This window comes from Cololabis saira, chromosome 10 (assembly GCF_033807715.1).
Source record: "Cololabis saira isolate AMF1-May2022 chromosome 10, fColSai1.1, whole genome shotgun sequence".
Lineage (NCBI taxonomy): Eukaryota > Metazoa > Chordata > Actinopteri > Beloniformes > Belonidae > Cololabis > Cololabis saira.
In genome coordinates, this window is record NC_084596.1 from 28902905 (window position 1) to 29024800 (window position 121896).

Below are 121896 nucleotides of genomic sequence, written 5' to 3' on the forward strand. Positions count from 1 at the left end.
TTACAGTGTAAAGATCTCTATCACGTCTGTGAAAACAGTGATGATCTGAAACACATCTTATTCCTAGTTCCTCTCTCTGCTGCTCCTGTTCTTCTGGTGCTCTGCATGACTGCTGTTGTAATTTATTGATGTTTACTTTGTTGCTATTCTAATCGGACTGAAATAATGCCTGTCTGACTTCATCATACCCTCTATGTGCTCACCTATTTTTGCACCTATCTACTTCATGCTGTTTGGATAAACTGCAATAATTGTTCATCTTCCGTAGTTTGGTGCCATACCTGAAGGATTGTGTAGCAGTGCCAGGCTAATTAATGTCCTTCACAGGCTTCACAGATTGCAGCAAATAAATATGTGCTTGTATGCATACAAACACATTCAGTCTGTATGCGCAGCCAAATACAAAAGTCAACATTCCTCTGTTGAGCAGCAGGGATCCTGATTCTGTTTGGATATGCATGAATCCCAAAGGATGAGCCCAGAGGACTGCGTGACTTTGCTGATATGACATTTCCTTTAGAGTCCTCATAAGGCCAAGCATCAATCCATCCATAAAAAATGTTTTTATTGTATATGAAATCGTGCTACAGGGCTTTTGACCTTGTTTCTAATCCTTCGTGAATGACTTTGAGAATATTATAATGGATTTACAAGCTCTACAAAGGCACTTCAGAAGCACTGAGTGTGGAGTAAGCCTTGCTGAAGAGATAAATGAGAGCTTCACCACTTACCAAACTTGCCTCAATGGAAATACCACATATTTATATTTATCAATCAATGTTTGGTCACAATGTGGCAGGAAAGATATCAATTATATATTATATCAAAACCTCAGCTGGTCTTGAGAAATCACGTCAGCATCATGATATGATATGTTTATATGTTTCTTTATTTCTGATAATATGTACACTTGCAAAGATGGATAGTCCTCATATTCCTGTTTAAGTTTAAGGGAGAGCAAAGGAGGTCACAAGTGGAGTAGTACTGGAAAATCTAACAATCAACAAAAATGCATGCATCTATCAATCAATCAACAGTTTTTTTCATGATTGTTTAAGACACGTATTATAGAGGAGGAAAAAAAAGGAAAATAAAAAAATGGCTAAAGTAAGCTTTGGGTGAGCTAATAACACGAGGAGGGTGTGCTCTGCAGATTTGGAAGTGAGTGAGGGTAAACCTCAACTGAGCTGCTTTGCCTGGAAACCTGGATGAACTGGATTTTAGAATAATATCCTCACAAATGGTCCTCTTTGACTCCCCACTGCTTTCATCTTTGCTTTATGGTTTTCATCACTTTATTATTCATTATTTTGAGCAACTTTCCATATTTTTGAGGTTTATAGGTAAGACACGAGAATAAAACTATTTTAGGGGAAAGCCAAGTGGGGTTTGAAAAGTTAAAGGTGACATATCATGTCCTTTATTTATTTTTTCAGGAGTTGAAAGTTCTGTTCTTGACAGATCTCTATGATGGGAATGAGATACACATTGTGAAATGTTTTGTAGAGCGTAGACAAGGTTAACAAAAGAGCTAAATAAGTGTGGCCCATATACCGTTTCCTTTTCTTTTTAATTACCCCTCACAAACAGTGATATCATGTTCAGTGTTACTATTTCCCTGGTGGGATTTGGAAGGTCACTGTGCTATTATTAAGACTTTCTGAGTGAAACCAAAACCCAGAGGCCACAATCCAGCTCCTCTCATCAGCAAAGCAATCCACAGCATTCATTTTACTTTCTACAAAGCTTTTTTAAACTTCTATGAACATCATCAAAAATGAAATGAATACAAATGTTGAACCCATTTTATTTTTTGTTACATTGAGTCATTATCCCCTCACTGTCCACAAGCTGACCCTCTCATGAGAACATTGTCAACAACAAAACAAAAACCGAAAACCAAACGAAAGACAGTCATGCACAGCCCTGGCTCCCTGAACTGGAATCAATGAGGGCGGGGCCCAGGAGAAGCCTGCTCTTCAAACCATTGCAGACATTGCGCAGGCTAATCACTGACATGGAGAGGGTTCATGCCAGCCCCCGGGTCTGGCGCTCAGAAGGCACGCCGATTTTTTCCAGTGGCCAGCCGCGGTACTGCAACCAAAAATCCCATGTGGCCCAGAAAGCTTTTTTCCCATAGACCGCAATAGTAAAAGAGAAGCCTCTAAAACTGTTCACAGGACACCTCCAGCTGTAATCACCGGCAATTACTAATCTTTGTATTCTATATTTTTAAGTCATGGACTTTATATCCGTCAAAAATGTTTTATAACGGCCAGAAAAGTCAAAGAAAAGTCTCTTTCTGGGCGTGACGTCACGGCTGACGTCACAGCCGTGTCCGTGCATTCCACGGATGTTTATATTAATATATATTATGTAATTATATTATATTAATACATTAATAATATATGTAATACTATACATGTAATAATATACATTAATTAATATATTATATTAATATATATATATATATTAATATATTATATTATTAATATATTATATTTATGTTATTTGGCAAATGCACAGTAAACACAAAGGTGCAAATAGAAATAGATGGGATTGAAATTGAAAGGGTGCACGAAAACAAATTTCTTGGGGTTACAGTAGATGACAGACTGAGTTGGAAACCACACATCAAACATGTACAGTCCAAAGTTTCAAAAAGCATTGCAGTCATACACAAAGCAAAACAACTACTGGATCACAATTCACTTCGCACACTTTACTGTTCACTGGTCTTGCCATATTTACATTACTGTGCTGAGATTTGGGGAAATAATTACAAAACTTCATTACAGTCACTCACCATCCTACAGAAAAGAGCAATAAGGACTATTCATAAGGTCAAATACTTGGAACACACAAATCCACTTTTTATACAATCAAAACTACTGAAATTCACTGACATCATATCTTACCAAACAGCAATCATCATGTATAAAGCAAAAAACAGACAATTACCAGAAAATATCCAAAATGTATTTAGGAATCGGGAGGGAGGGTATCAGTTAAGAGGGAAACATAACTTCAAAATCTTAAACATACGAACAACCTTGAAAGGTTTCTGTATATCTATTACCGGTGTCAAGCTATGGAACAACCTAAGTGAGGAACTCAAACAAAGTCCAAACATCCAACAGTTCAAGAAAATGTACAAAAATATGTTGTTTAAAGGGTACGAAGGATAAAGTTCATGTATGATTATTGTTTATTATCATTCATTTGATATGGCATGGTGATGAGAGGCAGAGAAGCCTGTGTGTGTGTATGTATGTGTGGGTATATATATATGTGTATATATGTATGTGTGTGCATGTATGTGTAGGTATGTTTAGGTATGTGTGTATGTGTATATATGGATACAGTATCTAGACTATGTATGTGTATATGTATGTGTGTATGTATATACAGTGTATATGTGTATGTATGTATATATATATAATATATATATATTTTTTTATTTTAGACAAAGGGGTGAGAGCTAATAAGCTATGCTTCTTCTCACTCCTTTTCGAATATGTCATTTATTTTCGGTTTTACTATGCTTTATTATTTTGCTTCCTGGCATATTCGGAATAAACAGCACAAACAAACAAACAAATATTAATACATATTATATTAATACTCGCGTCATTGCCCCGGGGCATGATGGGAGGCCCCAGAGCATCATGGGAGGTGACTCAACTGCGCATGCTCTATGGGCCCGTGTATGCGGAAGTAAACCCGGAAGTGAGAGATTTTTTCAGCGTATGCGCTGGCTGAGCAGAATGCATTGAAATGAATGGGCGGCCATTTTTGATATCTCATCCAGTTTTATAATAGATCCATGGTTCATGCTTGATGAGGGTGTGTGTACTCTCAGGAAGCCCTGGAGCAAGGGGGAGGGGCGAGTTTGCTCTCCATGCTTTGTTTAAATACCAACGGATGTTACATCATCCAGAAATCACTTAGCCTACCTTTAAAGTGCCTTAAAGTGCAATAGCCACAGGAACATGACTCAAAATCGTTTTCTATCAACTTTTAAATGAGAGAAATGAAATGCAAAGTGATTCATTAGCTAATTTCTGTCCTTCTGATGTGCATTTGTGGTCCTCCACATAAGTATTCCATAATAAAGTGGATATTAGCCCTCAGAAATCTGGGTTGAGGGTCTGGTTGGCTTGTTTGACATGAATAGGACTAAAACAAAGTAAAACAAACTAAAATAAGCATAATGGAAAAAAAGAACACTGATTAATTCCCTTGAGTGAACGGAAGTCACATGATAATAGCTATGGTTTACAATTGTGATGTAATCAGTCATATTGTTATACAACCTCAAAAGATTCTGATTTCAGTTGTTTTTTTTTGGGGGGGGGGACATAAATCTTTTGCTTCAGCCTCAACCATGATGTCCTTGGAACTGCTTCCATAAAATAGAATGTGTACAAATGCATACCAAATGTTGGTTTGTTTTCCAAAGTGTTTTGACAACAACTTAATCATGAGGAACACGGTGTATGTATGATAAATGCACCCTGTTACTGAAGTCATCCCAAGCCCCAAGGCTTAACTGACAACCTTGCACTGCCCCCTTTCTTCTAAATATGGTCAATTCATGCTCCAAAATCCCCAAGATGGCAATGTCAAATATAGAAATCTAGGGTTCAAACTAGGGCTGTGCGATTAATCGATTTTAAATCTAAATCGGATTTATTAATCACAACCGATGTTAAAAAAAGGAAATCGGAAAATCGATTTTTCCTTTTTTGCAGCTGGCTGCATTACAAACAAAATTGTAAATGTTGTCACTTTACTAAACTCAAGGAGGATTTACAGTATCTTTCAGTTGCACTTCATTCCCAATAGGGAAATCTGTTAGCTATTTTTCTTTAAAAATAAAGATAAAATATTTGAAACAATTTATTCCATTGTCTTTTGTAGTTTTACCAAAAAAATCGAAATCGAAAATCGGGTTTTCAGAGAAAAAAACCGGGATTTTATTTTTGTCCAAAATCGCCCAGCCCTAGTTCAAACTACTCTGTTGCCCATAGAGTTGGAATAATTTTGTTTTCAGAAACCTTTCTCTCTTTTATTCCTGTGTTTAATTACGATAATTTCATGTGAAGATGCAACAGTGTGTTAGTCCGCAAACCAATGGGCAACATGAACCAATTTTGTTTTACGATACTACAGTGCTTTGAACAGCAGATGGTAAAATCACCATGCCAACAGTCAATAATAATGAACAGCTAACGTTAAGCATAGCCTACACATTTTTGTCCTTCTTTTAAACCATGTCTAAGTTTTTGAGACATTTATCCAATTGATACTGATACTGATGCATGAAGCTAAAAAAGTATAATAATTAAAGTTATTAATTACAGTTCAAAACAGTTAAATAATTAAAATCTGGAAATAACTGCTATTGGAACAAAATCTTCTTTCTGCTGAACCAGTAAATTGTGAGATGAAAAACAATATATATATATATATATGTATATATATATATATATATATATATATATATATATATATATATATATATATATATATATATATATATATAAATATATATATAAATAGATGCATTCAACTTGACAGGTTTTGTGGATGTATGTTGCATATTTCATAACAAAATCATTGTGTGAGATAATTGTGAATAGTGATGGACAAGGGTAGCGACAGAAGGGAAGTAAATTCCTTAATCTTTTTCCTTTCTCCTATGGCAGGTTCTCACTGAATCCCCAGTGGAATGTACTTGTCCAAAAAGCAGAGCTCATCAGCTTAAGTGTGGTGCCTTGTCATCTTGCAGAGCCAGGCATTTCTTCTCTAAATCAAGCACAGTCCTGCCACCGAAAAGACACATAGGTACATCCAGAATGTCAGATATTCATATATTCCTGAGAAGAGTGTGTGAGCTGTTGGTGGTGCACAGGTTACTGAATGACTCAGTGCAACAAGCAAAGCAACGTTGCACAAGTGACACCGAATTAACAATGATGTTCCAGATCAGTGAGCATCGGCTACCATGGGAACTCTGGTATGCAGTCCTCAGATGATTGATGGTTTGTCAAAACTGACAATTGTGTGAATGAGTTCTGTTTATCACAGAGTGGAAACATTCAACATAATTACATGCGGTCAGAGGTAATTGCACCCTTGTGATCTCATTTGAAGGGGGATAATGAAACGAATAAGAATCATCCACCTCATAAAAATGCATTTTCTCCCGAGACAATAGATATGTGATAGCTTGACATCGGCCAATTGGTCATGAAATGAATCATGTAACGTTCTTAAAGCTGTTGCAAATTCCAAATAGGGCTGCAACGATTCGTCGACGTTGTTGACAAAAATCGATAATCAAAATTGTCGACAATGAATTCCATTGTCGACAATTGTCGCCAGACCTGTTCTTCCAACGGAGTGAAGCGTCTCACTTCAATACAATCTCTGCCGAGAGTCGCGCATGCGCGATAGCGTCTCTGCCGAGCGGTAGCGGGTAAACAGAAATGACGGCGTCCCGTCCTGTAGCAGCTGCATGTAACAAAACTTCTAAAGTTTTGGAGCCTTTTAGCCTCGATACGGTAAATAAAAAGATGACTTGCAAGGTTTGCAAAGCCGACCTTGCTTATCACGGGAGCACGTTGGTAATGCACGAGCATTTGAAGAGAAAGCACGTCGGGTCTGGGTGACGAGTTTCAACAAATGATACACCAGTTCAACCCAGAGAACGTCCTGCCATCCAGAACCGATTTCACCCACTTGATACAGAAAAAATATGATACGTTTTATTTTATTTTTCATATAACACATTTGGCTCTTCTTAAAAAATGAAAAATAATGGACAGAGGTTTATTTATTCATGGCTTTATGTCTGACTGATCACTGTGCATGTCCTTGGTTTTAAATAGGACATTTTATTAACTTTTTGTATGAAAAGGGGCAAAGTTGAATAAAATATCTACAGGACTGTCTCAGAAAATTAGAATATTGTGACAAAGTTCTTTATTTTCTGTAATGCAATTAAAACAACAAAAATGTCATACATTCTGGATTCATTACAAATCAACTGAAATATTGCAAGCCTTTTATTATTTTAATATTGCTGATTATGGCTTACAGCTTAAGATTCCCAGAATATTCAAATTTTTTGAGATAGGATATTTGAGTTTTCTTAAGCTGTAAGCCATGATCAGCAATATTAAAATAATAAAATGCTTGCAATAATTCAGTTGATTTGTAGTGAATCCAGAATGTATGACATTTTTGCATTACAGAAAATAAAGGACTTTATCAAAATATTCAAATTTTCTGAGACAGTCCTGTATTTTTCATTGAAGTACCCATCTTTCTTGTGTTTATTATCATTTGCCACATAATTAAAGCGACATACTAAATTTAAGAAAAAATTACTAATTATCCGATTAGTCGACTAATCGTTTCAATAGTCGGTGACTAGTCGCCTATTAAAATAGTCGTTAGTTGCAGCCCTAATTCCAAACACACTCAATTTTATCATGAGTACGTAATATGACATGAGTCGAAATCTACAACAAGCTTGAATCTTTGCACAACATTTGTTATTTTAAGTTTTGCTGTAATGAAAAGTTACATGTAAGTTACATGTAAAGCACAGAACATATCAGACTGTTTGCAAAGCAGCTGAATCCCTGAAAGAACTTGATCATCAAGCAATCTCCTCAAGCTTCATGCTTTACGTTTGTGCTCATGAAAAGTTGTGTTTGACCAATTAGTGTCTTATTTGCAACTTCAGTGGGTTTTAGATTATGACAGTAATCAATGAAAAGGTTCCAGAATAGATGTTATAGCTATTTTATAGTAGTCATTGCATAGTATTTTGCATTAAAATAAGGGCATATAAGGCCTTGAAAGGATATATTGAGAGGATGTTTCACTTGACTGGCTTCAGTATAACATAATGTACCATCTTGCTCTTCGTCTTCTTCAATAGAAATAATTACTATTATCAATTCCCTGTCAATGCTTTCTCAAAACACATTACCTTTTTTCAGAGAAGTTTCTGAAAAGTCTTTGCAGTTGGTTGTGTGTGCTGCACTTCCAACCAACTGCAAAGGACAGAAATGCTCTTGATACTATACATCAGGCCTGGACTGAGACACAAATTCAGCCCTGGACTTTTTTTATGCAGACGGGCCCACCACAATCTGCACGCAGATACTGTCCGTTGATGTACATTAAATTTAACTGTATAATGTGAAATGGGTCATTGTCTCCTGGTCTCTTATTTGATGTAATTTAATCTGAAAATTTCCATTAATAAGTGTTCAAAAAAGGCAAAGTAAGGGCAATAAACCATAAACACAGAGAGAAAATAGGTAAATCATGAACAAATTGGACAGTGGAGAAAGTGATTGATACTTAAAACACTTTAACTCCGGTGACCTGATTTGTAATTATAACTGGAAAATGTGTGGGCGGGACTACTGGGCCTATCTCTTTACATATAAAAAAAAAAGGTCAGCCACTGCCTGCCTATTACCGACCGGCCCACAGGGAAAACTCCCGGTACTCCCTATGGCCAATCCACCCCTGCAATACATACATGTGAGGGAGGAGTGAGAGTGGTCCCACCAGAAGAACTGCAGTAGGGTTTAGAAGCGTCCAAGGTGTGACTATCCACTCTGCTCCCCTAACAATGTGCATCAAATCTATGTTTGCACTCAGCCACGGCTAAATTGCATCAAATTACATACGGCAGATAGAGGTGGTAGGAAATCAGAAGGAGGATTTGTGCACCCAGAGGAACCCAGGGGTAAGTGGTCTCTTAAAATCATCTACTAGATGTTTGAAACACATGCCTGACTTTACAACACTAAAACTAAGAATGTGACATTATTCAGAGAATATAAATAATATTATGAAGAATCCATGATGATCATTGAAATCATATGAGCATAGGTAACTTTCTCAGTAGGTAAACTAAGCATTATGATGAACGGCATTATAGGATGTGTGTCTTCCCTTTTTTGGGTGCTTTGTTAAAAAATCATGATTCAAATTTAACATAAATTGTATGTACTTTTGGATAGTTTAAAGCAACATAAAACCATACAATGTCTCTTGAGCCTTTAGCAATATGTCAAGCATTGCTCAGAACATAGATATGTTTTCCATTTGATTATTTTTCAGGGCTGTATTTACACTCCTCTCCCTTTGTTGGCTATGGTCACTATTTCTCATCTTGCAGTCTCTGCTGCTGTTTTGTAGTTTATAGATGGAGTTAAAAAACCTGAAAAAGTACATTTCTCAATAATTTTCTTTATCACTGCAACCTGTAAATGATTAGATTGTCTTATTAAATTCAGATTTACTTTAACTGGGATAGCTCTACAGATGTCTCTGGATGTAGTCACTGATCTGCTCTTCGTGTTATTGTTTATTCATTTCATTCAGGCTTAATTTATCCAGATACGCCAACTAGCTCTCATTTACAATGATGGCATGTTTCCCCCAAAAAAGGGAAAACAATAAAAACAAACAAATAACAAAATAACAAATAACAAAATAAAATTACATTTACAACTAGGAAAACCATACTTAAACATTCATAAAATTGCATGCAGGGACATATTAAAAGTATCTAAAAGCAGGTGTGACGATCACAAACTAATGTTTGCACCAAATTTTTAAAAGGTGAAAGTGGCAAAAAGGAACTCAATTTTAGTGTCTTCTGGAAGTTACTTGCAGTCACTTGGAGCAGAAAACTGAAATGATCTGTGCAGGCTTTAGGGATGAGTAAGTTACAAAGGTTACTGGAACAACGTATATGGTAGCTGTTGTGAATATTAAACAGTGACCAAAGTGACGTTTTGCCAATCAGAGTTTTGTCAACGAAAAGAAACCAATGTGTTTGCCCCCAAGAATGAAGAGAAGACCAGCTGAGCAGTGACGACAGACTGCAGTGGTGGGTGTTGTGGTGATGTTCACCCAGTGTACACGCTAGGTGAATTGGGATGACTGTCATTTCAACCAGAAGCTGTTTCACAGGGTTGGTGTCAATGATGATTTATGACAATACAGAAGTCAATTATTCAAGGGAACTTCATTATGTTTATTGCTTCATATATTCATTTAGTCTGTGGCAATGGGATGGGGAGGGTGGTAATGAGCTGGCTGTATAATAAAATCAGATAAAAGAATAATGAGGACTGAAACATTCCCACAAGTGGCTCAGAGTTGAATGTCTCATCCACTGCTCTATTATTTATTCCTTGTTTGTATTTATTTCACTCAGGCCTTTAATTACAAAATTGCTTTGGTAATTATTCAGGTACTGCTAAATGAAACTCTGGCCGCAACTTTTAAAAACTCCCTAAAAAGTTTAGGAACAAGTGAAGTGAAAATGTTAATGAGTGTCTTTTGTGAAAAATAAAAATGCAAGTACAAAATTAAAGCTGCAAGCAGCGATGAACGGGCCCTTGCACCGTTGTGCACGTTCAGGCGTGCTGCAGTGGATGCGCTTGTATGACTTGGACATTTAGATGACACCAGCCACGACTCTCCATATCAAACCATTCAAAAGTTATGGCAGAAAGTAGGAACTATCAGATATCGACCAATCAGATGAAGGGGCGGGGCTAATTTGCACCAATTATATTCAAGGACTCAAAACCATGTTCGATGACACCACCCACGAGTCTTTATGTCAAACCATTCAAAAGTTATTGCAGAAAATAGAAAGTATCAAATATGGACCAACCATGTGAAGGGGGGGGGCGCTTTTTGGCGTCTATCGTCGCCACGGTAACGCTTTTGACTGAGAAAAGATCGAGACGCACATTTTGATGTTTAACACACCTGGGTGCATGTTACGGTTCGGGCGAAGAAGCGGCTGAAGAAATGGCATACATTTAGGCAAAATTACAAGATTAATTCAAAATGGCCGACTTCCTGTTCGGTTTCGGCCATGGCGCCAAGAGACTTTTCTTTAAGTTGCGACATGATACAGGTGTGTACCGATTTTCGTGCATGTACGTCAAACCGTATTGTGGGGCTTGAGGCACAAAGTTTTCTAGGGGGAGTAATTGACTGTAGTTTTGTCTGGAACACGTCATGATGGTTTCTGGTTGATGTCCAGCAGGCAGTTTGAGCTGCACAGTAGATTTTGGGGAAAAAACGGAATATGGAAACCCCGGTCTGATTATGGGAAGTGATTGCGGAACGCAGGAAAGCGGGAACACGGAACACCGTTGAGATGGCAGCGGTGTGTGAGACCTGTTTACCTGCCCTGTCAAAATTAAGGGACAGCATCGTGAGCCTGAAAGCTGATCTAAAGGAGAAGGACAAAATCCTTATGGATTTCTCCACCGTCGCAACGACGCAGTCGAAGTTTATCGCTCACCTGAGATTATCCGGTACCGGTGATCGGAGCATGACGGCCATGGAAAATACCACCCTGCCATGGACCGGATCTCCCACCCCCGGATCTCCAGCAGCAGCACCCGCTGGGCTCCGCTGGCTCCAGCAGGGAGCCAAGCCGAAATCCTCGGCACCCTCCACCTCCTGTCTCCGTCCCGCGGAGTGGCAGTACTCCGTCAGGGAGGAAGGAGCGGCGGCTCCGGAGCCGGTGAGCTCGACGCCGCTCAGGGCGGAGAAATCCTGGGCCGTGGTGACCAGAGGCACCAGACGTCCATCTCCCCCTGCCCCGCCACCTGATCTCCCACTGGGGACCAGGTTCGACGTCCTCAGCATGCAGGATTTCCCGCCGATGGGAGCGCGTCTCGGCTCTCCGCAGGGACCGGTCCATCCAGCGGGTCGTGGCTCTCGCCAGCCCAGGAACCGGGATCTGCAGGCCCAGCCTGGCTCGGCCTCTCCGTCTCGGCCAGGAGCAACCGCGGGCCGGCGTCACCAACCCCGGGTCCCCTCCCGCCAGAGGCGCAGCTCCAGGCGGCCCTCGGAGCAGCGCACCCCACCTGTACTGGTCCCCGGAACCGCAGAGCAGCGCACCCCACCCGTGCCGGTCCCCGGGACCGCGGAGCAGCGCACTCCACCTGTCCTGGTCGTCGGGACCTCGATGGTCCGCCATGTGAGGGTGCAGGGCGGCCGGACCTTCTGCCACCCCGGAGCCCGGGTGAAAGATGTGGAGTCCGCCGCCCTGCGCCTGTGTGATCAGCACAGCTCGGCCTCCACGCTGGTCCTGGAGGCCGGAATCAACGACCTGAGAAATCGGCAGTCGGAGGTCCTGAAGCAGGAGTTCAGGGCCATGGTGGATCGCCTGCTGGACACGGGGAAGCGGCTGGTCATTTCCGGGCCGCTTCCCCCGCCACGCTACGGGGACGTCACCACCAGTCGCCTCCGCCAGCTGCACCGGTGGCTGAAGGGATACTGCCTGGACCAAGGTATCCCATATGTGGACAATTTTATAGCTTTTTTAAACAGACCCCACCTTTTTAAACATGACGGCCTCCACCCAAACCAGGTGGGGTCACGGCTTTTATCAGTAAACATTGACCTGACAGTACAGTCCTGCACCACCACCTCATGACTCACTGCTAACACACAGACACATAGGAGCACATCTCACTCACCCCCACCCACCACATACACCAACACCACACACACCTGTACAGCACCACCACCACCCCTGTCACCAGAATCTCTGGACACCCACATTATCAAAACACTCATCTCAAGCAGAAAAACAAAGCACAGGAATGTTTTTAGATCGAGCTATGTTTTTAATGTTCCATTAAAGCACCATGATGAGCGTGCGTTCGGCACAGACATCAAGATGGCTGTGCTGAACGTGCGCTCTCTTTTAAACAAATCCTTTATTATAAATGACCTGATTTTAGACAGGAAACTGGACTGTATTCTCCTTACAGAGACATGGCTTGGCACAGATGCACCTGTTGTTCTCACTGAGGCCTCCCCGCCAGATTTTAACTTTCTATTTTCTACCAGGGGGGGCAAGAGAGGGGGCGGAACTGCATCAATAACAAAAACAACTATGTCATCCAATGCAGTTCCTTTTAACAGCTACACATCATTTGAATATCATGCTTTTGTTTTTAGCAACCCCCCAATTCTCTGCATAACGGTCTACAGACCCCCACAGTATTCCACCTGTTTTATCAGCCAATTCTCTGAACTTTTATCAATTATTCACACCTCTTACAACAGGATCTTAATAACTGGTGATTTTAATCTGCACTTAGACAACATCTCAGACCCAGTATCCAGAGAATTTTTAAACCTTTTAAACTGTCTAGATTTTAAGCAACATGTCACACAGCCGACCCACAGCAGGGGGCGCACCCTGGACCTGGTCATAACCTACGGCCTGTCCCTGGGTGCGTGCTCTGTTGTGGACCTGGCTGTGTCTGACCATTTTTGCGTGTTTTTTAACATCACCAGTTTTAACCAGCGGGAGGCCCCGGTGAGAACGGTGAGGAAACGTAACCTAACTCCTGAAGTGGCTGCAAATTTTATCCAGATTTTACAGAACACTCCTGCAGAAATTTTACCAGCTCCCTGTGATTTTATCGTTGACAATTTTAACAAAATACTCAAAACAACGCTGGACTCAGTGGCTCCGATTTTAACTAAAAGAATTAGCATAAAACCTACACCCCCATGGAGAACTGAGGAAATAAAGAAACTAAAAAGAAACTGCAGGAGTGCCGAAAGAAGATGGAGGAAATCAAAATTAACAGTTCATTATGACATTTTTTGCCAACACCTTAAGTACTACAATAACAGTATTAAAAAAGCAAGAACCGCCCATTTCAAAAACCTAATTCTAAATAACAAAAACAATTCCAAATTCCTTTTCTCCACAATAGATCTTCTAACAAATGGAAACCTGAACAGATCCCATAAAACAGCAACAGATGCCCTCTGTGAGGATTTTGCAGACCACTTCAGGGGTAAAATTGATGACATTAGATCCAGTCTTTTATCTCAACAGATTTTAACTCTTAACACACCTGGATCAATGCTTTTACCTGAGGAAACACTGGAGAGTTTTGCCTTGGTTGATGCAGGGACACTTTGTAGAGTTTTCTCCAAGGTAAAGCCCACAACCTGCCTTTTAGACCCCATTCCCACACCGTTTTTTAAAACACTCTATGGGTTCTTTGAGGAACAGCTTTTGTATTTGGTCAACTGTTCTCTTCAGACGGGTGCCTTCCCCGCCGCCTTTAAAACGGCGGTGGTGAAGCCCCTTCTGAAGAAGAGTGGGTTGGACCCCAATGTTTTAAATAACTACCGGCCTGTATCCAACTTACCGTTTTTAAGTAAAATTTTAGAAAAACTTGTTTTTAATCAAGTGAATGAATTTTTAAACTCAACACACATTTTAGAGGCTCATCAGTCCGGTTTTAGGATGAACCACAGTACAGAGACAGCACTTTTAAAGATTTTAAATGACATCAGGTGCAATTTAGATAACCAAAAACTCACAGTCTTGGTTCTGCTGGATCTAACCGCCGCCTTCGATACAGTAGACCATCACATTTTATTAAACAGACTGAAGCACCTGGTCGGCCTCTCTGGTACTGTTCTTAAATGGTTCACGTCCTACCTCACTGATCGAAGTTTCTTCGTAAGTATGGATACATGTTCCTCAGGAACCTATAAGATAAAGTGTGGGGTTCCCCAAGGGTCAATTTTAGGTCCAACTCTTTTTAATCTGTACATGCTGCCCCTTGGGGACGTCATCAGGAGACACGGCATCAGCTTCCATAGTTACGCTGACGATACGCAACTGTACATCGCCGTGTCTCCTGATGACACTGGGCCAATTGATGCCCTTTTTAACTGTATTTTAGACATCAAGTCATGGATGGCAGCAAACTTCCTACAGCTCAACCAGGGCAAAACAGAGATTTTACTCATCGGTCCCGAAGGCCAGAGAGAGAAACTTTTACCAAAGTTACAGGATTTTAAACCCTCAAAATCAGTTAAAAATCTGGGCGTGATTTTTGACTCTGAGCTCACTTTTATTCCACATATTAAAAACATAACAAAGATCGGTTTTTACCATCTTAAGAACATAGCCAGAGTCCGCCCGTTTCTCTCTCAGGCCAGTACGGAGGTGCTAATGCATGCTTTTATCTCATGTCGTTTAGATTATTGTAACGCCCTGCTCTCTGGTCTTCCTAAAAAGAACATGTACAACCTACAATTATTACAGAATTCAGCCGCACGCGTGCTGACGAGGACCAGAGGGCGGGAGCACATTACACCTGTTTTAAAATCGCTGCATTGGCTCCCCGTGCGCTTCAGGATCGATTTTAAGGTTCTTTTACTAGTTTTTAAGTGTCTTAATGGTCTTGGGCCTTCTTATTTGTCTGCACTACTTTTACCCTATCGACCCTCGCGGACCCTGAGGTCCTCCGGTGCTGGCCTTTTAACCATACCAAAAGTTAGAACCAGGACACACGGGGAGGCGGCATTCAGTTTTTATGGTCCCCGATTGTGGAACAGCCTCCCGGAGAACCTCAGGGCCGCAGAGACTGTTGATGTTTTTAAAAAGAGGCTCAAGACCCATCTCTTTAATCAGGCTTTTAACTGACTCATTTAACTCTTTTACATTTCTTATGCTCACCCTTATTTTTATTGAATCTTACTGCTCTGTTTTATATTTAGTTTATCCTTTCTTATCGTATTTTATTTTTGTTTAATCTCAATGTTTTATCTAAATATTTTAGTTGTTATTTATGGTCTATTTTATACATTTTACTGTTTTATTATTTTAGTTTTTAATGTCTTACTTTCTAGACATACTTTTAGGATTTTATGTTTTTATGTTTTAGGTTTTTTATAAACTCCTTTAGTGTATTTTATCCTGTTTTCTTGTAGCTTTTATCTCCAGTGTTTCCTCATGGGGAGCCTCCATGCTGGGAGTGACTCTGGCCTGCAGGGGGTCGTCCTGGGGGTGGTTCTGGCCTGGATGGTTGTGGAGCTCTGCACCACGGCTTCACCGCTGTGGTGTGGACTCCTCTTTCCGTCCGGGCCGGGATGGTCTCTGTGGGCCCCCCCCCCTTGTAGCTGCGGGCTATGGAACCTCCTGGCGTGGACGGCTCCCTGTTACCGTTTCCTCACCTGGATCCTCTGTGCCTAGCCATGTCTACACCATGTGTCTGCGTGCGTGTCTGTGTGTAATTTAGGAATTTAGGTGAATTGTAGTGTGCTTTTGTCTGCGGGGAGGGGGGGGGGGGGGGCATTAATAAGTTTTATGTTTATTTGTTTTTTCTTGTTTTTTTTTCTGTTAAGCACTTTGTGTTTCATTATTTGTAGGAAAAGTGCTATATAAATAAAGTTTGATTTGATTTGATTTGATTTGATGAGGATTCTTAATTTGTTTTATGATCCCCATTTTTATTGTAACTATGTTTGTTGTTGTTTTTACCTGTAACTGTCTCATGTCTGTGGGGCAAGCTGCTGCTGCTTCATGGCCAGAACTCCCTTGACAAAGACATCAGTGATCTCCAGAGGATTTTCTTGGTTAAGAAATGTCAAAATAAATAAAAAAATAAATAAAACAATTGCATCCCACTTGAAATGGTCCAGGTTTTGTATCTAAATGGAGAAATGAAGCACATGACAATCCATTGCTAATACCAGAAGGCAGAGTTACAGTCTCACGGGCTTTTTTGCTGCATCCTTTTTGCCATCACACTCCTGAAAATCCTTAATCCTCATGGAGACTCTGCATGCTTCCACACAGTCAACAATAAAAAACAACAACAATATGTTCAATATGAATTAATTACCTGACAGAACTAATAATGCAATTAGGAAAAAAAATGTTTTAAATATGGATTACTGAATATTTGAACTGCCTTTTCCAAGCCTCTCATCAATATGGCATTTAGGTTTGTCTTGTAGCAGGTGGAATATTTGTGCAGATTTATGCCCACAGTTACTCTGTTGTACCGCTTTCAGAGCAAAAGTCTCAAAATTGAAAATATTGTGGAATCACTGGTAAAATTACACAGGATGTGAGACATAAAGCATTACTGGACATTAGTGGACATTACTGTGTTTTGTTCAAACAAATTAAGCTAGGTGGATAAAGGTGGGTTGATTATTTTTTTAGCCCTGATATTAATTCAATTCAATTCAATTTTATTTGTATAGCGTCTAATACAACAGATGTTGTCTCTAGACGCTTTCCAGAGACCCAGAACATGACCCCCGAGCAATTATTACATAAACAATGGCAGGTAAAAACTCCCCTAGTGGGAGAAAAGCCTTAAGCCAAACAGTGGCAAGGACAAAACTCCCCTTTAGGAGGGAAGAAACCTGGACCAGGACCAGGCTCATAAGGGGGGACCCTCCTTAACATATATTTGAACATATCCTTGATAGTTATGATCAGGAGGAAACCAACATCCATGGACGCAGAATAATGTATAAAGGAGCAACTTAGGGCTGGGCGATTTTGGACAAAAATAAAATCCCGATTTTTTTCTCTGAAAACCCGATTTTTGATTTCGATTTCGATTTTTCTGGTAAACCTACAAAAGACAATGGAATAAATTGTTTCAAATATTTTATCTTTATTTTTAAAGAAAAATAGCAAACAAATGTCCCTATTGGGAATTAAGTGCAATTGAAAGATACTGTAAATCCTCCTTGAGTTTAGTAAAGTGACAACATTTACAATTTTCTTGACCAAACAAAGATGACTAGACGAGCTCTGTCTGTAATGCAGCCAGCTGCAAAAAAGGAAAATCGATTTTCCTTTTTTTTAACATCGTCTTGATTAATAAATCCGATTTAGATTTAAAATCGATTAATCGCACAGCCCTAGAGCAACTGTTATCAGAAATAAAATTGATTTATTATAATGTATCTGTGTTATTTGCTGTTGCATTCATATGCTGATTGTCCAGTTTCTTATCAGGCAGGGTGTTAGACAGCTGCTCCTTCTGAACGTGTTCAGAAATAGGAGTACAATTCATTTCAGAGTTTGACCTACCTGGGGAGACAGTTTTGATTGCACAACGATGTCACAGTTTATATAAATCCTTGACAAAGCTGCTATAAACTGCTCTGTGTTGAGGGAGAACGAGAACAACCCCGTGTTTGTTTTCAGTACCGCAGTCAGGCTCTGTTGAGACATGTATTTCTTTAACAAGTAGTAGTCATGAACTAACAGAGTTATTGAAAGAGAGGGAGGTAAATGACAATGTTTCCAACACTGATGTCGCTTCAGAAACCATTGCATAGTGACTAATTTTTGGCCCAGTTTTCTTTTTTGGAGCTTTCTGATTTAACTTCAACCTTAGCATTAAATTAATATTGTCTTTCAGACAGTTCACAATCTTAAACTGATGATATATCTTTTCTCTTAATTATCACTTCCATCTCGCCGTCACATTTTCATTCACATTTATTCTTCTTCACACACCAATCAAAATGTTCTGAATGGATTTCTTTTACACTTCGTTAAATAATATAGATTCTCTTATGTTCTTTCTTTCAATAGGAGACAAGAATAACTAAGGGTGGTTAAGGACCGTATGACATTTTTTTTTTATCTCTGTTAAGCCTCATTTACAGTCAAGGGGCTTCATATTGAACACAAAATTGTGCAACTGTGTTGTAAAAATATGTCGTACAGAAATTGTGGGGCATTTTCAGGACTTTTTCTGCCTACCACATCAATGACTACAGCATACTACAGCTGGCATGACTGTTTCAAAAATGTCTTGATGCACTGTCCCCTTTGAACATAGTAATATTCTCTTCAGCTCTCAAACACTGCCATGGAATCAAAACTAGAGACTGTTATTAAGTAATAAAATAAAATCAGTGCAGAAATCTGACAGTTGGAGCATCTATTGCCTGTCTGTGGCTTGGGACCATAAACTAGCACACTGTTATTCCATTTACTTGTTGGGTCTCATATTGTGAATTTGATTAACTTGCATGTTCATTTGCCTTTTATGTGATACAATTCTGATCAAATAACAACAAACTTCAGTAGCTCGTAGATCATGTCATCTTTCAAATAATGGGAACATTGACCTTTATATGTGGCTCCAAGCTTTGTGTATGTTGCCCAGATCATGTTATAATAACATCAGCCTTGCTGCAATTACTCAAAGTACCGTAGATCACAAAATGAGTGTTTTGAAGGGATCTCGTATGAGTCTCAGGTTCCTCCCTTCAGACTAATTTCTGCTTAATTCAATTAACTATGGCTCTGACTGACACGTTGTATCTTCAAGGCACAAAAACTGATTAGCAAGTCACTTGTGACCGCTGTAGACCACAATTATAGATGAAGCATATAAGTTTACACTGCTAATTGAATTCCAAGGTGTATTTTTGCATGTAAAATATGTTAGGAAGAGTTCAAGGGCAATACTTATGAATGCAGCACCTGAAAAGATGTCCATCGAGTTAAACAGTAGCGCTGTTAAACTGGACTGTGCAGAATGTCGAGTGAAAATATCTTTCTCTGTGACATCATTGCAAGCTTGGAAGATCCATGGATGTTCTATGGAAAAATTATTGAAAGCATCTGAGAATGGATGATCAATGTGTCCAGAACATTAAAATATCTTGTTTAAAAGAGAAATGATGCAGGAATTAACTTAGATAACTCAGATAACTGCAGTAATGTCTTCATATGCAAGAAATGGGCTATCTTCCAGGTTCAATGATGTGTTAAGAGTCTGCACAACTCAAGCAGCATGCATGTTGACAAAGACAAAAAGGTGTAATATGCTACCCGTTCACCACTAAAGCCAAACATTGTCTATTTTTCAAAAAAAGGTGAAATGAATTTAACTAAAGAAGATACATGAGCTTGAAGTGAAACCTTCGATTTCACAGTCACACACAATGAAGCTTTACAGCCCAAACCATGTCGTGTGATTAAAGGTTTTACTTTGCTTTCAGCAAACTGATTTTCCCAGTAAGCAGAGATTTTATGATCCTGATGTCGTTTTACTGACCAGAATGATATATAAATCAGACAGGCAAAATTACTGTCTAACTTTATAACAGACTAGAAGATAAAATAAACCCCTGTTGTCAATACTTCTTTCTTATCGCTTTGAAAATGCCGTCCTAATTTGTCTCTTAAAGTTATGTCTCTCTTGCAGTGTATGTCAGTTTGACTCCTTTCCTGTTTGTTTACTTCCTGTCCTTGTTGTCACTTATCTCTATTCCCAGGAAGTCATTGTTAAGATAAGTGAGAGATAGAAGTAGACACAAGTGAGCAGAACTGGGACTGCTGTTTTGTCAACATCTTTATAGGTGCATGTCTATTTACAATAGTGTGCAAAGCGAAATTTGCTCACATAAAAGAGGACTTGCAAATTTCCTTTAAAACAGCAAAGACCAGGAAAGTAAATATTTAGACGGTACAGACAAGCAAAATGGAAGTAAAGCTGATGGGAACAGCCCTTTCCTGCATGTAATTTCTTTAATGTGTGTCTCTCTGTGGTAAAACTACAATGTACAATGTCACACAATGTAGCAAAGGGCTACAAGTCAGGACTGAAAATTGGGTCGACTGCTGGAGAACGGTACAGGAACTCTGTTCTTGTGTCTGCTTAACCAGATGAGTTGTGCAGCATCCTGAGCGTCAACCCAAATTCCAGGCGGGCGGTTCTTGGTTCGATTGTGGCATTTGCCTGTACTCCTAATGCTTGTATGAGTCCAAAAACATGCACGTATGTTAAGTTGTTCAATTGTAAGTTCCTTCAGATAAAAGCACCTGCCAAGTGTGATGTATTGTTAACAATAATCACGTTAAGAATTGAAATGGCTTATGTATGATATCGTCAATAAATCCGTTTTAACACAAAGCTATAAACACATAAATTAAAGGAAAGGAACATTTAAAGGGAAAATTGTATGCGCTGCTACTGTCTAACTAATCACATCATTTTAAACAGAAATCAATGACAATACAGGGGTTTTAACAGCTCTGTCATGTAGCACAAGAAGTCAACTCCAAAATGATGCACTGATCTTGAGAAGTAATGTGACACACATACAATTTGCTGGACTTTATACGCTTTTCTGAGGCTCTCATCCATTAGAAGAGCAGATTAAGAACACTTCCTTGACATGTCTGTCTCTGTGACAACTGATTGGATTATATTTTCAAACCAATTTCTGTTACTGCCATTTTTTGACGTGATCACTAAATCCCTACCCAGTGGAGTGGTGCATTTGTAGATTCCATCAATAAATTGCTCTTTGCTCTTCACAGAATTTGGAAAGCAGTTATTTTTTTCAGGTGATGCTAGATTCACTAACTACCATCTACCATTTTATACTTTGACAACTCTTGGAGCACTTAACCTTTAGGATCCATTAGACACTGACATTGCAAATATGGCATTTTACTCAAGTTTATGCCAGGACATTTAATCAGTGCTCTAGTCACTTTTTTCATCACACAACACCATGTTGGTTTTTTTTACAAATGCAATCATCCATTTAATTTAGTCCATGGCTCCTTCATTGCAGCGTATATTGCAAAACCATCACCACAGGTTCAAATGGTATCCAATTTTAAATGTATTTTCAGTATCAGTATGTTCCAGTAGCTTTGATTAAAGTGTTATTTTACTTCATTTGGTGTGATCCTGAATAGGATGAACCAGGCATAGATAATAATGAATGGATGGATGAATATTTGATGTGCTTTACGGACCCCTTCAAATTCAATTCCATATCCCCACAGTACTCAAATGCATATTCTCTTCTTATTTGTTAGTTCAATATTTGATTGGAAATACACTGTCCATTCATTTCAGAATTGTTGCTAAATTTGTTGCTATTTTGCATACATACAAAGTACAAACACTGTACTGCCTACATGCTTCCAAAGCAATAACCTCTAAATGTCATGAACATAATTGCTGATTTTATGCAAGAAAGAAACTAATAACAACAAATAAGTGTTTTGTTCTTTGTGTGTGTTAGTGTGGTACCCGTGTAAATTGGAGGGACATGCCTGCACACACACATAAAAACTGATGTCAGCAATTCTGAAACAAACCACTGCAAATCTTCTAAGCAAGGGATTAATACCGACAGAATAGGAAGACTGTTGAAACAGCAGCATTTAAAAGAGGCTTTTACAAATGAGAGGATATAACAGTGTGGGCTATGTGCATCATAAATGAGGTATTTAGAAAAAAAAAGAAGATTAGGACAAAGACATGCATTTAACAGTCAGGGATTGGAGTCTGGGAAGAAAAAGAATGGATAAAATTCCAATTAACACTATTCTTCTTTTTCTTTTGAGTATGGTCTTTATATCTTTTACAAAGAGATATAGAATTGTATTAAACAAGCTGAAATTAAACTCTAGGTGCAAATTGAAGATGTTTCTATTTTCCCTCCCATCTCAAATCCCTGTGAGGTCTATCAGACTAACACTTGCTGCTGTGATAGAGCTGCGGAGTCATCTGAGTTCTTATGATCCTTTTATCCATTTTTTTGATGAACTATCAAATCACAACTGAACTCTTTGGCTGAAAAAGAGGCATTTGGTCTGTGACCTTGTATATAGATATTCTTTTCAAGTTTATTTTAGGAAGTGACAGATCTCCATCACTAGGGAGGGAGTGAAATGCAGGAAGATGGACAGTTTTAAATATTAGAGTGACATGAACTGATGTCCGGGGCAAATACAAAAATTTCATGGACATCAAAGTCGTGTCGTGCTAGTGCTTGTCATTGCTTGTGCTTGTCACGCTTGTCATTATTTTTTTTTTGGTCAAAAAAATAATGACAATCCCCTCCTTGAACCGCCACCTTACTGTGGTGGAGGGGTTTGTGTGCCCGAGTGATCCTAGGAGCTATGTTGTCGGGGGTATTACACCCCTGGTAGGGTCTCCCATGGCAAACAGGTCCTAGGTGACGGGCCAGACTAAGAGCGGTTCAAGCCTATCATGAAGAGGAAGACAGCAAGGACGGTAACGTCGCCCGGATCGGCGTCAGCGGGGCCCCTCCCTGGAGCCAGGCCTGGGGTTGGGGCTCGCTGGCGAGCGCCTGGTGGCTGGGTCTTTGCCCGTGGGACCCGGCCGGGCTCAGCCCGAAATGGCGACGTGGGCCCGCCTTCCCGTAGGGCCACCACCCGCAGGAAGGTCCATGATAGGCTGGTGCCATGTGGATTGGGAAGCAGTCGTGGCGGGGTGCCTCGACGACCCAATCCCTGGACCAAAACCCTCGCAGTGGGGACATGGAATGTCACCTCGCTGGGGGGAAGGAGCCGGAGCTTGTGCGTGAGGTTGAGAGATACCGACTAGAGATAGTCGGGCTCACCTCCACACATAGCTTGGGCTCTGGAACCCAGCTCCTTGAAAGGGGCTGGACCCTCCACTACTCTGGAGTTTCCCGGGTGAGAGGCGGCGAGCTGGTGTGGGCTTGTTTATAGCCCCTCAGCTCAGTCGCCATGTGTTCACCCCGGTGAACGAGAGGGTCGCTTCCCTGCGCCTTCGGGTCGGGAAAAGGTCTCTCACTGTTGTTTGTGCCTACGGGCCGAAGAGCAGTGCGGAGTACCCGGCCTTCTTGGGGTCTCTGGAAGGAGTACTGGATAGTGCTCCAACTGGGGACTCCACTGTTCTACTGGGGGACTTCAACGCTCACGTGGGCAATGACAGTGATATACCTGAAGAGGCATCCCCGATCTGAACCCGAGCAGTGTTTTGTTGTTGGACTTCTGTGCTTGTCACGGTTTGTCCATAACGAACACCATGTTCAAACATAAGGGTGTCCATCAGTGCACGTGGCACCAGGACACCTTAGGCCGGTTGTCAATGATCGACTTTGTTGTCGTTTCATCTGACCTTTGGCCATATGTCTTGGACACTCGGGTGAAGAGAGGGGCTGAGCTGTCAACTGATCACCACCTGGTGGTGAGTTGGATGCGCTGGCGGAGGAGGAGGTTGGACAGACCGGGCAGACCCAAACGGATTGTGAGGGTCTGTTGGGAACCTCTGGCTGAGCCCTCTGTCAGGGACATCTTCAACTCTCACCTCCGAGAGAACTTCTCTCAGATCCCGGGGGAGGCGGGGGACATCGAGTCCGAGTGGACCATGTTCTCTGCCTCCATTGTCGACGCGGCAGCTCGAAGTTGTGGTCGCAAGGTCTCCGGTGCCTGTTGTGGCGGCAATCCTAGAACTCAGTGGTGGACACCGGAAGTACAGGATGCCGTCAGACTGAAGAAGGAGTCCTACCGGGCTATGTTAGCCTGTGGGACTCCTGACGCAGTAGATAGGTACCGGCAGGCCAAGCGAGCCGCGGCTCAGGCGGTCCTGGAGGCAAAAACTCGGGTCCGGGAGGAGTTCGGGGAGGCCATGGAGGAAGACTTTCGGTAGGCCTCGAGGAAATTCTGGCGGACCGTTCGGCGCCTCAGAAGGGGGAAGCAGTACTCTGCCGGCACCGTTTATGGTGTGGGTGGGGAGCTGTTAACCTCGACTGGGGACATCGTCGGACGGTGGAAGGAATACTTCGAGGATCTCCTCAACCCGACTGACATGCCTTCCACTGAGGAAGCAGAGAGTGGGGACTCTGGGGCGTGCTCATCCATCACCCAAGCCGAGGTCACTGAGGTGGTTCATAAGCTCCTCAGTGGCAGGGCACCGGGGGTGGAGGAGATTCACCCTGAGTACCTCAAGTCTGTGGATGTCGTAGGGCTGTCTCTGCGACATTGCATGGAGGAAGGGGACAGTGCCACTGGAGTGGCAAACCGGGGTGGTGGTCCCTCTCTTTAAAAAGGGGGGCCGGAGAGTGTGCTCCAATTATAGGGGTATCACACTTCTCAGCCTCCCCGGCAAAGTCTACGCCAGGGTACTGGAGAGGAGATTACGGCCGATAGTTGAACCTCGAATTCAGGAGGAACAATGCGGTTTTCGTCCCGGTCGTGGAACACTGGACCAGCTCTACACCCTCCGCAGGGTGCTTGAGGGTTCATGGGAATTTGCCCAACCAGTCTACATGTGTTTTGTGGATCTGGAGAAGGCATTTGACCGTGTCCCTCGTGCCATTCTGTGGGGGGCGCTCGGTGGGTATGGAGTCCGGGGCCCTCTATTAAGGGCTGTCCAGTCTCTATATGATCGGAGCAGGAGTCTGGTTCGCATTGCCGGCAGTAGATCAGACTTGTTCCCGGTGCATGTTGGACTCCGGCAGGGCTGCCCTTTGTCACCGGTCCTGTTCATAACTTTTATGGACAGGATTTCTAGGCGCAGCCAAGGGCCGGAGGGGATCCGGTTTGGGAACCACAGGATCTCGTCTCTGCTTGTTGCGGATAATGTTGTCCTGTTGGCTTCATCGGACCGGGACCTTTAGCATGTGCTGGGGCGGTTTGAGGCCGAGTGTGACGCGGCAGGGATGAGAATCAGCACCTCCAAAACAGAGGCCATGGTTCTCCACTGGGAAAGGGTGGCGTGCCTCCTCTGGGTAGGTGGAGAAGTCCTGCCTCAGGTGGAGGAGTTCAAGTATCTCGGGGTCTTGTTCACGAGTGAGGGAACGATGGAGCGGGAGATTGACAGACAATTTGGAGGAAAACTCCTTTATGTTTTGTTGGATTGATCTACAAAGCCAAATCATGCTCATCTGATTTACTCCTATATCCAATTTTCAATCATTATAATTCGTCAAAGTTTGTTCATAAAAAGTTGATTATGTTTTTTTCTTTTTTTGCACTGCATTGTATTGTTTATCCGTAAATAATTTTACATTCACAGGATTTAGAATCCGTCCCAAAACAGCCATTACGGGGTAACATCCATACCTGCCAACATTGGGCTGTGAAAAATAGGGAGATTTTCTGGGGTAGCGGTTGGAATGCTCCACTCACAACATCCCCGCCCTGATATAAACAAGGCGACTTTTAATTAGCTTTAAATCCATAGCTACAATGAAATGTGCTAAAATGTACCTCCCAAAATGATTCTACAGCCTTCTTGGAGCCAAATAAGTTTAGTATTAATAACAATAAAATACAATATTTGTAGAATTTTCCAGGTTCCCTTTGTCACCCAAGGACCTGTTGTAATTGTACGTGGCAGACTTTGCAGCTTCATCACTTTCTTGGAGGGAACATACTTGTGGCCAGGGCTGGTATGGTTAATCTTGCAAGAAAGGAGTGCGCAAAGATTAGAATTATCCATACTCATTGTGTTTTCTGTGAGGATCTTTTTCACCATGCTGAATGACCTCTGAGTATTGCCGTCATCAGTGATGCCAGATTTGTAAAGCTCTCCTCTTTCCCTAGAAGGCCCCAGAACCTTCAACTATCTCTTCCTGTGGGAGATCCTTGCTTGCTATGACTCCACCAACTCTTCCCTCAGCTTTTTTTCAAAGCATTTTCTGAAACAAAACAAATTTCCAAATAACAAAATAACATATTTGAACCATTTTCCAAACAATAAAATAACTGAAAAATTCTGAAAAATGGTTCAAATATGTTATTTTGTAACTTGAAAATTTTAAAATATGTTTATGTAATGCTTTGCTGATGAGAGAATATGTTTCTCTATTTTTGTTGTTTTTGTGAGGGGGGATATATATTGTTTTTTGGCACTACCTTGTTCTCTATAGCTGATATAACATGAATTACTATGGGATCAATAAAGTTCTTATCTTTGCCATCTGAAAAAAATTTACCATATTATATTTAGTGCCTAACTGTTTCCCAAGTATATTAGTGCACGTGTGAATGAATAAATGAGACGTAAAACGTAAATTTCTTTGTAGAAAGGCGCTTTATGAAAATAAGTCCATTCACTTGTATTAGTTTACAGCGCAGTCTTGCCACATCCAATATGGCGGCGACGTTGACGTATTGGCAGCTCCATGGGGCGGAGCTTGGACGTAGGCAGTGCTTTTGGGTTGGGTTGCCAGGTTTGTCAGGAACCCGTTAATATAATACATCCATGCAGGAACCCCGACACGTGAAACACCATTGACTCATTTCACTTTAAAATCGGGAGATAAGCGGGAGAAATTACAAATCGGGAGCAGGGCGGGAGAAATGGTTGAAAATCGGGAGACTCGCTTAAATCGGGAGTGTTGGCAGGTATGGTAACATCACCGTTAGTAGCATGTACTGTACGTTACAGAGCTACGGCACAGATCTTTCAATAAAAAGAATGTATTTGCACTTACTTCTGAAATGTCCGGAAAATGTGTGGGGGGAGGCGATTTGCTGTAGTCGGAACAATCTGAACAGCATAAACCGGAAAATAATGTCCCCAGCAGCTGCGCAGCGTGGGCGGAGCCTGTACTCGTTCCTTCAATTTCTCGTTGGTCAATTTCAGGATGTCGCCGGGACATCCAGAAGTTGACGAGCCCTGATTGGCCGGAGCTGTTAATTCTTGGTTAATTCCAGAGCGATGGATAAAACAGAGTGGCGACACTTCCATAGGACTCCGTTGTAACCCGCACTTCCGGGTTATGGAGCCCTCTATAGTTCCATAAGTGGCGTCGATCCCGTTGGATCCCAGTGATTTCAGTGGCCGCACGTCGAGAAACTCCTGAGGTAAGGCGATGAAATACCGACCAATTTTAAGTCATTATGTGTAGTTATTATATCGGAGACGCTTTTTATGTTAGATATTATTTTTTTCAATTTTTTAATTCATACATTTAATAGGCCAAAACATTGCACAGTGGTTTAAACACTGCGGCAGTAGATCACCGGTTACCACTGAATTAATTATAGTCTATTGTTAACCTCTGATTAAAAAAAATATATTACATGTTTATATGGGATGTTGAGTTTAATTATTTTAAAGGTAATCCTGAACGAGCCTTGTGAAGTTTCTGCTGTCAATAGACTCCACAAGTGGGGTAGCTATAAATTACATGAGCAGTAAAATAATTTTGTGCACCCAAATGCTGCACAGCCAACCATGGTATGATCACTGTTCTACATACAATAATAAATGTAAAAAAAAAAAAAATGTCACCCTTGATTATTATTATTAACATTTCTGATTGACTGAGAGCACTGCAGTTGTTAAATAATAAAATTAAACCTAAAAAATACAACTTGCCAAACAAATTGTGCACACAGTGTAGGTGAATACTTTGTAGTGGTGTATATATTTAATTAAAACTTTTATTTTGTTTCCATTGATGAATATATAGTAATTGGGATGGTGAATTTAGTGAGTGCTCGAATGCTAGATTACTTTTTCTCACTCCTCTTTCTGTCTCCCACAGGTTTGGTTGATGTGCACAGAGGATATTGCTAGAGGATATTGTAATAAAGCCAACTTTTACACCAGATATGCCTCTTTTTTCAAATTGTTCCCCTTTGGAGAAGTCAGAGTGGGTCAAACACATTGGACACATTGGAAAAGGGGCTTAAAACGTTTTTGTTCAGGAAGGCTTTCCCTAGTCTTCTATAGATGTTTTTATGCTTTTTACTCCTGGTCTTTTATGTGTTTTGATTTTATTCCCTTTTTTTATGTTAGCACTTTAAGATTATTTTATAAAAAGTGCTTTATGTAAAAGGATGGATCTGCAGGATCTGCACACTTGGATCAATGCAAGAATCTTTAATAAATGAAAAGTGCTTTACAAATAAAATGTATTATTATTATTACACTGATTACATAAGGTTTAATGGTCCATCCTGTCCCTTCGCAGGTATTCTAATAAAATATCAGCTCATATTCTCTGTAAGTGTGTAAAAGCAGCTTGTGTTCCACTGTAAGAAATGTAAGACATTTCGTAGCCCCACCTTTTTTTCTGCTGTCCAGTCTCTGTTAAATAAAATTGTTCTTCCGTAATGCCAAACATATTTTTCTGTGATGTAAGAGCCTTCATACATTGTCTTTTAATTATTTTACTTGTTCTCACAGATATAACTTGCTCTTAATAAATCGCTTACATTAATCTCATGTAGCTACACAAGAGATGCATTGCACCAGATTACAGTTCAATTGCTAATTTTTCTGCAATCCAAGAAGTGAAGTTTTCCCTCCCCCCAAAATAACGCAGAAAAGCTTGTCTAATTAGGCTTTTAGTTGTCATTCAATACACGTAACTGACATTGATGTATTCCCAGTGATTCATTATCAGCTGCAAATGTACTTGTGTACGGTTTATTTTAATATTTACCGTTCAAAAACGAGCTCACTGCTGTCTGTCTCATAGACTAATATGACAGCTCGAGCTTTGTTTTGGAACTCGCGGGGCCTCCATGAACCACGTGACCGCTCTGGCGGCGAGAACAAAAGTTGTCGCCACTCTGTTTTATCCATCGCTCTGGTTAATTCTTGGATAGATGCAGGAACGTGATTGGCTGTCACAACCAAGAATAACCAAGAATAACCTAGATTTACAAGTGGCCAGAAGCGCCACTGTTCCCCCAGTTGTTGTAGCCTTTTTTGAGAAGATGTTGGGCCAGTTTAAACAGGGTAGCTGAGGTTCAGAGTTTAACTTGGCGCAAAAACCAAGTTATATATATTTTTTTTTATATTTGCATCAAAATCATGGAACGGGTATTTTAGCAGGAGTTTAAGTAATTATTTGAATACAAGAACATATGTATCTAATCTTATAGTCTAATATTGCCAATATTTACCCTTGGTTAGACGCATGTAAAATCTGAACAAAAAAAAACATGTACAAAATAAAACAACAAATTATTTGGAGCGGAGTAGTAAAATCTGAAGACTATCAAAGCATCCTGGAGTGAAATGTGTTGCTCAGCAGCAGAAACCTTGGTTTCAGTTGCAGGTAAAGGGTCCTCAAACAGGATAATGAACAATAATCAAATTTGCCCACGTCTGTACATGTTTCACTCCAATTACACCCTTTGGTTCATTTGACTAATTAAAAGAGCAAACAGTGCCCATCTCTGCCGTGCCAACTGCCAAACTTGTTAATGCTTGAAATTCCCACCAGCAGCATTCCAGCAAAGCCTCAGTGTGGTTGTTATCTGTTCATAGTGATGAGTTTATAAACTAGGTCAAACTATTAGTATTAGAGATGCACCGATCAGGATTTTGAGGGCCGATCACCGATCACCGATCACCGATCACCGATCTCGAAAACCAGTATCAGCCAATCCCGATTTTGCCGATCACCGATCACAGGGTGAAATCCATAAATTCGTCAATATTGTTGTCTCATGTACACGACACTGACATTGTCAGTGGACCATCGAGAACAGGGATCGGGGGATTACTTTTCACAAGTAAGATTGAACATTATTATTGATTGTGTTTTGTGAATAGAATATTACTGTACTGTATTTATGTCCACCAGTGAAATCGTAGCTAGATAGGCTATGTTTAGTGCAGATGTTCACCAGGCTATGAACTAAGACTTTATATATCGTATTCCATAACACTGACTTACAACTGACACAAGAATGCTATTGTATGTATTGTGGCATTTCCACTTCCTCCTCTCCCCCATTTGTTATCCAGGCTTTGTTTTAGTCACTTATTGTTGTCACTGTTCTTTATTCTGTTGTGTTGGTTTGCTTTGCTATATGTGCTGTTAATGCTGGAATAGATACATTTCCTGCTGTTTTGATGTGAATATGCATCCCTCTCTCTCTATCTGAATATTCTATTACTCTTAAGCCCTTTTGAATATTAAAATACGCCGAACCATGTGTCCTGTATCATAGCTACTTGTATAAAGTTTGCAGCAAAAAAAACTGCGTGACAATCAGTTTAGTACTCAGCGAGTTATGATGAATTAAATGCGCGGACAGTTCATTGTGCCTGCCAAACAGATTACACTGAGTGGAGCGAGTGACCGCCCCAAGATGGCGGCCCCACGGCTCGTCGGCGCCAATAGGCAGCAGCGGTCGATGCGGCGTCTACTCTTTATTATGTCTATGGTTACACATGTCAGTCACGTGCTGTCGTGTGTGCATTATCATTGGCCCCCGACCAGCTGCTGGTGTCAGCGCTGCGGTCCGGGACCGCCGCTCACTTCTCCGCTTTAACTTTAACTTAACTCGGCCTGTTTGCGCCGTGAGCTCATCTGCTCGGTTGCTACGCGCGGCGGACTCTTTTCAAAGCTAACCGGCTTAGTAAAGACGGGAGGGGATGTTTTATCCTCGCCGCTCAGCGTGACACGCGCAGCCGAGCCTTTAGGTTGATTTATGGTCCCGCGTTACACCAACGCAGAGGCTACGGAATAGGTGCGCGTCGCCGCGTACCTTACGCCGTAGGTTCTGCGTCGATTTAACGCGGAACCATAATTCAGACTTTTCTCTTCCAGAACTGAGAAACGTCACCTAGTGTTGCTTAAATGTGGCCACATGAAATTAATCACTATCATTGAAACAAAGTCAAACAAGACTATATGAGGTCATATTTCTAACAATAAGTGAAAGTGATGCAAAGTAAAGGAGGAGAGGATGAAACATTGCAGTCCCTGCACCTACAATTTAATATAAAGGTGCTCTAAGGGGCCCCTGCTGCTCAGAGCAGCTCATCCTGGTAAAACCAGGACCAGAACATGTTCTTAGCAGATGTTCTTCAGACGGGGAGTCAGAGATGCAACGTGCACTTTTGAAATTACACTTTTTATGTTTGTGCCACTCACTGCTTAGTAACTGTTTAATAAATACAGTTTTGGTAAATTTGACCTATTCCCCATTTTTGTATGAAAGTTTAAAATGAGCATATATTAATGCAGTATGAACAAGAATGTTTTAATGTAGACATATAGAATCATCATACTGGTGTAATTGTAGCATTAAAGTGTTAATTCAAGGCTAAGGCAAGATATCGAGATATATATCGTGTATCGTGACATGGCCTAAAAATATCGAGATATTAATAAAAGGCCATATCGCCCAGCCCTAATTATTAGGTATAAAAATTAGGAGATTAGGTGTAAACTCGGCTTATAAACAGTAAGTGTAGTTTAGTAGCTTCAGCTTTCCTGTGGTAATAATTATGTACAACAACACAGACAACAGCAGACATGTCTCTCTAAAAGTCTATACAAGTTGCAAACTATAAACCTTAGTTTTCCTGTGGAAAGAGGAATTCAATCTTAAAATAAAAATTAATTATGAATTATTAAGCTTTGTGAAAGCTTTAGCGGTAGAATCCGCCACGTGTGAGGAAACTCTTGTGAGTGAAGCAAAACTCTTCACACTAAAACTCCACATGTCACTCCTGAAGAGACTGACACGACTGTTGTCCTGCGTGAGGGTTTGGACTGTAAATAGTCTGGTAAAACTCTGACAGGATTTCATCAGTTAAATATTTACGACGCAGCAGCGCGCACCACGACAGCACGCACCGCGGATCCAAGCTGCAAACGTGTTTTAACCCGATGTCTTTTACAACAGAAAGCGGCTGATGAGCAAAGCATACGAATTCATTACCTTACGATGTAGTTCTTTATTTTTCTTCCTGTCGTTTATAAGTCTCTGTTACAGGTGTTTCAGCTGAGTTAGTGCCGTTGCGCGTGCTCTTTTTTTTCCTCTCCCTTTTTTCTGCTGCAGCCAACTTTGAAAACTCAATATAGTCCATGTGAAGAACTTTCAAATGTCTTATCAGCTTCGTTGTATTGAAATTCTTTTGTAACATTCCTCCCCATGGTATCTCCTTTGGACACACTTTGCAAACTGCAAATTTGTTGTCCTTTTCAGACATTGTAAAAGTCCCGCACCGGCGAGGCCGGTCACGCTCCCTCAGGACCGCTCGGTCTGAGGTGCGGGACCGCCCGCGCGGGCGGAGGTTTGTTGTTGTAAACGTCATCAGATCGGCCGCTCTGAACTATTATTTTCCGATCTCCGATCAAAACCGATTAAACCATTATCGGCCCGATCCCGATCAGGGGCCGATCGATCGGTGCATCTCTAATTAGTATTGATAAAATAATGATTACTAAAATTATGATAAGTTTTTATAATGTCTGTGTAGGAGCCATAAATGAACCAGTAGGTGTTTTTTGCTATTTTTAAAGATGAATGGATATTATTGGGAGTTTGTTTTATGTTTTGGTCATAATATAATTTATGTAGTCATATTGATTATGGGGATAGCGGGTCACATGTTTAAGGGCGGGGAGATTAGTTAATTTGCACACCTGATCCTCCTCATTGAGGTAGGGAGAAAAGGTGAGCTGGGTCGTTACTTTCTTTGATTGCTGCTATTACTTAAAGTTTGTGCACGTTATCATAATTCAATCAATTTACTTTATTTTTTTCGTTAATAAAAGGTTACACTTATTTTGATCTCAGTGACATATTTTGTTATGTGCATAAATAACATAAATAAAAAACACGATTTAAAATGTATACAAAAAATGAACAATAGATAAAAAATAAAATAAAATCAGAAATATGATTAAGTCTTGGGACTGCAGATTTGGAGCTTTACTCAAAAGCAGTTGAAAATAGGTGAGTCTTCAACCTGGATTTAAAATGTTTCAGCTGATCTGAGGCTTTCTGGGAGTTTGTTCCAGATATATCAAATCAAATCCAACTTTATTTATATAGCACTTTTCATACAAATAATGCAATACAAAGTGCTTTACATAAAACAAATAAACATAAAATGTATTAATGCCCCGCCCCCCTCCCCCTCCCCGCACACACACACACAGACACAAGCACACTACAATTCACCTAAGTAATACACACACGCATGCAGACACACGGTGTAGACATGGCTAGGCACAGAGGATCCAGGTGAGGAAACGATAACAGGGAGCCGTCCATGCCAGGAGGTCTCATAGCCCGCAGCTACAAGGGGGGGGGGGGCCCACAGGGACCATCCCGGCCCGGACGGATAGAGGAGTCACCACCACAGCCGTGAAGCCGTGGTGCAAAGCTCCACAACCATCCAGGCCAGAACCACCCCCAGGACAACCCCCAGGACGACCCCCTGCAGGCCAGAGTCACTCCCAGCATGGAGGCTCCCCATGAGGAAACACTGGAGCTAAAAGCTACAAGAAAGCAGGATAAAATACACTAAAAGAGTTTAAAAAAGTATAACATAACATAAAATCCTAAAAGTATGTCTAGAAAGCAAGACATTAAAAACTAAAAGAATAAGACAGTAAAATGTATAAAATAGACCATAAATAACGACTAAAATATTTAGATAAAACATTGAGATTAAACAAAAATAAAATGTGATAAAAAAGGATAAACTAAATATAAAACAGAGCAGTAAGATCCAATAAAAATAAGGGTGAGCGTAAGAAATTTTAAAGAGTTAAATGAGTCAGTTAAAAGCCTGATTAAAGAGATGGGTCTTGAGCCTCTTTTTAAAAACATCAACAGTCTCTGCGGCCCTGAGGTTCTCCGGGAGGCTGTTCCACAATCGGGGACCATAAAAACTGAATGCCGCCTCCCCGTGTTTCCTGGTTCTAACTTTTGGTATGGTTAAAAGGCCAGCACCGGAGGACCTCAGGGTCCGTGAAGGTTGATAGGGTAAGAGTTGTGCAGACAAATAAGAAGGCCCAAGACCATTAAGACTTTTAAAAACTAGTAAAAAAAACCCTAAAATCGATCCTGAAGTGCACGGGGAGCAAATGCAGCGATTTTAAAACAGGTGTAATGTGCTCCCGCCCTCTGGTCCTCGTCAGCACGCGTGCGGCTGAGTTCTGTAATAGTTGTAGGTTATACATGTTCTTTTTGGGAAGACCAGAGAGCAGGACGTTACAATAATCTAAACGACATGAGATAAAAGCATGCATCAGCACCTCCGTACTAGCCTGAGAGAGAAACGGGCGGACTCTGGCTATGTTCTTAAGATGGTAAAAACCTATCTTTGTTATGTTTTTAATATGTGGAATAAAAGTGAGCTCAGAGTCAAAAATCACGCCCAGATTTTTAACTGATTTTGAGGGTTTAAAATCCTGTAACTTTGGTAAAAGTTTCTCTCTCTGGCCTTCGGGACCCATGAGTAAAACCTCTGTTTTGCCCTGGTTGAGGAAGTTTGCTGCCATCCATGACTTGATGTCTAAAATACAGTTAAAAAGGGCATCAATTGGCTCAGTGTCATCAGGAGACACGGCGATGTACAGTTGCGTATCGTCAGCGTAACTATGGAAGCTGATGCCGTGTCTCCTGATGACGTCCCCAAGGGGCAGCATGTACAGATTAAAAAGAGTTGGACCGAAAATTGACCCTTGGGGAACCCCACACCTTATCTTATAGGTTTCTGAGGAACATGTATCCATACTTAAGAAGAAACTTCGATCAGTGAGGTAGGACGTGAACCATTTAAGAACAGTACCAGAGAGGCCGACCATGTGCCTTAGTCTATTTAATAAAATGTGATGGTCTACTGTATCGAAGGCGGTGGTTAGATCCAGCAGAACCAAGACTGTGAGTTTTTGGTTATCTAAATTACACCTGATGTCATTTAAAATCTTTAAAAGTGCTGTCTCTGTACTGTGGTTCATCCTAAAACCGGACTGATGAGCCTCTAAAATGTGTGTTGAGTTTAAAAATTCATTCACTTGATTAAAAACGAGTTTTTCTAAAATTTTACTTACAAACGGTAAGTTGGATACAGGCCGGTAGTTAAAACATTGGGGTCCAACCCACTCTTCTTCAGAAGGGGCTTCACCACCGCCGTTTTAAAGGCGGCGGGGAAGACCCCCGTCCGAAGAGAGCAGTTGACCAAATACAAGAGCTGTTCCTCAAAGAATCCATAGAGTGTTTTAAAAAACTGTGTGGGAATGGGGTCTAAAAGGCAGGTTGTGGGCTTTACCTTGGAGAAAACTCTACAAAGTGTCCCTGCATCAACCAAGGCAAAACTCTCCAGTGTTTCCTCGGATAAAAGCACTGATCCAGGTGTGTTAAGAGTTCAAATCTGTTGAGATAAAAGACTGGATCTAATGTCATCATTTTTACCCCTGAAGTGGTCTGCAAAATCCTCACAGTAAAGATCTGTTGCTGTCTTATGGGATCTGTTCGGGTTTCCATTTGTTAAAAAATCTATTGTGGAGAAAAGGAATTTGGAATTGTTTTTGTTATTTAAAATTAGGTTTTTGAAATGGGCGGTTCTTGCTTTTTTAATACTGTTATTGTAATACTTAAGGTGTTGGCAAAAAATGTCATGATGAACTGTTAATTTTGATTTCCTCCATCTTCTTTCGGCACTCCTGCAGTTTCTTTTTAGTTTCTTTATTTCCTCAGTTCTCCATGGGGGTGTAGGTTTTATGCTAATTCTTTGTTCTGTAAAATCTTGTTAAAATTAGCAGCCAATTCAAGAGTTAGGTAACGTTTCCTCACCGTTCTCACCGGGGCCTCCCACTGGTTAAAACTGGTGATGTTAAAAAACACGCAAAAATGGTCAGACGCAGCCAGGTCCACAACAGAGCACGCACCCAGGGACCGGCCGTAGGTTATGACCAGGTCCAGGGTGCGCCCTCTGCTGTGGGTCGGCTGTGTAACATGTTGCTTAAGATCTAGACAGTTTAAAAGGTTTAAAAATTCTCTGGATACTGGGTCTGAGATGTTGTCTAAGTGCAGATTAAAATCACCAGTTATTAAGATCTTGTTGTAGGTGGTGTGAATAATGGATAAAAGTTCAGAGAATTGGCTGATAAAACAGGTGGAATACTGGGGGGGTCTATAGACCGTTATGCAGAGAATCGGGGGGTTGCTAAAAACAAAAGCATGGTATTCAAATGATGTGTAGCTGAGAAAGAGAGGGGAGCTTTCCTTTCACTGCCGTCCTACTTGCCTCTTGCTGGGGCTCCCGGTCGGGCAACTGGAGTCTGGTGGGGGCCTCCTGCTCACTTCCCTGACGCCCCGGTCTGACCTCACCCCTCATTGCAATATATAAATTACCAATTTTAATTCTAATAATTATTCTTGGCATTATCATGATGTATTGTTTCATAGTTTATTATTATATTAAGTTATGAAATCTCATGGGATGTTAAACTATAGTATTATTATATTGTTATATATAATAGTATGGTGATATAATTTGGTTATATGTTATAATATTTTATAAAAATTATGTTATATTAGGATATTACTATATTATTATTATATATTATATCGTGCTACACCACTCTATATGATAATAATTTATTTGTTTAACTTATTTAATCTCAAATTAATATTGTCAATTTATGTATCTACTTTCATCACCTTATACACACACACACACACACACACACACACACACACACACACACACACACACACACACACAGATGTCGTCTTTTGTCCTTGTTTGCACTGTATGTTAATAAATAAATAAAATCTGGTGGGGAGGCCGCAGTGAGAACAGGTGCATCCGTGCCAAGCCATTTCTCTGTAAGGAGAATACAGTCCAGTTTCCTGTCTAAAATCAAGTCATTTATAATAAAGGATTTCTTTAAAAGAGAGCGCACGTTCAGCACAGCCATCTTGATGTCTGTGCTGAACGCGCGCTCATCATGGTGCTTCAATGGAACATTAAAAACATAGCTGGATCTAAAAACATTCCTGTGCTTTGTTTTTCTGCGTGAGATGAGTGTTTTGATAATGTGGGTGTCCAGGGATTCTGGTGACAGGGGTGGTGGTGGTGCTGTACAGGTGTGTGTGGTGTTGGTGCAGTATGTGGTGGGTGGGGGTGAGTGAGAGGTGCTCCTATGTGTCTGTGTGTTAACGGTGAGTCATGAGGTGGTGCAGGACTGGACTGTCAAGTCAATGTTTACTGATAAAAGCCGTGACATTGAGCTTCTATGCTATATGGAGCATAGAAGCTCAATGCAGCCTCTCCATGTCTGGTTCTGACTCTGGGAACTGATAAAAAAACAGATCGAGATGACCTGAGGGATCTGGAAAGTTCATACTGGGTCCTAGACCATTCAGAGCTTTATAGACCAGCATCAGAACTACAGTATAAAGTCTATTCTCTGATGGACAGGCAGCCAGTGTAAAGACCTAGGAGCTGGACTGATGTGGTCCACTTTTTGATGACAGTATTAGACTAAATATTTTGAAAGCAGACTGCCAGATTTTGTTGGAAAAGCTTTTTACTGTAATCTCTCTGACCGGAACATGAACTGAGTGGGGAACCTGTAACACATGGCATTTATTTGGAAGAAAATTTAAATATAAATGATTTATTACAGTGTAGACCACATCAGTCCAGCTCTGAAGTCTTTACACTGGCTGCCTGTCTATCAGAGGATAGACTTTAAGGTACTGATGCTGATCTTGTTATGTTTAGGTAATAATTGCTCGGGGGTCATGGTCTGGGTCTCTGGAAAGCGCCTAGAGACAACTTTTGTTGTGATAGATGCTATATAAATAAAATTGAATTGAATTGAATTTATAAAGCTAGAACTAAAATACATGAGTGACATCTCCTGACCCAGTATGAACCTTCCTGAACCCTCAGGTCATCTTGGATAAACTCACTTTCATAATTGAGCAATAAAGACTAAAGGCGCGTGTCCACTAGCGGGAGTTCTGAGTAGATTTTTCGGGGGACGGGATGTTTCAATTACCAGGAACAGACCCATAATGTGGCCTTCAGGAACCTTTATGAAAAGAAGGCTCTGTATTAGGAGAGGGACGTTTTCGGCCTAGAGGGGCTACCTAGTGGGTGGTCTCTGATGATTGGGTATTCTAAAAGCAGGAAAATACGTTCAGCCCTCTCACGTGAACTTAAACCATGTGACCACAAATCATTTTGACCAGCGATGGAAGCAAGAAAATAAGAAAATAATACATATCTAATCCAATCCCTCACAAAGCCAAATATGTGACACTTCTTATATTTGAGATTTAATTTGGACAATAATTCATGTGGATTTTGTGAGAGAGACAGTGAAACAGTGGAACATATTTTCTTTGAATGTGTGCATGCTGTAGAATTTTGGTAATCGTTTCAAAACTGGTTCATAACCAAACAAATAACTGTGCACCTGTTAAACTGGATGTCAATCAACGTTGGAGTGCAGTTAATGGAAAAGGACCAGGACTTCTTGGCGAACAATTTAATTGCACTTGGGAAACACTTTATTCACAAATGCAAGTACCTCAAAATCAAACCCTACATCAACAGTTGGAAGAATGATCTCAAACTATACAATAAATCCTTGTAATACATGAGAAACAAAAATGCCCATAGACTATTTTCTTAGCTGACCTATTTACTCTTTTTGAATGAGTTCTATAATTTCAGGTTTTTTTTAAATTGTATTACATCCCCTTTTTATTTATTTTTATCTACATTATTGAAGCTGTTAAACTTTTTCCATTGTATTAGTACAAAATGTGCCTAGAATGTTTGCATGGTGAATTTATTAATAATTTTGAAAATAAAAAAAAGGAGAAAGGGTTAAGGCTAGGATTAGACATTTTGCTACGAGTACATTTGATGCAGTTGGAGAATACGTGCAAAAAACGATGGATGGGCCAACGAGTCGGTTGAGGTATTTCTGTAATATTACACCAATACAGAGGTCCGGCAGGGGGTTTCTTTTGATCTCAATTGCTACGTCGGCGGTGAATGTTTAAAAAAAGAAAGTAGCATTCGTGGTTTACGTGTTTCTTCTTCTTTTCATTCTTCTGCTGGCCATTTACGAACTGTAAAAAATGCGCATTACCGTCATGTGGTGGTCGGTGGCCTTTACCCTGAACTCCAGTTAGTGGAAACACACCATAAATGACTCATTTGCATCCTTTTAAAGAATTAGAAGTGAATTTCTTAGTGAAGTAAAGTGAACCACTATATTGTTATTAATGATCAATTATTATTAATTATCAATATTATTTTTATTGTTATTATTATCATTATTATATTAAAACCAAAAACAAGATCTTAGCCCTATAACAAATACTCTTATTATAAGCCATTAAATGGAACCTCAGAATATGATATGTTTCATTGCCCCGTTGGGGGAATTATTTCCCTGGAGACAAAGTCTTCCTCTTTTTCTCTTTTATTAAATGCTTCCAAGTTACAACAGCTAAAGACAGAAACCCCCACCCCTAAAAAAACCAACAACCCCAAAACAAAAACAACAACAAAAAAACAACAATGGAAATGTGTAAGATTACACATGTACTTGATAAAGAAGATGTTTGGAGCATATCAAAGATTCACAGCAAGGATAAAACAATATCCACTGAGGTGGAAAAATGGAGCGCTCTCTCACTCAAGAAACAAACCCCTACTAACCATTAGCACAGATGATGCATTACTTGACTGAAGAAGAGAGAGATAAAACTCGGCAGGAAAATATTTTCAAAGCTTCATGTTTGTTGCTCTGGCTGAACAGAGGATGTCAACAGTCTTATTTTCGAGAACGTAATCAGACAGTCAAAGAAGCTGGAGAGACACTTGGAAACCAAAAATTCCTTCTAGGTTGAGAATTAACCTTCTTCAAAAGAGCTTCAGATGTTTCGGCCAAAAGATCTGGTGTTGGACTGTTTGAAAGTGTTTCGTTAAGCTACTGGGGGCTTATTACATCAAAGAATAAACATCCCAGAATAGTAAAGGCAATAATATTCCCTGATTATAAAAAAAATGCTGCTGTAATGCCAGGTTTGGATGTGACAATTTTTTCTATGAAATGTGTACCAGTCTGAAAATACAATAAAAAGTATGATTCACAACACATCTAAAATCTGAACAGTAGTAGTGGGTCTTAATTTGGCATGGGGCCAGTTTTTTGTACGACCTGTACATATTTAATCACCATCCAGATATAAACTTCAGAATTTTTTGAGATTATAGCTCCAGAAATCTATGGGTTTGGATCCATTGCCTGCAAATAAGATACCACAGTTTACTTTTTGCACAGGCAGGCTTGTCTGTCTCCTGTCTAACATGGTCTTGTGCATAAAGATGAACGGCTGCAGGGTTCAGCATAGCCCTGTGCTGCTTTAAATTTCTGAGGATTGTTTAAAGATGCAACTATGTACACCTAATACCCAACACTTGGACGTTTTAGTTAGTTAAGCAATTAAAAAAATTGAACAATTAATTAATTAAGATCTGTAATTAATTAATCTAATTATAATCGCACCTAAACATTGCTGAGAAAAGCCCTCAACTTGAGGTTTTTTCCTTTAAATTCATGACATTATTGTGGCAGATCAAAAGATTGATATATAACAACAAAAAAAGTGGCTTTATACAGTTATTTTTTTATCAGACTTGAAGTGATGCAGTAGCCATTTACATCCACTTGGCAAGAGTATTCACCAGCCTCTCTGTCGCAGATGTGAGCATGCGCGCGGTGCTCTCCTCCAGTTTAGTTTGGGGAAAAGCATTTCTGTGGTAACCGGTAACGGAACATATCAGAGCCGGGCCCTTTGCAGCCTGGAGCCTCTCGTCTCATGACCTCCCGTCTGGCTCCAGGCTGCAAAAATACCCGTCTCATTATCATATCCTTCACATGCCCAAAAACGGGGCTTACAATTATTACCAGATTTAAGAGATTGTGAAAGATAATTCTTAAATTTGTTAAAATAATACAATTTTTCGGAATAATTATGTTTACTTGCAGCATATGTCCGCCCGTATGACTCGCATTTGATTGTATTTATCAGCACCACAGATAGTGGAAACCCACTTCATATAGTATAATGATATAACATGACAAAGTCCAACAAACCACAAGAACAACAAAAACAGCCTAATAAAACAATACATTTCAGACATTGTAGGAGTTCAGCACCACGGATAGCCACTCTGAAATCACCATCTGACATCCACTTCAACTAATGACAGAAGTGTAGTAAAATTGGCACGGCGGCCCATAAATTCACAAAAAAGTATTGTGGCCTACTCACCACTACTCGGCGAGCCTTGCGCTCCGCGAACTCGCCCGGGGATGAAGTGTTGCGTTCATCTCCCACAGGAGGGGGATTAGGGCAAACAAAATATACATCTAGCTTGGGCAATTTGGCTATTTCTTGCTCCCTTTTTTCTTTTTCTTTGCGTTTTATCCCTACACTTTTGTGTGTATAACTCCCGCTCATGTTTAGGCTGTAGTATTACTGCGCTCTGTTGACAAGTGATCCATGACGACGTATGACGTTGATAGACGGCTGTTGATGACGAACCATTTTACCCAAAATACATTTGGAGATTATACTTGCAATTTTTTTTTTTGTGTTAACTGTGAGTGTGAAAATCTCAGCACAACATATTATACAATGCTTTATACCTAATATGAACCAATTGGAGCCACAAAAAAAAAAAAAATTTAAATAAAATTTTTCAAGAAAAAAAATAACATATTTGAACCATTTTTCAGGCAATGAAATAACATTTGAACCATTTTTCAGGCAATAAAATAACATTTGAACCATTTTTCAGACAAAAAAATAACATTTGAACCATTTGATTCGATTTGATACTCGTAGCGAGGAAAACGGGACCGTATCACGTGGTCCTGTTTGCGGGATCAAGTAGACGATGACCAGGGGTGGACTGGCCATCGGGCATACCGGGCATTTGCCCGGTGGGCCGATGGTGATTTTAGGCCGGGCCGGTCCAAAAAAAAAAAAAAAAAAAATTTCTTTGGCCCGGGCCGGCCCAAAATCACCATCGGCCGGCCCGATTTTGGGCTGGCCGATTTTTTTTTTTTTTTTGGCCCGGGCAGGCCCATCGGCCCATTTGATTTTGTTTTTTACCTGACAACAACTGGTACCGCTGGCCGATTGGTTATGATGAGTTCGATTGGTTATGGGCTGAAGCCTCGCGCCCCAAGGGGCATCGCGCCCCAAGGGGCATCGCGCCCCAAAAAAAAAAAAAAAATAATAATTTTTTTTTTTTTTGGCCCGGGCCGGCCCAAAATCACCATCGGCCGGCCCGATTTTGGGCTTGGGTTATGGGCTGAAGCCTCGCGCCCCAAGGGGCCTCGCGCCCCAAGGGGCCTCGCGCCCCAAGGGGCCTCGCGCCCCAAGGGGCCTCGCGCTATGGTCCGTTTTTTTTTTTTTTTTTTTCAATTATTTTTTTTTTTCAAATTTTTTTTCGTTTTTTCCCTTATAAATATCAACAGTCACGTTCCATTACAGACCTAAATGTGTACTAGTCTGTGCATATCAATAAATATATGTGCAATGATGCGCGTGTCTGTTGTTCAGTACAACTGCGTCAGACCAAGCGCAGACACAAGGTGCTCTGATCCAGACGGGTGGAGTTGGAACAAACTGTCACACAATGTCGAGAGAACGAGACAGAATCAGGAAATTAGTTACAAAAATCACCGATCCAACCGTGTCTCAAGCAGCCGTGGGGCCCCGCGTCGAGGCAAGCCAAATGATGATGAGGCAGGGGAAGTTATCCAGTATTTTGCTAATTGGAGAGTTAAAATTGCGCATATAGACACCCGATCCGACCCGAAAAACCCAAAAAATTTCGCGCGCGCTCGCTACGCTCACGCGTGAGGCCCCCGGCCATCCCGCACAGGGCCTCGCAAGTCTCCCAGGTAGCTCTGGCTGGAGTAGTCACAACATTAGAGCGTGTGGCTTATTATTGATATTATTATTTATACTATTTGAAGAATGATGATTTCATATTCAATATCTTATATATTCTATAAAACTAAATTAGCAACTCCAAATTTAAGTTGCTTTTTTGACAGGGACAGTGGTGTTTGGATTCCTGATTGTCACTAAATTTGAATAATGTTGTGATTAATAGTGGGTGGGTGAAATAATACATCAATCTTTTTGGAGAAATGTTTACCTACAGTGATGCCATCGCAGCAAAGACTTTGTGTACATATATTGGAAGAACCCACTGTTTAGGCAATTCATGGTCATTAGTTAGTAAAAACAGAGGCAGCGCTGCATTCCCCCTGTTTAAAATGGTCAAATATGATGATATCAGCCTGAAAATCACAGGACTTATCTGTGGTGGTGAAAGAAGTCAGCAGTATGAATTTGAAAGATGTGTGAGCCTCCCTTCATTATAAACAGGGGGAACGCATTCTGACAGCAGTATTTCACGCTGTCAGAATGCGTTCCCCCTGTTTAAAATGGGTTAATATATCATTGTAGATATCTGAAATGTTCTTTTTGACTAGGAAGAATTGAATTACAGATATCTGCAACACATATCCAGTCTAGCTATTAAATGTTAAAACGGCTTGCCATACAAGTTTGCTGGTCTACTCAGAAACAGTACTAAGTACATCTATAACGGGACTGGGGGGGATGGTGTAGGTTTAGGTTTATTAGACAAGAACATACACACCAACAAGACAGTGTACAAGCGGTGTCACAAGAACGTTTGTTTTCATTCATAGGCTTCATTTTCTTTCCATCAATACCTGGTGGGCCGGTCTAGGCTCAAAATGCCCGGGCCGATTTTTTGTCCCAGTCCAGCCCTGACGATGACGTGTCTACAGAGCAGCAGTAACAGCTTTTATTCTCTGAAAAATGGTTCAAATGTTATTTTATTGTCTGAAAAAATTGTTCACATATGTTATTTTTTTACTTTTGTGAGGGGGGATATATATTGTTTTTCGGCACTACCTTGTTCTCTATAGCTGATATAACATGAATTACTCCTATGTGGGATTAATAAAGTTCTTATTTTTGCCATCTGAGAAAATTAAATATATTATATTTGGTGCCTAACTGTTTCCCAAGTATATTAGTGTGTGTGAATGAATAAATGAGACGTAAAACGTAAATTTCTTTGTAGAAAGCCGCTTTATGAAAATAAGTCAATTTACTTCTATTAGTTTACAGCGCAGTCTTGCCACATCCAATATGGCGGCGGCGTTGAGGTATCGCAGCAGCGGGCAAAACCACTCGATGGGGCGTCTACGTGTATATGTCTATGGTGGTAACATCGTTGCTGATAACGTTAGTTGTGGCTGCGCTCGCTACCGGGGGCTTTGCATTTATGTGGCTAAACTTGAGCTGCTTCGGTGGTGAGCAAAGTCCTTTACACAAAGAACACACATTACTCTACCTTTATCAAGGGTGCCGTTGGGGCGTTTTAGAAATGTAAATTCCCCATACACTGGGCCGACAACTTCTCTTCTCCACTACTCACTACTACTACCCGCCCCCCCATGTCTGTCCAGCTACAACGGGAGTCTACCAGCGTTGCTAAACACGCCCAAACACAGTGACAACCAATCAATGTCCACTTCAAGGTGGGACTGACCGTTGTTTTCCACTCCTAACAACTCATCCAGAAGCCCACCGCACAAACACAGATTTACCAATAAAGGCAACTCGCAAACAGGAAAAGTAAAGTTAGGTATTAAAAAATAGATTAACCGATTAAAAAACATAATGCGCTAAATACGCCTGTAATTAATTAATTGCAATTAACATGCTAATTTGACACCCCTACTTTTACTACCAAGTAAACAACTCCACTCATCATGTACATTAGACCAGCCTCTCCTACTGAGATGCTGAAGGTGGACCAACTGCTGTTCCTGTAGGTCACTGACATCTACAGTACCCTGGCATCCTGCTGCTCCTAACAGAGATCTGCTATTATGCTCAGCTGCTCTCCTGACCTGACAATTGATACTTAAAGTCTCCTGGACTCAATCCTCCACTCATCTCTCACAGACCTCGGTACTGTACCTCTCACCAGTTGAAAATTTGGCAAATAGGGATCGTGATCAAATGTAAATAGAAACACGGGTACACAAACAGTGGACTGATGGACTGTAGTGTTGTAGGGGGGTATAACTCACAGAAAGGAGTGTATTGTTCATTTTTCTAAGTAAAGGTCAGTAGATTGAAACCCAGGCCCGAAGTATCCCTTAGTGCACATGTGTCAAGCTTGTCATCAACGTCTGGATAGTTCTGTTGATGACACAGTCACTTGTGTCATGGTGCAATGAAGCAGGGAAACAGCTAAAACCTGCAGGGACACCGGCCCTCGAGGACTGGAGTTCGACACCCCTGCTTTAGTGCTAATACTGAACCCTGCATTGCCTCCTCTGGTGCAGCCTCTCACAGTGCCCGGATAAATGGGAAGGGTTGCGTGACGAAGAGCAGCTCACATCAAAGCCTGTGCCAGATCAATAAATGGAGCACAATAATCTGCGGTGGTGACCCCTACAAGCTGAAAACAAAAAAAAAATAATTGCAATGGCTGTTGGTGGGGAGTATTAATCCTTTTTGGGTGCCATGGAGGTCAATTAGTCTCTTAAAATCTCTACTTGGGTCAGAGTAAAGATGGGCAGGGACCTCTTATAAAACCCTTCATTGACAGTACAAACATATTAACTGCTCTTAGGTACTTACATCTATTTAATGTCAAGCTAATACACCTATAAAAACTAGTAGTCAGAACTGGACTTTAGCGTTAGGTGAAGCAAGAAAAAGTCTTTGTGTCACACTCTGCCCTGATGGCTCACGCTGTGGTGGGTGAGTTCTCACCTCTCCGGCGCACCTCCTCATCAGCTCCAATATTTCACACCTGCTTAGCCTCAGCTGCAGCTCATCACTGCTCGTCAGCCAGCCAGCATTTAAGCTGCACGGTTCCCCTCGGTCTGTGCTAAATTGTCTTTGCAGCATGCACTACTCTCCAGCATTTATTCTTAGACATGACATCTTGGTTGTGACTCCTGCTTGTGTCTGACCCTCTGCCCATCCATGACAATCCTTCTGTCTGCTCCCTCTGGACTTTGTTTACCCTGCTGATGGTCTGCAGAGTTCTGATACTGCTTCTGCCTCGATCACGATTCCAGCTACCCCCTCCTCGGTGTTGTCGCCATCATTCAACACCCACAGGAATAGTGTGCCTGTTCCAGAGCACTCGCTAGCCTGCCAGTCAGTACTGTCTTCTGCTGGTTCCTGGACTTTTTCAAAGGCTGTTATGTTTCCTATTGGAATATTTGCTTATTGAGAAGAGATAAATGTTTCAAATTACCACCTAATTTTGTGTTGCACTTTGGTTCTAAAATCCATCCAGGACACTTTGTAGACTAGACTAATTTCAACCAGAAAGTCCACAGCAGGTTCTTAATAGACAAGACAAGAAATCTGTCCACTAGCTTTATCCACTTTTGCAACACATCTCTATTTTTTTTAACGATTTTGATACTTTAGTAGCCTTTATGAACAGCGATGAGACAAGAAATGAGGGCAGAGAGCGGGTGGGAAGACACGCAGTAGGGGTCCATAGGCTGAGACTCAATCCACTGCCAGCTGCACAATGGACTATATAGCTAGCACACTAAATGTGCCTTATAGCCAGCTAATGTCATGCCTCCCACCCTCTCTTGGTATCCCCCATGGCCAACATGCATTTAATCTACTCTCCAATCTTGAGCATATGGCAAAAAAATCTCATTGATAACATGAATCTTTGTTACACTGTTGTAGAATAGAGTTGATCAAAGCTATAAAGAACACTAAAAAGTGACTTTTTGTCTGAATGACAGAATATAGTCTCTTTAACAGTTTAATAAGACCACTGAAGTTAAAATGTTTGTCTCATTTTAGAGAAGTGCTATAGTGGATTACAAACCAAGAGAGTGGAACTTCAGGGTAATGCAGGATTTGCTCCAAATAGTCATTAAAGTGCAATGGGTTGAGTTAGGTGCAGGCCTGAGGTGACCTCCTTACTGCAACCTGGGGAGACTGATTGAGGAATTATTTATTTAATGTTCTTCTCTTATTGCATAACAAAATAACACTGAAATGAATTCCATGCCTTCTTTTTGTTTTTTGTTCTTATTTGGGTCAAGTTGTTCTGTACCCTATTATAAGATGCTAAAAATACACAGCAGAAAAGAGAAGAAAACATGTGACATTTATTGTATTAAAGAAGTTCCATCAACACAAAAAGGTCTAGACATAGAATCACATCTTTGCAGCTTAACTCATTATTTTTCAGAAGTGGTTTACTGAAACATGTCCTATAAAACCTTTTTGAAGTAGTCTTTTATTTTTTCAGCCCGGTGTCTTGAGGGGGCATTTGAGACAACTTTCCTCAAGGTGTTCCTGACATCCTCTATTCACAAGAATCCAACAAGTAGACAACTCAAAAGCATGCAGACAGCTGCTGTGTACATCATCTTTATTCATATTGTATTTGTGTTTATGCGATTATAATGAACACAAGCTGGGCAAAGGGCTCTCTTGTGTCTGCAGATAAATCAATGGCAGCATTGCACATTTTTGAGCTTTGAGCTAGTGGGGAAGGATAAATAAAAAAAGAAGGCTATAAGCACCCAGTGTGGCCAGGCTGTATTTGCAATGGTCTTTAACTGTATAATATCGTCTTGATGTACAGCTGCAGTCATAATAAACAAAATAAATTATTGTTTAAACCTTCTAGTACATCGTGAATTGGAATTATAAGACTTTGTTCAGATGATGTTGTATATCATCTTGTGAATAGCTGTCAAAACAAAGGGAACTCAAGGTTATGTTAATGTGACAATAAAACTTGGATTACACCCTTTTCCATGCTTTGATTATCATGGCAGTTCCAAATGTGTGCCTTGATCACATGAATAGTTGTATTTCCCATGCACATTTTGTTCATCATGTTCTTTAATCTGTGATATAAAGGTCTGTTTGCATGCTGATCTGTCAAGTAAAGCCTCAATGTGTTCATACACAAGCTGGTTAGCATAGGACCAGAAACAGGAGAGCTCATTCAGCTCGGCAGGTGGCTCCCAGAGTCCTCAGAGCTCACTAATTAACAAGCTTGTTTTACTTGAGCCATATGATAAAGGAAGTGTAGCTGTTACCCCATCACAAGTCTTTATTCTGAGCTAACTGCCTGCTGTCTTAAAGTAAAACTTGAAATCCATTGTGCTACTGTGAATATGTGTTTGTTTCTTTTGTTGTAGGCCCCACGCTCCCCTCATCTGCTGTGATTGTTGGTTGTTCAGCTGAGAAAGTAATAGAGGCTTGCAAATGAAGCTTTCAGTATTATTCTCACTGTGCAACTTAGTATAACCACAGCTTGTGAAAATGCTATTGATTTCTGCATATGTACAGTACAGAACACATTTGGACATGGACACATTTCCCCATTTGTTTGAATAAAAAGGTGTGTCCAAACTTCTGGTCTGTACTGTATATGACACGTAAACTAACTGAATAATTTTGCCAACTTGATGAATGCGTTAATTCAAAAATGTCTGCGTGCAGTGGTTTTTTTTTTTAGACTTTTCATTGTCTTGCTCTCAGCAGTCAATTCGATTGGTAGGTTAACAATGCTCTTTTATGAATGACAAAGCTCAAAAGCTTCATAATTGTGTGCGCTATGGTGATTTGGGGTTTTGGAACATCACGGAGAACGTCATCAATATGTCCCTAAAATAGTTTGTCGACAGAACTGCAGATTACTTATTTTATCTGGTACATCCATCCATCCATTATCTATACCCGCTTTATCTTTTGTAGGGTCACGGGGGTCTGCTGGAGCCTATCCAAGCTCATCACAGACGAGAGGCAGGGGTTCACCCTGGAGAGGTCGCCAGTCCATCGCAGGGCCTATCTGGTTTTTGACACCTTGCATATAAGACTGAGATCAAGGAGCAGAGATCTTCGCTTGCAGGAAATATGACCATGTAATGGAAAGAAAACCAAATGCTTAAATGGAGTCTTACTTAGATAGGTGTGGCTATTTTCTTTCATTTATTACTCACTTCATCCTACTGCAGCGTGGCTGTTGGTTATTTCTCCACTGATAAAGGGTGAAACCTGGGATACATTACACCCTAAACAGATCTCCAGTCCATTACGGTTCTAACACGCAAACAAACAAGCACACTCCCCAGTGGTCAATTTAGAATCATTAATTAACATAAAGTGCATGTTTAACAGTAATAACTGCCACATTACTGTATTACCCCACAATTAGAAGTAAGCATATGGTGAATGACTTTGTATACGCTTGACAACCTGTGCTATTTCCTTTCACGCCCTCTTAAAGCCATGTTTTAAAACAATCGTGAACACTTTTTAAAACCCCAATGGGTGCCTTATCACAGTACTGCAGCTGTGAGACCTGAGAGAGTGTGCCCTCTGTTTAATTTTCTTGTCTCTTGTTCTTCCAGAGTGCTAGATGCCTCAGAACAGTAAGACAGGTAACACGAATTTAGCTCAGCGATAACGGATAGGTGCAAGGCATTAAAGTGTACATAGTCAGACTCATCAGATATCCCCGCAGGAATTGTAAGCTGTCTGAAGAAGAAGATGGATCACCCGAAGTCCAGCAATGCAGGGAGGGAGAGGATGACGTGGGATTGTTGTCGTCGATATTGTTAGTAGCGGTAGGGGTGGTGGTGGGGGGTAGTGAGTCAGGGCCATTACCCACGATGAAACAAAGTGCATCCATAAATACAAAATGAACAGCAACTTCATCCAGCACAAAGTGTATGAACTGGAAGAGCAAGTATCATAGAACACGTATAACCCTTAATGGATTGTATCATCAACAAATGAAGTACCTGATGAAATACTGCATACAATGGCCAACCTGAAGGACAGCAGCAAGGCAATCACCTGTGACAGTGTCTGGCACCCGGCTGGTTGCATATATAAGACACCACCAACATCAGAACATCAGATCCTATGAGACTTTGGTTCCCGACTTTGCCTACAAAACAGACATAGCAGTCTTCAAGCTAAAGGCATTGGAAGTGTAGATGCAGCAGTGATGGGAGCATCAGCGACTGTGACCAGAAGGACTCCTGCAGATTTCACATACAGCATCTTAGATCCATGTCTATAAGAGTAATCCCAGGAAGAGCTAAGACACTCAATATAATTGTGTGATCTTTATCTTAATTTCCCTTCTGCAGTGCCTCAGAATCTACGTCCAGGTGCTTCCACTTGCCTTACATGAGACCGATGATCATCCATACCCTGAGGAAAACAAGTCAGCACTATGTGTCCTTGTTCCTAATGCTCCTTTTTCCGATTTGAGCCCGTCTTCCCCGGGGAAACCGTGTTATGAAGGAAAAGAGGATTTTCTTTTGGTCACGGTGGCTGCATTACATTTAAAACAGCACAATAGCAAGACATAACAACCCAATACACTGCACATCAGGCTCTGTATTAGTTGTCTTTCACGATGCATAGAAAGAGCAAAAAAGGTAATGTTAAGCAGTTGTATTCCTATTGCAAAAAAACAAAAAAAACAAAAAAAAGTGTCTCATCTCTTTTTTTTTTTGCATTTGTGATCACAAATATTTGCATCGCAGGATAAAAGGCGGATATACGTGCAGATAACAGACAACAAACTGCAGCTATCACTAGCCTTAAAAGGTTGAGGGGCCTTATTGAAGCGCAGTCCATGTCCCACTTTTACCTATACCTATGCACAGACGTGATTTATCGGAGGTGATATGCTGCAAATCCAACATAAAAGGAGGGAAAAGATTATAGATTTTAGATGTTGCATTAAGCAGATCTATAAGGCGAAAAAAAGCGTCACCTGAAATGTTAAGGGTGTGGGATTAAAAAGCTCACTAGAATTCCCTGCAGACATGTGGCTTTTAAATAAATTAAACTGCAGTGGATCCAGCATGGTGGATCCGGGATATTGCACTGAATCATTCAATCTGACTCCTCCTGAGGATGTAAAGTAACTATTGATTTTAATCTCCTTCTGCATTCTTGGTGAAACGGGATGTTAATTCAATGTGAACTGAGAAACTGAGCAAACGTACAAGACTTCTAGGTTAATCAAAAGCCTACCACGAAAAACCTGAAAACAGCAGCACAAAGTAGAAATGGGCTATACAGCGCACAAGCTGTTGCAATTAATGTATACGTGTTGGCACAGCACTTACAAGTGCGCTAGTGTACACACACACCACTTTCAGCTCAGACAGAGGTTGAGGAAATGTGGCATCTTAAACTCTGATCGGATTTTCTTCCACTTCAGGCTCTCAAATAACCATCATGGCTTCCATTAAAAATCCCCTTAAGCCTGCGTCAGCATCCTACCCGCATGCTTTCGGCTCTGAGTCAAGTGCGAGCAGAAACCTCGTGGATAATGACATCTGGTCAAAGGTATAGGGGAATGCAGAATTACTTTTCCTGTCACATGTCAGCTTGTGCCAAAAGTATCACCTCAATTATCCGACACTCAGATGGCGCAGACCTAAGCCTCTGTCACTCAGTTCTTAATTAAGATGTGGCAGGAAATCAAGTTGATTATGTGGACTGCAACTGTGGTTAGTGGGTATCACTGCATATGAACAGCGTTTTTCTTTCTTTTTTTCTGCCTGTGGGCCAAACATTTTATAACACAAAACCAGGTCATTATTAAATATGATGCAGTTGTATCACATTGCATATTGACTAAAAGGAAATTTCATGTTTAAAAACTGCCACTCAACTCAAACTCAAGGATGAAGGAAATATGTAGACTGCACCTTTTTTTTCTTTCTTATTTTTCAGGGAATCTTTGTTATCCCCATGGAGGCAATTTGTTTTACTGGCAGTCTTATCTCTTACTTCTTGCTTTTATTTCATTACTTTAAATACTCCTTTTGAGAGTAGTCAATGAATAAGCTTTGCTTCAGCCTACACCGTTTTAGGTCTAGATGTTATTTGTATATTGGAAACTTTTTTGTAATGTTTTCTTTGAACGGTGTATTCATTTCCTTGTCATTTTTATTTTATTTTTAATTTTGTAAAAGCTATTTTGATGTTTGTCTTATTTTTATTCTTTTTTTGTGATGTCATGGTCCAAAATAAACTAAACTAAACGATGAGTATTCGCATAAATGATAACACAATTTTGTTGTTTTGTTGTTTTGAGCCCGACCCTTTGTAACTTTTTTCAACTTGAATTTGTACATGAAAACAGAAAAGCAAATTAAGAAGACATCTTCAGCAGTTTGAGAATACAAGTGTGAAGATAAGCACATGAAACTAGAGAAACTGGGGATTTTTATGTAGTTTTGTAACCTGTTTGCTCATTTTGTGAATTTTTTAACAGATGATGATTCTTTTACACATAATATGATTTTTTTTTTCTTCAGCGAATGTATTTGCATATTGATGTATTTCTTGTGTTTTGCCTCCTTTGGCAAGAATAAAATAATAACTATAACAGATTAGGTGGAGTCTAATGTTTATATTTACTCAGGATCCATAAATCGTCAGTGGTGTAAATATTCCCCAAGAGCCGAATATTTGAAAACGCATTTGATGGAGACTGGACACAGTATGCTGAACACCATCCCTGCTTTGTTGTGGTCTCTTCTTTGCAAACCCAAGAAGTCAGCCGAACAGATGGTGTTAAGAATTTCTTATGAAGATACTGCAAAGACTTTCAGATGGCAGGCTAAAAAGTGTCCCTTTTTCAAGCAGATGCTTTTAACCCGTACTGATGCATTCCCAATTTTTCTTTGAAATTATTTCCGTGACACCTGGGGACCGCACATGGCCAGGGTGTCTTACAATGGTTTCACCTCAAATTTACACTCAAAGGAGCCTTTCTCTGGCTGTGAATATTTGAATGAGTATAATTTTGTAGTTTCAGTGACTTAAAGACACAACCTTATCCTTAGTAGATAAATGAGCATCCCTGTGATCAATGAGTTAAACACAACCTTTAACTTGTTATGACTTTAACGTCAAACTGTGTTGGCACCGTACGCCTTTGTCAAGCAGAGTAGTACGACAGGCAGGCTCCAAACTATCGTGTACGATGGCCTCAGAAGCAAAACGATTTCATTGAATGCTAATGTGAGGTAGCAGGGGTGATATCCTGAAAGGCTTTCCTCTTTGTGAAGTCATTCCAAAGAGGCACTCAGCGTGCGCCAGTCTGGCATGTAGTGATATTATGATGAAGCTCACTGATGGAATTAGGTTCTGGGAAATAAAGTGGCAGTGATCAACATGTCTTATATCATATATATTATCTGACATGCCAGCTCATACAAGCGGCTTCAGGGGGTGACTCTCCCCTGAACTGTACAGCTTCTTATTCAGCCTTAAGGTGAAGTTGTTTATTCAAATTCATAACTTCACATATAAATTCAGTGTCATACCTTGCCTGACAGTACAGCCAACCACCACTTTAATTACAATAGACAAATAGGACTAAACAAAATAACAAAGAGGCACTGATTGCTGTGAAATTAGAAGGCACTGTGTAGTACTCTTTAATTGAAAAAAGGTTCAAATGTGCTGTTAGCTATGCTTTCAAATATTTGAATGATTATTTCCTACACAAAATTAACTCAGATTTTCCTTCAGGGAAAACTGTGAGGGAGTCTTATTCTGAATTTAATGTTCCATCATATTCAGTGCTCCCTTTAGTTTGAGCATTAACAAAGCATCGGCAAGTCTGGAGCATTTAACCCACAAGAGACATTTAAATCCACCTGTGTTTTTACTGAGTGTCACTTGAGGAAATTAGTCACGCTACTCGGAAACCATTTTTGAGCAATTCCTAGCACAAGGTGTCCAAATATAATGCATAAACTTGAATAGCTTGTCCCCCAGGTAGTTTAGTTTTTTTAAATATACGTTTGCATAGAGAACAATACTAATAATTAAATGACATCGTAGAGGTGACTGGGAGATTGGATTTTTGAATTTAGGAAATTGTAGGAGACCGGTTTAATTATGCATTGATCTTTGTTTATTGGTTGTTTGTGTTGTATTTATTTTTTGTTATTTTGTCTTTTCTTTCTTTTCTTTTGAATTTTTAAATTTTTATATGGCATATATGATATGATATTGTGAGGAAGGGACAGGGCTACATAAGGGTTCTGCTTCCTCCTGTTTTGCTTTTTTTTTTTTAAATATTTTGATGCTTTTAATTTGATGGGTTTTCTTGTGTTCTAGACAAAGCCAACAATAAACACACAAAAAAAGTATGCTCTGACCCAGTTTGTATTCAGATTATAAAACGTCTTTTAAACAGAATTTAAACCCGAAAGAATGTAAGATATCAATGTCAGCTGAGATCTGAAGGGAAGTTGGATAACTTTAATATGATCTTAAAGGAAATTCAAAGACAAACCTTTGGGAAATTACATAAAATACTTAATCTGACACAGCTATGTGTATAGCTGATAATAATGAGGCAGTGATTTTAAGTTGTTACGACTTTTCTCACAGAAGGGAAAAAGCACAATGATTTATCAGAATCTCTCTGCCACATTATATGTATTCACATCTTCAGGTAGGAGTTTCATCATTATTTTACCACCCGTAGTGTCTGAATTCCAGGTCCGTATTCGTGATAGGCTTTTGATTCAACTCCCTGAGAGATAATAGTGCGACCGTGGGATCTGACTACCAACGAATCATATATCTCAATCAATTTCCCTCTTGTGCTGAAGGCATCAAATACATCCTTTGAATTCATCTCTCAGTCCTCTCTTCCTCAACCACAAAGCAGGTGGCTTACATTTGGCTTGTGTGAGGTCCAACAGTGCCTGCACTATTATATGACTCTGAGCCATTTCTCCAGAAACCTTACTGAGAGATTGTTCTACAGAAATCTGGGTGAATTTCACCAATTCACATGTGGTGGTGTCACAGTTTCCTTCTCAATTATAGGTCTTTTAGTAGGAACTTTTTTTCTTTGGACAGAAGTAGTTGCTGAATGAAAATAATGTCACGTGATGTTTTACATTGTGTCAATGTTATTTCATTCATTCATAATCCAGTCTGATTTCAGGGTGCAAATGCCTTCTGTATAATCATGAGTGTGTCTGTGCAGCTCTCTGTGAGTGGCAGTGTAGCCAGCTACTTGTTATGATCACCTGGGTTTGTACGCTGACTTGATACCCTGTGGACATGTCCACCAGATCTCTACCCGCCACTCCCACCCCCCACGCGGGGCAAAGTTTCCCACCTGCACTTGCAAGCGCGTTTCATCATCCTGGCAATTCATCAGGAGGAACCCCGGCCTCCCAGTGTCCAGCAACTGCCTGCAATTCCTCCTTAGAGATGCCAAGCTGTTCCCGGGTCAGCTAAGAGGTATAATCTATTATGCAAGTCCTGGGCCGACCCCAGAGACTGTATTCTGCTGGCTCTGCTAGGTAAACCTCTTTATCAAGGTGCCCAGAAGACAAACTTATCAGGTGCCTGCCTCTCCTAACAGGGTACTTTCAAAGTAGAGGAACGTGGGGGCTATTCTGAGCCTTCTTCAGAGAGAGGTTAGGCCTTCTGGGAAGAACTCAGGGATGCTCTCTGAGAGAAATCCCATCCAACCAGTGGGGAAATCTAATTTCCGATTATTTTCATGAATATTTCAGTCAAGTTTTAGTCAAAATTCGTGGTCTTGAAAATTGCTTTGTTATACACTATAACAAGACATTACCGATCTTTGTTCTGCTGCCTGTCATTTTTTCCCTGCTGTTGCCTCAAATGGAGTTCAAATTATTCAGTGTGAATAATCTGCTACTGGCACGCAACATGTGAGAACACACAGCTAAGTAGTGCACATCGGAGTTGAAATATTCAAGTTATTATTTGGCAAATCAAGAACATAATGCATAACAACCTATTTAAATATATTCCGTCTATGCAAAAAAAATACATCATACACATTTAAGTCTGTGGACTGACTTATACTGCGATGGATGGAAATTTATTGCACCAAAGTCTGGCGCACAGTCAGCATCAACACTGCAAAACTGCATATTAATTTGTAATGCATCGACAGAAACTGTGGCACTTCACATTGAGCTTAGCCCACTTTAATGACCTGCTTTTGCAAACAATGTTTAAAAGATTTGGAATTTCAGTTAACCCTTCAGGATCTGTGTGGCGTTTGCTGCTTATGTTTACACCTTGTATTCGTCACGGCAGGATCTGCTTTGAAGTGATGGCAGATTTGAGCAAAGATAATCGTCACGACAAATCGCTGAGTTTAGCGTTTTAGCTGCAGAACAGTTGCTTGTCTGAGCCCCCTGGAAGGTCATTTACGCTATTTAAACTTGAAAGTCTCTTTCAGCAGTGAAATTAACTGTGTTCACAGCTCCAGCAGTCTGTTTAACATCAACAAAGGGGTCAAAGGTTTTCCACTGTTTGGAATCAAGTTTCATTTTATCGCACAAGCCTGAAGTGTTTATCAAAGTTACAGAAGTTGTCCCATTTTGGAGCTCACTGGAAGATAAGCCACAAATGAATATTAATGTTATAAATTGATTTTTTTTCTTCTGTTGTTTAGAATAATAATTTAGTTTAGTTTGCTCCAATGTTTATTGGTACAGCAGTTGATACTTCAGACTTCTTTGGTGAACAGGAGAAGGGAGAGCAGAATGTGCTCAGAGAGATTTTATCGAGGCATTAATTAGGTTTCATACAAACACTTCACCAATCATTGCTTTCATTCTGTGTGCATGCAGAGTTGAGTCAAACTACAGTTATGGCTCGGCTGGGCAATTTATCTTGACTTGTATCCTTGTCCAAATATAGAAGCACAGGAAGGGAATTATTTATTAATAAAGCATGTTTGACTCCACTACAATAAGCAGAGTTGCTCCCTCTTTCACCTTGTGGTTTTTCTGGTTGACCTCTTCAACAAACATCAAAACAAGTCACAAACAAACAAGCTGTTGGATCATTTGTACCACGCTGACTGGTGAGTTGGACTTCTTATTAACTCTCACACATAATCTATATTTTAATGTTTTTTGCAAATTAAATGCACAATTCCCTGCAGTTGGTTTCATGTTCTTCTATGTACCTGCTTCTTTAAGTTACTTGCGGGTCAAAGCCCAGGAACTGTGGATCACGCACAGAGCACTGAGGCCAGTGTGAGTCCAACTGAACATACACAAGTAGAGGGGATTTCATTCCCAACCGGGTTACTTGAATGTGCTTGTCTAATCTAAAGAAAACCAATATGATAAACATGTTTAAATGGAATATTAAAGCCAGTTTTTCAGCCACAATAAGACTATAATTCTAGTTTTTTTCCCCAACATCACATTTTCTACTGACTGATTTTAATCTTCTACTTCGTCTTTTGGGAAATGCACGCCCTATTTCAAGTTTTGACATTTTCATTTGAAATGCTTTCTGTCACCAGGGATTTGGTGAAGCTGAACAGCTAAATGTTCTTTGTGAATACGATAATATTCTTTATCACTTTAATTTCACAATAATTGTGGCGTTGCCCTCATACTTCATAAATGTTTCTATTAAAGCTAATTTTCTTTTCTTTTTTAAAAAATATCCCAAACTCTTATTGTATGTATTCATTTTTTTTAGGTTGAAAGGTTTAAGGATCTCAAAGGACGACTTATCACAAATACATGCATGTTTTACTGAACCCCAATCAGTTTGATGCATTTTTGGGGATAGTTGGCAGAAGAGAAGCGATTTAATGTTAAAGACATAAAGAGATATAGATCTGATTTCTTCCTGAGTTCTAAAAGGCACATGGAAAGGTCCAGACAATAAAAATCCTACTCTGTCTTTGACAGCCATCTCAGCACTCTTAGGGTCATTGTAACCTTTAGGCTGTACTGTATACCCAGAGGATTAGTGAGGCCAGTGGGTCAAGGTGCCAACGGGGTTGTCGGTCATAGTATTATACTGTATGTGGATGATGATGGATGGAGCCCTTGGCTGCCACATCACTTTAGAAATAATATTTTGGGATAAAGTAACAGTTTATAAGGCAAAAACCACATTTTATAACTTCAGTGAATCACAAAATCCTCTAAAAGGACACCAAAAAAAAAAAAAATCAAGATGTGAGTGCTGAAATGATGATATCCTGAGTTTTCCGTTGAGAGCCATCGAAAGGGTTGGTATTGTCCTTCCTTCCTTGCTCAAACCATTTGTCTTCTTTCTCCAATTCGTGTACATTACTGTCCCCAAAGGAATTCCCGCATGTCCGAGTGACACAATGACTCAACGCTGCGTCAAGGTTGCCAGCAGCAGCATAAAAGATTGGACTGCATGGCTCACATCTTCATCCAAATGAACTGGGAGTCAATTGGCTGCAGTAGGCAGGGCTTATCGCTCTTGCCACCTGAGCAGAGCTCGGTGTGTGATTGCTGAGCTGAGCTGTCAAATGGCTCAAAGAGTTAATGAACTCACCATGAGGCTTACACAACAGAGCATGAGAGTATGCATCAAGCGGCTGTGATGTTGCAGAGTGGGGTAAGTAGCTCTCACAAAGCCTTGCAGTTAAGTAAACCCTCTCAGCCTGACTCATGGGTTCTTTTTTCAGTGCCATGTAATACTCATCGAATGCTGCAACAGTAATATATGATTTGGACTTTCACATATTACAGAACATTTAAAATTATTACCTTTTTGTTCTTTTCTTTGAACATGGGAATGTTTTGTCTTGTCTCATACTGTTTTTGTGAACAATCATGTGCTCTGAGGTGCATCCTTTGTTCATCTCATCTGTGGTCTCCGTGCATCTGCTTTCTCTGTGCCATGTCCACGCTCTGATCTAGAGAAAACAACTGACAAACACAATTTGACTCTGACACTAAAACAAAGTGAATAATTGGATTTGTGCACATGTTAATACATGAAAATGAAAAGGTGAATACTAATGATGGTAAAAAGCAGCTCTGTTATGGTCCACTGTACACCACATCTGATTACTCACTTCACAGCCAGATGAAACAAGCCGCCTTCTGATTTGTTGTATATTCTTCTTCTATCGCATAAAACATTAAGTCATCAAGCACCCATACTTCCCAGAATCAGCAGAGAAATCCCAAAAGCCAATGGCCGAGTTGATTTATCTGAGATTAGGCTGAACTACTTTCAGATCTTGAGATACTCAAGCTCCCACATCTAAGGCTTACGGATATAAACATGGGTCAGTGCATCCTTTATAATATGTCCATCAACTAAGCTTAATTTCTTAGAAGTTCATAGTGGACACAAGGCATGAAATATATTGTGCAAAACATGCTGCCCAACATACTCTCAAAGTGAGAAATTAAACTCCATGTCCTTTTTAGCAGCACATGATGTAGTGAGACTGGACGTGGTGTTGAGATTACATTCACAATGGCATGGTCTTCACCTTGAAGACTGAGAACTGAGTTCTGTCTTGTACCTATATTCTGTTGTCACGTAATTTTTAGGCTCTTATTTTACTTATTTTTCTTAGCAGTTGTTTCATTGGATTTACACATCAAAACTACTGCGGTTATTTTTTGATTATAGCCGACAATCTTAGCCAGAAAAATGACAAGCTATCAGGACTCCAGTTTTGCAGTTATGCAAATAAAGTGCATGTAAAATGTCTAACCTGTAATTAAAGGAACATGAGGCTCCTTTTAAGAAATGAGACTCTCTAGTGCCACCCTTCACCACGACGGCCGTCGGGGGTACTGCAGCAAACAGCGAAGCGGGAGAACGGGGAGAACAGGCATGCAGCGTCATGTGACGTCACATCCGCAGCCCAGCGCGGGAAATTTGGGCCCGAATTGCAGCACATTTTGCAGCACACAGCCTGTTCAAGGCAACGGAGAGAAACACTAGAGGGCTCATTATTTTGGGTTTGGAACGCTTCATCTGACATTATTACTAGAAAACTTAAAACGTATACAAATTTTTTTCATAAATTCTGCCTCAATCCGGCCTCAAGCTCCTTTAAAGTGCCAGATTTATCAAAACCAGTAGCTGTATGCTTTACCAAATTAACCACTGAGCTTAGCCTTCCCGCCCGGCTAGTCTCAAACAGATGTTTGGTCATGATGACATTACTCTGTAACACACAGGGCTTTTTAGGAATATCCTTCAGCTTACAGGATTGCTGATTTGTTCCTTACCCTCACTGAGATTTTGTGGTGTCTGTCTGGGGGATTAAAAATAACCCTTTCCCAATCAGAAACAACTTGCTTTTAACAACATCTCTCATCTGAGACAGATTGAGGAAGTGGTTCCTCTTTTTTTAGCTCCTCTTTAGCGCCGCCCTAGTGGCTCCTGGAGCTTTTTCAAAAATGTTTGACCTTTTTTATCCTTTTTTTCTTCTTTTTTTTCTCTTTTTTTTCTTCTTTTTTTTCTTTTTTTCTTCATTTCAACTTTTTTCTCTAGATTTTGAATTTTTTCTCAACATTTCAACTTTTTTCTCGAGATTGTACTTCAACATTAATCTTGACATTTCGACTTCTTTCTCGACATTTCGACTTTTTTCTCGACATTTCGACTTTTTTCTCAAGATTGTACTTCAACATTAATCTCGACATTTCGACTTTTTTCTCGACATTTCAACTTTTTTCTCGAAGTGCATAATGAAAAAAAAAATCTTCCCCCAATTATAACTAATATAGAAACATGCAGCATGTGTTGCCTTCATTCTAAGGCTGATACAAGACTTTTCATTTTTTGCGGCTCCAGACATATTTGTATTTTGTGTTTTCTGTCCAATATGGCTCTTTCAACATTTTGGGTTGCCGACCCCTGATCTAGACCATGACACACTGGACCAGCTCTTTACCCTTGCTAAGGTCCTGGAAATTGGGAGTTTGCCCAACCAGTCCACATGGACTTTGTGGTCCTGGAGAAGGTATTTGATTGTGTCTTGCTGGGTATGCTTTGGCGGCTCTAATAGTTGGGGTACTGGGTCCGTTACTACAGGCCACTCAGTCCTTATAACAGAGCGACATCTTGGTCTGCAATGCTGGTCGTAATTTGGAACATCGTAACAGTTGATAGTTTGACTCCAGCAGTCCTGCCCTGTTCAAAACTTTGATGGAAAGTATTTTTAAGTGCTGTCACGGGCTGGGTGGGAGCCAGTTTGGTGATGTCCAGATGTTGTGTCTGGTTTTAGTGGAAGATGCGGCTCTTGTGCCCCTGCTACGTAAACTTGAGTAAGCAGAAGGTAATAGAGGGGATGGAAGGATGGCCAATTTCTTAAATTTGCAGCTTATTTTTTTTTTACATTTTTTAAATACTCAAAGAAAATGCATGCAGCATGTGTTGCTTTTTCCTACTTCAACCCAAAGGTTTTTCTGTTGTTCACTCCAACCTTACTGAATGAAACGTGGTGATCAGTCAATGAGTTTGGACGATAGCATTATAAAACTAACACATTTTCTTTGAATAAGTTAAATGAATAAAAAAAGCTGATTATTCTAACTGTTACCCTAAGATTTATACCAGAACTGATGCATCAGTTTTCACAAAGAGCTGGACCTGAGTGAATGTCTGCAAATCTGATTTATATAACCTCTCTCCCTCACATCGTGATAGATCCGTTTGTTTGCTCTTGGCTTAACTTGCTTCTTTTGGGGTTGTTTGCAGTGCTGTGACGGCTTCTTTCTCTACCAAGATGTGGCATTGATATTTTCCACCATTATATTTGATGTGTCATGTGAGGCTACAAAGAGATACAGAACCCCAGATGGGGGTCATGGTAATTACCGCCATTATGGATAATGAGTAGCTTATTAGTATTTTGTACCAGGTGTCTTCATGAGAAAAATGATCAAATTTGTTTGTGCTTCACTAGTCACAAGAGATACTGTCATGTGATAAAAACCAGAATAATACCCACCCCAGTCCCTTTTCTTTTTTCTTTGTTCGTTTCTCTTCCTGACCAGTAATGAAAGCAGAATAGTATGGACAGGGTGCTGTGAGAGAATTAATTAACATTTTGGTGTTCTACTGTGTGCAATTAGTGTTCATCTCATGGTCAAGTCAACATTCAGATCCCCGACAGATCCATGCGTACACAATAGAAAAGTACAGAGCAGTAAAATGAGACAACGTTCCTCAGTGGGAACCTCGTGCTGGTAATAAGGTCAAGTTTCAGATTCAAAAGGAAAACAGCCAAGATGTTAGCTCCAGTTATACGACATATTTCTAGTCTAGACCTTTTAATTAGACGGGTTAAACAAAAGATATTTCCATATTGTTTTGATTGGATATATTTGCAGTTCTATATTTATCGGGAAACCATATATTTTCACAACAGTATGAACAATTTATGAGCCTATTGATTTAAGAAAACAGGCTGTGATGAGAATTTTAGAATGCAATTATATATTTAAAAAAAATAATCCTATATTTCCCCTTTATTCTGCAAGAAATGTTTATTTATCCAACCTGGAAGAGCTTAAGTTTAATTCAAGTTCAAGTTCAACTGGAAAAAATCTGACTCTTTTTTGGCAAGTATGATTTCCATTTCATCCACTCATGTTAATGAGTTAATGAACTTCGTCCCACTGAATTTCAAAGGGCTCCAATTTTCATGATGCATACACAAACTAAGCTAAATTTACACAACAGTGAACACTGCCGTTTGACTATTAGAACAAAGAGACACTCAACCTTATTAGAGTGTTTTGGGGAGAATGTTAAGTGCTGAGTGCGTAGATGTAAGGGTGTTGAAGAGAGAAGCCTTTTTCATAGAATGGACACTATTGTGCTATAATGAAATGTAATATCAGACACTGTTTCAATGAAAAAATATTGGAAAACTGAAGATATAGAGATATGCGTTTAAAATGAAATTATTTTGGGAAAGTAACTCAAAACGCCTGACAACTATAGAAAATACCTATTTTACCCGAAAAATCCATTTAAGTCATTTTTTAAATAAAATATAGTATATTTTAATTAAAAAAATGACTCAAATGGGTCACAAATCTATTCCCAAGCTAGGCTTTTAAATGTTAATGGTTACCTTAAAATTGTGAGAGCTTTTACATAAAAGTATGCTAAACTCTATTGAAGAAATGAAATGAAGACAAGTTGTAACTTGTTAATGAGTTGTAATTAATATCTAAAAATTTAAATTACAGCTCAGAGGAGGAAAATCTGGATATCATCAGAGATTTGGACGGAATTATCTTGATAGTTTAAAAATTTGATTTATTTATTTAGATATTTGACTTCTTTTGAAACGATTCCTAAGTACTAAAGTATTTTCTTCAAAATCAGTAAACCTCGTTTGCACAGGAATGACTTCTTTCCCCTTCTGTTTTAGTAGAAAGTCTACACTTAAGTTTAACTGCACATCTGATAATGATGCCCACTGACATCAGCAATCATCAACAGGTATATCTGATCCTGCGTCTCTCCCACACGCTTGGGCTTCTTTGGCTTTTCAATGCGTCGGACTTTTAAAACGTAAATCAGCTTGACAGTTGCGCGGCAGGTGTGAAATTTCAAATGCCACCGATGTGATCTGCTCGTTGAGTCGGCTGTCTTTAGCCTGAATTATGGTTCCGCGTTAAATCGACGCAGAGCCTACGGCGTAAGGTACGCGGTAGGCGCTCAGTACGCGACACGTCGTTGCGTACCCTACGCCGTAGGCTCTGCGTTGGTGTAACGCGGAACCATAAATCATCCTTTTCCCGTGGACGGATGAGCGGATGCGCCGCTCTGATTGGCCGTGCCGGGACGCGCTCCCGGGGAGCGCGCTGCGCCCCTTGTCATTACTGTTGCTCCGTTTCACATGCACATGCACATCAGTGTGCTTTAGTGTGCGCATCTCCTCTTGAAACTTGGAACCAGTCTTGCATTACTGAAAAGCGGCGTCTCACATCATGGATGCTACCATTTATGAGATTATATTTGGAGAGCTCGGGGACCTCAACTGTAGTTTAGTAGAAGCTTTCCATGACACTTTTATGGACAACGCTTCATTGTCATTGCTGAGCACTGATGGTAAGATGGAACTGTTTTCTTCTTCTTGTTCATAGCCTTCTGAGACGAGTTTTCTTGCCCTTTGGAAAAAAGGAAAGGGTATATAAGCGTTCATCTTTTCTGCTTTGCTTCATAACCCCCCCCCCCCCTCCAATATCAAGGTTTATATTGCAATGCCACAACGGATGAGATTGGGACCTGCTGGCCGCGGAGCAGCACTGGCAGGATTGTAGAGAGACCCTGCCCTGCTTACATCAATGGAGTGAAGTACAACACAAGCAGTAAGATATTCCCATTATGTAAAAAGTTCAATAACATGCTTTTGTTTGGAAAAATCATCTAAATTATGAGAGTGTTAACAAATTATAAAATATTTTGGTGCATGCATGATTTTTTTTACGGACTGTAAGCAGCTGTAAGTATAGCAGCTTGTTGAATTTTCCTATATATGATGGTTTTCTCAGTGTGCATATTCTTGGTCCATTGACCCCAGTTGTGTTCTGATATAAAGCTCAGTGACAGAGACCTATTACCCCCCTGTCAAGAGAACAGCTGCTTGAGAATGAACACGTGCTTTTCCATGCGATACTAAAATGCAAATCTTCCAAAAATGACTGACAGTAAAAGTCCCCTGCTTTTGATTTGCTGCTCAGGGACTAGTTTTGATTATTGCCCTTCGGGACTGTTTTAAATATTGACAAAGCGAGGCTGCAAGGTTATGATTTACTGTTTTATGTCCATAAATACTTGAAATCTGCTTGGGTCTGCATGCATGGATTTTGTATTCATCAGTCTGCCCAAATATTTGTATGCTATTTGTTGTGACTATGTGAATTTGTTTCCAGACTTGATTGTACTTCTGCGCTTGTTTAAATACCAATCAGCTACATATCTATCCAACGTGTTGTCCGAGTGCACTCAAAGCCAGTGCTTTAATGAGACTATAACAATTGCTGTGTCTGTTATTATCAGTCTAATATAGCTTCTTACATTGAGTGATGTGATTTAAGGGTCACATCCTACTCATCTCCACACCAGTTATCAATGTCCAAACATGATACCAATGAAATCTGTATCAAATATGACCAGGCACACCAAACAGGAATTGATATGTTCCTCGCAATATTACAAAATACACACACTGCAAACACTTTTGCAAATGTTCTGCAACGGGTTTCTCATAACATTTTAGCCACCACTACCTCAAGTTGTGAAATCATTTTGATACGTATTACAGAGGGTAAAAATGGTATCCAGCATGCACATTTTGAAGAAGTCTGTTAGTTTCCTTCTCTTTGCCTCAGTTATGTGTCCATGCAGCATATAACGACATTTATAATGTTCACACAATTTTTCTGTGATCTTAACAATATTTTTTCTTATAACTTAAGAAAGAACTTAGCTAATAATGCAGTACTTTATCTAATGTATATAACCAAAAATTCTTATTGGTATTATTTTTTTTTTTCCTTTTTTTCCTCGTCAGAAGAGTGCTTAAAGCCACTCATACAAAAGCAAAAACTGGTGGATCATTTATCATATAAGCAGCAGTTCAAAATATAAGCATCTAAAAATGTTTAAAAATGAGCAAAGAAATGAAGTCCAGTCCGTCAACTTTATGCATGACGGGAGAAAGATAATCTGATTTTGCACAGCCTCCCTACCATCACATTACTTAAGCATTCTTAACTGTTGTGCCATGTTTTAACAACCTGAGCATGTTCGAACCCTCAGGAAGCCTGTCAGTCCCCATAACCCTGAGAGATCCCTGTGAAATGTTGGGTCAAATAGTTCTCATAAGAGTTAAGCAGTAAATAATAAAACGGTATGCGGCAACCACAAGAGTTAATCCCTAAATTATAGATATGGAGATAGAAAAAAAGCCCTTCTGTTAATTTGATCCCATCTTAAATGACACAAAATGATTGTAGTCAGCTCAGTCAATCCCAATCAGTCAATTATGTAACAACTTTGAGAGCTCAAACGTACAATTACAGACACAAATGTCCTCCAGGACCATAATGAATTACTAATTTGAAGTAAAGATGAAATTTCCCTCTGGGATCTTGATTTGTTTCATCATTTCACCAGTTTGTCAAAGGCACCTTTTTGTATGATTAGTCCACCAACATAATACGATTAAATGTTGACTTCATCAGGGTTCCACAGGGATGTTATTATTGTGCTAGCTCTAAAGCCTTATCAAAACTTTTTCATTACATTTTCTTTTTTCATGTGTTTAAAGTTGAAAAACAGCATATCACACCTCTGTCGACGCCAACCCTGTCACATGATGCAACTTATGTTCATTAATATACTGATGATGTTGCTTCACGAAATAATACTTTTGTTTTGATCCATGCGTAAGGTTTCAGGGTGTTCAAACCTGGATTTTTCATTTGACACAGATGCTGTCGCTGTAATAAGCTCAGGTGCAAAGAAAATGAAAGGAAAATTGTGTGAGTTTTCAACCTGTGCCACATGTTCGCTTGTATTCAATTTGAACCTCACAATCAGATCCATTAGTAAGCATAGCAAACATACGGTGTATGATTATGCCTGTACATTTTGCAGCTAAATAAAGTGTAGGTAAAAACAATTTATAAAATCAGATTTGTATAATTTGTCTACTAAACTGAATATGCCTGATTTTTTAATCCTGCTGCTGTGAAAAGCCTTGTCATTAGCAATAACAATAGATCTTTAATTTGTATCAACACAACATGTGTCAGATGATACAATATAACAATTATAACTGCCTGAGGATCAGACACTGTGGCTATACTGGTAATAATATTTATAATGTGTGGATATTTTTATCAAGTGAATCTCCCGATTCAACAGTAAGTCTCGCAGATGCAGTGGACCATTATAACATTCTGCAGGAGACATATTTTTCTGTGTTTGTGACATCCATTCATCTTGGACTCTGCATCGCTGGAAGCTCAAAGAGGTGCAGACTGAGCGTTTAAGTGCTTCAAGGAAAGGTTAATGGATATCATATGACTGGTTGTAGATTGGATGCACAGGACCGACGCTCTGCTCTGCTGTGATTGGAGGATGTGACAAGTTATTTTGCTGTCAGCAGGCCTTTGTCATCAGGGGGTACAGAAATCCACATCACAAGAGTTTCCGAGGGGAATTCAACTCTGGCAGCAGAGAAACAGTAATGTGTGTTTATTAGCTTTGCTCCTCAGGCTTGCACACAGCTGCAAGCTGGAATGACACAGAGGCTGTTTTTGTCAAGTGTGAAGTTGTAGTATTCGCTTACTGCACATCACTAGCAACTCAGTGATGTCACTCAGCATTTAACTCTGATTTGGGCGTAGTAAATGTTGCATCTCTTTAATTGCCCTAATTAAAAAAGCTGTAGCATCACATATCATATATACCAGATCTCCTACACGCCACTGTGAGCTTATGTAGCCTAATTAACCCAAATTACTTATTTTCCGTTGACGTTCAGATGTGATTTCTGATGGGATTTCTCAATATGACTTATGTAGTGTGTTATTACATTCTTGCTGTGTTATTAAATATATTGGTATTCATAACGCAAAAGTCATAATTCATTTTAAACCTTCCTGTGAGTTTGGGCTATGTCAGTGTTCATAATTAGTTAGATTGTTAAATGTGGGCGTTCCACATCTGGAGAGCACACTGTGTTCACCAGATAATATCTGACACCACGACCGCTAGAGAAAGCCTCCATGTCCTCACAAAATGACAAAATGCTATTTAAGTCCCAAAAACGGGCACACACACACACACACACACACACACACACACACACACACACACACACACACACACACACACACACACACACACACACACACACACACACACACACACACAGATAAACAGCTTCAGATAGACAGTCTGCTCCATAAAGGCATATGCTGAAAGTGAACTGCAGCCACAATATTGATGATTCCACTAACAGCTGTTGCGGGTTTAGTGAATACCTGCCTCAGCAATCGATTTCATTTTATTAATTTGTTTGTTTATTGGTATATTAAGAGTTCAGGAATGAAATGAACATTTTCACAAGTGAGGCAGTGGAGCTTTGCCACCTCACATCGGGACAGATGTGGCTGCAAACCTCCGAGGTGTCATTTGCTTCTCTGTTCATGGGTTTGGTGGAATCTGCCTGGAGCTGGATGCCAGGTTGGCAAGTATCATCCCTCTGTGACCTTCTGAAGTATAAAGCTGCTATATCTAAAAGTCTATATGTTAGTGATATTCATGATTAGAAATGTCAGTTTACTTACTTTTGTTATATTTCTGCAATCCCTGTGTTAAAAGGGGAGAGATGCTTGGAAATCATTTAGTACATTCCATTTTTATTACAACCTGTTCACCTCTAGGGATTTTGAAGGTGAATTTCGCCTGAACAGGCCTATCCAAATTAAATCAACAATATCTCCACAATTATAAGGGCAATATGCATAATCTTGGTCTCAATGGATAGCTAAACCCTCCCAGCATACAATACAAGTGTCAGAAAATGTTTTAATGTTCACATGCCTGAGCGAATTGTGATAAACCAAATAAAAAAAATGAAAGTTTTATTCTCGTCTAATTTCTTTTTAGTTTCCACAGTGGAAAACACCATGATAGCAATGCATATAATTATAAAGACACCACTGCCTGGATTCAGCAACTCCTTGCCTACAACTGTACCAAGTTACATGAGAATAGCTTAAAGCACATAGATTTTAGTGTGGATAGTACCAGGCGGACACTCTATTTGGGCACTTGGATACCTACAGTATACTGTGCCAAATGCCAATTTACCCTTTTTGAAGAGAATATGGCTATAAAATACTTTGATGATTTGATGATACATGATTTCGTAAATGTAAAATCTCAATCCAAACATCCCTGCGCTCTGTGCGAGTCTCGCGGTGCGTTTCACTCTCTGCGCTGTGCAACTGTGCTGTGCACTGATCCAAGATGGCCGCCGCGCTCCAGAGTTTACGCCATGGATGTATTATAGAACTGGATGGTACATCGAAAATGGCCGCCCATTCATTTCAATGCATTTTGCTCAGCCAGCGCATACGCTGAAAAAGTTCCTGACTTCCGGGTTTACTTCCGCGTTATCGGGCCCATAGAGCATGCGCAGTTGAGTCACCTCCCATGATGCTCTGGGGTCTCCCATCATGCCCCGGGGCAATGAGAACGAGTATTAATATAATATGTATTAATATAATATATTAATTAATGTATATTATTACATGTATAGTATTACATATATTATTAATGTATTAATATAATATAATTACATAATATATATTAATATAATACATCCGTGGAATGCACGGACACGGCTGTGACGTCAGCCGTGACGTCACGCCCAGAAAGAGACTTTTCTTTGACTTTTGTGGCCGTTAGAAAACATCTTTGACGGATATAAAGTCCATGACTTAAAAATATAGAATACAAAGATTAGTAATTGCAGCTGGAGGTGGAGGTGGGAAAAAAGCTTTCTGGGCCCATTTTTGTTGCAGTACCGCGGCTGGCCACTGGGAAAAATCGGCGTGCCTTCTGAGCGCGAGATTCGGGGGCTGATTTACGCTCAACAGTAGAGGCCTGATGGATGAAGTCTCGTTCAAGTGTTTTATATCGTTTGAAAGCTCGCGATATGTAGAATGTCAACAAACTTTATTTGAATTTCCAAAAGCAACAAGAAGTCAACAAAATGGCTGCGACTGGCAGGATATGAAATGACGGCGGATGAAGCAGTTTCAGTACTATGACGGATAAATCGTGAATTCTGGTCAAAGAATGGTGTGGATAAACTGAACATGACGATGAAACGGTAAAGAAATAAAATATACAGCTTTTGGTCTGAATAGCTTTGGGATTTGCTGACGTAGTGTGTGATGAATATGCAATCTGATGTGCTGGCTGTGAAATGTGAATTTTGGCTTTTGGTTTGTTTTGAGATTGGCATGAAGTGGTCGGCCCAGAAAAGATTATGTTCGGTATCATCTGAAAGTGTAGCTTTTTCTAGTTTCATATGATACCCACTACGTTGGGATGGAGAAAATTGATCTTGCGTTTTGTTGCAGGTGTTGGGGGCGTCATCTTTGTTGCATATGTATTTTTAAGTTGTTATAAATCAAATACTTTGTTGACAAAACATACTTGGAGTTTTGACATATTGGCTTTGGGGCTTCTTTTTTGTGAAACAGTTGGAAGAAAATACCCTGACAGCACTTGAGTAACTTTTGTCCACACATGAACTGGTGCATACAGCTGCCGGACCCGGTACCGGGTTCGTCGGGGGGAAGGGGTTCAAATATACCAAAAGGCTTCCCTAAGAGGTTATTTTAATTTCTCTGTCATCAGCACATGGCTTGGAAATGTAAATTCAGTGATAATAAATTCACAGTTACAAAATTCTGCTACTAGTAGAATACTAGGCTACGGTCAAAATATTCTGGCGAAACATTATAGGGAAGCCTTTATAAAACTTGTAATTGCACAACTGACACCTTAAACAACAGGGTGCTTCATGTTTTTCAAGACTACGGGCCAATCCCAATTCACCCCCTACTTTCTACCACTAGCCCTCCCTCACTACCACTAAAAAAGAAGCCACAGATTTTAGGGGCACTTGAAATCTTCCCAGGGCCCTGTCCCAATACACCCACTACCCCTACTTTTCAGCACCACCCTTAAATTTTGCGTGCTACGTCACTGCGTGGTTTACGTTCGGGTACGTAAGCGACTGCGTTGTTAAGTTTGAACATACGTCGCACTATATCAGGAAGCCGAGAGCCAAAAGCAGTTTTAATTTCAGCTGTAGCGCTGTTAATATTCCACTTTATTAAGTTTAAATATTTTTTCAGGCGTAAAAGTAAGCGTTAAGATCCCCAACCTGGGCTCAGTTCATCCAAATAACGCCTGTTAAGAAATTTGATCCGATGTTTTCGGAGAAGAGCCGCCGGCTCGGAGCAGCAGCAGCTCACGGCCGGGTCAACCTGCCCCGTCGTCCCAGGGGAGAAACCTGCAGCTCTGTGGAGAATTACCGCTGGCTGAAATAAATCATTTAAGAAAATAAATGTTGGTTTAATAGATAAAATCTAACAGTTGTAGCTACGCCTGTTAAGAAATTTGCTCCAAAAATTTCGGGATCAAAACTGCCTGCCGGCTCGGGAGCTGATTTATGGTTCTGCGTTAAATCGACGCAGAGCCTACGGCGTAGGGTACGGCGTAGGGTACGGCGTAGGGTACGGCGTAGGGTACGGCGTAGGGTACGGCGTAGGGTACGGCGTAGGGTACGGCGTAGGGTACGGCGTAGGGCGCGCGTCGCTGCGTAACCTACGCCGTAGGCTCTGCGTTGGTGTAACGCGGAACCATAAATCAGCCTTTATTCTGGCGAGGTTTGAAAAAGACTTCGCAACAACAGGCAAACGAGTGATTATGTACATTCACTGAGTGAATATTATGAAAGTAAAATATATATTTCTCGCTAGAAAATGTGATAAAAACGCATTGTTATGCAGAAACTAACTCAAAATATTGATTTTATTCACTAAAAAATAAGAAATGTCGGCCATGTTTTTTTTTTGATTCGGTCCGCAAATGACGATGAAAAGCTTTCTGGGAAATTTTTCTGGCCCTAGTTCAGTTAATGAGCATCGGAAAATCCTCGCTCTGTAGGGCCAAATTCATAACCACTCGCCCTTGTTTTCCGCACTCCCCCTAGATGAAAAGAGGAATTGGGACACCACTACCCTCACGGGAACGCGCAAAATTTAGGGGTAGGGCTGAAAAGTAGGGGTAGTGGGTGTATTGGGACAGGGCCTACATGACTCCCGAAACAATAGAGGGGAGTGTTTAAGACCTGCTGGGTCACAGCAGCAGCCATTTTCAGTCAGGGATAAATTTAAAATTACGAAACAGGTCAGAATAAGAATAGAAGTGGAACCTAACATCCCATGAGTGGGTGTTAATTAACACAACGCTTTGAAAGAGACATTCTGCAATAAGAGTCACCTTGATAAGAAGACATAGCACACAATTCGGATGGCTGAAGTTGAAGTGTTTTTTAGTCTTTTTTCTTAGTTTTTGTATGTTCAGGGACTGTAAATTTACAGTAAATTGTTCTTTCACTTGCCTGGTAGGTCTCGGAGACACATGTGCAGCACTACAGATCTATGTGTTAAAAGTGTTTGGCCTACTGCTACAGTTTAAGTCAAAAGCCTTGCACTGTGAACGCCCAGATGCCGAACACGAGAAGATATGAATGAGCGTCTTGTGGTAAATCTTGTACGTTTTCAGTGGAACTTTCAAATGAATGGCTAAGTAAGTCTAAATCAGTGAGAAGTGGCAGTTCCTTTACAAAATTAGAGGTTTTACAAATTTAGCAGGCCTGCTCAGGTAGGTGGCTATAAATCCTTCACTATTTCTCCAAGTTTAAATTAATATTAATGCCAGTGCAGAATCTCTTAAGAGCTTTATGTATTTTTAAACTTCCTTTGCCCCTGTTTTTTTTCTTTAATGCATCTGTCTGTGTGTGTGTGTCTGTGTTTGTCTGTGTGTGTGTAATTCCTTTCTGTGGTTTACATGAAACGCGCATCAACAGTGCTGATTTTAAATGTGGGTTGAAAGCATTCATGGCTTCTGCTTTGTTACTGTCGTGATATTATTTATGTGAAGCCTCAGGCAAGACAAAATGTTGTCAACTTTATTAGTGAATGATATCAATAACACGTCAGTGTCTGTTCTGTAAATTAAAGCAATATCTTTGTTGCTAGTATGTTTCATCTGTTAAGTCAGACCCAGAAAAACAATTATAACTTGGAGGAAATCAAGTCTCTTCTTTCAGTAAATAAGTCTCACCCCTGCATCTTTCTCTTTGTTGTCACAGCAGGGACATCCGGTCCTCATATAACGTATCTTTCTAGTCAATGTAACTCAAAGGCTGCATTGTTTTGTCTACAATGGAACTATATTGATTCCCTTATCAAGATTAATAAAGTCTGGAGCATAACAGTGACACGGGGCATATCAACTTCCAAGAAGAAATTGTATTTATCTTAAATCAGCAAATATCAGTACGGTATATGAAAACCTGCGTTGCCTTTCAGACGCAAACATGACACCAACATGAGCCGTGATTAACCTCTTAAGACTTGGAGACATCTTTTTTCTTGTTGCTTTGGGCCCCGGTTAAGAAATTAAATATTGTGACATAGACAACAAAAATGTGTGATGTCCACATGTGTGTACGCCAGGTCTTAGGAGGTTCAATAAAGCTAGGCACCTTCAACAAAGGTCAACGTTTCAGAAGTTAAAGCAATGCACACTTTGAATTTAAATGCTACTCTGGATCCCACCAGGCATGCAGTCGCTACCACACACAAGACGCTGATGTCCTAATGCTCTGTTTTGGTAATATGTTATGACTGAAAACATGAACTTCCCACAAAGTCCTTGATAAAAGTTCTGATGGTACTGCTGGGGGTATTTGTTTTGTGTCACATTCGTGTTAAGTGATGATAGAGGAATGCTCAGAACTTAGTTATAGTCAATGGGCATGCTAACAACAATCGTATCGTCTCTACAGGAAATTAATAGAAAAAATATATGCTATAATTATTGGTTTTCATTCACAAAATTCTCTTATTAAATTTGTTCTAGAGCCACATTTTGAATTGAAGTTCAGATCCCTGAGTGTATATATCAAAATATAAAGCAGATTCTTCATAGGTAATTGATTTAAGAAGGTACAGCTCCTCCTCTTCCTCCATCATTATCCCAGCCTCTGTCTCAGCTTTAACACTGATCCATCCATCCATCCATCCATCCATCCATCCATCCATCCATCCATCCATCCAGTGGTAATGATGAAAATATTTTAGCAGAAGAATAGCTGGGGACCAATTCTCTCATGCCATTTTAGCTGGGGCAGTAGGTAGTTATGCAACTGTCACAATGGCTCTAGAAACCAGCATATGAATGATGAATAGTTTGAAGGGGGTGTATTGAGGACCTGCGAACAGTTATGATGAATCTTGCAGGAAGCGAACCATGGAACGATGCAGGGAGTGATGGGCACAGTCTCATCAGTGTTGGCAGTGACAGAGGTCTCGGGTTACAGGAGAACTCCGAGGCTGGCATGACAGTGTAATTGGTGTATCTGACTAGATTTTTGACCAGCTCTGTATGTTTCCCGAATGGCAATAAATACAATCTGTCAGGGAGTGTTGAGAAGACAAGTGCTAATATACTGTGCAGAGATCAGCTGCTGAGTTGCAGCTGTGGCAGGTAATTGTCAAGGAAACACGCTTACAGACACACAGACATCGAAACAAAGGAGGAAAGACAGAGAGCCGCCGCACACAGAGGAGAAAGGAGCAAGAAATAAAACAAAAAAAACACAAACTTCACAGCCCGCTGAGATCATGACAGTAAGACAAGACACGGTATTATTCTGAATTTGTTTTCTTAAAGGAGCATGAGGCTCTTTATAAGAAATGAGACTCATTAGCGCCACCCTTCGCCACGACGGCCGTCGGGGGTACTGCAGCCAACAGTGAAGCTGGCACGGGAGAACGGGGAGAACGCGCATGCAGCGTCATTTGACGTCACATCCGCAGGACAGCGCGGGAAATTCGGCCCCACAATTGCAGCACATTTTGCAGCACACAGCCTGTTCAAGGCAACGGAGAGATACACTAGAGGGCTCATTCTTTTGGGTTTGGAACGCTTCATCTGACATTATTACTAGAAAACTTAAAACGTATACAAATTTTTTTCATAAATCCTGCCTCATGCTCCTTTAATTTAAGCTTCTGAGTAATTCTTCCACTCCTAACAAACTGAAACTTGAATATATTATACTAACCTAGCATTTGAGGATTTTCACTGACTGCTGGCTGACCTGTGCTTAAACTGGACCTTTTTTCATAGTTCAGAGAACATAATTATGCATAAATCCAACACACAACTTGACATCGAATGGGTATTATCATAATCTTTCACACTTGAAATCACAGACCAACTGAGCATAACTTTGAAGGTGAGGGGAACACAGAAAGCTCAGGTTTGATCTGCATAATATCACTCATATTTTGGCCAGTGGGTACTATTGGTTACTAAAGTTATTGTCAGTTTGTTCAAACAGCTTGTAGCAACCAAAAAATGCATCCATTTATATATATGCATACTGATAACAGTTGCTGCTTTATACAGAAATGCTACTCTCCTCTAATTCATAATATTGCAAATAGGTCCAGATATGTGGTGTTAATGTTAGCTCTAAAACATAAAGTATGCCCTCATCCACCATGCTGAACATCTGTAAACAAAGACATCTATCTCCACACAATGTGTTTAGCTGCAGGTCCTGCATCTTAGGTGAATTTCTCAATATTATTTCATAAGATTTCTTCCTTTGGGACAAATGTCTAAACTGACTCGTTACTTACCGTGAAATATCAGCATGTTTTTGTGCATAAACGTTGCCATCCCATAGGATTACTTTATTTTGCTATGGACACTGTTAAAGCCATGTACCATCACACATCCTGGCTTTTGAACTTCCTGGCTCATGACAGTTTGGATGGTTTTTCTCTGTCTTTGATTTGCACCGCATAGCACCATTTCTTCAAAAAAACAGATCTGAAACACTGTTTTCTCTGACCACAAAACACACTTTCACTGTGCGATGGACCATTGCAGATATGTCACAGTTCATATAAAGACTCCATTCTGCACACTGCAGCTTAAAGTGCCATTTGTAACTCAGTATTTTATTGCTTGATGAATGTTTCCCAAAGCAATCTCATGCTCATGTGGTTTGCATTAACTCAAGAGCAAGGATGGCTCTTGATGAGTGGTACCACACTGTTTTTGTGGTTAGCCCTGTTGCCTCACAGCTAAAATTCTTGTTTTGCATCTCACCGGGGCATTTCTGAGTGATGTTTGCAATTCCTTGAAATGTTTAATGATCTTATGCACTGCAGAAACACAAATATGCACATTTTCTCTTCAAAGACTCAGCCTTTCATAGATACTGCATCGGTGTAAAACCATCATTAGTGTCCCCTTTTGACATCCCCTGTTCAAAATAGCGTCATTATTTTTTTCTTTCACTTTTTTACTAGGAATAGATTGCTTCTGTACTAACTTTTTTAGAATTTGTTTCAGACGTGAAAAGCAAAGCTGGATGTAAACTTAACAACAGAAATGTTGATTCAAAAAAGAAAGTTAATCCACCTTTTTCATGCAACATTCAACATATCCGGATTCAAGGTAGCATGTTTAGGTGGTTTGGTCACATTGAAAAAAGACTAGAGGAAGCAAAAGAGAGCAGCACATGTTTACATATTAATGTAAAAAGATTTGGAGTGAGAGTAGTGTGTGGAGTGGTGACGCAGTGGTGCGCTGCTGTACAGTGAATCGGCAAAAGGTAGGAATGATTCCCTGTGAGTACATTTACTGCAGTGAATCATGAAAACTTTTATCCATTTCTACATGGTTAGACTGGATAAGAGGTCAGTCAGTCCGAAAATTTAGGTCAAACATGTAACAAACATTTCACTAACCATTGCACACCCAGCTCCCCTGGAGCCTCCAATCAGCACCAGCCTCCTCTGGCTCTACTCACAGCTGCGCAGCACCCACACCTTACACACTACTGTAGCAACACACTGTTGCTGAAAAAGGAGCTCAAATTTGTGTTTTGTATGATCTAAATTACAGAACGTGAGAAAGAGATAGTAGTTACATCTCCCTCATCTGTCACTCTACAATCAGTCCATTCTTCTGTGGGATTTGATGAAAATAGGTATAATCAACACAATTATTCAAACAAGCCTATTTTAAAACATTTTCCCTTGTTTCATCATCTCAAACATCTTAGATTCAGAGCTTATATTTCCTTAGATATGTTTCTTTCTTCTTGCATTCATTCCTTATTTTCAGTTTTTCAAATGTACTCATTTGTCATTCCCATTTTATACAACATACTGAAATATCAGTGGAGTACTCATGTCTTTGTAAATTAGTATATTTTGTCTTACATAACTTTTGCAACATCATGGAGAAATGAAACTTATAAATCAAAATAAATACAAACGTGTATAATTTTTTCAATGTACAGCATGTGGCATTTTCAAAAAGACAGTCATCACCTTGATTTAACTAAGTAAATAATCAAGAACCTCCCACTGGAACAGCTATGCAGTCATTCGGTAAGTAATTTAACCCCAACTGATGCAGTGAGAGGCTCCTCATTCCTTTAGCAACATTGTCTGAGGACACAGTGCTCCTGGAAATAATGTTACACTGCTTCAGAAGGGTCAGATTGTAGGTTTGCATCAATCAGTGGGGATAATCAGAAAAAAATAGCTTCAAATTGCTTGTGAGCATAAAGGCAGAGCAGCGGAAAGAGGTCATGTGCGGTGATGAGTCTAGATTTACCTCATTCCAGAGTGATGGGTGCATCAAGGTAAGAATAGCAGTGGATAAACTGATGCATACATCATGCCTAGTGCCTACTGCACAAGTCTGTGGGGATGGTTTTATGATTGGAGGTTGCTTCGTGGGTGAAGTCTGACTTCTGTAACATTATGCACCTCAAAAAAATGAGATCAGCAGACTATCCGGATTTGCAAAATGTACCCAGCATTTTCCATCGAGATATATATTTTTTTCTTACCTGTCAAATGTATACTCCTAGATGACTATTGATTCATTGTAATCAAATTGTCAAAGTGTGGTTAAGTGAGCATGCAATGTAATTTTCACACATGGACTGGCCACCACAGAGTCAAAAGAATCTTTGCGCTGTCGAAGACTTCAAGCAGGGATCTTACTCTTTCATCATCAATATAAGATCTTATCTTAGAATCATAATTTTTAGTGGTGTACCACTAAAAGACTTGAGTCATGCTGGTGTGGCCCATTTACTTTGTCTGCTAGCCCTGCATTTCTAACTATTGCAACTTTATTAATGTGGTCTAGTCATATTTAGTTATGCATAGCTGCACAAATAAAATGTTACAAGGTTTATTAAGGAAATTCCTCCTTTTTTAATTTACTTCATTGGAACTCAGTGTCTTTACATCTTCTATACAGCTGAAGGTTATACCTGATGTCCAAAGTCAAGCGATGCAGGATTTATGTGCAGCAGTTGAGATTACACCAGAGATTGATGACTTTGTTTCAGGCGTGTCGGTGGCTCAGCAGGTAAAAAAGGCCCTCCTATAGCTGGAAGGTCAGCAGCCTGATCTTCTGCCAATGATCAAAGTGATTTTGAGCATGATACTATCACCCCCATATAGAGTGATGTGCAAAAGTAGGTGCGCTTATTTTAATTTAGTGGAAAAGAAAAAAAATAATGTTATATATTCAAAAATGACAATACCAGGATGTATTCGGCTTGGGCATGAACTACTAGATCCAAGATATCATTTTCACACATGCACTGGGCACTGGAGAGTCTAGAGTCCATTGAGAATCTTTGTGATGGGCTGGAAAACCTTTACAATGGGGTAATTCTCGCTCATCATCAGTGCAGAATCTTCATAAAAAAATTATTAAATCTGTGCAGAAAAAATGTGACACTGCATACATTTATCAATGTGATATAAAGCACTGTATGAATGTCTGTGCAAATATGAATTACAGGAATAGACGGAATCCAGCTCTGCACGCGGTGTCCTCCAACTAGAAAACAGCAGGGGTCAGATCACTTGTCGCAAGGGATGGGGGATTTAGACCTAAGCCTTTTTCGCCACTGGTTTTAAGACAGCAGCAAATGGCTCACCGCATGATAATAGAATAGACACAATGAGATCCATGCTCACACAGCATTGGAAAAGCAAGGATTGCTGCCCAACGTTTTTTTAATAGAGAACTGACTCCTCCCTAACATCAGTAGTTTTCTTTTGAGATTCAATACCAAACTCCACTGTATTTCTTAAATCAGAATCAGAATCAGCTTCATTCACCACACACAAACAAGGAATTTGACTCCGGTTAAACTTTGCTTGCAAGTACAACAGTAACTTAACATCCATCCATCCATTATCAACACCCGCTTTATCCCTTGCGGGGTCACGGGGGTCTGCTGGAGCCTATCCCAGCTCATCTCAGGTGAGAGGCAGGGGTTCACCCTGGACAGGTCACCAGTCCATCGCAGGGCCACATATATACACACAAACCATGCACACTCACGCTCACACCTACGGGCAATTTAGAATCACCAATTAACCTAATATGCATGGGAACCGGGAACCTTCTTGCTGTGAGGCAACAGTGCTAACCACTAAGCCACCGTGCTGCCTGAGAGTTGTTCCAACTTTGGGATGACGAGACGTTTTGAAGCAAGAAAAAAATTCATAGATGTTTTGAAAATTCCAATTTTTTTTTTTTTTAAGTGATAACTTAACATATAAGGCTAAAAAATCATCCTCTGAGACCCTGCGTTCTCATATGAGGACATTACATTTCTGCTGTTCTGCGCCATGATACTTCATTTGTACGAACATTGACCCATTGTCCTCATCCAGGAACCCGCCTGCACCATCTAGTGGTCTCATAATGAAATTACACTAATTTGGGAAAAAACAAGATGGCTGGGATCTCAATGAAAGTCTTCTATGGCAGCTCCCGAAATATGGACACGGTAAAAATCCTAACCTAATTTTATGATTGAAACTAGTATATTTTTGCACAATAACGTCTGCAGCTTCACATGGCCTGCCTTTTTGATATATTTGAGTTATATTAGCAAGCTACAATGTCTGTAAACATGAAGTACTCGTTTGAGGACATCAGGTCTATCTTCACTGCAAACACGTAAATTCTTTCCAAGAACATTTGTCTTTATTTCTTGCCCACTATGTAGCACTTTATTTCATTAAAAATGCTGAGTATATTGCAAATAAAATGTATCATATTTTTATTATTAGAACCTGACCAGGATGTGCAAGGATGCAGGGCAGGACCAAGAAAGGGAAATAGAGAAAAATAAACCCATTGTCCTCATGTGAGGCCATTGGATTTGACATAGTTCAACAGCACATAGAAAGCAAAAATTGAATTTCAACAAAAATGAGGTCCTACTGATCCCAAATAGTAAGGAGACATAAAAAATGCACATCAAGCAAAAGCCCGGGTCTGGAGTAAAGAGAATAAAAACAAAACAGTAAGACTAGAATGAAAGCAGTAGAAATATGTCTATGTGTGAGAATAAATACAGTATGAACATTTGCAATAAATAAATAGACACTATGGGTGGAATAGGGTATATTTTCAAATAAATATAGTGCAAGGTAGATCAGTGCTATGATAATGTATTAATAACACTATTGTAACGAGGTTGAAGTACGCATGAGGTAGAGCAGAGAGTTGATTGATTTGTTCAGTGTGAGGGTGGGGGCTGTTACTGAGTGTTCAACAGAGTGACTGCTTGGGAGAAGAAGCTGTTTTTGTATCGCCTGTTTTTGGCAAACAGTGAATTGTATCGTCTGCCAGAAGAAAGGAGGTTGACCAGGATGTCAGGGGTCTGTAGAGATTTTAGCTGCCCTTTTCCTGACCCTGGACCGGTGCAGGTCCTGGATGGAGGGAAGGTCAGGTCCAATGATCCTCTCTGCAGCCCTAATTGTCCGTTGCAGTCTGGCCTGTCGTGTTTGGTGGTGGACCCAAGCCAGACAGTGAGGGGGGTGCAGATGACAGACTGAATGATGGCTGAGTAGAAAGTGGTCAACAGATACTGCGGCATTTAGGTCCTGGAGCCTTGTTTGTCTTCTGCTTCTGAAGGAGTCGGAACACATCCTTTTTACAGATTGTTAATGCAGTTGGGGGAAGGAGGTTTGGTGTTGAGGGGAAGCCTATTGTGCGTGATGAGGTGTGATAATGGGTGCTTTTAAAACCAGCAATAAAAGTCGTCTGGGTCAGCTGCCAGGCTGGGATTTTATGCAGGATGGGGGTATGGGTCATTGGCAGGAAGCATGTTTTAGCTTCTTGTGTAGCTTTTTTTCCCTTAGTCAGCTTGTTCCTGGCCTGCTTATATACAGTAGGTCCCCGTCTCCGCTCCTGTGGGCCTCCTCTTTGGCTTGGCATATCTGCCTTAGATTAGGAGTGAACCAATGTTTGCTGTTATTGAATGTGTAGAAGTTCTTGGTTTGCAAACAGATTTCGCAAAAACTGATTTAAGATGTTACAGTATCAGTGAGTTTTGATTCACTTGTCCATTTCTTTACAGCCTTTTCCACAGGTTTAGAAGTTTTTAGTTTAGGCCTGTAGGTTGGAATGAGGTGAAGCAGGCAGTGGTCTGAGAGACCGAGAGCTGCCAAGGAGACGGCGCGATAGGCATCTTTCAAAACTGTGTAACAGTGGTCCAATGTGTTTTTGTCCCTGGTGGGAATTTGATATGCTGTCTGTATTTAGGGAATTCCTGGTTGACACTGTTAAAATCCCCAACAATAACGACAGGAGAGTCTGGATGTTTTATCTCACTGTTTGTTATCTGGTCGGCTAGCTGTTGTAGAGCGTGTACTACGCAAGCCTGTGAATACAGTAATCACTTCTTTATATCAGTTACAGTTCTTCCACTTCCCTCGGGGTTATGTGTTAGGACCCTCCTGCTCACATTGCACACCCATGACCGCATACCCACAGATACATAAAGGGAGTTTAGCATAAAGATTACAACATTGCAGCATTTGGCTCCCAGAGCACTTTTTAAAAGCACATTTTTCCAAAAATTATGGGATCACATATTTTTGGCAAAGAAAAGAAAAAGAAACTCCCAAACTCTGTATTGATCACATCAAATTAAATCTTTGATATTAATCATAAGGGTCTGACCCCACAGTGCTGTTGGTGAATCCAACGACCAAATACATTTGACTTGGATGAAGCGTTAATGAAATGTGATGGCATGTTCTTCAGTTAAATAGTGGGGGATAATGTATTTCACATTATCCAGACAAGCTATCCTCTGTGCTTAGCTTCTTGGTTTCCCTGAGGGCCGCAGACTTAGCACACGGCTTTTCGCTCATTTTCTCTCACCAACTGACTTCAGTGTAGCTATAAGGGGTTACAGTTTGACAGCAAACAGGGACACAAGTGTTTGTATTTGCAGTTTTACTTAATATGTCATGCGGGCGTGGAAAGAAACAGGAAAGCTTAAGCGACACAGCTGTGAGTATAAGATTAGCCAGTTTTTTTTCTTCCTCAGGCTCTGTTGGTCTGTCCGCTTCAGTGGTCATTACTCAAGGCTTCTTTGGAGAGATTCAGTCTTCCCTGGTGAAGAAGAAAAGGCAGGCTGACAACTACTTAATCCCCCTCTCACACCAATTGTTCATGGCATGATACTTAAAAGACATTCGTAGAGAAGCAAGCGGTAAGGCTTTTATCTAAATCATTGGGACATTTGGTTGAACCAACAGACGTGATTTGGTGTCGTTCTGCTGACCAGCCAGTAAAAAGGAAACTGTGGTGCTTGTCTTTGAACTGCAGTGTCACTTGATCTGTGAGTTTGGTCTGGGAAAGTGTAACCAAACCTTTGACTGCTAGTGTAGTTTATATGCATACCTATATTTTCTGAACAGCTTTTCTTCATATTGTAAGAATGCCAAAAACGTACCTAAAATATCAGTCCTCATTTCCGCCTTCCTTTTAGTTCTACCATTCCTCTGAACAGGACCAATAGGTTTAAAAGGCTGTGCTTTTTTTAAGATGAGAAATGATAAACTAAAAAGTAAAATCAGAAAAGAATCTTCAGTTTTTAGGAAATGATCCAGTGAAGAAAATGTTAGTATATTATCATGTTACATAAATATGTGGGTAAATTGTATCGTATATGTTTTTATTACATTGATGTTATGCACTCTATTACAAAACTAAAAAGAAAAAAGATATGGAAACTGGATGGACGAATCGATGGGATTATTTCATTTATTTGATCTTATCATGAAAATGCAGGAAATTCTCGCTCAGATGGATTGCCTTTACTGTTTGTTGCAGCTGTCATGTTTGCCATTTCCATTCAGATCCATCACACAGCTCATGCAGACTTGCATCCCATTCAACAAAAGAAAAAACAAAGCAAAAACCCTTGTGACTGAAAAGTTCTGAAGACTGACATTAATCTGATGCATATCTCCGTAGAGTTGATGTGCAGTCTTGTGTAAAGCAAAACAAAAAAAAACATCAATATTTAAAAATATGTGACACGTGGAGCCACCATGTCTTTTTCCATTGCTGTAAACATCAGTGGTCATGTGAGAAAATGTAGTACACGCTTATCTTAGTTGTTTGCTTTGACATTTATATTTAACGTTTACGTTTTTATTTCGAAAGTGTTAATTGCACTATAAAAAATATATTTTTGAATTCTTGTTGCTTGTCAATATGTTTTTTCTTCCATAGATGTGCAATTTACAATACATGTAAAAATGATTATACAACCAGTAGGCCACTGTGTCCTGTCGGCACAGTACGCCGAGGTGAAGTGTTTCTCTGGGTACGCTTTTAAAAGGACATCATAGCAAAAATCTATCTTCCAAGGTTCCAACCTATGTTGCTTTTTGAAACAAGTTTAAATAAAAGCCAAACACACTGGCCTGTAATGTTACTTTACTGAGCTCACTGACGGATGTTTACTTGGGAGAGCTGATAATAGTCAGGGTTTTTCAATCATCTATTCAGTATCTTCATTAATTTGCCAGCTCATTTCCAAATGGTTTATGGGGGACTTCCCACTTGTTTCAGTGCAACAAAACCATCTGGTGCATCAGGGTGACACGACACTCATCATGAGCTTATCAGCTCAACGCCATAGTTTTTAGCTCTAAGCACTTTTTGCAGTGGAGCAAAATCTACACCTTCTCAAATTTGAACATTCATGATTGGAAAACAAATGACCTCTCAAAGCCTTAGGGATAATGAACCTGTGACGGCTTCGGAAAAGCAAATCACATGGCCTCAAAAGAGACTTTCACCTTGTACAAAGAGAGTTTTTGTGTTTGAAGCTAAAAAAAAAAAAAGCACAAGCTATTTTGCAACAGCCATCCCCTTTTATTAAAATGACAGCAGAAAGGTAAAAAGACAAGGCAAGAAAACTCTGTTTTTGTCACATGATCTCGACACTTTAAGGTAAATTCATAATTTGACGAATCTAACTGAGGAGGTATTGCTCAGAGGCGCTCTGCTTCTGATATGGCCCCGTTGGGATATGTGGTTGAGCTGAGGACAGATCAAAACAACAGCGAAGTCCGACCTCTGCCCTTCTGTTCCTGGGAGGACCCAGGAGGGGAGATGTGCTGTCAGCAATGTTGATACAAGTAAGATCCCCCCCCCCAGATGTCAGGTTGGTCAGGGAGAGAGATAACTCTGATTAGCTGTCCACCATAAGAAAAAAAATGAGTGCAAATGAAGGGAGGAAACAAGCAAAACATTTTGTCCACAATGTTATACAAATTCAATCCCATCCCTTTTGTCATCTTCATCATCTATTTATATATATATATATATATATATATATATATATATATATATATATATATATATATATATATATATATATATATATATATATATATCCCAATACCAAATATATACCATTTAATGTATGAAGTTTTATGGTTCTATTTACAGGATATCATCCTTATTTCTGCCTATTTCTGTTCTGAACTGTAATTTCCTCGTGTGTAGGTGTAGCTCACATGTAGTTGTAGGTGTAGCTCATTGGCAGTTAAACACGGTCTTTCAGTGTGTTGAAGGGATTTTTTCCGGTCCAGGCACCAACCACATTAGCAGACACAGAAAATGAGCTATTTTTGACTCTGGTTCTTCACATCACTTTGGTGAATAACATTCCTGTGTGAGTCAATTCCAAAAAAAGGACACACTTACTACACCGTAATTTTCCTCAGAACCTTGTTATTAAACTGGTTACTTCAAAATGTTTTTTAATATAAACAAGTATTCTTTATTACAGTTACAATAAAGGTGAGGACCCTGTCTGATGCCATTGATACCCTTATTTTATGTACAACCTTTCAAATCTGCATATTTAGTTATGAAGACAGTCTGCACTAGGAGGAAAGATATAATTTGGAGGCTGTGCCATCCCCTCCCTCCGTGTCACTAATATTTCCAACCGACTGACCCGTAAACCCAAGTACATGCTGTCTTTTTCCTCTAAGTTGAGCTGAAAACAGCTGCTTTCTTTTCACTTTTCACTTACAATAAACTGCTGAACTGTTTGAAAGGGAACATATTCAATCCTGGTTCATTAATATTTTACTACAGGGTGGTTTAGCTACATGCATGTCTATAATACGTTACCAGTGCCTTGGTGCATAAACAAGAAAGGTACCAATACATGTTCCCATGTCATATGTACATTGTGCCCCGGCTTATTAGTTTATTCCTGAGATTCAGAAAACAGTTATTACATAAAGACGCTCTCATCATGGACGTTTATGATTATTAAATGTAATATGTGCATTTCGCACGTGAAGAGACAAACAAGAATGCGTGAAAATATGTGAGGTCATTTGTTACCTCCAGCTGTCAGCTGAAATCTTTATCCATTTCATGAGATAATCTCTGTTCGCCTGTGGGAAATTTAGTCCTTTGACCGCATCATAATTAGTTTTGCTCCGCTTGTTTCATTGCAATACTTATGTTATCATCACTGAAGTCCATAAACTACTCATCTTGATGTCAGCAATCATAGATATTAAAGATAAATCCCATTTGAAAGCAATAACTAGGTCCAAATATTCACTAACTGTGGCATTCCAGTCAGTCCTGTAAAAATAGTTTGTTTCTTAGCTCTTTTTCTCTTTAGCAGACTGCAAATAAATAAATGATCCATAAATAACCTGAGGAAGTTTTATCTTCACTTTACTTCATATATCTTGCTTTTTGCTCTGGGTCCAACTTGCACCTTTATCATAATTTCCCTTGACAATTTAAGGATGCTCAAAATGATAAACGACCGAGTCGACTAAAATAAGTCTGTTACTGTGACATGAACAGACACACCTATTTTAGATCTTTTCCTTTAAACTCAGTACAGACTGAACACAGACAGATGGAATCTGGGGCTCTGTGTGACAGAGTCGCAGTTTTCACTGATGGAGACAGCTTTGCCTCAACGACAGATTTTTGTGATTTATATCACCACATCGCCATTACTTCTGATCGAAACTGGAACCGATACGACCCGTGACTATTGCAGTGATTTGATAAGTGCACAAATACCTTTCCCCTTAAAAAAACAAACAAACAAAAAAAAACATAAGTCAGATGTTGGTGGCTGCAAAAAGTATGGATAAAAGAAAACAACCTGCAACCTCCACCTTTTTGGGGTTTTGCTGTATTTTGTGTTTTGTGTTTGCCTCATTTTGGGTACATTTTTACATGTTACATGATGTGGGTTTGAGAGTAACACAATTGACAATAAAGCTGACTGTAACTTTGACTTTTTACACGAGTTGACCTTGCCGTTGGGACATGGTTTGAAGACTTTTTTCCTTTTTTCAGGTGAAAGCTCTAAAGGTGCAGTGCTAAATAGGAAAAGGTTGAGTATACACACACAAATGAACATACAAGCAAATAAAAAAATAAAATAATAGTTTTTTTTCAACAAATGCATGAGAAAACCTTTGGAATGTTTAAAACAAACAGGAATAACATACAACAATTAAAGTAATCAGGGACAATATCGGCACATAAAGAACGGGAACCAGCCTGAGCTGGACACCTGTGATCTCCAGTCCTTCTTTGCATTGAGAATTGTCTTTCATCAATAGCTGATTTAATCACTTTGGCAAGGAATGACTTTGTGAAACCCTTGTCAAGCACTGAAAAACAGATCAATTATGACAAATAGCATTTTAATTGTAATGCACAAAAAAAAGAAGAAAAACTTTTAACTTTTATGGTAGCTGTTTTTCAGAAGTGGCACCTGTGATGAATCATCTCATAGTATTCTGGTCAGAAGCCTCAGTACCACTCATCTTTTTTTGTAAGAAATGTCTGCCATATCCTTAGAAGCAAAGATGAAAAGAACCACCCAGCACTAAGTACAAAAGCCAGGGTCTGTGATGTTAGGTGGTTGTATAATGGCTCTTGGCCATGCTCATTTACACTTCTGTGATGGCAGTATTAATGCAGAAAAGTATGCTGGAACTTTAGAGCAATGTGGTTGTGCGGACAAGATTTTTTGGATTTTTTCCCAGACATGTCTCAATTTCTTTAGCAAAACAAGACAAAAACCATATTTGATCAACATTACAAAGATGTGACTGAAGGTTTGGGTATGCGCCTGGCCTGCTTGCAGTCCTGAACTGTAAATGTGTGAAGGATTTGGAAACAAAAAAATGCAACAATGATCAGACAACATCATACTTTTGCACACTTTGACATATGTTTGCTGGAGAAAAAAAAGACAATCATCCCCTTGGTGAAGGCTCTTAATATAAAATGTATCTATAACGGATTAAATTAAGTTGATGAGACAAAAATAGTTGATTGTGTTTTTTTCATTTAATTGTTATTGCTTATTTAAGTTTTCATGATTTGCTGTTGTATTCTGGAGCTTAAAGAACTAAAAACTACATTAATCTTCAAGTCTCTTTGGGATGGTATAAAGCTCCTCTGCTGCATTCAGCATGGATGTAGAATAAAGACATCGAATGGCGACAGCTGTTGCTCCCAGAGCTTTTATAATACCTCCATATGTCTGTCGTTAAATTGCTCAGCAGTGGTCGACCATTTGTTTTGTGATTAGATGGTCTCACCTGGTTGCCCCAGCAACCTTGTGAAGTGTTTAAACAGCACCCCCAGCTGTCATAACTCCCAACCATAGCGGGAGAAATGAGGATTATGGTAATTTGGAGTAAGCAGTAAAGTTTTTTGCCGGTTTCTTTACACTTTACGTGTTAATGGCTTTTGTGAAAATGACACATTTTACATATTCAAACCCAGAAGCATCTACAGTAGAAGTGGGTGACTCTTGTCCGTGAAAATATGCCAGCAACATTTCTGCACAAGCCTGTTTGTAGCCAACCGTGCGTGACACAGATATAGATGTGACTTTCTTTGGAGTCGCCGCATCCCTTGGGCTGCTCTTTTTATAGAAGGCATGAGTGAGCATCGATTTACAGAAATCTTTTGGCTTCCTTTCCTAAATCTGCTCTTGATTTTTGCATTATCAAATTTTGCATTGGCTGTGTACAATTTTATTACTTACACTGACATTCTAAACCCTAAAATACATGAATAATAGACACTTGAAGTAGATATTTTCAGGTAAATAAATATGTCTAAAAATGTAGAAGCTCAGAGAAACTATGATTTAAAAAAAAAAAAATTTTCATGGCAATTTCACAAGATAGACTTTTACTGGATGAGCTTGAAAGCTTAATTAAACTTCTGTGATTTGTGATCTAACAAAGACACAGCTTTCAGCAGCAGGTTGAAGAAAACCTTCCAGGGATTTATATTGATCCATTCAGTGTTTTTTTAAATGACAAAGTCAGAGATCAGCACCTCTGACAAGATGTACTGCACAACGGAGTGAATGCAACAAGACAAGACCGGACTCTTTTTTGTTGTTTAGCTGCCATGTTCTGTTTGATCAACTTGGGTCACTCAAGGGCTTTGGAGCAGTTGCATGTTAATGCAGTCATGCTGACATGTCAAGAGTGACGAGTTAGTCTCACTGTAGACGCTAAAGACTGAATTGAATTGTGCGCAAGTATCTTCTGTTTCACATTTTTGTTCATGGATGTTCCTTTTCTTGGATTTGAAGTAGTCAGGGAGGGTGGGAGAGAGAGAGGGGGGTGGGGTTCATTATCTCTCTCACTGGCATTTTAAAAGAAGAGTTGCATGCAGAAGAATAAAGGACAGGGTCAGTCGCTGGGCAACACAGATGAATTCAAAAAGAGTATAGAAATGGCCCAAAAACAAGAGCATCCTGCCAGAATGAAAAAAGATATAACACAAATATGCGATACTAGAAAACCGCTCCAGGCAAACAAACAAAAAAAGATGCTGCTTATTCCATTTAAGTGTCAACTCAAACCCAAGTGCTTCTGTTGAAGAATAATGTTTCCTTTCTAAATTCTACTGAAAAAATAAAAGTGAAATATTGAAACTTTCAGGTTAACGGGGAACAAGTTAGTGAAATTGGCAAGAAAATGAAAACCTAATTTACCAAATACTATTGTATAAAGAAAAGTTATTGTGTGCTCTATTTGAAATGATCATCTGAAAGAATTTCCACTAAGCTTTCTATTTTGCTTCTTCTCTGTGCTGCATTCTCTTTCATTATCCTTTTGATTTGGCTTCAGATTTTGTGTTTTGGATGTCAGGGCCTTCCTTTATTTCCCAGAATAGCTCTTGTTTACAGTAAGTACATACATACTATTGGGAGCCTCTCATGATAGACCTACAGTATGCACTTAAAAGCATGCTAAACACATTTAAAAAAAAATACATAAGTCACAAAGCATTGTCATAAACAACGCATAAAAATGACTTATTATTGGTATATATATATATATATATATATATATATATATATATATATATATATATATATATATATATATATATATATATATATATACATAACATATAACATATATAAGAACAGGCTTTAAAAGAGCATTTTTTTAAAGATCAAAATCAATGCAGTAGAACAGTGAAATATTTCATGCCAGGCATTCTGTTTCATTTTCAAAACAACAACATGACTTCTTATTCTGTGGATTGTCACACTGAACAGCCTAAAAAAAGCCAACCTCATCTCAGTCTGACTCACTTGATATCCTCTATTTTTAAGCTGCATCGGTCATGTACTGAGCTACTCGTTTTCTACAGCTTCCTCTATGTCACAGCTCTACAGGAACCTACGCCTTCCTCTTGTCTTGATAGTGACTTGCTAAAAATAAACGCATATGCATACAATTAAGCAAAGTTTTTTCTCCAGTTAGAGGATAATTTGCAACACAAACTTTTTAAACATTTGCTGTTCGATATGTTCCACAACATAAGTTTTGTTCTTGCATCCTTTTTTGTCTTCAACTCTTTATACTTGCAATGATAACTGGTGTTTACAGTTAAGTCCATGCTTAGGTTTTACCGATCGCTCCCCAAATAACTGGAAAAGGTGAGAAATTTGATGTTAGATATCAGTAGAAATTGTTTGTTTGGCACTATTCCTACTAAAAGCAAGATCCTACGTACATTAATACAGAACCTAAGACAAATTGGCAGCCTACATGTAGATCACCGAAACGACAGATGCAAGAAAAATTGCGCCAGACCTATTCAACCTTTAACCTGTTCACCCTTAGGGATTTTGGAGGCGAATTTCGCCTGAACAGGCCTATCCAAATTAAATCAACAATATCTCCACTATTATGAGGACAATATGCATAATCTTGGTCTCAATGGATAGCTATGACCTCACAGCCTCCCTTTCCAGTGAATGTGAATGTGAATGTTCACAAGCCTGAGCAAATTGTGATAAACCAAAGAAAAGAAATGACATTTTTTATTTTCGTCTAATTCCTTTTTAGTTTGCAAAGTGGAAAACACCATGATAGCAATGCACATGATTATAAAGACACCACTGTCTGGATTCAGCAACTCATTGACTACAACTGTACCAAGTTACATGAAAATAGCTTAAAGCACATAGATTTTATAAAGGTTTTAGTGTGGATAGTACCAGGCGGACTCTCTATTTGGGCACATGGATACCTATAATACGCCAAAATGTGCCAAATGTGTTTTTTACCCTTTTTGAAGGGAATATGGCTATAAGATACTTTGATGATTTGATGGGACATGATTTTCGTAAATGTAAAATCTCAATCAAAAAATCACTGCACTCTGTGCGGGTCTCTCTGTAGGCCTGATGGATGAAGTCTCGTTCAAGTGTAATATATTGTTTGAAAGCTCGCGACATGTAGAATGTCAACAAACTTTATTCCCAAAAGCCACGAGAAGTCAACAAAATGGCTGCGACCGGCAGGATATGAAATGACGGCGGATGAAGCAGTTTCACTACTATGGAGGATTAAATCGTGAATTCTGGTCAAAGAATGGTGTGGATAGACTGAAAATGACAATTAAACGGTAAGGAAATAAAATATACTGCTGTTGGTCGGAATAGCTTTGGGATTTGCTGACGTAGTGTGTGATGAACACGCAATCTGATGTGCTGGCTGTGAAATGTGAATTTTGGATTTCGGTTTGTTTTGAGATTGGCATGAAGTGGTCGACCCAGAAAAGATTATGTTCGGTATCATCTGAAAGTGCAGCTTTTCTAGTTTCATATGATACCCACTACGTTGGGATGGAGAAAATAATGTAGATCTTGCGTTTTGTTGCGTTTTGTTGCAGGTGTTGCAGGTGTTGGGGATGCCATCTTTGTTGCAAATGTATTTTTTAAGTTATTATAAATCAAATACTTTGTTGACAAAACGTACTTGGAGTTTTGACATATTGGCTTCAGGGCTTCTTGTTTGAGAAACAGTTGAAAGAAAATACCCTGACAGCATTTGAGTAACTTTATCCACACATGAACTGGTGCATCCAGCTGCTGGACCCAGTACCGGGTCCGTTGGGGGGAAGGGGTTTTAAGGGATAACGTTGCATCATAATTTTCCTGCACAGGAACAGTTAGCTGAAAGAATCAGGCCAAGTTCATCAGTGGTGGAGACTGTTTGGCCTTTTCTTTAAAACAACTATTTTTAGTTTGTTTGTTTTTAATCCACAGAATTATTTTACAACTGATAATTTGGACCATAATATATCGGACCCCCAAATGGCATGGAAGTCCACCTCATGCATGAAAAAATAATGGTCTTTGATTGCAGAGGTATATTTTTACATCCAAGGAAGTTGGCAGAAGATTTGGGCCATGTTGGAACGGAGGGAATCAGTTACTGTTTGAATAACACGTTTATTTTGTCCTTTCATGAACATTGACATTATCAGACTAATTTTGGGTTGCTTACAATATTGTTAATACCTCAAATACCAGTTTCATCCTTCACCCAAACGTGGTGCAGAATTAGTCATTTAGTGATTTAATTTCTGACAAAATATCTCTGTCTTCTCACATTTATTATTTTTGATAATCCTGAACGTGAGAAGTATTTTATGTAACACATAGAGGTTTTGTCAGAAATGCGGTGTCCCTGAGCTAATGTTTTGATTTAATCATGCGTCGGTGGAATGGCTCACAAGGAAAATCTCATAACCTGCTCCCGTGCACCTTCCACATCTGTTTCAAAAATATGCTGGGATGTCTTATTGCCTCTGTAATTTTAGCTTAGAAGTGCAATTTACTTTTTATTGCGTTGTTTGCAGTTGTTAACCCCCTTGGAAAAAAATACAGACTCATTTCTCCTGGAGGATGTTCTTTCAGCTGTTTTATTTATTTTTCTGTTTATTTAGTTGTTTGATTTAGTTGTTTGATTTTTATTTATTTGTTTGATTTTTCATAACAAATAGTGGGGAAAAATATAGAATCACATTGAAACAGAACTTCCTGCTCAAAATTGAACAAACAATTTCGCCCACAGTTGAAAAGACACTTTCAGACCGTAATGATCTGTTGCACCTGCAAATTGACAGAAAGCTTTCCCCTGAAAAGTAAACTACAATTCCTTTTAAGCAATAGAAAAGATTGTAGAGTTCTTTAGATAAAGTCATTCAGTACAGGATGTGGGAAAACATATTGGCTGTTCCCACTCAGCTAAGTTTGAAATTTGGAGCAAATACAAAGAAAACAGAAATGCTGTGATGGAAAAACTGGTACAGAAGAAATAGGACTCCCTGACCATAACCCATGAGACTCAAAGCATTGAGGCTTAAAAGGACAAAAGCTAAACGAAAGGCATAAAAATTAAATCGGTAAAAAGAGGAGTCGGTATATGTAGAACTTGTATCCAGAAAAATAAAAGTGTGATTAACAACTTCCCAAGGTTACTAACTAACAGGAGGCAGACAGTGGAAAACTGTGTCAAATTGAAATGATGAATCAGTCTGTGGTGGTGAAGGAGAGGATGCCAGAGCAAAACTTCAAAGATGAACATCTGAAAACAACAAGCACTTTCCCACAGTCACTGATGATACGGGGCTGAACATCTAGTGATGGACCAAATGCCAGTTTTCATCTCTGCAGTAAATGCTCAGGTGTAAATTGACATTTTGGACACTTTTCACTTTTCCGGTGATCAAAAAGAGGTTTGACGATGTCAAAGTCCCTTTTCATACTGAAAATGCATTTTACCATGGCACAAGAGCATTGAAACATCTTGTATTTATTTATGTATATGTATGTATTTATTTATCTTTAAGAAGTCCGACTCGCAGTGCAAGCCTAACAAAAAGTTTGGATCACAATATGACAAAATGAATGTCATATATTAAAATGAATATACAAAAGTGTACAAAAAATATACAAAAAATGTGTGTGTGTGTGTGTGTGTGTGTGTGTGTGTGTGTGTGTGTGTGTGTGTGTGTGTGTGTGTGTGTGTGTGTGTGTGTGTGTGTGTGTGTGTGTGTGTGTGTGTGTGTGTGTGTATATGTATATGGAAATAAGATGGATTATGTCGCTTAGTGCCTTATTCAAATGGGTAGAAGTTGCAGTCAATTATTGAAATATTTCAGGATGTGTATCATTTTATTTAACAAATTCTACATTTAAGCCTTATTACTGAAACTCTTATTCAGAGGGAGCATAATTCCACAGCAACTTGTGACTTATTCTGGTCCACAATTGTATGCTTCATACTCCCCTTTAACTACCAGCTGCCACTGGATTTTAGCTAATTACTCTTTTAAATGAAAAAAGCTAATTGCATGGCTCATACATGAAATCATCTCAAAGTCTTATTTAGTTGATCCGTAGCATCTATTTAATCTAGATAACCATTTAATCAAAAGCTGCAGCTAGGCAATATAGATACTAAAAGGTGTCAAATTCTGCTCTTTATGCCTTTTCCCCGTTCATTTTAGTGCATTGTTTATAAATTTTTTCCTGAATAGAAAATATCTACAAAGTGACACCACCAAATGTTCACACAAAGGAGCAGTGTCTCTCACAGCAGACATGGCTACCAGACACTGAGCTAGACAAAATATTGCATTGCAATTCTCAACGGCTCCCTGAATGACATTTTCATATGACAGCATGGTGATACAGTTATGTAATTAGAGTTTTTGAGCTGGTATTCATCTCAGACGGCAACATAAATGTTCACCATCATAGAAAAATTGATTCTTTTTTTTCCACAATATGTCTGCTGTAGCATTACAGTTTTTCTTGATTGCCTAAGCATGATTTTCAAAACAGGGCCCGTGGTTTCAAAACACTACACACAATTAGCACAACAACACACCAAATTAGCAAAACACTACAGATCCTTTGCAAAATTAAACACGCTTGTAAAAACTATACACTTCTTTTTAAAAACCACACTTTGTTACCATATGAAACAAACACGTTTCACATTACTATACTCTGTTTGCACGAGTTACACTCTGCTGTGATAAACCTAAAACACTTTTAGCACTTCTACGTCCCTATGATTAGAGTAGGCTACTATCAACAAAGTACAAATATACAGTTTTTCTTGATCGTTTTGGCCCATTTTTCCATTCACAGTTTACTTTTTCAAAACAGCTCACACAAAGCCCTTAACAGAAGCTGAAATAACCAAAACACTTTATGATGTTTGCAGGATGACACCACTTTCTCAAAACTTGTCACACATCCATCAAAACCAAACTTTTCCATCAAAACCTAGAATTTTTTCTCAATTGAACATGTGTGTTTTCTCATTTATTTACTGTAACGATGGATAAAAAAATTGAAACCACAGCTATCAATATCAACTTTTGTTCAACACCCTCATAGTATTGACTATTTTACAACTGACAACATACTACAATTTGGGTTTTGTATTGAGCACTCTAACTTAGTTCTATAACTTAGAAATATACTGTCACAGAGTATTTACAGTAAAATCAGAAAATGTGTATACAGTAAAATATTGTAGATCTGTTTTTGTATTGCTGAAGTTCCTGTCAACACCATTGATTTACATTTGTTCTACTGTGTACAAAATGTCAAGATTCTGACAGAAAAATATTTATTGCAGTACTTGTCACATGCACATACTGTAAGCAATCAAAATGACAGGGTTCAATATGCAGCAAAGGTCAATTTTCAAAGAAAGTACTGTAAATGAAACACAATCAAATGAAACCCTGTAAATATGAAAAAAAATAAGAATACAGGAAAATTATGCATTGTCGACACAGGCCTGACGATCAGGCCACATGTCCTCGTCCACGTCCTCCTCCATCCATGCTTGGTGTCAACTTCAAGCTATTGACCTCTTTGATAGGTTGAGGACTACTTGCTTTGTTTTGCAAAGAGAGTTCACACAGGTGCTGATATTTTTAGAATTGAGAGAGCAGTTCCAATTGGCTGCTACAAAGTGTCTGCAATGTGTTGCCATGGTAAATCAGTTATGTTTTGTGTCTCTTTGTGAGAAGTGTGTTAACTGTTTTGAAAAGTGTATTACAGTAAAAGTCAAAGAAAATTGTGTGAAAGCAATGAGAAATAGTTAACCGATTCGCCAGAGAGGACTCTTGCTGTGCAAAGAAGGTGTGAGCATTAGATAAAGTTGACCCATGATGTGCAAAATGTGTCAAAGCAATCGAGAACAACTGTAGTCTTTCTCTGACTCTTGTGCTTGGAGACCAATGAGCTCACCTGCTGCTTTCTATAGTGTAGATACACCTGATTGGTGTGTCTCCATTTAAGCAAACAAGTGTTTGCACACCTGATGACTGTGTTGAACCAACTGGTTGGACGGTGTGCTAATTTGACAGTCAGTGCTTTGGTATTGCAAAGAAGTGACTTTATGATAGATTTTTGTGTCTAATGTACGTTTAGTGTGTTTAGTGTTTTGAAAATCACTGTGTGTAGAGTTTTGCAACAAGTGTGAGGTTGACAATGTGCTTATAGTTGTGCAAATATGGGCTGATGTTTTGCTTCTTGAGTGTAAGGTTTTGCTAATAGTGTACTACTTTTAATTTTAGTGTGTAAGCAATCGAAAAAAACTGTAACAGTCCATCATATTCATCATAACTTACATTATTCCTCTTCAATCATGTGTCCAGTGTTGGGTAATTGAGCTCTTGTGCAGAGAATAAGTGGAGTTATTGCAGCATTGAGTCATCACCTTTATGACTGTTGTATTGGGTTATCTGCAAGGTACAAGGACAATGGTGTTAGAGCTGCATCAAACACAAACCCTTAAAGGAGTTATACACTCATTATATACACTCATGGTCACATCCCTGCACAGATTCAGTCTTTTCATTCTTCTGCTTGTCTCATCTCGGATCCGACTTCTGGAAGTTGAAACTGGACATATATGTTAAATGAGGAGTGTAATGAGACATGTGTTAGTGGGGGAAAAGAGGCCAAGGCTTCCGCTGGGACATTAACTGAATGAGAGCTTTGCATCTATGTAGTTTATCTGTGATATTTGATAAAACTGAAGTCATAGCCCTCATTGAAATCACTGATATTCTCTCTGCTGCTACAAAAAGACAAAAAAAAAACAACAACCTTGTCCTCTTGACTCTAAATATTCAACTCTAATTGAAGCATATCTCATTCAATCATGTCCGTCTTGACCGCGTTATATATGCACATTGGCACATTGCGAAAAAAAAAAAGTACCCTCAGGGATTGCTTTACCTACTCTTACGCCACAAATAACTCACTTAAGAGCTGCCCTGATTTAACCAACTTTCGTAAACAGAACCGGCTGAAACGATTTAGAAATCAGGACTGAGTTAAGATTTGACTTCAAGAACGACACATATCGAGACACAATGCAATGTGATAGAAAACAAAACTTTTCTTTTTCGTTTTGATTGCCACCAGCACTTTTCTGCTGTCTGGACCCAAATATTGAATTGTCACAATATTCTCTGATTATGAACGATGGTACACCTCTGGCACCATGACTTAAAAGCTGCTAAAGGCATTTCTGAGATGGATGGTTTCCTTACTTTTAAACATATTGCTTTTTGTTTTTAAGGCGGCCTGACGTGTGAACAGTTGACTTGTGCGAGATTCCCTCCCTCTGTTTGGTATTTACAAAAAAATCTCAAGAAATGTCAAAGGGGATTATGTATCTTCTGAGTGTATTTTGTTATAGAGTATTGTTTTGCATGTTGATACATTTATACGGCACAATAAATAAACAGAAAATAATAGAAATATAATAATGGAGGGAGACAGAACTGAAGTTTACATTCCTTCACAATGCAAAACAATGTTACCCTTAAGCGGTCAGAAGTAATAATTAAAATTAAAAAAAGAATACCTGAACTTGTTATTAATGCTATATTGGTGTCCAACTCTTGTTTTCTTTTTTCTTTTTTTTTTTGGAGGGGGGGGGTTACACAGATAAGGCTCTCACTGAATGTGCACTGAGGGACTTATAAATGAGAACTTCAGTTCAAAGTTGATTGTGGAAGGCAGGTTTTAAAAGATATGCAAATAGACTGACAGTAAGAGGCTTTGCATTTCTTTCCTATGAATAATATTTGTGGTGCTGAATTGGTATTCTGTGCAAGTCGGGCAGATAGCACAGCTGAACTTCAAACTGTGCAAGGCAGAAATTACAAGGATGTTTTAGCCTAACCATGTAGACCTCCCCATAAACCTCTGCAAGAAAAATGGGACTCTTCTAAGCCCTGACTCAGCCAGCAGCTGTGCTACACATCACGCGGAGTGCAGATTATCTGTGATGTATACAATTGGTTCTGTTCCCAGATAAACATTTTTAATTGCACTGTTACCCATAATGTTGGAATCATTTGAACTGTTGACCTCTTTTTATTTACAAATATTTTATGAGAAGATGTAAAAACAATGTATATTGGGCAAAAACATGTATAAACATGTATTTTTATAGGTTTTCAGTGATTTGTTTTCCTCTTTTCTCGCAGGGAGCGCTTACAGGGAATGCATGGATAATGGAACATGGGCGTTGAAGATCAATTACTCCAACTGTGAGCCCATTTTGGAGGAGAAGGTTAGTGTGCTGATACGAGAGCAGCCTGATAACTATCTGATACCGACACGTAACACAGTTCCTCAATGCTGTTCATTATAAACAGGAAAACTGTGCTGTTGTTAAATATTCAGACAATGGTTTGTTGATGACAGGTGGAGTCTCTTGCAAGTGAGTGTAGGCAAAGACTGACATCAAGGCTGTACTGTACATGGAGAGATTTGGCCTGGTTACCTCTAATTGTTTCTTCAGATTCTTTGTATTTCTGGGTCCCGCTCCATTTTCCCAAATAGTTTTACGGCAAGACATTTAAAGTGTGTCAATGTCATTTGCTTTCTCTTATTTTAGTGAAAGTTTCCAGCCTAGAAAGACAGAACAGCAGGTTGAAAATACACAGAAGCAGCCGAGTCACACTCTGTTATTGTTTTCTGTTTATAGCTGCCCTTATCTTTTCTGTTTATTATAAACTACTTTTAGACAGTTTAAAGTAAGTCTGTAATCTTTTGGAGACCGACCAATCACTGTCTAAGGAAGATAAATTTGAACTTCACCAGTATGGGCTTTTTAGGTAATCCAGCAGCCTCTACGAATGGACTCAATTCCTGACAAAAATCAATCACAGTGTGTAGCGTGGCATGGTGTAGGAATGATTATCTCAACCTCATTAAACAAGACAAAAGAGATGATTATAGATAGTTTAGGCCAAAGATTATTTCTATCCTAAAAGAAGAGGTTGGGGTGGTGGAGGACCACAGATACCTACTGTCTCAGAAAATTAGAATATTGTGATAAAGTTCTTTATTTTCTGTAATGCAATTAAAAAAACAAAAATGTCATACATTCTGGATTCATTACAAATCAACGGAAATATTGCAAGCCTTTTATTATTTTAATATTGCTGATTATGGTTTACAGTTTAAGATTCCCAGAATATTCTAATTTTTTGAGATAGGATATATGAGTTTTCTTAAGCTGTAAGCCATGATCAGCAATATTAAAATAATAAAAGGCTTGCAATATTTCAGTTGATTTGTAATGAATCCAGAATATACTGTATGACATTTTAGTTTTTGTAATTGCATTACAGAAAATCACAATATTCTAATTTTCTGAGACAGTCCTGTATGTGTTCACCCAGACAACAGACTGGATGAGGGATGCAACATTGTCTACAGGAAGCAGACTTTACTTCTTGGTACTTCAATGTTTGCTGCATGAATTGTATAAGTATTTTGTAGCGAGTGCAGATTTATCTGCAGTGTCCTGTTGGAGCTTTGAGATCACGACCACTGACTGAAAGAAACTGAACAAACTAATAGGTAATACTTGTATTGAGAGCTGCTCTGGAGTCTGCTCTGGAATACAGCGTAATTTGCTAATCAGACTGCACAACACTGCAGACCCTTTTGCCAAAACAATGATTAAACATCAGTGTGTGTTGGGTCAGAGAGCAGTTTCAATGGTAAAAGGGATCTTTCCTGACCACAGCTATAACTTTAGGAATTAATATAAGCCCTTCTTTGGGCTGATTTTTATGGGAAGTGATTGTTTTATCATTGAACAGTGCTCAAATGCGTCTTCATTTCTTGTCACAACCTAGAAATATGAAAGGAAAGGTAAATTCATTTACATGGAACATGCACAAAAGAAGGTTATTTTATGCATTTATGTATTTCTAACCTTTTCTCTCTGATCTGTTATCCAGCTGTAACATGTAAGGAGTAATTCATGTGATGTCTTTCCAGAGGAAATATCCCATGCATTATAAGATAGCACTAATCATCAACTACCTTGGCCACTGTATCTCTGTGGGAGCCCTAGTCGTGGCCTTCATTCTCTTCTTGTGCTTAAGGCAAGTACAGAAATAATCTAAATTGAGCCTCCACGCATGAGGTCACAAAAAGGATAATCAGAGAAATTCATGTCATATCCTCGGACTCCTTATCATTAATTTGCTTATGTCAAATGAACAGATCTCTGCGTTTTAGCTCAGTGGATCACTCTGACTAATAAAAACTCAATCTAGCTTTGCCCACGCTTTTGTCTTTGAGGCAGCTGTATTTCACTTCCTGTCCACATTTGAACAGATACAAATAGCCCGAGACGTTCTGTGTCGGTATGATATCTGTTGGCCTAAGAAGACGTGTGCATATTTTTCTTTCCAGCCTGAGAAAAATGTTGTTTGCATATTTTCTTGAAAAATGTTCAACTGTTTGGACAATATTGCACAGCAACACATTTTTACCATTGCCTGCTCCTGAAATTGTATGTTAAACCTTGCAAAAAAGGGTTATCAATAGTTATCTCTTAACAGCATGACCATCAGACAGAATCAAACATTCAAGTGAAACCTCTCTTAGTAGAAAAATGCTTTCCCCCCCCTCTGAATCATAACTAAGTAAAACCAAATGCACACAGACAAGAAAAACATTTTTAGATTCACCGTGACCTTTTGATACTAACATTTGAAACTCATCTGCAAGCCTTCGGTGCAGTGCTCATTTAAGTGATTGCACTAATTTACCATACTTTTAAAGGATTTGATTCCAAAGGCTCTGTGTACTGCCTGCACACTTCCAGAGTCTTCATCTGTAAAAACATAAATACCCAAATGTTGATGACTTTTAAGACAGTCTTACTCAATGCATAATGGATCATTACTTTAATATTAAAATAATCACTGTGGGTTTTTGTTGTTGTTTTAAATCTCCATTTGGCTTTCGCTGTAGGAGCATTCGATGTCTTCGAAACATCATCCACTGGAATCTGATCACCACCTTCATACTGAGGAATGTCATGTGGTTTTTGCTGCAGCTGATTGACCACAATATCCACGAGAGCAATGAGGTAGCAGCATTATATTATATTATTATATTAAAAGTGATTTTAAATCTTCACAAATCACAGCACTCTTGACAAGATTCACACCTTTATGTCTTTATTTCTTTTTTTATAATTCTTTGTCTCTGTTTTCAGCCGTGGTGTCGACTGATTACTACAATATACAACTACTTTGTGGTCACAAACTTTTTCTGGATGTTTGTTGAGGGATGCTACCTTCACACGGCCATCGTGATGACTTATTCAACCGACAAGCTGAGAAAGTGGGTTTTCCTCTTCATTGGTTGGTGTAAGTATATTCACGGCAACAGTACATTAGTAACGCTTAACTCAGTTCAGTGTTTTGCACCATTTACTGGACATTTTATACCCCTGCTAAAAATTTATGAGATGAATTAAGGTGCACAGGGTTCATGACGTGATAAACACATGAAGAAAGTTATCATGGAAGCTGCTTTATAGGGTATTTTCATGGTTGAATCGCTGCCTCTTGTTTGAAATTATGTCATTTTATTTATACTTAAAGAGAAAAACAATAAGACTTTTCATTTGAGTTGTGTAAATCATAATTTAGATTGAACTCATTCATGTTTGTAAAGTCAGCTGATGGCAGACACAACATTATTAGCTGATTTGTATCATTTTAGTAAAAACTGACGACAGGAGCAAATAAGCGGCTAAATTAACAACAACAAAACAGGAGGAAGGAAAATGTCATTCTTTGCATTCTCTCATTTTGTCCTTGGTGTTTAATGAAATAACATCTTGGAAAATGCAGTGGATGGCTGGATATGAGCGTAAATATGATGCAGTAAATGCACACATTGACTGATAAAAGAAGCCTAATGGACCTTATTGGACATGTCAGTGTCAGATGTTTTCATCTCATAATCAAATGCACAAAAAAACACATAAATAACTCCCTGAGGCCAATCTCACCTCTCTATCTGTTTATGTAAAAGATGTAATGTGTTTTGCTGAAAAAATGTGAATGAATGAATAAATAAATCATACTTCCCGTTCCCTGCATACAGTTAACAGAGTAATTTCTCTGGAGATCTTTATGAATGAAAAAAGAAAACTGGAACCACTGTCTCACATTTGGCTTTCAACAACATACCAAGTTGCATTTTATATCAAAATCGGTTTAGAGAAGGGGTGGTATTGCTAGGATTTTATTGGTACTGATTTGAATGCTGATACTCTTTACCAGTATTAATACTTTCATCAATACCCTTATCAATACTTGTTTATAATTTAAACAAAAACATGGATGTGACACATCAATGTCTTGCTCTGTAGTTGTAAGATAAGATAAGATAAGATAAGGTAAATCTTTATTGTCTCCCTTAGGAGAAATTTGTCTTGGACACGAGAAGCACAGGCGACAATCACACTCCAACAAACATAGAAAACACAACCCCGAAGTCTTTACCCACACATACAATCAAACCACACTATAGTTAACCCACATCAGTTCCCACTCCCAGTTCCCAGAAGTGAAGATTTTATTGGAACAAAAGCAGAGTGAGCAGCTCTACCAGAGCATCTCAGACAGCATGAATATGTGGGCGCCCTCTGGATTAAAAGTAGGCTACTTGGGTACAGAGTGGTCCTGGCCTTGAAGTAGGCAAAAGACATAGGACACACATGGTTTCAGTATTATGAACCCCAAAAGGGAAGCCTATGTGGGCCTAATAAATGGGACATATACAAGTGGACTAGAGGGTGCATGGGCTAAACTAAGGTAAAGATTGTATGGTTTCAATTTAATTTTAGAGAAAAAAAACATACTGGAGAGCCCGTATGGGCAATCACAGGTAGGGCCACTCGAAACCTGCAGACAAAGTCAGGTGCCAGCCATTTCGCTGCCTCTTTGTCATTCACTAGGGGCCTGCATATTAATGTTGACTGGGATACTGCTCATTTTTAGCATAACCTCACACATGCACACACACACTTGCCTTCCCCTGTTTCTTCACTGATTGTGTTACTCATTAGATTGTACTTTGCATTTGTTTAGTTCCTTAGTTTGTGTGCTGCTCCTTCTATTTTAAAACAGCAGAATGTGCAGCTTCAGTCAGTATTTATTCTAAGAATACAAATGTGCAGCACCTGAAGTACAACAGCGCATTTTAGGTACAGTATGTTCACCCTACATTAATACTGATTGTTTATAAGCAGTGTGAATCATCATTCATTTGTGGTTGTCAAGACAGTTGTCACACACTCTCCTCAAACATGAGCTAACCACAAGCAAATTAGCAAATTATTAGCACTTATTAAAAGTGAACTATGTTTACCTTAACTAACTCAAGTCTACTGGAGTGAAGGGCTGCAAATCTCTAAGAATTATTTGTCTGGGGGATCATTGAAGATTATAGATTAGAAGAGTTAAATTGATCGCTGTGCCATGAGTTAATACCTTAAGTTAATACCTTAAGGCCTATATGTTTGTGACAATAACACGCATTATCTTAAAGTGACATGGTCAGGACAGTTGTATGTTTATGTTGGCAAAGCTTGACAGCCCCGGGGCCAGGAAGAGGCTGCGCTGCAGATGTATTATAGCTTGAAGTGCTTTGGTAATAAAGCCTGCAAAGCTGTACAATATTGTCTCTGTAAGCTTTTCATAAGGTTAATCTCTGTCATGCAACAACCTTTTTAGCATTATAAGCATTTCGGTGTATTTAGATTATTAGAATTGGTAGGTTTAGCTCTCACTTCAGAGACTTTGGCCATGACTCATAAATTCATAACATTTTTAATCCAGCAGCGGAGAAGGTCACCATCGCCACAGTTTTCTCAGGGGATTGGGGGGGGGGGGGGGGGGGGCAAAAACTAATGCAGTATCACCCACATGAGAAACATAGTCATGATTCTCCCTTTGTTTCTTTTTTATATCTTTCAATGTGTGATTTTTCATTAAGATCGATTTACATATTACAATGATTGACATTTTTACATATACAGTATTGAAAGCACTTCTTTATTTATTCATTCATCACATGAACATGTATGAATTCATCTAAACCCCCGTAGATTGACCAATGAACATTTGTGACAGAGTTGAAGAAATTCTCAGGAGCTTTTCCTGGGAGGTAGAGCTCGCTAGTGTGATGCAGATACACAGATGGACATTGGGAAAGTATTCTGCTTCTGGCAACAGCTGTTGTCATTGAAGACCCACATAAATCTCACTAGTGAAAATCACATGAGGTTGTTCATGACAGATGGATAACATGATTGCTAAGCTGATGGCTGTGAAATAGAAATAACTGAAGGGCAATATCACGCAGTCAATAAATTGTTCAATATCTTGTGATATAAAAATGTCCACACGGCCTAATTTATATAAATACAATAATCAGAGTAGTTTTGTCTCAAATATCAAGCCAGAAGGTCCACTGGTGCTAATTTATAAGGTTTGTGTTTAAATCCAGTGTCACTATTTTCCCCATGTAATAATAATAATGTAAAAGCTAGATGATAGAATAGTCATGTGGAAATACTTGTATTTCAATTCATAATTCATCCATATACCCTTAAATTCAAGAAACTGTCGTAAAAATTGGATTTTTTTGTGAACAGTCTCTTATATGTCCATTCATACTGTAGGTTTACCCTGAAAACCATGATTAAAGAGACTGGAGAAGCTATTGAGTCACTTGAGATTGTGAAGTGGAATCCATCAGGACAGATGGAAGTAGGGCAGATTAAATCTGTCATTTACCACAGGCCTGAGTTAGCCCAGATACATATGAAAGTTAAATGTATTGTTTTTTTTACCTCTGTTAAAGAGCAATTCTCTATTCATTTTAGATCACTTTACTGACGATTGTTAAAAAACAACATCATGCATCGCAAATTTGGCGAGATGAAAATAACAAGAGTTAAGTGGATTTTGAAAGCAGAGTTTCTCTCATTAGTGGTTTCGGGTACTTTTTTGGTAGCTGTGAGATATTCCAACTCTCCTTTGATGCAGGACAGTCTGAATAGGTTTATTTTCTCTTTTCTTTTTTTAAATACGTATAGGCCATGGTGATACACTAACGTTACAGCATTTAAGGGACTCATTAAGAGTCAAAGCAGCCCTGCTTGAAGACCCACAAATTTCCATGTTTCTGACATAGGTGAGGGTAGGAACAAAGCTCGAACAGCAAAGAGAAAAATGTTGCCTCAACTCTCTCGTCACCACAACATACCGATAGAGAGTCCACCCCACTGTGCCGCACCGATCCGTCTCATCTCCCGTTCCATCTCCACGCTGGGAAGGCATCCCACTCTTGTCCAACTAAGAACCATGGTCTCAATTTTGGCCCCATATTCACCACTTCACATTCGGCTATGGACCACCACAGCTGAAGGTGCCCAGTGACGCCAACAGGACCAGATCACCTGCAAAAAGCAGAGATGAAATACTGACAAGAACTACATCGGAAAAGGCCAACAGAGTAACTGAAATAACAAATCACCATGACAGACACCACAGAAAGACAACACCCTCTACCCCTTGGTGATGCCTAGAAAGTCTGTTTATAAATGTTGTGATCAGAATCAGTGATAAAGGGCAGCCTTGTGGAGTCGAATTCCCACCAGGAATTAAACCCGACTTTCTACCGGCAATAAAAACCAGCTTCCTATAGGAACAAGAGGGCCCCTAGCAATGGACCCAGTACCCCATACTATCAGAGCATCTTCCACAGGAAACCAGTTTCTGTCTTTTGGAAGTTTATACTGTGTAAAATAAACTTTTAGTCTTGTTATTTTTCTTCCTAATTAATCATGTTCTTCAATGAATGTGTCATTGTCACTGTTCTGAACATTTCCCCTCAGTACCAAGGTAACGTAAAGCTGTGTTTAGTGAGGTGCAACGAGAAACTGTTAATAAATACTTTTTACTGTAAATAACAGTAAAACGAACGATAATGTTATGCTTAGAAATCTTTTTTTCTTTTTATTTATTTCTTTTGCTATTATTTTTTTGCAGGTATTCCATTTCCTATAATTGTGGCTTGGGCCATTGGCAAATTATATTATGAAAATGAAAAGTAAGTATCCAAATATGTTTTTAGGTCATATCTTTGGTTAATGTTTGCTTCATTTTAACTCTACTTTCTTTTTTTTTTGTCAACAGATGTTGGTTTGGTAAAGAACCTGGAAAATATATGGACTACATCTATCAAGGCCCAGTTATTCTTGTACTCCTGGTGAGCAGACACAATGTGTACATTCATTTATTTTATGTCAGCCTTTGGCACATGATTTACACCCACACAAGATATCACTAATACCAGCTTGTAGGTGTAAGCCTAAAAAAAGAAAATACTCCAAATTAACACTGCAAGCAGTGATGCAGGGGCCCTAGAGTAGGGAGGTAGTAGCAGTAGAACGTAGTGTGGAGTGACAAAGTCAATGATTTGGGATTTGCTGTTGGGTTTAGGATAGACAGACGACTTCATTAATCCCTTTGGGTGGTTCCCTTGGGGAAATCGAAAAAATAATGTGGCTCAAAGAGACTTTTTTTTTCTTGTCTCATGCTCCATCGCATGAGATTAAAATGATCTTGCAGTAATTTGTAATAATCATGGCGGACTTGTGATTTTAATCCCGTCGGAACGTCTGATTTGTAAAATAAAAATTCCTCAGCAATGATCTTATTTCACCAAACACTGAGGTTGCCCATTAGAATGCGTATGTCAGTACTGTCAGTGATTTGCGGGCTGGAATGTTTTTTTTTTTCTAATTCCTCTTGTCGCCTTTTCGGTCCTGGTATAACTTTGGTAATTGCGGTACATGGTGATATATTATATTATTACAACTCAAGCATATATCCACCCCATATAGTATAATGATCAGATATTTTTAGATGATGATCATACAGAAATTAATAAACATTAAGCTTCACAAGGAGAAGTCCAGATCAGCAGAAGAGCAATGAGTTGAAGACACGTGTGGCTGCATCGCACCATAAGAAAACCTTTTTTATCTTTCATCAAGCTCAAAGCTTCTCTGACAGCACAAAACCTTTTAGAGCTTCATTGAAAGCCAGAATTGCGTTTACCGTTAAGTGTACTGTTACCACAGCAACAAAGACACTGAAATCTAACTCTTTAGTGACTGATCAGATATTTTTTTTACTTAATATTCAAATGTAATGTTAAATTAAAGCTGCAAGCAGCAATGAACGGGCCCTCGCACCCTTGTGCACGTTCAGACGTGCTGCAGTGGAAGCTTGTATGACTTGCATGTAGATTCTTCAGGCCTGGACATTTAGCAGATGACACAACCCACGACTCTGTATATCAAACCATTCACAAGTTATGGCAGAAAGGAGGAACTATCAGATATCGACCAATTAGATGAAGGGGCGGGGCTAATTTGCACCAATTATGTTCAAGGACTCAGAACCATGTCCGATGACACCACCCACGACTCAGTCTGTATGTCAAACCATTCAAAAGTTATGCCAGAAAATAGGATCTATCAAATATCGACCAATCAGAAGAAGGGGCAGGGCTAATTCATGCCAATGAAGGTCAAGTACTCAAAACCGAGTCAGATGACACCACCAACATCCCACGTCTTTATCACAACCCGTTCAAAAGTTATGGCAGAGAATAGGGACTATCAAATATGGACCAATCAGATGAAGGGGGGGCGCGCTTTTTGGCGTCTATCGACGCCACGGTAACGCTTTTGACTGAGAAAAGTAATGCCCATCGTCGCAGGATGGAGACGCACCTGGGTGCACGTTACGGCTCGGGCCGCATTAACGGCCGAAGTAATGCCATAAATTGCGCCAAAATTACACGATTAATTCAAAATAGCCGACTTCCTGTTCGTTTCGGCCATGGCGCCAAGAGACTTTTCTTTAAGTTGCAACATCATATAGGTGTGTACCGATTTTGCATGTACGTCAAACCGTATTGTGGGGCTTGAGGCACAAGGTTTTCTAGGGGGCGCTGTTGAGCCATTAGGCCACGCCCATTAATGCAAATCATTAAATATAAAATTTTTCGCCAGGCCTGGCTTGCGTTTAAAGTTTGGTGACTTTTGGGGCACATTTAGGGGGGCAAAAAGGCCCTAATTTCGTCGGAAAAATAAAAATAATGAGAAAAAAAATTCCTACAGATACAATAGGGCTTCGCACTGTCAGTGCTCGGGCCCTAATAACACGTACTTGTTTGATAAGAATGCGAGACCCTGTTGTCACTTCCGGGATCAATGTCTGTAAATTATGGTAAAACACAGACTTTGCTTATCCTTCGTGATTCCACAGAACTAAATCGGTTCAGGTCCAAAGGCTATTTTAGTCCAGTGTGAATAATACATCAGTGATGTATTATTTGCAAATGCTGTGCATGCACTCCTTTGACAATTATCCTCTGAAAAGGGGGCTTATTCTGGATGCTACTGAACCTTTTTGTCATATTTGTCGTATTAAGGATGAGAAGCTCATGAAACACATTGGTCAGTATTGGGCGATGTATGTGGAATAAATAACAATTTGTTCTGTCATGGGTAAATTGAGTACTCTGCCATGTTGCCATGTTCCTGTGGGACATAACATTGAGACATTCATGAAACATTATCAATGCCTGAATACTTGCCTGACCAAAACTTTTTTTAATTATTTAGTTTATTTAAAAGGGACAATACACATTTATCAACATTTCCATTAAGTATGGATGTAAATGTACCAGAGATTAGCAAACTAGAAAATGTTCATCCCTTGGCAGGTCAGTACAACAACATAGTTTTGATCCATCTCATGAGTCTAAGTTACAAAGTAAAGTTGTATAATTTGAACTTTCCCTTATCTCTGTTCCAGTAGTTAGAGGCCCTTACAGAGAAGACTGTGTCCCCAAATTGACGATATTGTTAAGAGCACTAGATCAAAATATAAATCCTTCCCTATTGCCAGTAGGTAGCATTATCACAATTCCTGAATAATGCTTTTAGAGGGAAATGTTCATGATTGATGTCAAGTTTGGATAGTTTGAATAAAGTATACAAGAAATACTGCTACTTCCGGTTTTATGTACTTCGTACTTCGTGCCACCACACCCACCCAATCTTTGACATAATCCTAAAACTTTCATTGACTTTTTGTCCTCAAGGTCATTGGAGAGGACATTAAACATTTTAAGCAGATTAGATCAAATGTCTAGATGGAATTTGTCAAATGCCAATTGAGCCAGATTTGCTGTTACTGTGAAAAGTTTAGCTTTTTAACCAGTGAAATAAATCTTCCAGATGGCTTGAGAGTCTCTTGAAAATATATTTATTACAATAACAGTTCTCACCTGCATGTAGTATAATGATTACCAATTCTGATGTGTGTCCCTTAAAACGGTGCTTTGAGTTATGCTGTAACATGTGTTTTTCCTCTTCTCCTCCAGCTCAGCACCCACTGCGCTGTCTGTTCACACCAGATAATTGTTCTCTGTGTTCCTCACTTCAAATCATTACCATGGGGCTGATTTTCCTCCTCTTCTTTTTTTCCCTTTTTGCCTTCTTCTAGATAAACTTTGTTTTCCTCTTCAACATAGTAAGAATTCTTATGACCAAACTAAGAGCTTCAACTACATCTGAAACGATACAATACAGGTAAGGTGCTTTGGTGTTCATTTGTGTTAAATGTCATGTGTGTGTAGGATTTCCCTTCACTTGCTTCCAAGAGAGCATGGAGTTTATTTTAGGTTGTGAAAAATTCATGTTGACAGTAATTTGACGGCTAATTTACAGTGTCCGACTTAATTTCACACATTTCAGTGAACTTAGAATTACTTTTTTATGTGAATATATTTAAGGCAACATTTATTTAGTGCTATTCATTTAAAGCCTAATTTTACCATGATTTTCAGATATAATTTTCTTTTTAAGAACAATTAAGTGATGCCTCACTAGAACAGTATAAAGTGAGCAAAACACGCTTCGTTCAAATAAATCCTTACTTTTTTAATAACTATTAGTTTTCAGTGTACTATAGTCTTCATGCATTATATGTGAGTTTTGTTGGATTTTTCTTGACACTTTATGGTAATGTGTATTTAGGGGTGGCCACACAGTCAGTATGGTTACAAGCACATCTAAAACAAGTTATTGGCAACACTCAAGCTAAGGTTTTAAATGGAGTTTCCAAGAAATCAGAGTATAGATAGACCCCTTTTTCTGTTTGTAAATAATGATGACGAAGACCCTATGCTCGCGCATTTTGGCAACGGAAAGTATGGAGGAGATAAACAGCTTTTCAAGATATGCAAGGGGATTATCAACTAAAGATCGTGAACGTTACCTTAACAAGTTGACTTTTGACAAATCTTGTCCGACATATAGATCCATGTTCTATAAATGAGTGGGTTGAAGACGTTAGCAAGTTGCCAAATATACAGTGGCCAGATATATATACCTACTTAATGGAGAAACCGAGCATGTACCTGTACACACATGTTTTGAGATAGGAGATTCTGTAAGGCTACATATGTATCCATACAGATAGATTGCAACCTAAAACTATTATTTACCGTTTACAACATATAGAACCAGTTTGATGCTAATATATTGTACATAATCCTACTTTCCATGTTGTTAACGTTTAGTGGTACATTAATGGCACTTGAATGAAATTATACTGTTACATTACAAATAAAAGTGATACTGCACATGAGTGGAATTATTGAGATACTCCGGGAGATGGACCATTAGACACACCAGTAGCAGCCAATGTGGAAAGGTTTATTAAAATGCATTAATTATTAAGTAAAGTAGGCCTAAATACATGTTTTAAAAATCTAAAATCACTTTAAGTTGTCTAGATGTGTCCAATTCCTGTGCAGAAAGCTGCTTCTTTCCTTTTGTGAAGTGGGGGATATGAAGGGGATGCACCATAGGCTGCAGTCTCTGCGGAGAAATGATCCCCCCTTCTGGCTTTGTTATGTGGACATAAACACAGAAGGCAAAATAGCAGGACTTCTACACTTCTAAAATTAAACACAAACACATTTGTTTAGCTTAGCAATCCACCAGCCAAATCTAACGCCACCTTATCAAACCTTAGCTGCATTTGATCTACATCATACAGACAATCACTAATTTAAACAAGGCTTTCCCAAAAAATCAAACAGTAGATGGATAATCTTACCTGATACAAAATGGCAATGCCTGCTAACCAGTTGCTACATACACATTTTGAGTAACTGTATTCCGGTAGAGTTACTGTTTTACATTGGGGAATTTATTACTTTTGTAATAAAATTTGAATACTTTAATATTTTCTACTTTCCCATCAAATATAAATAATATAAATAATATAATTCCCATAATTCCCAGTAAATAACCCGCCACCGGGCACCTAAACACTAGCAGCTAGCACTAACGGTAGCAGCTAGCAGCGCCGCATGCGGATGCGTGTTTAGGCTGGACTGAGACCAAGAGTGGCTGGATGACAGTTAAATCAACGTCAGTTCACAATAGGCTTTTTAGTACGTTTATTAAATATTTAAAAAAATGCAAATAACTTACACTTGGCTGTGGGCTTGAAAAGGAGTATAGACGATAATTGAGCAATGGGAATTAAACAGTTTTGTTATCACAGAGAATGGTCCCTTGTATGCAAATTATTCAGTATGAGTGTCGTCGTTGAGTGCTTTTGCTTCAAAGTTTTCTCCTTCATTGGTCAAAGGAGTCTATAGCCACCTTTAAAATCATAAAGTTAGCCATAAACTTCTCTGGCAAAGGAAGAAGTTGCTCTGACAAAAGTGTTCCTTTTTAACATGTAACACAAGTAGTCTGGCAATGCCAATATAATTATCCTTATATAAAGAATTAGTCTTGTTCATCTAGATACAGGTTTGATTTCCAGGAGGCATTACAAGTGGACGGAGTAGAAGCTGCCTCTGGATACCATTGAATAGGCATAATCAATCAGAGAAACAAAGCATGCGATGTAGGCAGAGAGACAACCAGCAAGGTAACAACATTGCACATCTAAAATGGCATGCAGTGGATCAGGAACACTGGTGAAAAATTGTTGATCCAAGGTGTTATTTGTATTTTTGTGTTTTTTTTTGTTTTTTTTTTTTTTCCAACAGTGGCTCTATAAAGGTTCAGTATGGTGTTATATTCTGAACTCTAGCCTGATTGGTAAAAGTCCCCGGATTCTTTTCACATGGTTTCATGATTGTGCCTCCAAACTGTGTTAGAACAAAAGTTGGTTGTAGTTGAATCAGCACCCATGCAAAAACTCCTGACCTTTATGTCAGCTTTTCACAACTAGACAATTCCTTGGATCAAACTACTCAACAATCCCATTCATGTGTTTTATGCCTATTTTTTTTTTTTTTTTATAAACATTCAAAAGCATTCATCCTCTAAAAGCGGACTCCACTTTGCCCACCCTATTGAAATATGTTCTGCCTAAAAACAGTTGTTCTGTCTGCAAAGGCACACACACGTCACACGTTACTGCATTGAATGAATGAATGGAGATGGATCATTCGAAACCTTTCAAAGGTTATAATTATCAAAAGCTTTAAAATATTTTAAGCAGTTTGTAAGTTGCCGGGCACGGCTGCAGTAAGATAAAATCCTTTTTCAGTGCTACACGATCAGATGTTGCTCGGCAAGCCAGCCAAATACAGATGATTGTTATGTTTTGTTTCTATTTTACTCGAAGTGGCACGTATAATCTTCTGTTTCAGCCTGACAAAAGTGCTCAGATTAAAGATCTTGTAACTGTACTCCAGACAAAACCAGTAGGAGTATTCCCATTCAGGGAATGGGATAATCATTCTGATGGTGGCAGCTGCTACATGTGCTTCATTTCATCTATTTAATCAAAATTTTCATCGTTGCACATGTTGTCAAAGCCTTTTAAACTGCTCATGGGTATGAATTATAGTATATAAATGAACTTGCCTCTCCTTGTGCTCCATGTATTGACTCCAAACGTTGCTTATAGAGGCAGACCCATGCTGTCCAAAGCAATCAATACATTTCTCCACTGAGAAAACTGCATTACGGAAAAAAATATTTTGCCATAAATTCTCAAAGGCCAGCCAAATAATCAAGCTTTCTTGATGATTGTGCTCTACTAAGCTTGGCTTCTTTGTTTGCCATATATTTCTAAAACAAATACCTTGCAGGTTTTGATTTAAGACTTTGAGCAATGTAAAAGTCTTTTGGATTAGATGTGTCAGTCATACTTAAATCCTGCATGTGGGAAATGTTAGTTCCAGTGTTTTAAGACTTGAGGCTATGTTATTTACCCCCACCATTAACTGTTGGAGAGAAGTGGGAACCTCAAGTACTTGATAAGCAATAGCAGGAATTATTTTTGCAACCTTATGTCTGCACTCCTGATTCATGCTCTTGTAAATTGGGGAATTATTTCAATATCATGATAATGTTTGAAGTGCTACAGCTGACAAACATTTTACGATCAATGACACTGGAAGTTGGTGGCAGAACAAAGTTTCAAGCAAGAATTGTAAAATTGAGTTTGTTATTTCTTAATGTTTCTGGGTTAATTAGATTGTTGTGAAAAATATGGGAACCTACTTTCTTTACTCAACTGCTTCCATGTCACAATTCACATTTAATGTTCCAGTGTTATTTTTAAGCGGCTGGGTTTTCTAGATGAAAAATCTACTTTGATTTATGTCATCATTACATTTGCTATCACTTTCATGTATTGTTATTTCTTACATGTGCAAATGAGTGGAACTGTGCAATACACTAATGAATAATGAACCTATTTATCTCAAAACGGGTCTGATTTATTGGAATGCATTGATGTGGGGAATTAGGTTTGGACTCAACCGCAGGCAGAAAGAAGGAAGATGATGAGTGAACCTGACTTTAATAACTCAAAGAACAAACCAAAGGTGCTGCAGAATAGAGAAGTCTAACTTCCACTGTAACCCAAACGTGGAGAGGATAGACAAGGGAAGAAAACTGGAGGCAATGAAATATGATAATCAGGTCAACAGAAAGGAATAAGGACCCTTTAAAGTGACAATCAACTGATGCAACGAAGGTGGAGGGGAAATACACTCCTAGGCACTTGTTTAAACTAAAAGAAAGGGTTAAAACTACAGTAACTGAGGTACACTAGGAAAAACCGATATAAATAGAAAATAAATTGGCTGAAAATACAACAGATCTGAAAAACTAATTTAAGGAGAGAAATAAAGAAGAGAACACATAGGCCTACATTTAAAAAAAACAAACTAACGTAAACAGATTAAAGTAAGTTAAGAGAACTAAAAAGTGATAGAAATTATAAAAACGTAATTTTAGCCAATTAGAAATAAGTTTAACGACATCATGACAGTTCTGCTGTTTCTCTTATTTTTTATTACAGGCTGCCACTGACATATCGTTTTGTTTTTCTCAGTTTGATACATTCAGTTTCTATTTTTGTCATTGTGGAAACAAGCCTGCTGATGTTCATTCCTTGTCTTTACAGGAAGGCGGTGAAAGCCACACTCGTCTTGCTACCTCTCTTAGGCATCACCTACATGCTGTTCTTTGTGAATCCAGGGGAGGATGACATCTCACAAATAGTTTTCATCTATTTTAACTCATTTTTACAGTCTTTTCAGGTGAGAATAAAATCAAAAATACTGTGCAACAGTGGCCAGCTTAAAAAAAACAACAACAAAAAACACGATCTCTACGATAAAAAGGGCAAGCAATTCCAGTGTTTTACCACAGAGCCCCATCCAGATTAGATGATATAACCGATCCGTCGTAGAGCAGGGTTTGAGTTTTCTATGGGAGGATAATTTGAGGTAGCACCCTGGCTCTGCTCAGACACCCCCGCCCTCCTGCCCCCACGTTAAGTTATTGCTCTCAGCTGTCAAGATTAACACGGGCATGTGGGCATGATTCTGCTCTGTGGCTTTTTTGTTTTCATTTGTTTGTTTTGTATCATCCCACCTTTTGTGCAAGACTAGGACTGAATGGAAGGAATAGAGGGGCACTTCACCAGATTCAGTCAGACTTTCAAGAATGTTTGATACGATAAAATGTACTTCTAAATTATAATAATTATTAGGGCCCGAGCACTTACAGTGCAAAGGCCCTATTGTATCTGTAGAAATTCTTCTTTATTATGGTCATGCCAAGTAGTGGCATGACCATATTGCAATCGTCCAGAATGGCCCAAACGGCAATGTTGCTAGCATTTTGCTAACAAGCTAAAGTCGCAAAAGTCCCACTGCGCACCAGCCCAAAAATAAAACACGCCTGAAAAAACGAGGAAAAGCATGAATATGAAAGCAATATAATGGTATACAGAAAAGGTTTCCCTTTTCTTATTATTCCGCACTTTTTTTCGTCCGTTAATACGGCCTGAACCGCAACGTGCACCCATGCATGCCATACATCGTTGGATGCGTCTCCATCGTGCTTCGATGGGCATTACTTTTCTCAGTAATAGGGGTTACCGTGGCAACGCTAGTTGCCAAAAAGCAAAAAAAAAGGCGAAAATTCGGACGCTTATTGCTCGGCCGAACTTTATCGTAGAGACATCGTTCAAACTTTCAATCACTCGGCCCGATTGGCACTAACGGACCGTACAACCTCATTATGCCAATTATTACAGTTTTTGCGATATTGACCTTTAATTTGATTTTTTTTTCCCGTTTGACTTTGGACGCTTGTTGCTAGGCAACAGGTTATCGTAGAGACATCGTACAAATGTTCCCCGACTCGGCACGCTGTGGACTTAAACATATTCAAATTTCATGAAGCTGTGATTTAAGAACATTTTTTGTCAAAATCCAGGCCAAATGGCCCCATTCATTCGGATAGGGTTTTTTACCACGGTGAAAAAAAACCTATCCATTAATGTAGGCTGAACCGGAACATGCACCCATGCATGGCATATATCGTTAGATGTGTCTCCATCGTGCCTCGCTGAGCATTACTTTTCTCAGTCAAAAGCGTTACCGTGGGGACGCTAGACGCCTAAAGCGCGCCCCACTAATAACTATTGGGAGCACAGGAATGAATGAAATGCAACCGTAAACACCTCAAACTGACATAGAACCACCCCGAACACAAACACTACAGCCCCAAACCAAAGCAGCGAGAGGGGTCGAATGGGCAGTAGGGCATGCCCATATCAAAATTTCATGAAATTTTCTAGTTCTTTCTTTCTTTATCCTTCTGACGAAAGGAGGGCCTTTTTGCCCCCCTAAACGTGCCCCAAAAGTCACCAAATTTTGCACACAAGCCAGGCCTGGCGAAAAATGTGATATTTAAGGGTTTGCATTAATGGGTGTGGCAAAACAGCGCCCCCTAGAAGACTTTGTGCCTCAAGCCCCACAATACGGTTTGACGTACATGCACGAAAATCGCTACACACCTGTATCATGTCGCAACTTAAAGAAAAGTCTCTTGGCGCCATGGCCGAAATGAACAGGAAGTCAGCCATTTTGAATTAATCGTGTCATTTTGGCGGTGGCCATGGGTGCGAGGGCCCGTTCATCGCTGCTTGCATATCAGCTCCGTCTGAACTGTCCCAAAACCTGGTGGCAGTCGCTAATACAACCCCATGTTTGGATTCTAATGCTGATGTTTATTATTTTTCAGGGATTCTTTGTGTCAGTGTTTTACTGCTTTCTAAATGGTGAGGTGAGTCACTGAAGTTTGACAGTCATTTATTATTATTGGGCTAAAATTGATCGTATTTGAGTTAATTGAATCAGACTGAACTGGACTATGACTGATTTGATCAGACATGATTTTAACTTCTTTTCTGTCTCTAATTATTTAGGTTAGTTACTGATCTATTTGAGAATCTGCTTTGAATTGGCCTCGAGCAGACAAACTGACTTGAGTTGAATTCACGGTCGAAATGAATTCCTTCATTGATCTCTTTTTTATTAATGGTGTGCTTAGTTACAATTTCTGTTCAGTTCAATCTGATATCCAACAGCCTTGACTGAAATGAATGCAAAAAGATGTTCTGCAGTTGGATGATAGTCCTTTTAATATGACAGAAAACCTTCACTAAGCCCTGCCATTTTCCACCTCATTAAAATAAAAGCAAATTAACAAAAGCCAGCAGCTGTTTGAAAGTCATTAAAGCCACTTTATGAATTATATGTTTGATGTTAATTGTGAAAAATGATGGACCATCTCGTAGCTGGCCTTAGAGAATGTGTTATTTACGTGAGTGAGAATTTCAATATCTATTCATGAACAAATATTTGTTAACATTTAAAGCTTCTTTTTGGGAAGTAATTGTGGTAATTGTTGTATTATCGTTTTTTATTGTTGCCAGTAATACTACAAACCTCTTTTGTTGGCAGTAAATTATTTTCTTTTCCTTGCATCTAAATGGGATTTTTCTTCAATGCCTTCCTGTTGATTTGGAGATTCCAAAATGTACTTTTGTGACATAAAAATATGATATTTTCTCTATATTGCATTTTCTCCAAAAGATAAACAGACATAATTACCGAGGCTTTTTTTGCATTTTGAATTCCCTGAGAATTTAGCACTAAAGGAATACTTGGGGATTTTGGGAAATCTCCTCAAAACCTAAAACTTAGATAAGAAATCCAACACAACTTTTGCACTTGTTCATGAATGAAGTTACTAGAAGGAGACAAGCAGCTCGGTAGCAAGACAGGAATCGGGAAGACAACTCAGCAGCTTGCTGTGTGATGATGGCTTGTCGTCTTTATATACAGATGAAATAAACAATGTGTGGCACTATTATTTGAGTGGTCCCACGTGAAATCAACTGTGGTTACAGATCAAACTAGAACTCCCCAAGCCAACCCTTACGCTAGCCTCTAGTCAGAATGTGGCCCGTGCATCCTCCCGGTCACTGGTCCATCCTCACTCAAACTGATTTAAAATGACACTCCAATAGTTTTCTTCAAGAGCTCCTCCTGTCTCTCCCATCAATCTAAATACTGGTTTCATTTTCATATTTAAAGGACAAATGTCATTCTCATTAGCGCTGCTATTTAAGATTTGGAAATGGGCCAGGTTTGCAGATGTGTTACATTGTACTGTATTTGCATTGTTTAGTTACATCTGTTTAAAAGACAAGGAAAAAAAGGGTAACATGTACATCTTCTGCTTGGAATGTGTTTGCTCCTGACTAGAACATTGTAATAATTTAAGAAAAACAGATAAAAAAACTATTTCACAAGCTTATTTTTCTTGGCTCAATGTTTCAGGTCCGTTCTGCTGTAAGGAAGCGCTGGCACCGCTGGCAAGACAACCACGCTCTTCGAGTGCGTGTAGCACGAGCCATGTCCATCCCCACATCTCCGACCAGGATCAGCTTTCACAGCATCAAACAGACCACAGCTGTGTGAGCAGGTTGACAAACATTCCCCCCATCCGCAGCCAGACCTCATCCTTCCCTCTGGAATGGATAGTAACATGACAGACTGATTCCTCCACTATAACAATACTGTGCCTGAAAGGTCAGAACATTTGTCTTTTTTTGCCTGGTGACATTTCAGCTGCTCATAAAGTAAATAATATGTATTATACATGAGCTATGGGGTTTGAGTCACTATTTACCAAAATAAACGTGGCATTTTTCTCGCATCATGACAAATCTTATTTGGTTTTGTTGCCATCATCTCGATGCTCGCGGGTTATGAGCGAAACAGGATTTATGGCTCACGCACCTGTAGGCATGCAGATCCTTCAATACTTGATGAAATTTTATTGATCATGAAGCATCCATGCATTTGCCAAAACAGCCATTTGAAATAAGGATGATCTAACCGCAAAAATAACCTTTGAGTGAGCTGTTTTGATGCTCTGGCAACAAGTATTAAAAATTAAGTAAATGAAAAATCGACCACCCTCCATCCATCATCTACAACTGCTTCTCCTTATTCAGAGTCACATGGACTTTCTGGAGCTTATCCCAGTACCAGATCTCCAGTACATCACAGCCCCACATTTACATGAACAAACACACATTTATTCCCGTGTTACATTTAGAATCACAAATTAGGCCGACAAACATGTTTTTGGTCTGTGGGAGGAATACCCAGACGAACAAACATACTGGCATGTGGAGATAAAGCAAACTCCACTCGGACAGAAAATGATCTTATATCATATGTATAAGGTAATGGTAATGTGTGGCCTTGTGATGGACTGGCAACCTGTCCCGGGTGTACCGGGATAGGCTCAGCAGACTCCGGGTATAGAAAATGGATGGAAGGAAGGGAAGAGTATTTATCAAGAATCAACACATTAAATTCTTTGGTCAGTGAGATTTGTTGCCATTTTTGACCATCCAGCAACTCCAAGAACTCAAAGAAGTGTCCTCAGATAAGTTCAGGTCCTTTATTTTACCACTTTAAACAGCTTCTTCTATTTTACTGTTTTACATATTGGATTTTTTTTTTTTTTTTGTCTTCGCAAGGTTATAGCTTCCCCTTCCCCCCCGGCTATTTGTTCCCACCACTATTTTTAACTTCATCTTGTAGGAAGGAAAATGACAAGAGGGTGTCAGCAAAAAAGAGAAACGTATCGAAATGCGTTGAACTCCCTAAGGCCACCAGATGAGCTGTCCCACGTTGAACCATGTTCCAGACAAGTAAATATGAGATTATGTAAATTAATTTATAAAGTGGAATGGGATTTTTGTTTTCTTTTTGTTAAACTTATTTATGTAATTATATACAAACAGTGCTGAAGTGCAGTGTTTGGATTTATCATGCGTGCTGGGTGAACGCAGATTAAACTCTTTTGGCTTTATGAAATCTTTGTGGCTTTCTCATAATCAGAGTCAAAACTAAGCCTCAGCCTCTAAAGAAAAGAAGCTTGATGGAGTCACTCTCCTAAATGAGCAGTGACATTTGCTCCGATCGGGTCACCAAACTCCCTGAATGCATCTCCCGAGGCTTATTACACATGGAAACAGCCGTGCGCCTGCTGTGGCAACCTACAAAAAGCTTTTCTTTTAATGTATTCATTTATTTCAAATGATTACAGACGGGAAAGAAAAATGTTTGTTTTGAAAAGGAATTGCAAGAAATTAAAAGCTTCAATTATCGTGCAAGCTTTTTTGTTACTGCTTTTTTTTCTCTGTGTGTAAATGTGTGCAATTTTTTATATGTGTCACACAAGATGGTATGATTCAGAATGTGTGTGTGTATGTGGGGGAGTGATATGCTTACCCACTTCTGTGTAGATGAAACAAAGCAGGCAGCTTCTGTTGATATTGTCAGTGAACGTGAGAGATTACTTAGCTGTTGTTCTCGCTGTCGTCTTAATTCATTAATGGATATGCTACATTTATTTATTATTGTTCAGTTTTAACATGAAAGTAAAAAAAAATGTTGTATATAACATGAAATATATATCACCAACTCTTTTTGTAAAATGTGCTTTTCATATTTGTATTTTGTAATCTTTTGTTACATCACAGATGTTTGTTGTCCGTGTGCTGGCTGACTGGACCGATGTTTGCTGCTGCGGTAAATATCGACCAGCCAGAGTGATTTGATGTAAATATTTTACCTGGATCACTGCAGCATCACAACCCGCTCGGCTGTGACATCGCACGCCCTTACGTGACCTCTTCATGCTACATGAATTTAAAAGGACTACATGACGTTACGGTAGTGAAACGTACTCATAAAAGACTATTTCAAGCTGTTGTTATTTCCAACTCACCAAAGAGATAGGTCAAGTTTACAATCTTTCTTTTTCAACTGTCTATATATTATGTCAAAAGATTTGGTTAACACTGGCCACTTTGTCAAGTCTAAATCTTTTGGCCTTACTTCATACATCAGTTACCGTACATAAAGTGTGTTCAACACAGTTTGATGTCAGACTAGTTGATTTTGAGGAAAGCCCTTTGTTGAATCACCCATGTTGCCTTACAAACAAAGGAAATGCATTTTTTGTGAGAATAAAAAGTAAGCTAATGTCTACAAATTGAGGAATCATTGTTATTGATATACATTTAACTGTACACATGAAAGGAGAAGATTTAATAAAAATTATACTCTTGTTTTTCTCTCTTTGCCCTCTTTGTCTTTAGATGGGGATATTAACAGCAGTAATACATTTTAATGGCATGTCTGATGCATTTTGCCTTTTGAGTAATGCTGAGCAGTCTGATATTTGCCACCGATTGTACTGATATCGCTGTAGTTCAGTTGCTGTTGGTTTTTTCACATCCAAGTACTGCATGAAGTAAATCCACCTATTTTGTAATGGCTCATTCAAACATACATTGTCATAATGGAAAGAAAGACTTTAAATTCCCCCGAATGTCACTCTGGCATGCAAATGCCTTACTTGTAAACATTATAAACAAAGATATATAAATATATAATTATAGTAAATTAGTCATGGGAGGGAAGATGCCCTGAGAGAGTCCCTGCTGGATGTAGTTTTGTGCATCTCAGACTGGGCTGGAGTGAAATGGAGCAGAAACTACAGCCTTAGCACAGAACCCTCAAGACTCGACAAGATACGTATTTC

The 121896-nt window shown here is 39.4% G+C and overlaps 2 protein-coding genes across 3 annotated transcripts; one reads left to right on the forward strand and one right to left on the reverse strand.

Moving 5' to 3' along the window:
* Positions 1-11374: 11374 nt before the first annotated feature.
* On the reverse strand, positions 11375-16674 carry LOC133452221 (uncharacterized). The gene is made up of 3 exons (XM_061731440.1): positions 16618-16674; positions 11979-12355; positions 11375-11939 (listed from the first exon to the last, which is right to left on the reverse strand). The coding sequence occupies exons 1-3, from the start codon at positions 16672-16674 to the stop codon at positions 11375-11377; spliced, it is 999 nt and encodes a 332-aa protein (XP_061587424.1).
* A 47624-nt stretch (positions 16675-64298) lies between these two features.
* On the forward strand, positions 64299-121389 carry LOC133452797 (corticotropin-releasing factor receptor 2). Of its 2 annotated transcripts, XR_009783279.1 has the most exons (13): positions 64299-64456; positions 64597-64716; positions 98492-98577; positions 100302-100408; positions 101286-101403; positions 101533-101686; positions 106388-106448; positions 106535-106607; positions 109925-110010; positions 114872-115007; positions 117004-117045; positions 118608-118859; positions 119886-121389. XR_009783279.1 is itself a non-coding variant. In XM_061732444.1 (12 exons), exons 1-12 carry the CDS (start codon positions 64336-64338, stop codon positions 118746-118748), a joined length of 1245 nt encoding a protein of 414 aa, XP_061588428.1. In that variant the 5' UTR covers positions 64299-64335; the 3' UTR covers positions 118749-121389. The 2 variants fall into 2 exon arrangements, 1 of the variants encoding a protein (XP_061588428.1); XM_061732444.1 differs by having other exon boundaries at positions 118608-121389.
* Positions 121390-121896: the final 507 nt, after the last annotated feature.

Bases quoted from the DNA above. Each gene is read 5' to 3' on its own strand.
- LOC133452221 (XM_061731440.1), bottom strand. From the start codon at position 16,674: ATGAGGATTAAGGATTTTCAGGAGTGTGATGGCAAAAAGGATGCAGCA. The intron at 12,356-16,617 runs GTGAGACTGTAA...ACCTTGGTCCAG, and splicing joins AGGATGCAGCAAAAAAGCCC to GCAGTATCCCTTCAGCCACC. The intron at 11,940-11,978 runs GTGGGGTGCGCT...GGACCAGTACAG, and splicing joins GGTCCCGGGGACCGGCACGG to GTGGGGTGCGCTGCTCCGAG.
- LOC133452797 (XM_061732444.1), top strand. From the start codon at position 64,336: ATGGATGCTACCATTTATGAGATTATATTTGGAGAGCTCGGGGACCTC. The intron at 101,404-101,532 runs GTAGCAGCATTA...CTCTGTTTTCAG, and splicing joins ATATCCACGAGAGCAATGAG to CCGTGGTGTCGACTGATTAC. The intron at 115,008-117,003 runs GTGAGAATAAAA...ATTATTTTTCAG, and splicing joins CATTTTTACAGTCTTTTCAG to GGATTCTTTGTGTCAGTGTT.